The sequence below is a fragment of the Citrus sinensis genome, chromosome 7 (assembly GCF_022201045.2).
Source record: "Citrus sinensis cultivar Valencia sweet orange chromosome 7, DVS_A1.0, whole genome shotgun sequence".
NCBI lineage: Eukaryota > Viridiplantae > Streptophyta > Magnoliopsida > Sapindales > Rutaceae > Citrus > Citrus sinensis.
Window position 1 is genome coordinate 8381960 of NC_068562.1, and position 114059 is coordinate 8496018.

Below are 114059 nucleotides of genomic sequence, written 5' to 3' on the forward strand. Positions count from 1 at the left end.
ATTAGGCTGGTCAACCCTATACAAATGTCCGAACGTTGCATCTAGCGTAGAAGGAATATCATTTGCTAATAGTATTCTATTAAGAAGAGGTAAACCATTGATGCGAGACAAAATTTAAGAAATTACAAGGAATATTTTTGGTTTTTAAAAAATAAAAAAACTTGGAGTTTTGATTCGAAACTCTCTCGAGCAAAATACAAATAAGTATGTAGTGGTTATTAGTTAAATTAAACTATAAAACTAAATTGTTGTTCTAATCCGGGACTGGAACAGCATCTAGGAAGAAACTTGTGGCCGTTGGATTCAAGTCCAACGGCCCCAAATTCCTTCTCTTAATTTTTTTTTTCAGTTGGCTGCACATGGTGGAGCCCACCATGTGCAGCGACATGTGGCCTTTGGATTTGAGGACTACTTTCCTTGGGACAATGTCTTTCACTTTTAGTAGAGGTGGCAGGCGGTTGTCCCCTCCTTTTAGTACGACGTTTTTTTATTCTTAATTCTGACAAAATCGAATATTATCTTTTAAGAGGTGGAGACACTTCTCATGGCAAACTTTTTTAGAGGATTCTCCTGAGTCGGATCTATCGAGTATCTCAAGTTATACGGGGTACCCCAATCTATGCGGGGTACCTCAAGTTACTCTGGAGTTATGTGGGGTACCTCTAATCGTGCCGGGTACCTCTGATCGTGCCAGGTACCTCTAATCATGCCGGGTACCTTGAGTTATTTCGGGTACCTTGAATTATGTTGGAGTTATTCCGGGTACCTTGAATTATGCTGGAGTTATTTCGAGTACTTCGAATTATACGGGGTACCCCAATCTATGCGGGGTACCTCGAGTTACTCTGGAGTTATGCGGGGTACCTCGAGTTACTCTAGAGTTATGCGGGGTACCTCTGATCGTGCCGGGTACCTCGGATTACACTGAAGTTATTGCATTCGTCGGCACGTGGCGTTATGCTATCTTTCATATTTTTCCCCCAAACAGTAGTTAAATCTTAATGCCATTCTGCATCATCAATATATTTAAAAGTTAGGAAATTCATATTCCTTTCAAGTAATTTGTCAAGAAACAAATTGATAGAAAAATGGGAGTTCACCAATCATACAATACAAGATTTACAAGGAAAATTCTAAATTTAGAGAAAAACCACGGTCATTGTCAAAAACCAACCAGAGAAAAATATTCACTATGTGAAAATTGTTACAACTGCATTTTCAAAAATATTTTTTCTCACCCAAACCCAAAGTACATGATCCCAATAAATATTCCTTAAAAAAGCAAACCCGTAATACCCATATTGAAGAGCCAAATGCTCCTACAATATATTTACATACTTAAGAACATTTATCTCCCATGTTGGAAGCTCTTAACTTTGGGATTCATTCAAATGAAAATTGCTTCTCTATTTTTAACGGAAGCTTACCACTCATGCAGCAAAATTCTTGGCCATCTTTGGTGCCAAATTCAACAATTGCATGCTAGCCACATGCAATTGCTCAAAATCTTCAAATTTAATGGCTTCGGGGCCAATTTAGGTGCCAAGGTCAACAATTGAATGATAGCCACATGCAATTGCTTGCTACTTGCTCAACACCTTCTTGACCTTTGTTTTTTTAATCATTTCTTTTCAACATTAAAAGCAAATTAAGAGCAGTTGAATGCAAGACCAGAAACTTGGAAATCTCGAGGAATTTTAATTGATTGAGACAGAGGCAAATGCGGGCTTCGAACTCAGAACCTTTGTTTATGCTTTCCTTCTTCTTCCATGCAAAAGTAGAACCACATTAGTTAGCTAAATACAACTGTTGCCTAATAATATCCTTTTAAAATTGAATTGGCTTAAATTTGTTCTTAAATCAAGGAGAAGTAATGTTTATACTTATAAGTATATATATATATATATATATATAGTTTGTATTTCAACTAACATGACATCTTACTATCACTCATTGGATTAATAAAATCGTAATAGATATTAACATATTTATGATAGATAATAAAATCTATTAATCTTTCCACATGAGAATTGGTGACAGTGACAGTGTGACACATCATTAGGAAATTAATTAAAATATATATTTCAATACTGTAAGTGTAGCATATTATTGATTAATTAAAGATTGGTTATTTACCAACGGAGAATCGGTGACTAACACCAGGATATATATCTAAGGGGAATTCACCCTTTTTATTTACTGCATTGCTGGCGCATAAATGTGATCAGTAACCAAATTTACAGGTAGCATTGTAATAGAATCTTATCATTCAGTGTCATATGGCTGATGAGTCTGCTTCGTTCGAGCAACCTCCATTGCTAAGTATTCGTTCAATTTCATAGACACCTTATTCATAGTTGGTCTTTCAGCAGCAGTTAGAGATACACAAGCCATCGCTGTTTCAACAGCTTTCAGGAAAGAGTCAAAATCAAAATCAGTCTTTAACCTTGGATCAGCAATATTCTTAACATCCCCTTTTGCAAGCATGGAGGTAACCCATTGACTTATGTGAGTCTTCTCGTTCTCACTTATTTCTTTAATCACAGGTTGGCCTGTTATTATCTCTAAGAGGACAATTCCAAAGCTATGGACATCACTTTTTTCAGTCAGCCTGTCTGATATTATGTACCTGTAAAAGTAAACGCATGTACATACAACTCATTATAATCATAAATTTAGGGGCTTGTTTGATATATTATTATGTAAAATTCCGCACTTAATCAAATCAATTTACTCACTCAGGGTCAAGATATCCAGGGTTCCCCGCAAGAGCTGTAGAGACACGAGTGCCACCTTGAACGGGAAAAGTTCTGGACAGCCCAAAATCTGATAGCTTTGCTTGAAATTCATCATCTAGTAAGATGTTTGTAGACTTCACATCTCTGTCGCTAATGGGTGGTTTACAGCCATGATGCAAATACACCAATCCCACATTTTAAACTCTTATCATTTAGAAATTTTACGTAGAGCCATATGAATATTTTGCAATAATCTGAAGCTCAATCCTAACCTTGTGCTGCTTCAACTGCTATTTGTAGTCTTTCTTTCCAACTCAAGATATTCTCGCAATCGTCTACATTTTACCCAAAAAAAAGATAAGAAAAAGAAAAAAGTTTGTGGCAATTGCATGTCCTTGCTTTGGAAAGAGGAAATGAGATTCAAGAAGATCCGAACCCGCTAGCTGCTCTGCTAAGTTTCCATTAGCCATGTACTCATAGATGAGCCCCTTGTTGGCGCCTTCGTCACAATACCCATCTTAATGTGCAGGCTTTCTAATTAAATGTTAATTTTTTGATACCTCTGCCTCAAACTGTTTAGTCCCCTGCACTGATGATGGATACAGCATCTTGATAGCCACTGGTGTTGTATCTAAGTAGCCTTGATATACTGTTCCAGATCCTCCCTTTCCAAGAACCTTCTCAAAGTTGTTGGTAAGCCTCAGGATCTGGGAGTGCGAGAACCGGCGATTCTCCAACTCCAATGAATCATATGTGTCCACCTTCCCAACTGAACGCATCATCATGATTAAATTCAAGCAACAAGAGAACTTGTTCACAATTAGATACGATACGCATCTTAAACATTTCACTGCTTTATGCAAAAAGGGTCAAACCCTGTTGTTTCCTCCTTTTGAGGATCCATAAGATTGTCAATGCAGTTATAAGGATGAACAATGTAACGGCTGATGCTGCTACAGGAATCACAAACTTCTTCTTCGCCTTGCATGTATCTGATGAACAAAGTTCTGGATTTCCGCCAATACTAGAATCGAACACAAATAGTTAATTTTCTATTGGATTCTTAATGATGATCTATATTTGACTTCAATATTTTTTTAGGAGAGCAAAAAGGATCTCTATTATCCTTATGAGCTATAATATGATTCAGTACTCTTAGGCCTAGTTTGAATTTGCAAAGCATGATTTATGTACATTTGTGTATTAATAGTCAACATAGCAATTAGGGTTCACAAAAAGTAGACCTTAATGATAGCGATCCCTTCTTTGATCTTTCAATGAGTTCAATTGGAACTAAGCCTGTAAGCATGTTTCCTTCTAAGTTTCTGCAGAAGGATAAAAAGAAAATGTAATCCCTTATTTTATTTTTCTCATCAAAAGCCTTGTATAAAATATACTGATAACTAAAGTGAAGTAACGTAGAGGATCCTCAAGGCAGGCAATTTAGCAAGAAAATTGGGCACTGGACCAGTCAAACTATTGTTTGATAAGTCCCTGAAATTGCCCACAGAAATGTCAAATCAATTTACTTACCATAATCTATATATATGTTGAGAACATTAAACTTAATTGGAGGTTGAGATGCTTACAGATATTGTAACAGTGGGAGATTGGAAAAGTAAGGTGCTATTTCCCCTGTCAATCCACTTGCTGATAAATTTCTGATAGCAAGATTATAAATTTTTTATTAAAATTAAGTATTGATGTAATATACTGTGGATACATATTGTTGCTAACGATAAACAAACTTACAGCGACATGATTCTAGAAGGATCAAAACCATCATAGCTGCAATTAAGACCATTCCAAATGTAAGCTCGAGGAACACATGGATCTCCTTGCCAATTTTTCTTCACTCCAGAAATTGACTTTATACTTTTGATAGCATCAACTAATATGTATGCATATTTGCATAATAGATATGCAAGAAACTAATAATTAGATTCGAAATTAGAACACCAAATGAAAAGCTTCAATCTACTTGAAAGAACATACCATCTTGTTCATCAGTATGGTGTTGCAACAACTGCTTAACAGTGTAAATCTCAATCGCGTTGAGAATGGGAGGAAGGGTTGAATCTTTTATTTTATAAATAGAAAAACGATTGTCTCCTGTTGATGCCGAAATCTGAACCAATTGGTTAATGACTCAGTTTCAGATCCCTGCATCAACATTAAATTTGTTGGTGGGAAGCTGCTGGTCAATCTCCGAGAATATTCTCTGACTATGAGCAGAACATTCATGAGCATATAATCTTCAAGCTGACGATCAATAAGCACCTGAAATTACAGAGAATGGTAAGAGGTGCCGGAAGTTTTTCCGGCGTAAACCCTCCGACGCTCAAGTCAGTTATGGGGTTTATAGGAAAAACCAAATATGCCATTTCTCATATGGCTTAATAAATATTGCCTTAAAACCAAAAGCTTTTTGAATAATTTTCAGAAAAGTAAAGTAGAGTCTCCAGAAAGAATTTCTCAGTCAGATCAAGAGAAAAAGAGCCCTCTCCTCCGCGTGGTTTTCTTGGGGTCTTTATAAAATACCTCACACCCACGACCTTAGATCGTGACAAAAACCATTAATTGATCAAATTTATGCCCTGCTTTTTCGGAAGAGCTTTGTGGTGGTTTATTTTAACTGAGTCTTTATTCCTGGTCATCACCTGGTCGAGGTGATCTGCTCAAGTTTAGACCACCTGGTCGAGGTGATCTGGTCAAGCTCATAGCACATGGTCGAGGTGATCTGCTCGAGCTCATAACACCTGGTCGAGGTGATCTGCTCGAGCTCATAGCACCTGGGCGAGGTGATCTGCTCGAGCTTATAGCACCTGGTCGAGGTGGTCTGCTCCACCTCATAGCACCTGGTCGAGGTGATCTGCTCTATCTCATAGCACCTGGTCGATGTGATCTGCTCAAGCTCATACCACCTGGTCGAGGTCATTTGCTCAAGCTCATACCACATGGTCATCTGCTCAAGCTCACACCACCTGGTCAAGGCGATCTGCTCAACCTCATTGTACTTGGTCGAGGTGATCTGCTCAAGCTCATACCACCTGGTCAAGGTGACCTGCTCAACCATTTGCTCACTTTCACTTGGAGGAGATCATGGTCGCTCTATTTAATTCCTCAAACATCTCCTCCACTCATCGTTGGCAACACACTGAAAATAGCCAATGAGTATAAGTATTCAAGTGACAATGGCCCGTAGATATGCTTCCCATTGAAAGAAATGTTGAACTCTCTGGACTCATTGGGTTGGAGCTTTGTAAGTTCGGCAAAGTAAAAGTAGAAATTAAATTCGAGAGTGTCGTCAGTTATCAAATAAAATTCTAAGGGCTCACTGGCATTTGCCGGCGTGGCAGCTGTCCTCATGACAACTTCAGGTGGTCGAAGGTCAATGTAAAAACCATCATCAATTGTTAATGAAGTGCTTATCTTGCCCCAATTCTCCAAGTTAAAAGGCATCCAGATACGATCGTAATAAGCATCATCTTGGTACCTGATTCATATCATAAATGACTTAAGCAAGTTGAATTAAATTTAAGACTTTGCAAATGATTAATTCTTACAAATGAATTATTAATGCGAGAAGTCTCACCTGACCATTTGTTTAGTTGTTGAAGCAATATCAAGCCGCGAAAAGAGATGAAGTGAACAGGACTTAGTCTTGTCAATGGTATTATTCAAAGACCTTATTTCTAATGCTGATATGAAAGGAGTCCCCAAGCCAGTATTCACAAGACAGGCTTGTAAATAATTGGATGATGGAACATGTATGATTTCTTCTGATATGATGTTGTCCGCATTTTCCAGCTTCACTGAGACCCAAAAATTAGCTTGTAAATGCAAGTCAAATTGCGGTGTTACATTTCGAGCATCACAATTTCCATACATAAGTCTTGCTCTGATCAAGTGCTTGTTATTTTTGGCTCTTGGAAGTTTCACATTGTAACAGTTTCTTTTTCCTTCAGGAAAGCTTCTGACATTCCATAGCTGTTGGTTGAGGTCCTCTGTTTTGAATTCAGGTGAAATGCTCTTGCTTATGCCTGTGCCTATGAATGCAGAATCCGAAGTGTAATTTAAGCCCGTTAGTGAATCAGTGTAGTTAGAATCTTTCGGTGATCCACAATCTAAGCTAATGAATCCCGTGACAGAAATATAGAAACAGATCAAAATCTTATGCATTGTTAGTGAAATGCAAGTGACCATATAAGTGACAATGCATATTTAAATCTATTAATTCAAACCTGATTGACCATCTTGGGCATGAACAAAAATTATTAAAGCAGAATTGACAAGCAATGCAAAGAGAAAAGGCTTCAACATCATCACAATCTTTAGTTTCTTTCAGCCAAACAAAGATGCGCGGCTCAATATTTGTACTGCAAAAACGCAGGATTCATAAGGAAACTTAACAGTTTTTCCCTATGTTTTCACAAATGTGTATTTTTTTCCCCAAATGTTATCAAGTTATTACAAATACCCCTTCAATTTTAGAAGAGTGACAAATACTGTAACACTCCAGGTGAATCCCACATTGGCAAAGCACAGGAGAGATGCTCGATTTATAAGGGGTGACCTACACCTTAATTGGCAAGACGCGTTTTAAGTGTATGGGCGCCCCAGAAACAAAACTGTGCGGGCTTTGTTAAATTTCAAAGCGGACAATATCTTACTAGGTCTGGGTTGGGCCCGCATGGTTTTATTTTTGGTGTTCTCATACACCCCAAAACCCGTCTTGCCAATTAAGGTGTGGATCACCCTTTATAAACCCAGCATCTCTCTCGTGTTTTGTGACGTCACCAAAACACGTTTTGTCAATTAAGGTGTGGACACCACTTATAAACCTAGCATCTCTCTCATGCTTTGTCGATATAAGATTCGCCTAGAGTGTTACAAATAACCCTAGAGACCTACCTCTATTGTGTTGGAGTACTATTGACTATGATATATGAAGTCTGGTTTATCCCTCAATTTTGGGAGGAAAAAGTAATTTTCTGTCAGTATTTCAACTTTATTTCTAGTTAGTCAATGGGTGAATAAAGCATTGAGCTATCAAAATTTGACTTAAAATTGTAATAAAAGAAGACTTCACAACATTTTGAAATACATTGCACCCATTTTTCAAATCTTGCGACTGATTACCACAAGTTAACCATATGATGGATTATACGTTTACAAACGTATCTTATTAATTACTGAGTTAATGAATAAGCCAATGCTTTCAGCACCGATCCTCTGTCATTTTTGCCCGTGGGCTGCAACAAAGTCATCTATTGGAAGATGAAGAATGTTGTTCTGAATTTTCTGTGCCTTTATTTTGATTGCATGGTGTATTTAACCATGTGCATTGTTGATGCTTAAATCTGCTCGCCTTTTGACCGACCAGATTCTTTCACCAACGTTTGTGTTGTCAACCGTTGCTCGAACCACTGGGGTTGGAATCGCTCTTCTTTCCCTTACTAGACCTGCGTTCACCAAAACCGGATCAGAGACGCCAGTGGTTTTGCCGGCGTAAACCCTCTGATGCCTAAGTTAGCACAAAATGTTTACGGGAAAATGGTTAAATTTAGATTCAAGAATGGTTTCTGATTTGCTCGAAGTTTGTAGGAAAATAGCCTGGTTTCAATTTGGCAGCGTTTTCCCTCCTTCAGTTTTTCTGTCCCCATCTTCATCGATTTCTTCTTCTTTTATAGTCGTTGTCCCCACGTTTCCGTTTGCCCTTCATCCCACCTTTTTCGGGTAGTGGCAGCCCCTCATGGGACTCTAACTGTTACATTGTGGGCAAACGTGGATCTCGCGTGTCCTTCAACGGTTCTGGGAAAAGCGCAACTACCACGATTATGTGGGATCGTGTTCCCGCTTTTTTGGGGATAAGTGCCAGCTCGGTATATACCTCTGGTCAGTATGTTTCCCTAGTTGTATTCATCTCTGGTCGGCTCATGTTAGCCCCCGTGTTCTGCTCATATCACTTTGGCTGAAGCGATCCGTGCCGGGGCAGAAATAGTAGCATGGCCGACCTGGTGCTTTTATGTACTCAACACCACCAGTCCCCCAGTTTCTGGTCTGGCGAGTGAAATGAGTGAAGAGTAGAAACTGATGGTCAAATCTCACCAACCCGGGGAGCTTCTCATCTGGTCTTTTGTTTGCTGGGGCGGACCTGAGGTACCATTTTTTTTCTGGGGAGATTCCGACCTGAGTATGGGCCTAAATGAGCATGTCCATTGCATATCTAGGCTTACGTCTATCCTGGCCCCTTGTAACAGTTAGTGATGTGGCATCTCCAGACTCTTCGTATTTGAAATTTAAAATGACGGGCTATCTGTCCTCGATATCCGGTGAGTGAGCTGGCATCCCCATCACTTAAATGCTTTCATTTTTCCCTTTTTCATTTTAAATCCCTAGACTTACATCTTCATCGTTTTGTTATTCATCTCTCCGTCGTTAACCTACCCTTTTTCTGAACTTTACTCACACTTCCTGCGTCCGGAGTTTCTACTTGTTGGTTTTTTCTCTGTCACGGCAGCGCTATCAGGGCCAGTTCATTTCAGGTACTGGTTTTAATCTCTTCTTTGGTTGTTGTTGATTGGGTTCCGTGTTGCCCCCTTTTGTATCCGTATATTCAAGTTTTCTTTGCTTTCTTTTGGGATTCTGATATGTCAAACCGGAAAAGAAAGTTAATTGTTGATGAGGGTGATGAAGAATCAAGGGATTCAGGCCTCAACGTCTCAATACCCACCGATTTCTTAGGTCCCTCCAGTAGTGTAGGTCATTCCCATGGCAGGGATACCCTTGAGTACCCACGCCCCTTGGTTGTCTCTCCCTCCCCCGAACTAGAGCTTGTAGAGAATAGAGGTGGACATGCGTCGGGCTCTGGTGAGAACCACAGCTTTAGTGGGGTTGGGATCCCTGAAAGAGCTGGTGATGGTGAGGGGAGCAGTTCCGGACCGAGCGGACCTGCTCAGAAAAGGAATCTTGGCCATATGGTGGAGGCTGATTCCTACCCTATTGATTTCATAGCTTGTGCCACCACCCCCACTGATCTATTTAAGCTTAGGAACCTCTACAACATCCCCAATGAGGTTCTTCTTGTAGTTCCTGGAAAAGGTGATGTCCCTAGTCGGCCTCCGAAAGGGTATGTGACGATGCATTTGGAGAGTTTCAGACTAGGAGCTCGGCTGCCCCTTCAACGTTATTTTGCCAAGATACTGGGCGGTATGCACCTGGCCCCAGGTCAGCTACACCCAAATGGGTGGAGGGTTCTCTCGGCAATGTTTGTGTTGTGGGAGAGGTGCGGGTCGGAGGAGTCTTCCCTTGTTGAAGTGAAACATCTGTACCAACTGCGGAGTAGCCCGAGGGAAGCGGGCTAATACTACTTTATGTCCAGTTCTGCAAAGAGGAAACCGATCACTGGGTTCCCCTCTTCATGTAAAAATTAGAAGAACAAATTCCTCTTTGCTGGAGGGAACTGGTGTCCAACAGTTCGGTCGCTTGGTGGGGACATTTATCTTCCCACACATTTTGTCACCCCAGGTCGTTCATTTTTTGCCCATGTTCTTAGTCAAACTGTCATTTATCGGGTTCTTTAACCTCTTTTGCTATTGCAGAGTCATAGGGTTTGATCGGGGGGCTTGAAGATCGACCTTTGCTTCAGGTGGAAACTGCTCTGTTGAACGCGCCTACCTGCCAAGACCTCCTGTCACCAACAAGCCTGGTCGATTCAGGCCTAGTGGACCTAGCCGCTGGAATGGATAACACGATCCTCAGCGCGATGAGCAGGGAGCGTGGTCGGGCTCCAAGTAGCTCCAGCAACCCCCCTCCTCCTCCAAAGAAGACCAGCGTCGGCCCTTCCAAGGCTCTTGTCCCTGCTCTGCCCCCTCCCCCACCCCGTAAGAGTGGTGGGGAGAAAACTTCTGACAAGAGTCCTGAGGTCAGCTTCTAGTCTGAGGATCGCTCTTCTCCTCTACCATCTTGGGATCAAGGCAACTATCTGAGCCCGTATCAGAAGGATTACAAAAAATCGATGGGACCAAAGATGGTGAAGGACATCGAGAGTATGAGCCTCTCCGAGTTAGCTGCTTCGGTTCAGAGAGTGTCCTTCAAGCTGGCCACCATGGTTTCATGCTACAAGACTGGGTCCGCGCGCCATGATAGGAAGCTTCAAGCTGACAATCAGGAATTGAAGAAGAAGGCTGAATCTGCTGATCGCTCCAAGGAGAAGCTGGCTAAGCTGAACAAGTAGATTACGGAGCTAGAGGAGAAAGTTGCGATTGCTGAATCTACTTCCTCCAAACTCGAGGGTGAGCTGGGTGACCTGAGGTCTGATCTTCAGGCTACTTAAAGTGAAAGGGATACTCTGAGGGCCGCCCTTGAGGGGGAAATCAAATCCTTGGGTGAGCAGCTGGCTGAGGAGAAAGGCAAATCCGCTGATGTGGATGATCGGCTGGATGCCGAGTATGATTCTGGGGTTGCCTTCTCCTATAAATGCATCATGTCTGTGCTTAAGGAAGAATATCCCGAGTTGGACATGAACAAGTTGGAGGCCGGAGTGCAGCGGTATATGGCGGAGATCGGCCAAGCAGATAAAGAGCAGGATCAGATGGAGGCTCCTTTAGATGAGGTGCAGGAGGGGGAAGCTGGGGGACGTGCCTTGGAAGTGGGACAAGGATCCATGCCGCCTCCTCCCGGTATTGCTGATCTTCTACCTCCAGAGATAGCTGATCCTTCACCGGCTGAAGCCGTTGACCCTCCTAATCCTTAAGTCTATTTTTGTATAGACTTTAGATTTTCATTAGTTTTGTAAACATTTAAATGCTTATAAATTTTTGGATGTTCTTTACTGGCTTCCTTTTCTCATTTTCGTTTCTGGATTGTTTCTGCAAACTAATTTGATAATTTATCTGGTTTTGCCTGTTGGTTCTTTAGTGGACCGAGCAGGAATAGGCGTTTACTTACCTTAGTAAAACTTTCGTCGAAATAGCTGTTGGTCTTTCATTGACTGAGCAGATGCAGGCACTTACTTGCCTTAGTAGAATTTTCGTAGGATTAGCTGCTGGTCTTTCGTTGATCGAGCAGAAGCAGGCACTTTCTTGCCTTAGTAGAATTTTCGTAGATTAGCTGCTGGTCTTTCGTTGACCGAGCAGATGCAGGCACTTTCTCGCCTTAGTAGAATTTTTCGTAGGATTAGCTGCTGGTCTTTCGTTGACCGAGCAGAAGCAGGCACTTTCTCACCTTAGTAGAATTTTTCATAGGATTAGCTGCTGGTCTTTCGTTGACCGAGCAGAAGCAGGCACTTTCTTGCCTTAGTAGAATTTTCATAGATTAGCTGCTAGTCTTTCGTTGACCGAGCAGAAGCAGGCACTTTCTTGCCTTAGTAGAATTTTCGTAGATTAGCTACTGGTCTTTCGTTGACCGAGCAGAAGCAGGCACTTTCTTGCCTTAGTAAATATTTAATGGGCTTGCTAGCAGAAGAGCTCCATACTGAATTCATCTTTATTGAATTTCGAATGCGTTACAGAAATGTGGAATATATGTGTATGTCATAAATTACCGTGCTCACAACAGAAATAACTTATCAAAATGAAAACTAGTAGAGCACTTTGCTTACTGGAAGTACTTTTTCAAGTGCTCGGCGTTCCACGACCTCTTCACCTCTCGTCCGTCTGGATACGCCAGCTTGTAGGCTCCCGGTCCAGTTGCTCGTATCACCCTGTACGGGCCTTCCCATTTCGGACCAAGAGCTCCATGGTTGGGATCCCTGGTGTTTTGGTTCACCTTCCTGAGCACCCAATCTTCTGTTCGGAACTACCGCACACGTACGTTCTTGTTGTAATAACGCGTGACCCTTTGCTGACACTGGGCCACTTTTTGCGAAGCCCTTTCGCTTTTCTCCTCCAGAAGGTCCAGGCTCAAGCAAATCTGCTCGCCATTTTGCTCCTCATTGAAGTATTCCGTCCGATGTGTTCCTACACCAATTTCTGCTGGGACTACCGCCTCATGACCAAAAGCTAATGCAAACGGGGTTTCCCCTGTAGCGGTTTTGTGAGTTGTCCGGTAAGCCCACAGTACCCCTGGTAGTACGTCAACCCAAGCTCCTTTATTCTCTCCCAGTCTAGTCTTCAAGAGTTTCTTTACCACTTTGTTGGCTGCTTCCACTTGTCCGTTTGCCTGGGGGTGTGCAGGGGTGCAGAACTTCAGGTCTACCCTTAAGTTTCGGCAAAACTCTCTGAAGTTGTTGTTGTCAAATTGCTTCCCATTATCGGTGATGATGGTATAAGGGATTCCATATCTGCAGATGATATTCTTCCAAATAAAATTCGTTGTCTTTCTCTCTGTGATTTGACTAAGGACCCCCACCTCTATCCACTTGGTGAAGTAGTCTACTGCTACAATTGCATGGGTTGTCGCTCCTCGGCCTTTCGGTAACGGACCAATCAGGTCGATTTCCCATTGAGCAAAAGGCCATGGGGATGTCATAGTGGTCAGCTTTTCTGGGGGTTGTGTGGGAACCTCAGAGAAGCTTTGGCATGTTTTACAGTTTTTTGCAATCTTTTTCGCATCCTGGTGCATGGTTGGCCAGAAGTACCCTTGCCGGAGTGCCTTGAAGGCTAAAGTTCTTGCTCCCGAGTAATTGCCACAAATTCCTAATGAATCTCCCTTAGTACATAATCTGCCTCCTCATCATCCACACATCGCAAAAGGGGCAAAGTGAATCATCGGCGGTAGAGTACCTCGTCGAGTAGTGTGTACCTCGCTGCTCGGCATTTTAGCTTTCTTGCCTGCCTTTTGTCCTCTGGTAAAACGCCATCGCGAATGTATGCAAGAATCGGGTCCATCCAGGATTCTTCAGTGCTTACTCTCATCACCTCTACCTCCTCTCCTATACTCGGCAAGGTCATCACCTCTAGTGGAACCGATTTCGGTAATTTGGGATCTACAGTTGCGGCCATCCTAGCCAACATGTCAGCTCGGTAATTTTCATTCCGGAATATCTGCTTCACCTCTACTTCATTGAAGAGTTTAACCATCTGCTTTACCTTCTTCAAATAAAGTCCTAATTTCTCTTCCCTTACTTGGAATTGATCGCTGAGCTGGTTACATACTAGTTGGGAATCTGCTCGGATTTCTACCCTTTCTGCTCGTAGTGCATGTGCAAGACCGAGCCCAGTAATGAAGGCCTCATATTCAGCTTGGTTGTTCGTAAGCTGGAATTCGAACTTTACAGCATAGGATACCTCGACACCTTCTGGACTTCGTATTATAACTCCTGCCCCGGATCTTTGTTCACTACGTGATCCATCAACTATTACCAGTCATATCCCCTTTGAATCCTCCTGTTTTGCTGGTTGTTCCTCTTGGACCTCTTCCTCTGGTTCAACACGGTCAACCATAAAATCTACCAGGGCTTGGGCCTTGATTGCTCCTCGGAGCCTGTAGGATAGGTCAAATTCGCTCAGCTCCACGGACCATTTTACTAAACGACCAGACGCATCTGGTTTTTGAAGCACTTGCCGAAGGGGCTGGTCAGTCATCACAACGATCTGGTGGGCTTGGAAATATGGTCGGAGTTTTCGTGCTGCCGTTATCAGAGCTAGCGCCCATTTCTCCATTAGTGGATATCTGGTTTCTGCGTCTACCAGGGCCTTGCTTGTGTAGTATACCGGGTGTTGCTTCCCTTCTTCTTCCCTGACTAAGACCGAGCTGGTAGCCCACTTAGAGATTGCCAAGTACAAAAGCAGCTGGTCACCCTCTCTCGGAGTTGATAGTAACGGGGCATGGGCTAGGTATTCCTTCAACTGTCCAAATGCGTCCTCACATTCCGATGTCCATTCCATCTTCCTCCCTTTCTTTATGATTTGGAAGAAAGGGTGACACTTATCAGTGGCTCGCGAAATAAATCGGTTCAATGCTGCCAATTTCTCCGTAAGGCTCTGCACCTCCTTAACTGTTCGTGGGGACCTCATTTTTATCACCGCCCGTATCTTCTCCGGGTTGGCCTCAATCCCTTGATGGCTCACCAGGTATCCCAAAATTTTGCCCGAGCTGACCCCAAATGCGCATTTCTCCGGGTTCAGCTTCATTTCGTACCTCCTCAGCAATTCGAAGGTCTCTTCCAAGTGCTTCACATGATCTCTCGGTTCTCTTGACTTGGTGATCATATCGTCCACATATAATTCCATAGTGTGACCGATCAATGGTTTGAAGACCTTGTTCACTAACCTTTGATAGGTAGCTCCTGTATTTTTCAGGCCAAAGGGCATCACCCTGTAACAAAATAAACCCATGTTAGTTATAAAGGTAGTGCTTTACTCGTCCTGCTCGTTCATGGGTATCTGGTTGTATCCGGAAAAGGCATCCATGAAACTGAGCAGACTATGACCCGCAGTTGAGTCCACCAACTAATCTATTTTTGGTAGGGGAAAACTGTCCTTCGGGCATGCCTTATTGAGGTCCGTGAAGTCTATACACATTCTTCACTTCCCATTGGCCTTCTTTACCAGTACTACATTGGAAATTCACTCCGGGTATTTGGCTTCCCTTATAAATCCTGCTTTCAGCAGCTTTTCTACCTCGGCATTTATGGCTTCGTACCTTTCGTGGTTGAAGCACCTCCTTTTCTGCCTCACCGGCCTTGCCCCTTTCTTGACTGCCAGCTTGTGACAAGCTACCCCGCGATCAATACCTGGCATATCCTCATGAGACCAGGCAAATATGTCTGCATAGGACTGTAGACACTTCACCAGCTCGCCCTTTATTGCTTCGCCCAATTCTGATCCGACCTTAACCACTCTGCTAGGGTCACTCCTGCTTACAACAACTTCCTCTAGCTTCTCAACAGGTTCTTGGCAACTATTTTTTGAATCCCCTCGGTTATCTAGAGAAGTAACCTGCAGCGTTTCCTTGGCCGCTGTAGCATAGCAGCTCCTGGCCATTCTCTGGTCGCCCTTTACTACGCCCACGACTCCATTTATTCTGTACTTCAGCACCAGATAATGCGTGGACATTACACATTGGCTTATCCTCATGAATGGTCTCCCCAATATCATCTGGTAAGGACTTCTTTCCTCTACCACGACAAAGTCCAGCATCATCGTTCTTTCAAATGGCTTTGTCCCCACAGTAATCGGGAGTTCAATGACCCCCATGGGAGTTAATCGTCCCCCTTCAAATCCCTTCAAGGATGTATTCGTCCGCTCCAGCTTTAAGTCTGAAATTCCCATATCATCTAGGGCCGACTTAAACAGAATATCAACTTAGCTGCCCGTGTCCACCAGTATTCGCCTCAATTCTGTACTAGCTACTAATGCTTTAATCACCAGTGCATCCTCATGAGGATACAAAATGCCCTCTTCGTCATTCTTCGTCCACATAATGGGAACTTGCCGCACTCTTGCCTTCTTGGCTGCTGGCAAATTTAGAAGCATCTCTTTGTCAGTCATGGCGTATCTCCCATAGTTCTTCCGTGCTCTGTTCGAATCCCCGGCCAATGTTGGCCCTCCTGCTATCACACGGATGATCGGCTGTTCACGTTCCAGATCCCTCTCAACTCCTTCATCACGTGTGTACTGTGATTCCACGACAGGAGACATTCCATCTACATACTCGTCCAAGTATCGGTTCCTCACTAAATCCTCCACCTGAATCTTCAGGTCACGACATTGGCTTATAGTGTGACCGTAAGTGTCGTGGAACTTGCAGAATCTGCTCTTATCCCGTCGGTGAGTCGGTTTTGTTATTGGGGCTGGAGGATACAGCAGGTCTCGTCCCTCGATCCTCTCATACAATTCCTCCAGGGAGATCTTTAATGGCGTGTACTGTCTATATGCCAAGCTCTGGTCTACCAGCTGAACTGCTCGGCTATCATGAATGTCACCTCGGGCTAGCACAGTCTCTAACTGATCTGGTCGTCTAGCCTTGGAATTGGTTGCATGTAATGCTCTGGGAGTGTTGTGATAGGGGTGGGCAGCCATCTGCCGGAATTCTCGCTGCCGCTCTGGGATCGGGGGGCGCAGAGGTTGAGCCCGGCTGTGTTGGAATTGTTGTGCTCTCGGGGCTATGGGGTAAGGGCGGGACCGAGCTGATATTCCACCCATCCCTAAAGATTCTCCAGTTCGCTTTCCCGACCCGCTCCTTTTCGGAGCTCTCCGTTCCTTTTGCCTCAGCTCTTCCAGTTGTTCACTTTTAATTCTTGCCGATTTCTCCTCTTCGATTTCTATATCTCGTCTCGCCTGCTCATACCCCGACGAGTAATTCTGTATGAGGGGGCTTCTTAAGTTATACCATAATCGGCCGATTCTTACACCTTCTTTTAATCCCCTCAACGCCTGCGGGTGATTAAAAGCTCTCAAATCCAGCACCGCTCGGTGATATCGTTTTACAAAATCTCGAAGGGATTCATGCTCCTCCTGCTTCATCCCCATCAGTTCCATCATGTCGTCTTCTGGGGCCACTGCCCCTCGGAACTGCTCGGCCAACTCCTGGCACATCTGCTCATACCCCTTTATACTTCCTCGGGGCAGCTTGCAGTACCATTCTCGGGCTCGTCCCTCTAGTGTCAACGGGAACACCCTGCACCTCTGAGCTGGTGTCAGCCCCTGCACACCCGTCATGTCGTTGAAACGTTCAATGTGCACCAACGGGTCGCTTCGCCCGGAGTATTTGAGGTTGGGGAAGCGGAAATCTCTTAGGATTATGGTACTCATGATCTCAGTTGATAACGGAGATTCTTCATCTAGCATTATCCTCCAGCTTGGGGCCTTTCTCTTGCCCTGCATCTCTTCTATCACCTGCGCCAATCTGCGCACCTCCCCCTCCAATTCTATAGCACGATCAGGATCACGTGCAGCTATCTGGTCTCGCTCCTGCTCGACGTTCTGCAACCGCTGTCTGAGCTCTCCTTCATGAACACTGGCCCCTCGGCCATTAATTTCCAGTATCCGTCCGGGGCGAGGTTGGTCTCTCTTTTCTTCCACGTGTTCCCCTGGGACCCGACTAGTACTTCTGTGGGGATGCACCCCGTTAGGTTGGTCTGCGGACGGAGGGATTTTCTCGACTCTACGCCCCCGGAGGCTGGGTTCTGCTCCAACTTCATCTCTTCCCACGGGGGTTTCACAATCCTTTCTCCGCTCGTCCCTCAGCTCAAACAATATGGCCGCGAGAGTCTCTATTTGTTTCTCCATCCGCTCCAATCTATCTTGCATCATCCTCTCTTGGGCTTCATTTGCAATCTCCCGGAGAGTGATTGTCTCCACCGTTTCATTGTCCTCCCTCAAAGTATCCTTTCTTGACGCATCCATATCCAATCGTTCGCTGCTTCTCCGGTAACTACTAATTTGGTGGTAGCTTTTTATTCAGCTCCCTACAGACGGCGCCAAAATGTTGATGCTTAAATCTGCTCGCCTTTTGACCGACCAGATTCTTTCACCAATATTTGTGTTGTCAACCGTTGCTCGAACCACTGGGGTTGGAATCGCTCTCCTTTCCTTTACTAGACCTGCGTTCACCAAAAATGGATCAGAGACGCCGGTGGTTTTGCCGGTGTAAACCCTCCGATGCCTAAGTTAGTACAAGGTATTTACGGGAAAACGGTTAAATTTAGATTCAAGAATGGTTTCTGATTTGCTCGAAGTTTGTAGGAAAATAACCTGGTTTCAATTTGGCAGCGTTTTCCCTCCCTCAGTTTTTCTGTCCCCATCTTCATCGATTTCTTCTTCTTTTATAGCCGTTGTCCCCACGTTTCCGTTTGCCCTTCATCCCACCTTTTTCGGGTAGTGGCAGCCCTTCATGGGACTCTAATTGTTACATTGTGGGCAAACGTGGATCTCGCGTGTCCTTCAACGGTTCTGGGAAAAGCGCAACTACCGCGATTCTGTGGGATCGTGTTCCCACTTTTCTAGGGATGAGTGCAGGCTCGGTATATACCTCTGGTCGGTATGTTTCCCTGATTGTATTCATCTCTGGTCGACTCGTGTTAGCCCCCGTGTTCTGCTCATATCACTTTGGCTGAAGCGATCCGTGCCGGGGCGGAAATAGTAGCATGGCCGACCTGGTGCTTTTATGTACTCAACACCATGCATATTATTCATTGACTTGTACGCGCATCATCATAATATTAATTCATTTATTCTTTTTCTGACATTCCTTTTTTTGGATATTAATACAATCTGCTATCTCTCTCTGTCTCTCTCTCTCTCTGTATATTTATATACATACACACACATTTATGTGCAAGTTGTGTATATAGCTATTAGTTGTAAATAAGTATTCATTGACTTCTCTATTTTATATTTTGTAGATGAGATTAACACCTAGGCTTTAGAACAAGTAAAAGTCCATCATTGTAGCATATGTAATTTTATATGATCAAGGTTCAAGGGGACAATTTGCTTCTTGGCTACCCTGTTTTAGTAATAATTTATAGTATTATAGTTGGAACCCTCACAACTAAAATGCTAATGTAACCGGCTCCGCATTTTGAGAACTAACGTGCAAAAAGCAGAACAAAAACATTTGTAACTTCATTGAAATCCCAATTTTGTTAACTTCCAGGGCAATTCACACTGTGCAACTATAAAGCTTATAAAAGACTTATTGGTCTAGTACATATCATCTTCAATTTCAAGATCAAATTTTATGGATATCTTAATATGTGGCTTACTTATTGAATGTTCACGTAATTGTAGATCGCTCAACATTCTACTATTAACATTAACTTAGTCTCATTGATTATGCTAGCTAGTTAGCTCTTCTCAATTATCATGGTCATCAATTTTTGTAGGTACCGAAATAGCCACCAATCTATTTACATCAATTGTTATTGTAAAACATTTAGGCAACAAAGATTATTGAATATTTATATATGTATATGTGTTGAAGATGATCTCAAAAATAAAACGACCGACAACGTTGTTTGCTAGTTTTTTGATAAGATGACGTGACGGATGGTCGAAGACGACTTTTCATCTAGCATGAAGACTTCGGAAAACGAGCCAAACCCAAATAGCACAAGACAGACGCTGTTTTGCGGCCAATCACTTAATCTGCACGTGAGGCGCATGTGCGAGACTCAACTCCCTAAGGCCATGTTTGGATGCTAATTAAGTAAAGGATTGGATTAATTTTGTGATTAAATATTTATCCCATGTTTAGCAAGCTTTGTTGGATTGGACTAAGGGGGACTAAATTTGAATTTAATCCCAAAATTACGGGATCAATAATACTAACTTACACACGGATTTAGATGGGATAAGATTTTTAAAAAAAATCCAACCATGAGACTTCTTTTTATTTACACCTAATATAAATTAATTAATTTTTATTTATGATTTACTTAAAATTTATTTTTATTTATTATCTATGATCTAATTGAATTTGTACTTTTACTTCTACTAACTCTTGAGGTTATATTTTCATTACTTGTATATTTAATAATTTATCAATAAAATTATTCTTTTAATAATTTATTGCATTATTGGATTGTACTAAATTTAATAATCACTAATATAATATTAAAAATCATCACAAAAATTAATAATACCATTAATTAATTGATTTTATATAATATTTTTAAATAATTGATAAAAATTAATTAAATATTTAGATTGTTTTATGTGTTTTTATTTGATTGTTATATTATGGGTACCAAATAACTTGTTTACAATATATTTAATTTTCTTATTAATTATTTTTTAAATTTATTTTAATTATGATTATAAAATTTTATGAATAATTGATATTTAAATATCAAGTTAAATGCTATTTAATATTATCTATATATAATTTAACATAGCCTAATCTGATACTGTACCAAACATAAGACTATATAATATAATCCAGCTTAATCTAATCCAACTTAGGGGCTATTTGTTTTTTTGACTTAATGACTTAATTGACTTAATTGTAATCAGTTAAGTCATTAAGTCGGTTTGTTTTTTCAACTTAATCAAAATTTTCAGTCATTAAGCTAATTTTTTTAGTTTTTTACTTAATCTAAAAAGTCTGAATGACATCATTAAAAGATATTCTCCAAAATATCATCATCTAATTAATTGATTTTCATCCATACCTAAATAAGTTTAATAATTAGCATTATTATCCATCTTCATAACTTGTGATAATATAGTGGTAAACGAATAGTTTTTTATTTTTTTTTTAATTTTCTTCAAATTAGCATTATTTATCTTTATATTTTTTAATTAATATTTTTTCAAATAAAACATCTTAAACAACAATAAAATTGATTATAATATACTAATTTAGAATATTAAAGGGTTGTATTCAATTGAGCATGATTATGTTATGAAAATATATTGTCTTATTTATATTATTTGAGATGTTATTAATTGTTTAACATTTATAATTTGTAAGGGCATAGATGTAAAAATAATAGTTTTTAGATTTTTTAAATTAAAAAAAAAACAGCTTAACACTTATATTTAACGATCCAGACAAAAAAAAAAAAAAAAACCAAACATGTTATTCAGATTCAGACATATAGCTCTATTCCGAATTAAGACTAATTTAAGTCTATTCATATTTCAGATAAAAAAAAACAAATACTGCCTTAATCTAATCCAATTATAATAATTAATCTTATCTAATCCTGCATGTCAAACGTAGCCTGAGCATTAAGACGAAGGAGTAAAAGCTTAAAGCTACAACGTTGTTGACCTCCAAAAGCTATATCTTAGCCAAAAACACAATATGTTCTTTGATGGAAAGGAAATAACACAAATCATGCCATTACATGTTTCCCACAATGGCTCTCTTTAGATCTCTTTTATAGATTGCACAACTATTTGTTTATATGAATGGACAATAGTAAGCCATGATCTTTTGCCATTCGTTATTCTTTTGTCGCAGGGGCCATCTCTTCGGTCAAAAGTACTACCTAGCCAGAGGAGCTAGTTCAGAAGTTAGATTTAGAGTCATCATCCTTCCACTCTGATCTCCTGAACCGAAGCGATGGCCCTCCTTTCTAGCTGTCTCCATTGCTAGACACTCCTTTAATTCCATCACTACCCGATTCATGTTTGGCCTTGGAGTGGAAGAATGAGAGACACAACCCATTGCTATTTCAACAGCTTTCCAGGCAGAATTGACGTCAATATCCCCATGTAACTTTGGATCAACAATGTTTTTAATGTCACCTTGTGCAAGCATGAAATCTACCCATTGACTTATGTGTTTATGCTCTTCAGTATTTGCAATTGCTGGCCGGCTTGTGGTTATCTCCAAAAGAACAACTCCAAAGCTGTACACATCGCTTTTCTCAGTTAACCTAAATGTTTGACAATACCTACAAGTCAAAACAGGTGATTATCGCTCTGTCCAATGAAACAATTGCTAGCAGCTAGCTCTATTCAGATTATATGAAAAATGTGGGCGTAGGTATATACTTACTCAGGGTCAAGGTACCCAAATGTCCCAGCAACGCCTGTTGATAGATGAGAGACACCTTCAATTGGAAAAGTTTTTGACAGCCCGAAATCGGCTAATCTGGCTTGGAATTGATCATTTAATAAAATGTTTGCTGGCTTGATATCTCTGTGTACTCGGGGCGGCTTACAGCCCAGGTGTAGATACTCCAATCCTACATCTCAGATCCACTCAAAATCAGTTCACTTAATTGCAGCCACCCCAAAAAAAAAAAAAAATGAAAGCTCAATTCTAACCAATTTTGACACATATATTCATGTTAACCTTGTGCTGCCTCCGTTGCTATACGAAGTCTTCCTTCCCAACTCAACACGTCCGCATTGCTATCTGCATCCACATACTAAATGTTAAAACATTCTTGTATTGTGTTAATTGATAAACTTTCTTATTTAGACATTTAAAAAGCCAAAAAAAAAAAAGAAGCAAAATCAAACCTGATAAATACTCCTCTAAGCTCCCATTGGCCATGTACTCGTAGATGAGACCAATTTGGTTTCCTTCGTTACAATAGCCGTAGAGCGTTGTCAAATTTTTGTGATGAACTGTCCGTAGAAGTATTACCTGTAAAATTAAAATCTTTTTAGTTGGATATAAATTTGGGCTCCAATTTTTCGCTTGTGTTAGGTTTAAGATTACCTCTGCTTCAAACTGCTCGTATCCTTGACGAGAAGATGGAGAGAGCATTTTCACAGCAACTTCAGTGTTATCATCCAAGTAGCCATGGTAAACTTTTCCAAAACTTCCCTCGCCGAGGATTGTTTCAAAGTCATTGGTAATTTTTGTAATCTCAGCATATGTAAATCGCCGCTTCTTTGTCTCCAATGATCCATCTATTAAGCTGGAATCATCGTTCTTTTCCCCTACTCATAAATTAAGAGGCCGTGTAAGCAAATTTATAGTCTTGAGAAATATTCTCCTAAAAATAACATGGAGATAAAATCGAAGTACCAAGAATATATATAATGTTGGTCATACCTTTTCTTAGTCTTTTATGTCTCCAATAGATAGCTGATACAGCTAAAGTGACGACCAATAATGAAGCAAATGACGCTATTACTGGGACAACAAAATTGTTCTTCTTCTTATTATTCTCCTTGCAAGGATATGATGAGCAAAGGTCCACACTTCAATTAAAGCAGCCAATTTAAACAACATCAAAAGTTAAAATTTTAACTGATAGCTTTTGAACTCACGCATGGCGTTACCGCTACAACTCCTTACTGTAATTTAACAACCATGAAGATTATTATGTTTCCAAGAAATTAATTTAATGAACCTATTTGATAAATAGAAAAAAGTTTAGAGTCAAAACCCTGCTTCTATAGGCAAGAAATTTCAGAATATACCAAAGGTAATACAATCAATTAATGTATGTATGACGTGTAATTTAATTTAATATAACCACCATTTGAATAGCAGTTTGTCAAAACAAATGCACTGATGTCATTATATTATTTATTTGTTATATAGCTGACATAGTATTTATAATGTATTCTGAAAAAAAAATCTCAAATGATAAACTTCACAAGTTTCTTAGGAAAGTTAGGTATTAAATTATATCGGGTGTAATAGCCCAAACCCATCCTAGTAATGGAGAGTCGGCTCTGATGCCTCTTTGACACCAATTGTAACAGCCCAAGCCTAGCAACCAAGGAAATATTGTCCGTTTTAAGCACACAGCCTCTTATAGGATATTGTCTGCTTTAAGCACAAGGGCTCTCACTATTTTGTTATTGAACTTTGCAACACAAATGCATTTACTTAGATAGGAGAGCCCATGACTTATAAACCAGTCTAAAAACTCACTCACTAGCAATGTAAGATATCACATGGAGGTTCATATTTTTTTGACAAAAAGTATACCTTAAGGACAATGAACCATTTTTTGATCTCTCAACAAGTTCTGTTGGCAACGGGCCTGTCAGCATATTTCCTGTTAAGTTCCTGCAATAGCAAAACAGATGTAAATTTTAGTTTCTGTACAAATAATATATAAGAAACATGTCATTTCAGTTTAAATCCAAAAATAACTTACAAGACCCTCAAGTATTGGAGTTTAGATAGAAACTCTGGCACTGGTCCAGTCAAACTATTGTTTGATAAGTCCCTGACAAATTGGATTGAAACATTTAAGCCCAATATTGAGTCCTCATCGTCAATTTGAGATGACAATGCATTCATTCATGTCAGATTCAGATACTTACAAATGTTCTATCACTGTGAGATTTGATAAATAAGGAGGGATCCCCCCAGTCAATCCCCTTGAGGATAAATTCCTGATTTCAGGTTCATTGATTTACTTATCAGAGAGTTGAATGAAAAAATAGAAAAAATAATAATCTAACGTTCTTGAAGGCATGAACTTACAGGGAAGTGATTCTAGGAGGATCATTATCATTATAGCTGCAACCAAGGCCATTCCACAAAAATGCCTGAGGGGCACAAGGATCTCCTTGCCAGTCTTTTCTTTTGTACAACGACTTGATATTCATGATAGCATCAACTATAATGCATATGTGGCATATTCAAACATTATGACAACTCAAATAAAGAGGAAGAAGATTGACAATGGAATGAATATTGAAAACAACTTACCATCTGCTTGCTCTGTCTCTGATTGTGAGAAATCTTGTACCAAATAAAATTCAATTGCATTGAGTATTGGCGGCAGGGTTGAGTTTTCGGTTTTATGGATGGAAAATTGCAACTTTTCTCCAGTCAACGCGGAAGTAGTGTACGCAGTGGTTGTGTGCCGATAACTTGGAACAACAGGTCCATACAAGTGGTTTCCATTGAAAGAAATGTTGAATTGCCTGGACTGGTTGGCTTGAAGCTCTTCAAGTTCAGCAAAGTGCATGTACATATAAAATTTTGAGGTGGAATCCTCATGGACCAAGTCGATTAGTAAAGGCTCGCTCTTATTTTTAGGCGTAGCAGCACTCCTCATGACAATTGATGGCAGCTGATAGTCATTGTACCCATCCTCATCAATGGTACGTGGGGTAGTTATTTGTTGCCACTGAGGGTAAGCATATGGCGCCCAGCTTCGATCATACACATCATCCGGATACCTGAAACATTTTTCTTTTTCACTAAGATTCTCTTCTAGTTTGAACTTACACAAAAAAGTTGAAGGAGCGTAGGTATGAAATCGACCCACCTGACTACTTGATTGGTAATTGAAAGAACATCCATCCTTATAAAGGTGTTGAGTGATCCGGATTGGGTAATGTAAGTGTTATTAGGCAGGGGCCTAAATTCTAATGTTGATATGAAAGGCGTCCCCGAACCAGTATTCACAAGACAAACTTGTGTACTATTGGAGGAGATGACATGAATAATTTCCTTAACAATGATAGTTGAGACATTTCCCAAGATCACAGACTCCCATTTATTTGGTCCAAGATGCAAATCAAACTCTGGTACCGTACCTTTGCCATCATAATCTCCATGCGTGAAGCTTGCTCTGATCAAATATCTAACGTCTTTCGCAAGTTTTACATTGTAACAGTTTCTTTTTCCTTCAGGAAAGCTTCTGAGATTCCATAGAGGTTGATGAAGACTCTCTAGTTGGTATGCGAGTGCTACACTCTTGCTTATGCCGGTATCCACGAAAGTTGTATCCGAAATGTACTTTATGCCTGTTTTTGTATCTGTGTACGTTGTGTTTTCAGCCCCACAATCTATGCTAATGAACCCTGGACGCAAAAGCCAACTTTTCTTAACACGGCCAAGATATGAGAGTTAGTTAATTAAATCCTGAAGAATTAAAATATTAATTAAAAACTCAGACCTGATTGATTCTGAGCGTGAACCAGAGCTACAAGAGCAAAACCTCCAAGTAATGCGAAGAGAAAATTCTCAAAGATCTCCATCACCTTTTTCAGTTTCTTCCAGGGAAGGTAATTAAAGAATCTCCATCATGATCTTCTAACTTTTCCTACTGAATCAAAAAATGGAAAACAATACAACAACTTGACCAATTATGTATTCATTTAGATTGTAGTAAGTATAAGCACCAGAACAAAACAGGAAATATTAAAGTCAAATATTCCTTTCAGCTGTAAGTTCCTTGGTATTGCACTACAATAATTTAATTTGATTAATATTTTTCTAAGTCTGAACTAAATAAATCGTGCATTGGTGACAAGAAGCTAAAAGTTTGACCAAATTAATTAAACTGGGCAACACTTCCTGTAAATAGTAAAGTGTTTATAGGCTATCAAATTCGTTCATATACACTTCGAATTTAGACTTTTTTAATTACGTGAGCATTTTCAACAAGATCTTTCAAATAAGACAAAAGTATCAATTAGTCACCATAGTTTTTAATTTATTTCTTTCACATCGAACGTGGATTTTTTGGCTAGATACTAGAATCATTCAAGAATAACTAAAAATTAGCAAAGATTTACTTGGGTACCGAACCTATATATGTCTCTTTCGTTACTTGGCCACTTCTTGGCAGGTGAACATTTGAACAATTCATCTCCAAGTAATTGAAACTGTATAGCCACTTGGCCACTTCTTGGTAAATGAACATTTGAACAATTCAACTCCAAATAATTGAAATTGTATATATAAGTGTTCATGTCAAGCCGTTGCTCGTTGCAATTTAAGTTGAATCAATTGAAATTTGATTTAATTTTAAAAGGAAGCTCATCCCCAGGAAGAATTCTAGAATACATCAAAAGTAATTTAACCAACTAATGCATGTATGACACATGCAATTAAATTTAATATTACCATCACTTGCTTGGTAATTTTTTAAAATAAATGCACCATATTATAGTATCATTTGTTTGTTATATAACTGACATAGCATCTGTTACGTATTCTAAAATCTCTCCATCCGGAAAGCCACATGCAATTTTATAACAGGTTCTAACTTCGCGATTTTGCGGGTTGGAATCATTTGACATTAGGCACCAACTTGTTCTTTAACAATAGAAAAACTGATAATCATATCTTTTTAGTAAGAGTCGACTCAAAGACTTGTTCAATTCATAAGAATGATGACAAATATAAACATTAGTAAATATATAAAATTTTGCAATTGAAGCTGATATTTCTTTTTTTTCATTTAATTTTATAAAAGTACGTTTACTAATTAATTAAAAAAAAGGGAATTTTAACTCATATGCTAACCAAAAGTTATTTCTTGAGTAGCTTCGTTAAACGCAATCATTATTGGCTCGATAGACATATAATGGACCAATTGATCTGGAAGAACCCTGCTTTTGTTGGATTGAAGTTAAAATATGATGGTGTTTGATGGTTTTGCCGAACTGTTCGACAGAGTGCCTCAATGAATTATTTTTGGCTTGAATCATTTCATTTGGATTTCAGAAGGTTTCAGGAGCATCAAGATTGATTATCAAGCGAAGAAAAATCTAGACTCAACTGAAGATAAGATTAGTGACCCATAGAACAAGAAGACACACTGTACTATAACGGTTTGTTACAGAAGTTTTATATTGTTATGTGATTCAATATCAGCCTTTGATTCTTGGTTTAGTAAGTATCTAATAAAACATTATACCTTTTGCTTTCATTAGTAATGAAAAATTAAGAATGATTCGTGGATGAAAATATACACCATTTGATTGTGTTTGTTGGTGTCGCTTTTTTTCAAAGTTTTTATCTTTAGCAAGTTCGCAATGTCTCTAGGCTCTGTTAAGTAGAGAAATTATATGGAAAAATTTGTAGCCTGCTTAATTATATGGCGAAAAATATGTAGGCATATAATAGGCTGCCGTGTAAGTACCAAAAATATGCATGGAGTTAAAGATGAGGGATGGCAAAATCCTTCACGGGTTTGGAGTCTTATAGGATCCATCCCAAATGAGGTGAATTTTAAATAATTTTTGGGGAATGAAGTGAGAAATAAGAGAAAAATAATTTCAAAATTCTTAATGGGGTTGGGATTTGTTTTGCACTCCCCACCCCACCCCCACCCCAATCCCCATTATATATGAATTTTTTTTTATTTTTGTTCAATAATTTCATTTTATCAATTAAAATGTTGGTTAATAAATTTTTATTATTATTTTTACTTAATATAATTAGGTTATAACTAAAAGAAAACCTACATTATAATTCTTATATATTCAACTCTAATATATCGTTATGTTTTCTTTTCTCTTTGAATGTGCTACTCTCTTCAAATATTTTTAGGTTTGATATTATTTCAAGATATTATTTTAACCTTTGGAGATTTTTTTAAAATAATTTAAATACTTTATAATATGATAATAATTTTATTTAAGTTTCTAATTTTTAATTTACTAAAATCATTTATCTATATCTACTATAAAATAAGTAAATGGAGAATAAGGTGGGGATGAGGAAATCATTCCCGACATTGGGATTTTTCATCCCCACTCCACTAAATTTATTGGCAAATGGGGTGGGAAATGAAGGTGAAATTTTTAATGGGATGGGAAATGAGGTAGGCCTCTCCTCCTCATTATCATCCCTATTAAAGATGCAGTGATATTCTCTACTAATTAAAATTATATTGAGTGAAAGTCTAAAATACCACAAAGGAAATACTAACTCAAATCAGATGATTGATTGACAACAAATATACAGGCAGTTAGGGCCAAAATGTAGTTTATTGAAAACAAGGGGAAAAAAAGAAAGAAAAAATTCTTCTCTTTAGCAGCGTCAAGGGAGTTGGTGGACTTAATTCGATGAATTTTATCAAATGAAGCAGAAAATGTTCAAAGTTAACCGGTGAATTTTATCTAGCTCGGGGATTTAATTCGGTGCCAAGATTCATGGACATCATCAAATGATCAATGGAGCCTTTTGAATGAAAACCACGGCCTGAATTTGCCCTAGCCATCTCCGCTGCCAAACACTCACTTAATTCCATTACAACTTGACTCATGGTTGGCCTTTGATTACCAGTTGGAGATAAACAAGCCATTGCTAATTCCACAGCTTTCCAGACAGAATTGGCGTCAAAATCTTCTTGTAATCTTGGATCAACAATGCTTTTGATATCACCTTTGGCTATCAAGGAATTGACCCATTGACGAATGTGAATCTTCTCTTCTTCGTTGATTCTTGAAATCGCTGGCTTACAAGTTATTATCTCAAGAATAACAACCCCAAAGCTATATACATCACTCTTTTCCGTCAACCTATTTGATGTATAATACCTGCACAGTGCCAAATTATGAAACTATTTCACACACATTGCTGAATAATTATGAAACTTTCTGGTAATTAATATTGGCTTTTGGTTTGTTAAAAGAAAAAGGATTAATTTATCAATATTCTTACTCGGGGTCAAGGTAGCCTGGAGTGCCAGCAACAACGGTGGAGACATGAGTGTTGGCGTCGGTTGCAAAAGACTTTGACAGCCCAAAATCAGCTAACTTAGCCTGTAACTTCTCATTTAATAATATGTTTGTTGACTTCACATCTCTGTGGACTATTGGTGGCTTGCAACCATTGTGCAAATATTCCAAACCTGTACAATTTTAAATTCCAAGTGGATGATTAATTAATCAGTTCCCTTCACATCTATATTAAATCAACTAATTAGCAAATCAAAGGAGAATGATTCAAATAATCTAATTTAGCTATCTAACCTTGTGCTGACTCCACTGCTATTCGAAGTCTCTCTTGCCAACTCAAGACTTTTTTGCTAATATCTACATTCATATCACACAAAAATTTTCTATGTTATACCATATTGCACAAATTACATAAATTAGAATTGTGAACGTCTTCATTATTAATTTTCTGATCATGCAAAAATCTTTAGTGCATACTGCATAATAACCTGATAAATATTCTTGTAGATTTCCATTGGCCATGAATTCATAAATGAGCGCCGTTTGGTTATCCTCATCGCAGTGCCCAACCAGGGATGTCAAATTTCTATGATGAACTCTCATGAGGAGTTTGACCTACAAAGAATGTCAAGGCTCATGCATATCACAGGAAAATTGAAAGATAAAATAATGAGCTCAATTGTTCAAACGAGTATGAATTAGTTATTTATGTACCTCAGCTTGAAATTGCTGAAACCCTTGAGCAGATGATGAAGAGAGCATCTTAACAGCCACATCAATTTCATTTAAGCGGCCATAATAGACTGTTCCGAATCCTCCTTTCCCAAGAGTCCTCTCGAAATTATTTGTAATTTTCACGACGTCGGAGTACGAGAGGTGTCGACTTTTTGCCTCAAATGAGTCTATTTTATTTTTGGATTCTCTCTTCACTTTCCCAACTGAAAAGTCATTACAAATTAAATTGATCTTGATCATGTGAGCTCTAAGAGTTCCTGTTTTTGTGACTGAATCTAATAAAATATGTACACACCTTGTCTCTTTCTTTTGAGGACAAAAAAGATTGCTAATGCCGCTGCTAAGAGGAAAACTGAACCAGCAACTGACGCTACCACGGGAACCACAACATTGTTCTTCCTCTTTTTGCATGAAATCTTTGAACAAAGGCCTGGATTTCCGCCAACGCTGGATTGATCACAGGAAATGAAATTCAGTCTTAAAGGTGTAGATGTGTGTGTGTGTTTCTAAATCAAATCCTTTCATCTACTGTGAATTTTGAAAACGAAAAAAAAAAAATTTATTGTATAAGCTCAATAAATTAAAGAGCACACCTTAATGAAAGTGATCCATTCTTTGATCTTTCGAGTAGCTCAACTGGAACTGAACCGTTCAGCTTGTTTCCTTGCAAATTTCTGAAAAGGGGCAAGAAAAAGATTATCGCCTGTTTACATTTAAATGAAAAGGAAAATTTGTCAACTTGTAACTTACAGAGTCCTCAGTGGTAGCTTAGATAGAAAATCAGGTACTGATCCTGTCAAATTATTGTTCGACAAGTCCCTGATATTTCACACAAACAATGGTGATCAGGTGATTATTATTAGATGATTAATATTAAATAATTAATAAGCACAAAAACTACTGGTTCTTGTGAGATTGAAATACTTACAAAAACTGGAGTGATGTGAGATTAGATACGTAAGAAGTTATGCCCCCCTTCAATCCACTTGAGGATAAGTTCCTGATATGATCATATTCAATGCTCAATAAAATTTAAACAGTGTTATAAGAAGCTAAACAGTCAGTTTGTTCGCTTGATTAGATATACTTACAAGTATGTGATTCTTGGTGAACTAGAGTCACCATAGCTGCAATTAAGACCATCCCACAAGTAAGCTAGTGGGGCACATGGATCACCTTGCCAATTTTTCTTCAATCCATACGTTGCTTTGATATTTGTAATAGCATCAACTAAAATTTAATTGCGTAAGCTGATAATTAGAACAAGAAATTGATGTTATTTCATCTCATACTATAGGACAGGAAAAAAAAAATACCATCTATTTGCTCTGTTTGTAGCTGCAAGAATTCTTTGACTGAGTAAACTTCAATGGCGTTGATGATGGGAGGAAGAGTAGAATTTCCCGTTTTATAGAGCGAAAACGAATAATTTCCTCCAATCAAGGCTGTTGGACTAAACACTGTTGTTGTTAACAAGTAATTAGGACTAAAAGGTCCATACCAATGCTCTCCGTTCAAAGAAATGTTGAATTGTCTTGACTGGTTAGCTTGGAGAATCTGAACTTCAGCAAAGTGCATGTAGACATAAAATTGAATCGATGGATCCTCAGTTTCCAGGTAAAAATCCATGGACTGGCTAGCATTTTTCGGCGTTCCAGCAGTATTCATGACAACAGCCGGTGGTTGATAACTATTGTGGCTTTCAGCATCCACAGTGAGCGAAGTGTTTATCCTTGCCCAATTAGCTGAATTATATGGAAACCAACTGCGATCATGAACATCATCATTGTACCTGAAGCAAAGGACCAGGATTTTATCACGATCCAAGCTTTTACACGAGCAAATAAATGTCAGGATTGGTAATAAAACTGGCTCACCTGATTGTCAAATTTGTTGTTGAAGCAACATCCAATCTTGTGAAGAGATTCAAAGATCCAGATTGTGCTTTATAAGTGGAATTTTCAAACAATGGCCTTAATTCTAATGCGGAAATGAAAGGAGTCCCTAAACCGGTATTCACGAGACAGATGTGTAAATAATCTGATGGTAGGATATGAATGATCTCCCCTATTGCAACAAATGATGCATTATTCTCAAATGTTACTGATAACCATTTATTAGGCCCGATAAACATGTCAAATCCTGGTACAGAATTTTTCTCATCATAGTTACCGTACATAAAATTTGTCCTGATTAAATATCTACTGCCTTTTGTGAGATTGAATCTGTAGCAGTTTCTGATACCATCAGGGAAGCTTCGGACTCGCCGCATTTGCTTTTGCTGGCCGGTTTGGAATTCCTGTAATATACTCTTACCAATTCCAGTTTCGACAAAGGCATCATCAGAAATGTAATTTATGCCAGTTGTTGTTTCCGTGTAGTTAGAATCTTTAGGTAAACCACAATCTAGACTAATGAATCCTGTGAAAATGAAGCAGAAAGAGGCCTTGTTAATGAAAATACAACTAAAATTGTTGTTATTCGAAAAATCAGATACTGAAACCTGTTTGATCCTGGGCATGAATTACATTTGCAAGAGGCAAACTACCAAGCAGCGCAAGGAGGAAAATTTTCAACATTTTCATCAACATCTGTAATTTTGTGTTGGTTAGCAAAGTTTAGTTGCTAGAAAATGAAGTGGGCTATATGTGATCATCTTCTAGTTTATATTGCCAGAGTAATATTATGAAATTATATCATATTTTGGCAAAATTGGTCAATGCTCAGCAATACATTAGATATCCCATTATTGGATTCAATTGGTAGAATAAAGTATAATATTCCCTCAAATAAAATATTCCGTTGTCGTGATGCTCTTACAAGGCTTTTAAGTTCAATTTGTAAGATTCGAGGAAAATAACTAATCGACCAAATTTTATGGTAGACCTTCTTTTAGCTCCTATGAATGTCAACGCTTCACGAACCTGGTTTTCTAATACTGATCAAGATATGATTGTTTTTGAATTAGCATCAGGGGTCCGGATAAAATATATGTATATGACACACTTGCAGAGCTGTAAATGAATTTCAAACTTCAACCAAAGAGCCGGGCCCTTAATCATCAAGATGGAAAAATATGGTAAGGCTGCAAGTTGATAGTCGAAGTACTCCCATATTTTGAAAACCTGAACTCTTATCAGGCGAAAGTCTGATAATATCCAAATTACGTAGTAGAATTGATTACCCCTAAAGCCGTGTTGATTATTTGCAATCTCTAACCACTAGGTAGCTCATATGAAAATGCCTGATGCATGTAACAGTTATATAAACTATTCTGCTCGGCTGTTTCGTGGAACTAATTAATTCTCTTCGATAAGTTTATTTTTTATGTTACGTTAAAATAATTACTATAAAAAATAAAAATAAAATTAATGAGTTTGATTATGAGACATAATCCAATAGAATACATTTTTGTCTTTTGCCAATTGATTATGAGTCAACGATTTGCAGTTTGAGATCTTTGTGATAGTTGAGAGCACGTTGGATATTCAATAAATTTCATTACATATATAACTTTCGGGCAACTCTTAAGAGTTGACCAAATGTGAAGAGACAATGAGTCACGGTCGATAGACGGCCTATTAGCCTTACTCACAGGTACGGCATGATTTACTCTTTTTTTTTTTAATTATGTTATATACAGATTATCACTACTTATTTGAATTTTGTTATATACAGATTATTACTATTGATATTATGTCAGATATTACAATTACACCATCATACATTAACCCACTGAAACACTTGTCTAGACACAAATTATTAATACTGATATTACATCAGACATTACAATTACAATATTTACAATCATACTCTCTAATATTCGAGGGGTGCCTACTCTTCACCCTCTTTAATATTCGAGAAGTGCCTACTCTACTCACATTTCGTAAGGGAGATTATTACTATTAATATTACATCAGACATTACAAGTACAATATTTACAATCGTACCAAACAACTGAGACCATCACTATACATTAACTCATTAAAGTACTTGTCCAGACACAAATTATTACTACTGATATTACATCAGACATTATAATTATAATATTTACAATCATCCTCTCTAATATTCGAGTGGTGCCTACTGTACTCACGTTTCGTAAGGGAGATTATTACTACTTATATTATATCAGACATTACAAGTACAATATTTACAATCGTACCAAACAACTGAGACCACCACCATATATTAACCCACTGAAGCACTTGCCCAGACACAGATTATTACTACTGATATTACATCAGACATTACAATTACAATATTTACAATCACCCTCTCTAATATTCGAAGGATGTCTACTCTACTCACATTTCATAAGGGAGATTATTACTACTGATATTATATTAGACATTACAATTACAATATTTACAATCGTACCAAACAACTGAGACCACCACCACCATTCATTGTACCAAACAACTGAGACCACCACCATACATTAACCTACTAAAGTACTTGCCCAGATACTTTAAACTCAAATATATTTTAAATCCTCTCTAATATTCGAGGAGTATCTACTCTACTCACATTTCATAAGAGAGAGACTATCTCCAGTTAATTAGTTGATAATTGAGGGAGTACTAAAATTAACCTCTATAATGCTCTTATGGAGGCTCGAACCCTTACACTCAATATTGTAAGTGCAAGATTTCTCCCATTGGACCAAATGCCTATTGGTACGGTATGAGTTACTTAGATCTTGTAAATAGGAAAAAAATTAAAAAAAAAATTGATGTGGTAGAACATAATTGATTCAATGAAAATATAATATTGTAATAAAAGCGAATCATATGAATCATGTAAGATTTTCATTCAATCAATGATATTTTCATCTGATTTAATGTTTTTACTAAACTAATAAATTATGAACTGAAAATTAAATTTTCAATGAACTCCACAACATTTGGAAATTATTGGCCTATAGGATGAAGTATGAGATGCAAAAGATAATGAATGTGGACTTTTATTATAGTATCATAAAAAGACTCTTTAAATAAAATTTTACTTCATATTTTTTGATGTTTTTATTTACCACATAAATAAATAAACAAATATTTAAAGAGAAAAATTTAAAGAGTTTTTCAAAGATGCTTTTAAGCTCTAACAACCAAGTTCAACAAGTCATCTGATTGATACTTAATGGGCTTGATATATGAACCCAGGTCCAAACAAACCTCACACCAATAATATCACTGCTAAATGGGCTTCACATATGACCCCAAGTGCATGCAAAGATAAAAGAGTAGAGCTATTCAAACACCCTTCTTCCCTCTTTAAACCTTATAATAATTCTTATTGTAAATTATTGAAAAGGACAACACAAAAAGCTCTTTAAATTTTCATATGCCTTTTTTTGTCATTGTTGATAACTGCTCTTATATCTCCAGTCTCCAGATAGATCAATCGTATGCTTCACAAGTTTTTTTGGGCATTCTTACTTTATACCGTAGTCTCTAACCTCTTGCACGACTTTTGATCATACTTCAATATTTCCTTCACCAAATTCTTGAGTGTTCTTTTGTGTGTGTGTGTGTGTATCAAAAATTATTATTAAAAAAAAATGAAACTCCAAGGATGATTCTTTAAAAAAGATGGTCGTTTGCTAAAATTAGTTAGATAAATCAAAATAATAATATTCCTAATAGAATCATCTCTTATTTACAGTATGTAAATCTTATTCCCTTGTGAAAATTGTAAAGAACTTCATGTCCTTTTCAATGATAACTGGATAGAGTGATCCACAGGTTTCTTATTATCATCGACTTTTCCGGTTATTGAACTGACAATGCTTATAATACAGCTTGAAAATTTTGAATTTACGAGAAGAACTCATTGCAAATTAATACAGAAAAATATACTATCTTGCTGAAGGAGAAGACTCAGTATCCAGATTAAGTGTGACCATTCTTCTTGGATCTCTATGTCCTTTTTCATGCCCTTCATTCCGAACAATTTCTAATGACAAACACTCTTTTAATTCCATCAAAACGTCTGTCATTGTTGGCCTTTCAGAGGAAGTATGAGATGCACAAGCTAGTGCTAGTTCAACAGCTTTCCAGGCGGAATTGTTGTCAAAATTGCCCTGTAAACTTGGATCAACAATGTTTCTGATATCTCCCTCGGCAAGCATGGAATTAACCCATTGACTTATGTGCGTAGTGTCATCCTCTGCCCTTGATATCACTGGCCGACGGCCTGTGATTATTTCTAGAAGAACAACCCCAAAGCTGTACACGTCACTTTTCTCATTTAGCCAATTGAGCACATAGTACCTGCATACACGGACAAAAGTATGAAACAGAGTTGATGTTGTTGCCAAAGTTTGCTTGGAGAATTAATATTCAAATTCACAATGGCCAAGTGCGTACTCAGGGTCAAGGTAACCAGGGGTTCCAGCAACAGCTGTAGATATCTGGTCACCGCTTTCAATTGAAAAAATCCGGGAAAGGCCAAAATCAGCTATCTTGGCCTGTAATTTTTCATTCAATAAGATATTGGATGATTTCACATCTCTGTGCACTATGGGCGGCTTACAACCATAGTGAAGATACTCCAATCCTGTTACACAATTCAATATATAAAATTTAAACACAGAGCTCATTTGGAAACGATAAAACGATGTATTGACGAGCAATTATTTACTCTCTAGACGATTACCTTGAGCAGAATCAACTGCTATTTGCAATCTCTCCACCCAATTCAACATATGCTCTTTCTTGCCTGTACATCATTGCAGAATGTAACTAACAAGAAATCATTTCTAGAAGATTATATTAAATCATGAATTTTGAAAAAAGGACCTTTCAGATATTGATCCAGGGTTCCACTGGCCATGTACTCGTAAATGAGCCCCATGTTGTTGCCTTCAATGCAATAACCAATAAGGGCTGTCAAGTTTCTATGATGAACTCTCATCAGAAGTTTAACCTGCAGCAATTGAAAACAGCATCTCATTTTAAGAAATGTAATTGACCTCAACTATTTTTTGTATTAACAATAGCGCGTTTCGGGTGGCTGCCTCAAATGGGGCCTAAGAATTGAGGTTAGACAACTATAGTTTCAAAATTACAGTACTAAAATATTTAATAAACACTAACTGTTGTAGTTTAAAAGTTAAGTTAATTTAGTTTTACACTTGTATAACAAAAAATGGGTTATATCTTTACTAATTTTGTCAAAATTTTTAAATTACTACATACTATTAACTTTTATTTCATAGTTTTTTTTTTCCACAACAGTTGTAATTTAAAAAATACAGCACATTAAGATCAAACAAAATGTTTCGTATATACCTCTGCATGAAACTCCTTGTAACCTTGCGCTGACGAAGAAGAAAGCATTTTAACAGCTACTTGTTGATTGTCATCCAAAGAGCCATGGTAAACTTCTCCAAATCCTCCTTTGCCAAGGACCCTCTCAAAATTGTTTGTAATCTTCTGGATTTCAGAATATGCAAATTGCCGACTTTTCGGTGCAAAAGAATCATTTCTGTTTTCAAATTCCATTTCCACCTTTTGGCCAACTAATAATTGAAGGTATCACAAATTTAATAATTGATACAATTTAACTATTGAAAAAAAAAAATCAATTGTGACTGATAATCAATTCATTTTTAAGCATCATATTTCTTTTCATCTGTGGAAGGTCTAGCTATGTATGTGTGTGTGTATACATATCTATATACCTCGTTTGTTTCTCCTTCTAAGACCGCAAAAGATTGCCAATGCAAATAAGACAGTAGAAAACGCAGCAACTGATACTACTACAGGAACAACAAACTTGTGCTTCTTCTTTTTGCATGATTCGGATGAACAAGTTGTGCTTGTATTGCCGTCCACACTTACAAGTTCATAAGAATATTAGTAAGACATGAAAAATAATTTATAATGACGTGTAACATAATTGTAACTGGTTTAAAAGTAAAAGGAATTAAACCTCAATGTCAGCGACCCGTTGTTTGACCTTTCCACGAGGTCAGCTGGAAGAGAACCTGTAAGCTTGTTTCTTTTTAAGTTTCTGCAATTTGCAGAGTTAGATCAAATTGTCAAGTTAATTAGTTGTCCAATTTCATTCAATCCAAATAGTAGTATAAACAGTAAATGGGTAACAACAAACGCATTCATCACAACACCTTAAAAAACTCGGGAGACTTTAGATTAGAAGGACTCAATTGTGTTCTATATAACTGATATATTGTATGAACTGGTCTTCCTCTCCAATCATATAATTCCACATCAATTTATATAAAGTTTTGATGCCCTTAGCAATTATAATCTTAGCTAGGAAGTAAACTTACAGCGCTCTCAAAGACGGCAGTTTAGATAAAAATTCAGGGAAGGTTCCGCTTAAACTATTGTTCGATAAATCCCTGTATCCAAAAATTTTCATAAGTGGTCAACGCTTATTATAATGGTCAATGGTTGCTTATGGTCAACGGAAGGCAGAATACTTACAGAAACTCTATTGCTGTGAGATTGGCAAAGTATGGAGATATCTCTCCGGTCAGTCCACTTGAAGATAAGTTCCTAATTGCAACTTAAATTTCAATAAGACGTAGCTAATAAAATTAAATTGAAAATCCTGGGTGCAAGCTCAAGTCAAGGCGGCGCTCCAGTAGTAAAGGAGCCGCCTTCCTAGAGGTCAAATCCAGGATTCGATTTGAAAGAAATAAATAAAATTAAACTGAAAGTCTAGCATGCTTAATTGAAGGCATACACTCACAGGGATATGATTCGAGAAGGATTGTTATCCTCATAACTGCAATTAAGACCATCCCACCAGTAATTTTTCGGAACGCACGGATCTCCTTGCCAATTTCTTTTAACTCCGTATGTTGATTTTATATTCCTTAAAGCATCAACTGCAATTCCCAAAATCATGACACGAAAAATTAATAAGAATAAAATTATGTGCACTCAGAAAAAAAAAAATGTTTTAAATTGTTCAATATTTTTGAATTAAGCATACCATCATCTTCATCCGTTAGCAATTGCGAGGAATTTTTGACCATATAGATCTCCATGGCATTCAGAATGGGTTGAAGAGTTGATCTCTCAGTTGCATTGATTATATACTCGATTCTTGCGCCGCTCACAGGCACTGAGCTTAAGGCAGTTGTTGTGTACAAGTAAGTAGGAACAATAGGCCCAATGTAAAACTTGCCATTCTGAGTGATGTTGAATTCTCGCGTCTGGTTTGCTAATAAGACCTCTACTTCACAGAAGTGCATGTATACATAATATTGCGAAGCGGGATCCGTAGGCTCCCAGAAAACGATCAAAAAATTTTCGCTAACATTCTCCGATGTGACAGCTGTACTCATCACAGCTGGTGCCGGTCTAAAGGCATTGGGATTTTCAGCATCAATGGGTAGCGATGTGCTTAATTTTTTCCAGCCAGGGTAGTTCTTAGGCATCCATAAGCGATCATATATATCATCCTTGTACCTATTGAGATATTAAATTGACAACAAAAATTAAGATCGAAATAAATAAACTGATATCTAATTTCATATATCAAACTCAATACGCATCATTACCTGACTGATTTATTAGTTATGGAACCGAAATCGTATCTTCTGAGCAACCAAAGTGATTCAGCCAGAGATTGAGTCTCATAGGTAGAATTTTTCAAAAGCCTGAGCTCAAGTGATGAAATGAAAGGTGTTCCAAGGCCAGTATTAACAAGATAAACATAAATGTTTTTTCTTGGAGGGACGTGTATGATCTCTGTGGTCATAATACTTGAAGCATTATCCAATTTTATCGTATCCCAGATTATGTCTCCGACAAACAAATCAAATTGTGGCACATTATTTCGGCCATCATAATTTGCATACATGAAACGGGCTCTGAGCAAATACTTGTAGTTTTGTCCTTGGGCAGGATTTAGAGTGTAACAGTTTTTTGTACCTTCAGGAAAACTTCGGATGTGATTAAATTGTCGTTCAAGTGCGTTGGACTGAAATTCAGGTGCTATGCTCTTTGATGTTCCTGTATCGATGAAGGTTTCATCTGAAATGTACTTGATGCCTGTAATCTCATCGTTGTAACCAGAAGAAGCCGGTATCCCACAATCTATGCTAATGAATCCTGAAAACGTGAAATTTTAGAAGAAATTAAATAGAATGCTTAGTGGCGTAATAAGTAAAATTTCAAAATGAAAAGAGAATTGGAAGTTCAAACCAGATTGATCCTGAGCTTGAATCAGTACTCCAAGAGTTAAACAAGAAAGCAATGCATACCGAAAGCTCCTTAATTTCTCCATCACTTGCCAATATCTGTCTTTGTTTATTTCGTTTTCAGGAAACGAAGGAGACGTGAACATGTAATTATATGCGAGACAAGTATTCAATCCAGCTAAACTGTATATTTTGGTTGCGTCAAATATTCTTTCAGTTGACCTATTACATTTTTCACGAAGTCAGATAATCAGTATAGAATTGATGTATTTTGGTTTATGCAGAATTCGAGGTCATTCGCTCCTTTCAAGGTCATAATGGCGAAAACGAGTTAATTACCAAATTTGCGGCATTCACATTCTGGGATTTTACTCATAATTTAACAACATCAAAATATTTATTGGGAGTTGACACTTTACAGTTTTTATTTACTTATAGAAACTCATGGGACTAACTCAACTCAAAATTTTATTTATGAGTTGAGGTTTGTTTAAATTGTATATACTTAATCCAAGTTCAATAATCAATCAATGGGAGATATTTTCTCTAACACCCCAACATGTGTAGATATGTCTTTTCAACTGGTCATTGTCACGTAGTGACGGTTCCAACTTGTCACCAGCGGCGGCGGCTCAAGCCTCCATTGGCCAAAAAAAAATTTTAAAAATAAAAGAGAAAAATATTTTGGATTTCTAATTAGCCCCCATTAAATCTATTAAAATAACTCATATAATTTTAAAAAAATCATAAAATTTAACTTTTAAGAACTATAAAAACCTATACTATAATTAAAAATAATGATAGCCTACCACTCAGAACATTTTTCTATACCCAAGAATAGGATTAATTTTTTTCAATTTTCATAATAATAGTAGAGTGAACATTTTTAGTAACGAAATTCGTGAAAAATCATCTTTAGAATCAGATAGGACAAACGATATTTTAGTTGTTTATGTAGTTTGGTTGTTTATGTAAGAAATAATACATTTAATAGTATTAATAATAAGTCTACTGCATAACATTTTCATACCCATTCATATTAGCAAATATTTTATATATTCAAAGTTTTAGTTTTTATATTTTGTTATTATCTAATTTAGCCCCTGGTAAATTATTTTTCTGGATCCGTCACTGTTGTCACGCGGTAAGATGGTATAAATCCTACTAAGTTACCATAAAAATTTTAAAATTTAGAAATTATAGAGGGGAAATGTCTATTTCTCTTACTAAAGGAATTTTGTAAAATTGAAGACAAAAGAGAATTGAGGGTAAAACATGCATGAAATATTTAATTTGGCCAGCGCCAACAGGTACATACGCATACACACCATGATCGTGAGCATATGTTATTTATTTACAAGTAACCAATTTTCCTATCGCATTAAAAAATATAGGAGAATTCTAGAAGCCATCAATATAATATATTGAATGTCTTTAATTTCTGCGATACAGCTTACAATTACGGCCGCATTATAAACCTACTTTATTTCGTCTTGCTTGCATTTTTTTTAATAGAAGTAAAAAATGATTAATAATAAAAAAAAAAAAACCTTGATGAGAAAGCAATCCTATGCGAAAAAATTCGGTAAACTATGATAATGAATGTATCATAGGCAACAACTTCATGTAAAATAATGACTTCTATCAAACTGTCTGCGATATTTCCAAGAGAACTCATACCAGAAGGAAGCCATTTACACTCCAAGAGTTAGTAATAATAAAAAAGGAGATTGAAGCTACGAATGTTATTTGTATAATCAACGACTCTCTTGCCATTTTCATATTATCTAATTATCCCCTTCTCTCTTTTTATTTTGAGGTGAAGAAAATTACGGAGTATATACAGTATAGGTAAGTGATAAAAATCAAAAACATTAAAAGATAAAACTCTAAAAATATATATATTGAGAGAGAAGGAGAGAGAGAGTCAACTTTAAATCCGGAACTCCTTCACAATGTTATAAATTACTTTTTTCCTGTTTATAATGGTGTAATTAATGTCCCATGCTTTGTAAAATTCAGATTTTCAGATTAGAAAATTTATATACACACACACGTATACATACATACATACATACATACATATATGTGTGTGTGTTTTTATGTATATATTTATGAACACTGGCGTGATTCTAGATGTAATGAAAAATACGGGTATACCGAATTAAATATACAAAGTAAACGCGGTCAACCATGGCATCTCAGGAAAAATAGGAGCATAGCATGTGCTACTTTTTGGTGATAACTGGACCGAGCCCTCTGAGGATTTCCCCGTTGACTGAATGGAAACGAACAATTTTTAAAGCCAAGTTTTAAATAGAGATATAAAATAAAATTGGAGGTAAACCAATAAAATATTTTGTTAACGGTCAACACCTGATCTCATTTTTTCTAAAGCCACTGGGTTTTTTATACATTGATCTCTTTAACCCACTAGAGGCTGTTGCGGCTGGATGCCTGGACCTCTTTTTTTTTTTTCTGGTGGGGGGGGGGGGGGAGGGGGCGGGGGTGTTGTGGAATTATAATTTAGCCCTACAGCCCAAGTGCAATGCTGAACCAGGCCCATCAAGTCTAATCGCAAAGTGGCTGTTAGCAGTTATCCAATATGGTTCAATTCAACTCACAGCTAACCTGAGCCGAAGCCGACTAGTTTTATTTTCACTGTGATATATCATGTAGAGTGGGGCTATTGGCACCCCTACGTTAATCATATAAAACCTCACTTTAAATAAAATTATAATTAAGGATAATTAAAAATTAAATATATATAATTATTTTTTTCCTAACAAATTACTTAATTCATAATCAATTTTTTTTATAAAAAAAATCTATATATGTTACTTCCTATTTAAGTAAAATAAATTGTACAAATTTAGAATAATTTATTGTTCTCTTTTGATTTCTTATTGATTAAATATTTTTATAATTAAAATTATTTTGAAATTATAATTTGAAATATATGTTATTTCAACCAATGATTAATACTAAAAAATTTATCACCCATACAACTTTTTAATTAGTGTGTAGGGTAATAATAAAATTTAAAAAAATTAAAAAAATAGCACAATAATACTTTGATTTTTAAAAATAAAACAAATCAAATGAAAATTGAGAATTTAAAAAAGTATATATAAAAAAAGGGGTATTTTCGAAAATAAAATAAATATAACTAAAAAGGGGGTTCAATGAGGAAATCAGAGGGGTGCCAATAGTCCATCTGTATCCTGTAATATGAAATCTGAAGCCCATAGTTGTTGAAGCCTATCCGTGTTCCATAGAACCCTGTTATACCCAAACGAATATTAAAATCTAACATGGTTATGACCGATGATGAGCCTACGACAAAGTTAAGCATTTACAACATTAAGTACATGCTTATAAGCTCCGCACTGATCTCCAAATTTCAAATTACCCACCTGTGATGAAAATTTTTAAAATGTTCTCAAAACTATTGTAATTTTTAACTTACCTTCATTTTTATTTTTAAAAAAATAAGAAAAAGGTGGCTAATATTGTTCTTGTGTTAATCCATGTTTGACTGCATTTTCTAATTGCATTGTATTGCTTTAAAAAGGTGGCTAATACAATGAAAAGTGTATTAAATAAATTTAATTTAAATAATAATATAAGATAGTAATAAATCTAAATATTTGATAAATAAATGATAACACGTTATTTTACTTTCGTTACACAAAATCATTTTAATTATTTTACTTTAAATATGTAAAGAGTATTTTAATTTTATTTGTAAATTTAGAAATAAATCTAAATTAAGCAATTGTATTTGACATTAATAAATAAATATCAATTTATAATTTACTATTATATTTTTAATATATACTATTAAATTATACTACATTATAATATGATTGTACTATATTATAATAAATAATATATAGAAATACACTATGTAATAATATAATATTATTAATATTATATCATATTATTGTAAAATATTTTATTTTTAATAGTAGTATTAAATAATTTTTATATTATAAAAATTAATATACAAAATAATTGTTTAATATTAATTTCAAATAGTAATAATAAAATCCTAAAATATTAATAAATTAAAATAATTTTAATTTTGATATAAATAACATTATTTTATATAATACAGTCCATACTACCAAACATAGTATTGCATTATAAATTCAGGCAATGCACTTTAATATAGTACATCATAATATAATACAATGCAATGCAATATAGTGTGCTAAATAGATCCTTAAATAGTAACAAAATAAAATGACAAAAATAGAATATGCACCTAATTAATATTTCTCCCAAGTGAGTAATTTAATATTCTCTCACTTTTTATAGTTTTTTTGACCAACCAAAAACTTTTTAATTTCTTTTTTTTTTAAAGGAGAAAGTCAATATTCTTTCAATGAAGATTTGTGAGCAGTGTCATTTTTCAAAACATATTCATATATGTTAGGGATAAATATCCTATATAAGCTCAGAATGAATTCCGAGTTAAATAATAATCTCTATATAAGAGTTGGGCATCCTGAAGTCCTGAATTAACTTTAAGTGAGTTAGCCGCACGTATAAATACAAAAGAGTTATTAAACCATATAGTTTAATAGTATAATAACATTACTATTAAACTATATGAGTTAATTTTTTTTCATACTTTAATAAAATTCTAAATTCTAAATTGAATATACACACACACTGCGAAGATTCTATATTTTAGAATTAAACCACCAGTCCACTCTCCAACTTCGTCAAAGACCCAAAAGGAGAAAGTCCAACATCTATTAAGGTCCACTAAAACTCCAAATTTTCAAAGACAAGTGCCTTCGCTTCTTTTGATAAGAGCAGTATAAAGAGTACGCGGGCATGTGATAGGAGCAACTTTTTCACCGGATGAGGAGTCCTTCTTAAACAGCCTCCTCTTATTCTTTCAATCTCAGTTATCCTTTATTACTTTTACAGGATTTTTGTTAAGGAGCGGCGGCTGTATATGCACACTTAAAATTCACTTTCTACAAGTACAAACTATTTTACTCTATATACACCACCCATTGACTTATTACTTCTTATGTTTCGTCTCATTATTCAAGTCGAGATTTTAAATAGTCCCATATGTGATATAACAATAAATTTCCGCACGAGTTATCTTGTAATGTGCCTATCACTTACACATTAATGTTACTATTTACCAATTCCTAATCTTCATCCGAGGGCTGTCATTTGTTAAAGGTTCTATAAACTGAAATTTTTAATTTCGGTATCTGCTGCATATATTTTTTTTTAACTACTCATATGTATATTAAAATAAGAACCCTATTGATATTTCAGTAAGAATTTGTTGTGGTACAATCCAAATATCTACTCTCATAAATTTAGTAAAAATATCTACTCCACTCATCAAAATACGAAAAATAATATGTGGTAGCGTTTGTTTTTATAACCTAAAATCTGAATAGACCTGAATTAGTCTGAATTTTGAATAGAGCTAAATGTTTGAATTATAATGATACATACATACATGCATACATTCATATATATATTTGTTTGAATCACTTTAAAAAAATATTAACTTTGTTTTTTTAACTTAAAAATCTGAAAACTAATATTTTTACATTTGTGCATTTACAGATTATAAATGTTTAAACAAATAATAGACATTTCAAAGAACATAAATAAGATAACATTTTGTCATAACATCATCATGTACAGTTGAATGCAACATTTTATGTTCTAAATGAGTATATGTTAATCAATTTTATTGTTGTTTACTTTTTTTTTATTTGAAAAATATTTATAAAAAATTAAAAAAAATAAATAACGCCAATTTGAAGAAAATAAAAAGATAAAATAATCATAGTCTTATAACTATATTATCATAAGTTGTAGAGATGATTGATAATGTTAATTATTAAATTTGATCTAGGTATAGATAGAAATAATTAATTAGATATTGATATTTTGAAGAATATATTTAAATGATGTTATCCAGATTTTTTCGATTAAACAAAAAACTAAAAAAAATAACTTAATAATTTAAGGAATTAATTGATTGAAAACTTTTATTAACTTTTTTTATTACATGAGATTATTGCTCAAGAGTACAACTCATATTATATGAGATTACAAATGATATTTACAAGTCAGACTGTTATTGTGACTAATTTACATCAATTCTTATGAAATACCGTTTAAATTTTACATTCCTCTAATATTTGAGGGACGTCTGCTCCACTCATATTTTGAACGAGAGAAAATTATCTTCACTTAGATTGAAGAAGGAAATTAAATCTCATTAGGCTAAAAGCCTAGTGACTTAAAAATTTTATTAACTTAAAAAAATACAATTAAGTCATTAACTCACGAAAACAAACAAACACCCCCCCGTCTCCACTCAATTACAATTGAGAGAAGAGTGTTGGAATAAGTACTCGAACTGATACCTTGCCTCTTTGTGAGGGCGTGCTGCCGACATCTTACATAATATAATCTGAAGCGCTCAAGCACATATGCATCTCAAGAAACTCATGAAGCATATGCCGTTTGGTAGGGTTAATCTAGACCACTCGCTCGATCTCGTACCCCATGTACGTCCAACAAGGCAACAACCAGTCATCACAACAAATTTTGTGGACCCCCTATATATTCCGCGACATTCACACGTCCATGTCTCATATCTGTACACAGCAAACCACTAGATATTTTTTGTCCACCGAACTGTCCTGCCACATAAAAAAATTATATAAACGGAGTTTGGTTTCTTTCAATAAATAAATAATATATAAATGGTGGAGAAGGCTTAGTACGTACCACCTACCCCCAAATCGAAAGCCATACCATATATGTACGTCTACTTCCCGCCACTTTTATATTTTTTTGCTTTTGTTGTCGACTAGCAACTTGAGATTTTTTGTCATAAAAATTATTCATGATGGCGACGTGTCACGTTTTGGGTCGTTGAGTTGGGGCTTTCTGCTTTTATGAATTTGATAATTTGTCACTGTAGGAAGAAATTAGTTGGGTAGGCGGAGGTTTTAATTCGCCAACAAATTTTACACATTCAATTCTTATCACATAGGATCATGGGCGGTCGTTCGTTATCGTTTCAATGGTCTGCACGAACTTATCATTTCTTCGTTTCTATCCTTTTATCAAAAGTCAAGTTGACTTATCATGTATTGGAAACTTATCGTCTTAATTCATATAGATTAAAGAAGTTCCTAAAAGGACTTTTAGCCCTTCTGCGAAGCTTCCTCCCCGCGAATCAGTTTTTTTTTTTTTTTTTCGGTATAGATAATTATATCTATGTAAATGTAGATGTTAAGTAAAATCTAAAATTCTAAACCAATGATAGACTTGTTCAACTCTATCTAATCTAGATTATATGGGGAAACATGTGGAGTAACTGTGGTACCATGCCACAGTAGCATCCAGCCGTTGGATGTCAGTGAACCCCACCAATCTAAGTGCATCCAACGGCTGAATGCAATTGTGGCACGGTACCACAGTTACACCATAGTCTAATTCATATTATGTATATATATGTATATATTTTAATCTAAGTCTTTAAGGCTTCCAATTTAGAAAATTACATGCTCTTTTCAGGCTCTATGTCTTGACTATAAATTGGTATTATAATTAAAAATAAATTATAAATAAAGATTTGCTTAAACAGAAAGCATAATCTCCCATGATCTAAGAAATTTTTATCTAATGAAAACTGGAAAAGAAAAGATTTCGTATGAATTACCGTCCTTTAATTGTAATCAATATATATATATATTTATATATTTCAAGTACATGTTGTGAATGGTGGTTTTTCACTCTATTGGCTGTTGAAACATATAGAAGCCTATGGGCTAACTTAATGTAAAAGCTAATTCAAGAGTTTAGGTTGTCCAAGTTTTATCTACTTATAGTCAATTTGATAATATTGTAATTTTTAAAATTATTACTATTAGTTATACTGTAGAAATACATAGGTATCAAGAGAATCAATCAAACTTGGAGAGAATCAGTTAAACGTTTAATAAATTTTATTTTTAAAAGTATTGTGAATTTTAAAAATAATAATATATATTTAGTAAAACTCAGTTTTAAAATTCTATAAAAATACAAATGACTTAAATAGACCTAAATCTATCAAATTTATTTACACACGCATTTATAAATATGCGTATATAATAATATTTTATGCGTAAATATAATAATTGATAACTAAAATAAATATTTTTTTTATTATCTCAATTTAATTGGTAGTAGTAGTAGTAGTAATAATAATAATAATAATAATAATAATAATAATAATAATAATAATAATAATAATAATAATAATTTTTTCTTTAACGTAATGATTTGATTTTGAATAAGGATAATTTTAATTTTTTATAATATGTATTAGGATAAATATGAGATTGTATTAAGTATGAAACTGATTTTCAAAATAGATTTTCAAAAGCAGAGGTCTTCAAAATGCTATAAGATGAAGTGATTTAAAAAAAAAATTATGAAACGTTAAAATTAATTTTTAACTTTTCACAATCACTTTTAAGTTTCTCAAAAGCAATCTCAAACAAAGCCCTTAATATAAAATTCATCTTTATTTAATGTGGAATATTATACCTAAGTCACGTGTAGGCAATCTTTTTTATTATTTCTTAGCACGTGGTAATGAAATGTAAAACTACTCATGTATAAAAGGTAATGTGCATTTGTTCGTACATGAATCTCAATTTGGTATTTTGAAGTAACTCATAATCCTAACTCAAACTCAGAAAGTTAACATAAAAGCTGAAGGTTGCATAAATTTTATATATTTAATTTAAAATTCATACCCAATTAATCTGAGAAATTATCTCAAACAGAATAGATGCTCTTGATATTGTTTCGAATTATTGAGTTGTTGTAAAGAGATTTACTGAATTGTTAGCTTTGTCTTCAAGGTCTCAATTATTATTTTTTAATATATTAATATATTACAATTAAAATTTTATTGACGGTCTCAATCATTTTGGCAAAAGGGTTTTTCCAATAAAAATCTCTGATATTTTTAGCCTTTATTTCGTTCACCTATTGAAATAGAAAAAAGTAGTGTAGAGTTCATTTCCTTGTTCATGAAAAGTCGCTACGTGTAGAGCGCTCCTCCTCATGATAGAAAACAAATATTCATTATTTTTCTACATGGCCATAAACTCATAATAATTTTATGTACTATGAGGTACATGAAAGTGTTCCCCCCTGCACGGCCAAAAAATTATGAGCTGTAAACCCCTTCAACTTCAAGGCCGCAAGGCCCACAACAGTCACGCCTTCCCCTTAAGACGACGACAACGAAACCCCCCTTATCAGAGTTCTGTGACACGAATGTCACTGTTACCATACGTGTCAAAATAATAACGTGTCCATCAGTCCACGGAAGAAACCAACTCCATAACTAGCGTGGGCCGTCCGATGAACGGATCCACCGCTTGTCAACGTGGCAGCGGTGATACCGAGACAGGAAATTAGCGACTGCCGTATGAGAACAAAATTGCCAGATAACAATGTACAGAAAAACGATGCGCATTGACTCGATGCCACGTCAGTAGGTCCCGCAATTGGGGTCGCGGGGACTGTTTGAATTGCGGTTTCCAACTGGCATCTGACTCGAATCCATGACATCAGTCAAGAACTCTATCACAACGTGGACCCCACAATATAATAAATGTGAAACATTTTCTTCGTTTTATTTTTGTTTTCTTTCAAATGATCACCTACCACATTTCTTTTAGTGGTAGATTAATGACGACTTAATTTCCTCTTTAAATTGGGACCTTTTATTTCCACTTTAAAGATTTTACGAATTAAATATCAAATGGTATATAGGCGCAACCTCAAGTCGAAGTATAATTTGCACGTTTTGTAAATACAAAGTCAGCGTAGAGAGCGAATTTAGTTTTGTTTCTTAAAAATAAATATAACAGTATAAATTTATAGATATTTACAAAAAGAAAAAATCAATTGATTCTTTTGGATCAATTTTGTGATGCCGAATCACAATTGTAAAAAAATAAAATGAATGAAAAGCCCCGTCAATCCAAGAGTCAAAGCTATAAGTTTTTTCACCCTGTCTATGGGAAAAAAAAAAAAATCAGTTGAATCTTTTGGATCAATTTTGTGATAGCACTATTCAAATATTCAAGCTTAAATTAAGTCAACTTTACTTTCAAATACTAGATAATAAAAGAAACTCGAACCACCTTCTAGCATTTGGGTTCAAGTTCCATTATATAAAAAAAAATTATAAAAACCACATGAATATGACTCAGAAGAAAATAATATAATAATAATATTACAGATACAAATAATTGTAAGCTAGGAGATGAAATGATTAGTTTTTTTTTTATGTCATGAGACTATTGCTCAAATTACAACTCATATTACATGAGAGTATAACTGATATGTACAATCATATATATATACTGAGTCCTGTTAACATTAATGCTGATATGGCACCGCTCAGATTTTTAAGCCTCTCAAATATTCGAGGGACGTCAAACTCCCACCGTGGGAGAAATACTGTCTTCACTCAAGCTCTGGGCTCTAAGGAAGAACTTTTTAAATTAAACCCCTACAATGCGTCCGCGAAATTTCGAACCCCCTCCCGCGAAGTTTCGAACCCCCTCCCTCACATTTGTGAAGGAGTGTCTCTAGCTACCTGGGCTTAGCCCAAGTGATTGATGAAATGATTAGTTGAAAAGAAAAAGAAGTTAACAAAATTATCATGTGGACCTATGATTTTTTTTTATTATGCTAATATCTTCGTGATATTTAAATCGAAGAATCTGATTCGATGGCCGCATAACATATGGCATTATAGTATTAAGTAAAAAATTATTACTTTTTTTAATTAACATTATAAATCCATGTAGTTTTATAGTTACTTTTATTATTATTATGTCAATATTTAGACTGTTATTTTGCCCTTTTCATATATTTTACGCTTTATTGTCAACTCAATCCGTACAATTTTTGTGACACTATCATAATTGAAAATAAAATTTCTAAAAGTAGCTTTTTTTTTTCAGAGTCGTGTAGTTGCGACTGGCATGGCATTCGTCTTCCTTAAATATCCTTGGTTTTTATTATATTTTGTGTGATAAAATAATACAAGTAAAGATAAATATGGAAGTATCAATCAAAGAGTGAATGAATATAAATCATAAATATTAGTTAAAAGATTTTATAATTGTGGATATGGTAAAATACAACAAAGAAAGTTTGTAGATTTTCATGGAAGGACTTGGGACCAAAGAATTCTCAGAGAAGGACTCTCCGGCCACTTATAAATACCCTGCGTTTTCCAAACCAAAAATGCAACCCCACACAAATTCTATTTCACTAAATTTCTTGCATTTTGGTTTTTGCTTCTCTTTCTTTGAGACTGTGAGCTTTTGGTACTTTGATTCAGGATGACTATCCTCATTGATCAGCCTCACTTTGGTAATAATTTATTAATTTTATTCAATTACTTAGCTTATTTTTTCTTCAATAATTGCTCATAATTACTCACCAAGTTTTTTTTGTTCCCTTTTTCATTAATGTTTGATCAATTGTACTCAGATTTTGAAGTTTCATCGTGGTTTCCCAGTTTGCTTTTCTCACAAATCTTGAATGAATTTCAAAAAAAAAAAAAAAAGTTGCATTGATTTAGTTCTAACTTTTATGCACTATTATTTTTTTTATTTTTTTTTTTGACTCTGTTGTCTAATTAATCTTTCCTTATAAACCAAACTAGGGTTTCTGGGTTATATTTTTTTTTTTCTATAACTTGTTGTTTTAATTTAATTCCATTTATACACTTTATGGGCTGTTTTTTTGTTTAATATTTTCAATTTTCTCACCAACTCATTCGCTTACAAAAACTGTATCAAGAAAAGATATTTTTTTTCCCCCGATAGTTAACATTAAGTGATTTATTTATTTATTATTACTGTATTTTTTTTTTTTTGGGTTTAAATCAGGAGTTGAGGTACAGGAAAAGAAGGTCCCTATTGATGAGAAAGAACTGTCGTTAGACGGTGGATTTCTGGTGCCACAGACCAACTCATTTGGCCACACCTTTAGGTAGCTCTTTGCTATATGATTAATCCTGCTGTTTAATATCCAAAATTTGCTCAATTACATAATATAATTTAGACTTGTTCCTGTATTATTTCCACCTGGCTAGACTAAATGTAAATACAATTAATGTAAAGAGCAAAATGAAGCGATATTGAATCTGGAAAAAAGTTTATCATGGTTAAAGCTCCATATCCCTTGACCTGGACAAGCTTTCTATGTACCCCTTAATTAACTTTCAATTTGATGCCAAACACATGTTGGAATTTCAATTGGATCGTTTCGGACTTGATGTTCATGGCCCACGGGTTTTGTCCTACTCCATGATATATACGGCATATATATTATGCTGTCAAGTCATAGTTCAGCAAGAAGTTTTCTAATTAAATTTTTTGTTGGGTGGATAAATTATTGTCTTCCAAATACGGACTTTTATTTATTTATTTTCCTCAGCAATTGCTAACATTTTGTCACACTTTTACCAGTAGTCATGTTATAATCGATAATTTTACATTAGTCATCCATCATTTCAAAGAGAAAAATATCTATCAATCTAAACATCAGATGTCTTGACAGAGAACTGTTAATCGATTCGTGACTTTTTAATTAAGTGAAATTAAGTTGATGCCTCCAAATATTTAAAAATAATAATTGTGCAGAAATGTTAATCATGACATAATTCTAGGATGAATTATAACAAAAAATTGGCGTAGCTTGTAAATTTTAGTACTAAAAAAATTTTAATTGGACTAATTTTTATTTTTTATGTAAATTTTATGTTTTACCCCTCATATTCATAATTATTATAACACAGCCTCCGTAATTTAATATTTTTTAATTATAGGTCCCATCGAACCAAAATCTTGTCTCTGCCGTTCCCTTTTCATGATCGACCTCTAATTTTTCTAAATTTTAATCTATGCTGAATTTTGTAGTTATGATTGATCTAACATTCATGTGTGTTCCATGAACAGGGATTATGATGCTGAAGGTGAAAGGCAAGAAGGAGTGGAGAATTTCTACAGAATCAATCACATTAATCAGACATATGACTTTGTAAGCAGTCCATTTCTCAGTCGCATAGTACATTAAACCAAAAAATTAATCCGAACATTGTCTAATTTTAGCAAGTAATTTTCATTTGAACTGCAGGTGAAGAAGATGAGGGAGGAGTATGGCAAATTAAACAGAGTGGAAATGAGCATTTGGGAATGCTGTGAACTTCTGAATGATGTGGTGGATGAGAGCGATCCAGACCTGGATGAACCTCAAATTGAGCACCTGCTGCAGACTGCCGAAGCTATCAGAAAGGACTATCCTGATGAAGATTGGCTTCACTTGACTGGCCTTATCCATGGTACTTTTTTTCCCTAACATTTTTCTCTTAAATTATGGCACGATCATGCTTCATGCTTGCATTGTTAGATTGTGCAACTGTTACCAAGAAAGTGCAAGTAGGGTATGATTTAGATTGAGGTGCTTTTTTTCTTTCAATCTGTGTAAATAGATGGATGATTGATAAACATTAGCGGTCGAGTAAAAGTGGGCATTTAAGCTTGTTGTGCTTTAAAATCAAGCCCGAGCAACACTTAAACAAATATGTCTACAGTAGCATAGGCTAAAATGTATAAAGATAACTCTTCAGTTTCTGATCGTTGGTTAACTTGGTTGTTTCATGGGTTGTAGATCTTGGCAAGGTGCTAAATCTTCCTAGCTTTGGAGGGCTTCCTCAATGGGCGGTAGTTGGTGAGTTGCATCCCCCCCCAAAAAAAATGATATTTAGAGAAAAATACTCTTGTTATTACCATTCAAACGACTGATCACATTTGTCTTCACAGGTGACACTTTCCCGGTTGGCTGTGCTTTCGATGAATCCATCGTTCACCACAAGGTCCTTTTTGTTCAAATTTTAAAAACATAAGAGATATATTAATAAGTTTTTGCCATGAGCAAATTTTGACTCTTATTGCTCTGTTGGTGCAGTATTTTAAAGAAAATCCAGACTACTCCAACCCTGCTTTCAACACTGAATATGGAGTTTACTCAGAAGGATGCGGATTGGACAATGTAATGATGTCGTGGGGGCACGATGACTACATGTACTTGGTAAAAAATTTACAAGCCTTTATCAAATCATACTTTTCGATTTTGTTGAATCTAGATTGATCGCAATTAACTCTAGAACGTCAAATTAGGTGGCCAATGAGAACAAAACAACTCTGCCTTCAGCAGCTCTTTTCATCATTAGATACCACTCATTCCATGGTAAGTAGAAAACACTTTTTTTTATTTTGACAAGTAGTACTTGTGAATTTGTTTGTTGTTTAGATAAAAGTTTCGCTAATGGAAGTAATTTTCATGTTGCAGCGCTGCACAAATCAGAAGCATACAAAAACTTAATGAACGAGGAGGATGTAGAAAATCTGAAGTGGCTTCAAATATTCAGGTAAGCCCTTTAAGTTCTTTTAGCAAGTCCAAGTACACGGTGTGGATATGCTTAACGTTCTTGCTATTTTTAAATTAATTCCAATTAGTTAACTCCTCGTTCTTGTTTGGCCAGCAAATATGACCTTTACAGCAAGAGCAAAGTCCGGATAGACGTGGAAAAGGTCAAGCCTTACTATCTCTCCCTCATTGAAAAGGTGAGTGCCAATAAATTTTTATTTGATTAGCTCACTTGCATCTACAAATATTTATGTGTTCTTAACTCAAGACAACTCTCTTGTTGCAGTATTTCCCGGCGAAGCTAAAATGGTGAGACTCAAGAGTTTTCTGAAACTGGCGATGGCTCAATATGGGTACTGGTGTGGTCAGCAGACAGAGAAGTTAGCTAATGAATATGATGATGAATTAGTTTTTGAGAGGTCATCATAGTTGCTTTGTTAAATAGCTAATCTATCTAGTTTGAAGTTCTTGTACGAAAAAATAATAATGTTGCATTTTATGGTTTGTGTGAGATGCATTTGGTATCTGTTTGTTTCTAATAAAAGAGTTCTATTTGGCAGTCTCTTGCAAGTTCTTTATCGCTAATGCCAAGTCTAGACTTTTCAGAAATATCTGTTAAAATTAATTTTTATTTCGTTCTACAATTCAATAGACAAACGACATACCTTATTTAGAATTGTAAATGTCAGTCTACATGACATTGGTCCACTTTTTGGTTAGACCTTTGCCGCACATGTTGGCTTGCGCCTTCAGCTATTCAAACCTCAAATAAAAAGAATAACCGTTATTAATTTTAATCAATCTAAATGAAAGTCTTATATGTGTGTGTATACATACATATTGACCACATATATATATATAGGGAACTGTTCCAATCCCAGACTCCTGGATTGGAACAGTTTCCGGGACAAAACCTAGTGGCCTTTGAATTTCAATGTGCAGCCAAAAAAAAAAAAAAAAGAAGACACCAACGGCCGTTGGATTGAAATCCAACGGCCCCTGGTGGATTCCCAGACAATGATCCAATATGGGACTCCCAGATTGGATCGCTATCCTACACACACACACACACACACACATATATATATATGGGTTGGCCTACCTTACGTTTAACGTAAGGTACAACCCCCTCACACAGCTGAGAAACGAATGCCAATGAGATCCAGATGTGTGAGGGGACTGTACCTTACGTTTAACGTAAGGTAGCAGCTCCCTATATATATAGACACACACACACACATGGTCAATAAACCATCCTTTAACTAAATTAAAAAAATTTGTGCTGGCTCATTATCTTACTTGATCAAAGTTTACTTGCTCACCTACTTCCTGATAATATATACAGGATATATTAGTTTATTTGGAGGCATTATTCCGCTCCAAATGCTGTTCGGGGACCAAGGGCGAATCCGGCAAATTAATTCATAGGGGACAACATTATAATAAAAATAAAAATTCATAAAATTGGTTTTAATATCAAATTTTATTTATAAAATTACCTCCACTCAAAAATAATTTTTCCAAAAATTGGTGGAAAATTAAAAGGAAATTTATATTTGAGTGGGATCAACTGCCCCCACGCTCTTGAATTTAAATCCGCCTCTGCGTGGAGCTCCTTACTACTATATATGAGCAGTGATCTATTCTCCGAAAGTAAATTCCGATTAACCCCGATAAAAGGCAAAAAAAAAAAAGAAATAAATAAAATAAATTACATTTGGGTCGTGTTCAGTCGGAGTTAATTTCGGGGCAATAAGCATTTTCCATTCTATATGAAATAGAAAAAGAATTTTGGGCTCACTCTTTGGAGCCTGTGTAAAAGTTCCAGCTTATTTAGGTTTGATTAGGCCCAACCCATTTCACATCACATTGAACAGACATTTAATTTTGCAGAAAAAGCAACCAAGATCCTCAATCTTTGCTTAAATGTACGTAGACATCCTTAATTTAGGCTTTGTTTGATATTAAAATTGTGCAGCTATAATTTTTAAAGTACGTTATCAAAATTTTGATAAATATTATCTGTTATAATTTAAAAATTAAATTAATTTGATCAACTACTTTTATAATGAAAAATTTACAATATTTTTTTAAATTGTTATTTAAAAATTATGTATACAATACATTATTAGATTTTATTTCATAATTATAATTTTTTTTATAGCAACTGCAACTTAAAAATTGTAGTACCTCAATATTAAATAAGACTTTAAAATAGTTAAACAATCTCTTTTCCATACAAATCTTAGGATTACTGTGATTATTTTTGAAAAAAAAAATGTGACCATTTGGGACTAAAAAAGATCTATATGTAAAATAAAGGCGGATCCGAGGATGGTTACAAAATACAATAGCACAAATAGTACAAAACAAAACTTGAATTAAAATAATAACAAATTGACACTATTGGGATAAAACATTGATGACGGCATCGTTTTCATCTGAAACAGTGTGCAAGTACACTAGAATTTGTCAACTATAAAACCTCATCAATCATCAAACTGTCCTTTTTGCTGTCATATCAAGCAAAATTGTTTATGCCAAAGCATTTCCCGAAATATATATATATATATAAATTTGTACATTATACAAGTAATCAAACAAGTCGGTAGAGAGTGGCATGGCAATAAATTCAAAGATTCAAGTAACATTAAAATTGCATGGTAAAAGTCCAATTATGCTGAGGTGGCTACTTGAAAGTTCCAACTAATTAAGATATAATTTGATTCACACCCTGTGATTAGTTCTCACAAGCATAAATACGTCTCCTTTGCATTGACAATCTGAGCAAAAGCAGTTATAGTTCTTCTCACAGCCTAAAAGAAATGGCAAGCAAAATTTCAAGCTCTGTGCTGCTGACCCTCTTCATCTTTGCCATGGTATTTTCATCAATATTACCTCTCGAAGCTGGTCCATCTACTGGTATATTTCTGACTCTTTTATCTTTTCTTGGGATGTTCTTTAGAAGCTGTTTTCAAATAAAATGATTGTCATTTATTGATCATCAGTTTAAGGTGCCTCCTCGAGCACCAATACGGCCTTCAACACCAATAAGGTTCTGTCCACAATGCGTGTGTTGCGCGCCAGCACCACCAGGCAAATGCTGCCCCTGCCGCTGCTAATGAAAACGCAGTTCGCAGTTGGGTCTCTATATGTTGATGTAATATGCATACCGTTCCAAGTGTTTCTGAGACCTATATCTACATATATATAGCTGGCTGATATGAATAAATGAGAGAAACAGTGAGCTTCTACCTTATTGTAATGCAATATGGATTCATCGTCATGTGAATTCAATCCATGTCTCTTGTCTTCGAATAAATAAATATCAAGTCTGTTTGGTACAGACAAGTATATATCACAACTATCCGAGACTCCGAGTAGCTTTGTGTGTAAACTAGATGACTTAATTACGAGTTTTTATGTGGCACCCTTGAACTGACAATTAACAGTAAAAACAAATTAATGATGTGAATTAATAGGAGCTAGAATCATCATACATTCCAAATGCTAAAACAATCTTGGGTTTCTGGCGATCAATGCCTCGCCACTTTCGTTACAACTAGACGCAATTGGGCTTGTATCCAGACAGGCCGAAAGTTAACACGAACTTGGGTTTTTTCTTTTTCACATCGGGCGCAATTGATCGAACATTAATGATGTAATAAAGATCTCTTTAGTTTTTTTTTTTTTTTTTAACTTTTACGACTTAAAAAAATTATTTATTACATCATTAATGTTATAAAATTGTAAAAAAAAAAAACACCGCTTTTGGGTTCTTTTACTATTATAAACTTGTTGCAGTCCTATGCGAGAGTTTTTAAAAAATAAGAACAAACTTTGCGTATATAAATGTTTGGACTTTAAAATTATGATAGTAAACTTAGAGATGTAATAGATAATTAAAAAAAAAATCAATAAACAAAAACTGAAAAAATGGAATAGTTTACGATCAAGTTTTTTTTAGTTAACTTTAAACAACACAAAAAAAAATTATTAAAACGAATAAATCATTTCACTTAATTAGTGATCACATAATGAGTAGCAATCTCTGAAATATGAACGGTCGTGGCGTCTAATTATGATGCGAAGAAAATAAATCATTTCATCATTAGATACCACTCATTCTGCGGTAAGTAGAAAGCACTTTTTTGACAAGTAGTACTTATGAATGTGTTTGCTGTTTAGATAAACGTCGCGCTAATGGAAGTAATTTTCATGTTGCAGCGCTGCACTAATCAGAACATACAAACACTTAATGAACGAGGAGGATGTAGAAAATCTGAAGTGGCTTCAAATATTCTGGTAAGCCCTTTAAGTTCTTTTGGCAAGTCCAAGTACACGATGTGGATATGCTTAACGTTCTTGCTATACATAAATTTAATTCCAATTAGTTGACTCCTCGTTCTTGTTTGGCCAGCAAATATGACCTTTACAGCAAGAGCAAAGTCCGGATAGATGTGGAAAAGGTCAACCGTTACTGTCTCTCCCTCAGTGAAAAGGTGAGTGCCAATAAAGCTCTTGTCGCAGTATTTCCCGGTGAAGCTAAAATGGTGAGACTAGAGAGTTTTCTGAAACTGACGATGGCTCAATATGGGTACTGGTGTGGCCAGTAGACAGAGAAGTTAGCTAATGAGTATGATAATGAATTTGTTTTTGAGAGGTCATCATAGTTGCTTTGTTAAATAGCTAATCTGCTTGCACTTCCCATTTTTTCCTCCACAAATGAGCCAAACAGTCAAAAACTTTGTAGTTAATGGCAAGAGTAACATCTCTTGAAATTAATTTTTATTTCATTCTACAATTCAATAGACAAACGACGTCCCTTATCTAGAATCGTAAATGTCAGACCACGCAACATTACTCCACTTTTTTATCTAGACCTTTGCCTCGCTTGTTGGCTTGCGCCTTCAGCTATTCAAACCTCGAATTAAAAAAATAACCATATTTAATTTAATCAATCTAAATGAAAGTCTTATATATGTGTGTGTGCATGTATTTTGGTCAATAAACCATCCTTTATCGAAATTAATTTTTTTTTGGTGACTCGTTATCTTACTTTGAGCAAAGTTTACTTGCTCACCTGTTTCCTGATAATATATACAGGATATATTAGTTTGAGTACTGATGTTTGATGTTTGCCCTGGGTCAAACCCCAAAAAGAATCGAAATGACGTTGTTTCTACTCTAATTATTTTTGTTTTTATTCGCTATGAAACAACGACGTTTAGGGTTATCTGTGACTCTGTCACCAAAATATCACTCTCCTTCTGCTGCAGACTTTTTTCCCCCCCTTAGAAAGGAAAGAAAATCAACCATCTAATTCTCTTTTTCTCAGGGAAGCCAAAGGTTTGACATTCCCTCTTCTTGAAAGCCTAAACACACAATGTTTTATTTGTGAGGTTTCAGCAATGGAGGAATTAGAAGAAGACAATGGGTTTGAAGTGAGAGAGGAGCTCATGATTTCACCCAATGGTGGTCCAAAACCTACAAAGAGACTTGGCCATTTTCTCAAACCTTGCATCAACTCCATTAAAGCATCCACATAGTTGATGACATAACTTTTTCTTTGTTCTTTTTTCATGGCAAAACTCATTGCCACAGAAAGTATCCACAGATGACAGAACTCATTGCCCTTTCCTTCATCGACATTGACATTTGCATTCTCCTCGTTTCACCGGACAACCCCTTTTGACTAAACAACCGCAACCCAACCACAACCCAACTGCAATCTTCCATGTAAATCAGAAACGGTTCACAGCAAATCAGAACAAAGAACAAAGAAAAAAATTAAATCAGAAACACAAGCCAACTGCAATCTTCCTAATGTATCCTAACCAAAACGATTTCGACCAGACAACCGCAACCCAACCACAACCCAACTGCAATCTTCCATGTAAATTAGAAATCAGAACAAAGAACGAAGAAAAAGTTTAAATCAGAAACACAACCCAGCTGCAATCTTCATGACGTATCCTAACCAAAACCACTTCATTCACAGCTAATCAGAACAAACAAAAAAAAAATTCAAGCTGAAACAGTGCCGTTAAGAGAATGAAGAAAAGGAAGAAGCAAGGGTTCAGATGGATTAAAGAAAGAGGAAGAAGAAGGTTGCAAACCAAAACCAAAACGACTTCGTTGAAATCAGAATAAAGAACAAAAAAATTCAAGCCGAAACGTCGTCGTCCAATACCACTTGCAAACAAAAAAAAATTAGAACGACGACGTTTTGAATCTTTTCGGGGTTTGACTCGAGACAAACATCATTTTCCTATTAGTTTTTTTGGAGGCATTATTCCGCTACAAATCTTGTTCAGGGACCAAGGGTGGATCTAGCAAATTAATTCATAGGGGGGACAACATTATAATAAAAATAATAAATTATAAAATTGGTCCTAATATCAAATTTTATTTATAAAATTGGTGGAAAATTAAAGGAAATTTATATTTGAGTGGGATCAATTGCCCCCACACTCTCGAATTTAGATCCGCCTCTGCGTGGAACTTCTTACAACCGTATATGAAAAGTGATATATTCTCCGAAAGTAAATTCCCATTAACCCCAATAAAGGCAAAAAAAAAAAAAATAAATAATAAAATAAAATAAATTATATTTGGGTGGTGTTCAGTCGGGGGTTAGTTTCGGGGCAATAAGCATTTTCCATTCTATATGAGTTACAAAATGTAGTTTGTGCTCATTCTCTGCGGCCTGGGTAAAAGTTCCAGCTTATTTAGGTTTGATTAGGTCCAACCCATTTCTCAGCACATTGACCAGACATTTGACTTTGAAAACAAAAAAAAAAAAGCACCAAGATCCTCAATCTTTGCTTAAATGTCCGTAGACTGCCTTAATTTTGGTTTTATTTGGTATTGAGATTGGACAACTATAATTTTTAATATACAACATTAAAGTGTTTAATAAACACTAACTATTAAAACTTAAAAGTTAAATTGATTTGGTCAATTATTTTTATGATGAAAAACTTATAATATTTTTACTATTTTTGTCACAATTATTATTTAAAAGTTATGTATAATAATATATTATTAACTTTTATTTAATAACTATAATTTTTTTCACAGCAACTGAAATTTAAAAATTATAACATCTCAATACCAAACATAACTTTAAGGTAGTCTAACAGTCTCTTTTGCATATAAACCTTAGGATTATTGTAATTATTTTTGAAAAAAGTTTATGTGACCATTTTTGAGACTAAAAAGATCTTTGTGTAAGGTAAAGGCCGATCCGAAGATAGTTACAAAATCCAATAGCACAAATAGTATAAAACAAAACTTGCCCTAAAATAATTACAAACTGACACCAGTGGGGATAAAATATTGACGATGGCATCGTTTTTCTGAAACAGTGTGCAAGGACACAGGAATTTGTCAACTATGAAACCTAATCAAACTTTCATTTTCGCTGTCGTATCAAGTAAAATTGTTTATGCCAAAGCATTTCCCGGAAGACACACACACACACACACACACACATTATACAAGTAATCAAACAAGTGGAAAGCGAGTGGCATGGCAATAAATTCAAATAACATTAAAATTGCATGGTAAAAGTCCAATTATGCTGAGGTGGCTACTTGAAAATTTCAACAAATTAAGACAATTTGGGCTTCAATTATTTTTATTGGTGGGAATTGAACCTTTTTTATTCACACTGTGATCAGTTCTTACAAGCATAAATATGTCTCCTTTGCATTGACAATCTAAGCAAAAGCAGTTGACAGTTTTTCTCACGGCCTAAAAGAAATGGCAGGCAAAATTTCAAGCTCTGTGCTGCTGAAACTCTTCATTTTTGCCATGGTATTTTCCTCAATACTACCTTTCGAAGCTGCTCAACCTCCTGGTAATTGTATACTCATATATTTCTGACTTTTATCTTTTTTCTTGGGATGTTCTTTAGAAGCTGTTTTCAAATAAAATTATTTGTCATTTATTGATCAGGCCCTCCTCTGTATAAGATGCCTCCTCGAGCACCAATACGGCCTTCACCACCAATAAGGTTCTGTCCACAATGTGTGTGTTGCGCGCCAGCACCACCAGGCAAATGCTGCCCCTGCCGCTGCTAATGAAAACACAGTTCACAGTTGGGTCTCCATATGTTGATGTAATACGCATACCGTTCCAAGTGTTTCTGAGACCTATATCTATATATATAGCTGGCTGATATGAATAAATAAGAGAAACAGTGAGTTTCTACCTTATTGTATTGCAATATGGATTCATCGTCATGTGAATTCAATCCATGTCTCTTGTCTTCGAGTAAATACATATCAAGTCTGTTTGGTGCAGACAAGTATATATCACAACTATCCGAGACTCCGAGTAGCTTTGTGTGTAAGCTAGCTGACTTAATTACGAGTTTTTATGTGGCACCCATGAACTGATAATTAACAGTAAAAACAAATTAATGATGTGAATTAATAGGAGCTAGAATCATCTTACATTTCAAATGCTATAACAATCCTGGGTTTCTGGCAATCAATGCCTCGCCACTTTCGTTACAACTAAACGCAATTGGGCCTGGATCTACACAGGCCCAATTGTTAACGCAAATTTGCGTTTTACATTTGTCACGTTGGGCCCAACCACAACACTGGGCTGGATTTCGCTTTGTTGCAGTGAAACGCACCTTTCAGTGGAGAAGCAGCAACACGGTGCCGGTTCGGAGAATTCCGGTCATTGACAGTCTTCTCGACAGACTACGAACTCGGTGGGGGAAACAATTGATCGAACATTAATGATGTAATAAAGATCTCTTTAGTTTTTTTTTTTTTTTTTTTTTTTTACTTTTACAACTTAAAAAATTATTTATTTCATCATTAATGTTATAAAATTGTAACAAAAAGGGTAAAAAAAAAAAAAAACACCGCTTTTGAGTTCTTTTACTATTATAAACTCGTTGCAGTCCTATGCGAGTTTTTTTTTTTAAATAAGAACAAGTTTTGCGTCAATAAATGTTTGGACTTCAAAATTATGGTGGTAGAGTTAGAGATGTAATAGATTTTTTTTTTTAAAAAAAAACAATGACCAAAAATTGAAAAAATCGGAATAGTTTACGATCAAGCTTTTTTTAGTTAACTTTAAACAACACAAAAAAAATTATTAAAATGAATAAATCATTTCACTTAAGAGTGAGGCTATTGGCACTCCTTTACTTATCTCTTAAAATTCCACTTGGATAATTACAATTATTTTCTAAATTAAAATTACGAGAATAGACAAATAATAGAAGAGTTTAATTGAATGCAGAAATGATTTCATAACTCTTTAAATTAACTAATTTTTTTTTTTAACAACGAAAGAAAGCTGGCAAAAAAGATAAAGAATCTTCTAAGAATTTAAGAGAAAAAAATATTTGCAACACTTGGTGCAATTTTTTAGTCCCAAGAGCTTTAGGCATACAAAAGAGTCGATTATGTGGTTTCCAGCATTTATGAGGATGACAAATCAATATTGTATATGATTTATCATAAGTCTTGTGAATCTCATTACCAAAGAATCCTTAGCACTCCCCTTTCCTGTTTACATATTCAAACCAACACCAAATCAATCACAGTTCTCAAATGACAATTGAGAGAGCAAGTTTAAATATTGAAATAAATTCTCCTTCTTAATTATGTTCAATGTGAATATTGAGAAAAAAAATTTTATGGGACATTGAATTATACGTAAATTACAGTAAGAAAAAAAAAGTACTAATTTTTTGTTAAACCCAGTCAGTTGATTCACATAAAAACAAAATATTCTAAGAAATATTGTTCGAGAGGTGTAAACCGTGAGAGAGGGATACAAATTATCAAGAGTTTTATATATAATTTCACATATGAGTTGTTCGCAACTTCACATATAATTTGACTGAATACACAAAAAATAAAAAAATAAAAAAGAAGAGACGTTGAGAAAGAGATGACGAGACTCGTGAATGGGGTTTACGATCTAGGGCTAGTTTTAGAAATTATGTGAGTGTTAATAGCAATAGTACAATGTTTTCAAATTTTTAATGGTGTTTATTTAGTAGAGAGGTTTTAAGAGAACATTAGGGGTGTGCCAATAGCCAGTGGCGGATCCAGCTTGGGACCAGTGGGGACTTAAGTCCCCACTGAAAAAAAAAATCCTTTATTAACTAATTTAATTTATCAAAAATTTCTAATAAATTTTTTCCTAAGCCCCCACTAATTTATATTCAAACCCCTAACACATAAACATAATTACATACTTTAAGTTTTTAAAACAAATAAAAAGATATGAGCTTTACAAACTAAAATTAAGCCCACAAATATTAATATTAATCAAATTTTTAAATAACCCACAAACCCATTAATAATATTTTATTATTCTTTACCTTTCTCCAATTCCTCTGCCTGCACCAATACGCAAATCTGAAACCCCTAAATCATCTTCTTGTTTCGGCATCTCCAAAAGCAAAGTGGAAAGTGATTTCTCCTCCAAATTTCAAACAACCCCTCGTTTCTTCATTCAATAAAATTAAGGTACAAATTAATATTTTATTTGCTTTTTATTTTATTATTTATAAATCATATATAATTATTTGTTGAATTGATGTAGTTGTTTTTCTTCCCCATTAGTTAGTGTATCATCGGGCTATTGGTGTATTTGAAAAATATAATGTGAATTATGTGATTGAGTGTAGATTTCATAAAAAAGAACACATATTATTAATTAAGAAAATAACAATTGCAATTAAGCATTTGCTTGTTTAGCTTTATTGTCTTGTAATGTTTGTTAATTAATTTATAGCATTAATATAATTATATAATAGGAGAATATGCTAAAAGTGCTACTAGCCTAAGTAAACTACTCAATATTCATAATCTTTATTTATATTTTGAAATAGGTATGGAAAGGTTTTACAAAAGAAAGGAGCCACAATTTTTAGAAAAAAATGATGATGCTTCAACAAGCAGAAGCATCCAAATGAGTTCTCTACAATTGATATCATGGCACTTGAGATTCAACTTGATACATATATTTTGGATATGGGCACTAGTGGTGAGTTTTCACAATTAAAGGATATTGGTGATCTTGCAAAGCGGATGGTCGAGACTAAGAGACATAATGTATACCCATTAGTTTACTTGTTAATAACATTGGCATTGACTTTACCTGTTGCCACTGCGAGTGTAGAGAGAGCATTTTCAGCCATGAACATTTTGAAGAATCGGTTATGAAACCGAATGGGAGAGCAATGGATGAATGATAGTTTAATTGTTTACATAGAAAAAGACTTATTTAATAATATTGATAATGAAGTTGTAATGCAACGTTATCAATGTATGAAAACTCGTAAAGGACAATTATAAACATATATTGAAGTATGATAAATCTTTCAAATTTATATATTTATTACTCTTTAAATTTTTTTATCGTCGTTGGGTAAGCCCCCAGTCAATCAACATGCTGTCTCCGCCCCTGCCAATAGCACCACTCTTCACTTAATTAGTGATCACATAATGAGTGGTGATCCCTGAAATATGAATGGTCATGGTGTTTAATTATGATGCGAAGAAAATATGGAGTTCGATATTTCTTTCGACTTTCTATTCCTCAAAAGCAATTTGGAGTCCATGGAACGGAAAATGTTGGCTCCTATAAAATGTGTAGGAAATGGTCGACTCACGACTCTGCCACAAAAGTCACAACTGTTTGTTTCTAGTCATCATCAACGTCAATTTTTTATTAATTTCCAAACTCGAAATCCTATGCCACCATCAAGTAATTTAATGTTTTTAGGAAGATATTTATGAAAGTTCGATAGTAGGTGTGTGGAATCAACTCGCAAGGATTTGACGTGGTAGACTTGGCGTCAATTCAAAACTTCAACAGTATGAAAAGATATATATGAAATTGTGGGGAAAAAATCTAAGAGACCTCAAAAGTATTGAGGTTCCAAGTTGGAAGTTTAATTCGTCTAATAGTTAGACCATGTGATCACATCTTATGACTATAAATATGTCTCAGTAGCGATATTAATTGAAGCATATAACAGTCAATTTTTTTTGGGCTAAAAACTGAGCTTATAATAACTAAGATATGGCAGGCAACAATCCAAGATGCATGCTGCTAACTCTTTTCATCTTCGTCATAGTATTGTCTCCAACGTTGCCATGCAAAGAAGCAGCTCGTTTAACAGCTGCTAATGGTAATTAATCTCATACAGAAATATATGACATCTTTTTACATATATTTCATAAGAGTACTTTTAAAGAAAACGCTTTCTGTAAAAATCTATAAAATTTCTCTAATTACTTTGAGTAGAAATTAATTAAAACGCCGATATATTATCCTTCATTTTGACAGGCATTAATGTTTATCAATTATTGCAGGTCTTAGCGGAGTGCAGAGAGCACCTTTCGCACCTACAATCGTGTGTCCACTTTGTGTTAGGTGTTGCGAGCCTGCACCACCAGGTCGATGTTGCAAGTGCGGCTGCTGAACGTCAATCAGGATGCTTTAATACATAATTTATACGAGGGTCAAGCTATGCTAAATATAGAATGTACCATATAACAAACCTTGAGTTGTCATTGGCGACAACACATAGATTTGTTGTTATTACAATTATATGTAATCTGATATAGTCCTATATACGGATAAGAGAATAAAGTGAGTCTATTTATTGTAATAATATGTGGATCGGTGTACGATTCCCATGGCATATTTATGAATCCATTATGATGATTATGGCTTCCCATTTATACGTATTTTGCTTTTTCTATTTTTAGAATTTAATTAATTAGGCAACTTAATATTATGAAAGATTTATTAATTGAGAAGATGAAAGATTTGCAAGATTTAAGGGTTTCTCAATCATTTTGCAGAACAAGGTTTACAGACAAATTAAATGTTATGAGTAACCTATTTTCATTCCAAATAATAAATGTGGGTGAGGCTATTTGCACTCTAAAAATATACTTTGAACACTTATATTTTTTAAAAAAATTTAATTACAAAAATATGCTTAATATACTCTACAGTTATTGATAATTTAGTATAATTAAACACAAGATTATTATTTTGGACACCTATTTATTTATAATTAATCTTTATTTTAAAATCTAAAACTTGCTTCTTCATGTCCAATAAAACAATCATTTGTCTAAATTAGAGATTGTTTGCAGTCCATGTATGATTTAAAAAAAAAAATTAGGTTCAATTTTTTTCCTTTTTAATGAGAATTAGGATCAATTTTTGTGGTACAAAAAGAATAGCAAGAGAGAGAGAGAGAGAGAGAGAAGCAATATAGGAAAAAACAACAACATTGAGGTGTAATAAGTTAAGAAAAATATTATTAAAATAATAATTTGTCAATGTAGACTTAAGATTGTACTACTTATTCTTACGGGTGTGTAGAGTAATAAAGATGAGTTAGAGATTTAAGTGATTTTTTTTTTATATTTTAAAGAATGTAAATAATAAGATTCAATAATATAAATTTTAAAGATGAGTCGATAAAGTAATAAAATATTCAAAATAATAAAATATTCAAAGTAATATATAAAAGTGTAAATATCTCCCACCTGTTTAGGGAATGAAATAGGGTGACCAAGATAAAGATGTTTGCTCATACATTATCGTGCTCTCCTCCAGAGTAAAAGCGAGTGTTAAGTACATAAAAGCATCAGGTCGGCCATGCTACTATTTCCGCCCCAGCACGAATCGCTCAGCCAAAGTGATATGAGCAGAACACGTGGGCTAACATGAGCCGACCAGAGATGAATACAACCAGGGAAACATACCGACCAGAGGTATATACCGAGCCGGCATCATCCCCAGAGAAGCGGGAACACGATCCCACAGAATCGCGGTAGTTGCGCTTTTCCCAGAACCGTTGAAGGACACGCGAGATCCACGTTTGCCCACAATGTAACAAGTAGAGTCCCATGAGGGGCTGCCACTACCCGAAAAAGGTGGGATGAATGGCAAACGGAAACGTGGGGACAGCGGCTATAAAAGAAAAAGAAATCGATGAAGAAGGGGATAAAAAAAAAGAGAGAGGGAAAACGCTGCCAAATTGCAACCAGGTCATTTCCTTACAAATTTTTAATAAACTCCTGGAATCCAAATTACACTGTTTTCCCGTAAACACCTTGTGCTAACTTAGGCATCGGAGGGTTTACGCTGGCAAAACCACCGGCGTCTCTGATCCATTTTTAGTGAGTGCAGGTCTATTGAGAGAAAGGAGGACGATTCCAATCCCAGTGAACGAGCAACAGTAGATAACACAAACGTTGGTGAAAGAATCTGGTCGGTCAAGAGGCGAGCAGATTTCAGCATCGACAGTGAGTAAATGGTCGAGCAGATCACCTCGACCAGGATATTATTGGTCACCTCGACCAGAATAATATGTGGTGACCTCGAGCAGATCACCTCGACCAGGATGTTATTGGTCACCTCGACCAGAATAATATGTGGTGGCCTCGAGCAAATCACCTCGACCAGGATGTTATTGGTCACCTCGACCAGAATAATATGTGGTGATCTCGAGCAGATCACCTCGACCAGGATGTTATTGGTCACCTCGACCAGAATAATATGTGGTGATCTCGAGCAGATCACCTCGACCATGATATTATTGGTCACCACGACCAGGATGTTATTGGTCATCTCGACCAGAATAATATGTGGTGACCTCGAGCACATCACCTCGACCAGGATGTTATTGGTCACCTCGACCAGGAAGTTACCAGAAAGCACGATTCAGTCAAAACATTTTCTCCGAAATATTAGGGACCATATTCTTAGTGGGCTGAAAATTAGTAGTTTTCTTGAGAATTCTAGGGGAGTGGATAAAAACCGCTATAGTTTCCTATAAAAACCCTAGGAATAGGGGGGCTTGGGGCTATCTCTTTCTCTCTTTCTCTCTATAAGCAACTGAACCCATTAGACCTTTTTCTCTGTTTATCACAGAGAAATTTCTCTTTCGCCTATGATTTCTTTAAGATTGATTATTTTGAATTCTTCTCCTTTAAATTTACTTAAAAACTTTTTGTTTAAAGCAATCATAATTAAGCCACATGAATTGTGGTATGGATTTTTCCAAGTAAGACCCGAATTGTTGACTTGAGCGTCGGAGGGCTCTCGCCGGAAAAACTTCCGTCACCTCCTGACTGTTGGTTGTGCTCACAAGCTCACAGGTTATCTGCTCATGGATCGTCTGCTCATGGATTATCTGCTCATGGGTTGTCTGCTCACAGAACATCTGCTCATAGAAAATCTGCTCATGGTGCTAACTAATCAGTGGCTTCGTACCAAACAAATTTAATGCTGATGCAGGATCTGAGATTTGATCAACTTATCCGGATTTCGGCATCAACATTTGGCGCCGTCTGTGGGGACCGGTACGAGAAGCCAATTTTTTGTCTCTATTAATTTTCATCTAGTCGAAGCAAATCAAAATGCTACAGTGCATAAATGGATGAGCTTGCTTAAATAAGGAAGCAAAAACCTTAAATGAGAGCACATTGAAGGCACACGTTTGTAGAAATCAGAACAGGTCAGAAGTTAAATTTTTATCTACAAGTAATTTTTTCATGAAAATTTAATTATTTCTCTAAATCCTGCTATGTGAGATGAGGATACCTTATATTCATTAAATTGATTGTGCTCATATTAGGGCTGACGGTATAACTTTGTTAACTTGATTTCTTGAAAGTTACTCAATATGAGAATAATTTAAGAAGGGAGAGCTAGGCTAGCGTTGAGAAGCCAATCAAAGTTTACTAATAAGGCATGCAAATGCTCTAAAGTCTCAAAGCCTGTTTTATGGCGAGACCAGAAACCAAGCGTGCCAGGATCTGCTCGACCAAGCGAAGGCGAGCAGACCCTTAAGTGTTATAAAAATTCCTAAGGCATGCAAAAGCTCACCAAGTCTCAAAGCCTGTTTTATGACGAGATCAGAAGCCAAGCGTGCCAGGATCTGCTCAACCAAGCTAAGGCGAGTAGACCCTCAAGTGTTATAAAAATTCCTAAGGCATGCAAAGGCTCACCAAGTCTCAAAGCCTGTTTTATGGCGAGACCAGAAGCCAAGCGTGCCAGGATCTGCTCAACCAAGCGAAGGCGACCAAACCCTCAAGTGTTATAAAAATTCCTAGGGCATGCAAAGGCTCACCAAGCCTCAAAGCCTGTTTTATGGCGAGACCAGAAGCCAAGCGTGCCAAGATCTGCTCGACCAAGCGAAGGCGAGCAGACCCTCAAGTGTTATAAAAATTTCTAAGGCATGCAAAGGCTCACCAAGTCTCAAAGCCTGTTTTATGGCGAGACCAGAAGCCAAGCGTGCCAGGATCTGCTCGACCAAGCGAAGGCGAGCAGACCCTCAAGTGTTATAAAAATTCCTAAGGCATGCAAAGGCTCACCAAGTCTCAAAGCTTGTTTTATGGCGAGACCAGAAGCCAAGCGTGCCAGGATCTGCTCGACAAAGCGAATGCGAGCAAACCACCAAAATTTCCAGTCTTGATTCGTTTCACTCTCAACACTAGAAACTAGGGGACTGGTATTTAGGGAATGAAATAGGGTGACCAAGATAAAGGTGTTTGCTCATACATTATCGTGCTCTCCTCCAGAGTAAAAGTGAGTAAATGGTTGAGCAGATCACCTCGACCAGGATGTTATTGGTCATCTCGAGCAAATCACCTCGACCAGGATATTATTGGTCACCACGACCAGAATAATATGTGGTCACCTCGAGCAGATCACTTCGACCATGATGTTATTGGTCACCTCGACCAGGATATTATTTGTCATGACCCAACCCAGACCTGGCAAGATATTGTCCGCTTTGGGCCTTAACAAGGCCTGCACGGATTTGTTCTTGGGGCGCCCATACACCCCAAAACGCGTCTTGCCAATTAAGGTGTGGATCACCCCTTATAAACCCAGCATCTCTCCCGTGCTTTGCCGATGTGGGATTCGCCTAGGGTGTTACATACACCCCCCTTTGGGGACTCAGCGTCCTCGCTGAGGTTTGCCCCACCATCGCTCAAGAGGACACGCGGAGCCGCTCTGATACCATAATGTCATGACCCAACCCAGACCTGGCAAGATATTGTCCGCTTTGGGTCTTAACAAGGCCCGCACGGATTTGTTCTTGGGGCGCCCATACACCCCAAAACGTGTCTTGCCAATTAAGGTGTGGATCACCCCTTATAAACCCAGCATCTCTCCCGTGCTTTACCGATGTGGGATTTGCCTAGGGTGTTACATACACCCCCCCTTGGGGACTCAGCGTTCTCGCTGAGGTTTGCCCCACCATCGCTCAAGAGGACACGCGGAGCCGCTCTGATACCATAATGTCATGACCCAACCCAGACCTGGCAAGATATTGTCCGCTTTGGGTCTTAACAAGGCCCGCACGGATTTGTTCTTGGGGCGCCCATACACCCCAAAATGCGTCTTGCCAATTAAGGTGTGGATCACCCTTTATAAACCCAGCATCTCTCCCGTGCTTTGCCGATGTGGGATTCGCCTAGGGTGTTACATACACCCCCCCTTGGGGACTCAGCGTCCTCGCTGAGGTTTGCCCCACCATCGCTCAAGAGGACACGCGGAGCCGCTCTGATACCATAATGTCATGACCCAACCCAGACCTGGCAAGATATTGTCCGCTTTGGCCCTTAACAAGGCCCGCACTGATTTGTTCTTGGGGCGCCCATACACCCCAAAACGCGTCTTGCCAATTAAGGTGTGGATCACCCCTTATAAACCCAGCATCTCTCCCGTGCTTTGCCGATGTGGGATTCGCCTAGGGTGTTACATACACCCCCCCTTGGGGAATCAGCGTCCTCGCTGAGGTTTGCCCCACCATCGCTCAAGAGGACACACGGAGCCGCTCTGATATCATAATGTCATGACCCAACCCAGACCTGGCAAGATATTGTTCGCTTTGGACCTTAACAAGGCCCGCACGGATTTGTTTTTGGGGCGCCCATACACCTCAAAACGCGTCTTGCCAATTAAGGTGTGGATCACCCCTTATAAACCCAGCATCTCTCCCGTGCTTTGCCGATGTGGGATTCGCCTAGGGTGTTACATACACCCCCCCTTGGGGACTCAGCGTCCTCGCTGAGGTTTGCCCCACCATCGCTCAAGAGGACACGCGGAGCCGCTCTGATACCATAATGTCATGACCCAACCCAGACCTGGCAAGATATTGTCCGCTTTGGGCCTTAACAAGGCCCGCACGGATTTGTTCTTGGGGCGCCCATACACCCCAAAACGCGTCTTGCCAATTAAGGTGTGGATCACCCCTTATAAACCCAGCATTTCTCCCGTGCTTTGCTGATGTGGGATTCGCCTAGGGTGTTACATTATTGGTCACCACGACCAGAATAATATGTGGTCACCTCGAGCAGATCACTTCGACCAGGATATTATTGGTCACCACGACCAGAATAATATGTGGTCACCTCGACCAGAATAATATGTGGTGGCCTCGAGCACATCACCTCGACCAGGATGTTATTGGTCACCTCGACCAAGAAGTTACCAGAAAGCACGATTCAATCAAAATTATTTCTCCGAAATATTAGGGACCATATCCTTAGTGGGCTGAAAATTAGTAGTTTTCTTGAGAATTCTAGGGGAGTGGATAAAAACCGCTATAGTTTCCTATAAAAACCCTAGGAAGAGAGGGGCTTGGGGCTCTCTCTTTCTCTCTTTCTCTCTATAAGCAACTGAACCCATTGGACCTTTTTCTCTGTCTATCATAGAGAAATTTCTCTTTCGCCTATGATTTCTTTAAGATTGATTATTTTGAATTCTTCTCCTTTAAATTTACTTAAAAACTTTTTGTTTAAAGCAATCATAATTAAGCCACATGAATTGTGGTATGGGTTTTTCCAAGTAAGACCCGAATCGCTGACTTGAGCGTCGAAGGGCTCTTGCCGGAAAAACTTCCGACACCTCCTGACTGTTGGTTGTGTTCACAAGCTCACAGGTTATCTGCTCATGGATCGTCTGCTCATGGATTATCTGCTCATGGGTTGTCTGCTCACAGAACATCTGCTCATAGAAAATCTGCTCATGGTGCTAACTAATCAGTGGCTTCGTACCAAACAAATTTAATGCTGATGCAGGATCTGAGATTTGATCAACTTATCCGGATTTCGGCATCAACACCACCCATAACAATACATAATACAATCTGATAGATGTTGTGGACTACAAAGGTTTCCACACTTTGTTTTTCAAGGCGACTCGGAGTCCGTGGAAAGAAGATGCCATGGGGCACCGAGAAAATGTCCAAGAACTAACTTGTCAAGGTTAACTATCCATATGAACTAAAATTTATTCTAAATCAAAGTTTTTCCTTTTTTTCTTTTTTCTTTTCCTGAACTTAGTGAAATCCCATCAAAACTCTCTGTACTGTTAAGAAAATGTTAAGAACAATGATAAATACATAAAACAATGAAATAAACAATGATGAAGTATTTTATCTCTGAGTGAATATTGAGAATTCTTTTTAAAAAGAGAAAAATATAAAATCAGTGATTAAAATTTTATACAATCATTACAAGATAATAATAATAATATTTTTTTTTTTGGAGTTATGGTTGTGCTCTCCTTTATTGTTTTACAAAATTTTATTATCATAAATCAGATTTTCATGATTATTTTCCCTCCTAATTATGACGATTAATTAATCGCAATACAAGCCTACTGGATACACAATACTTCGTCACCTCCTGTTTCTCAGAGGTGTCCTGGGAGTCCATGGAAAATGTTTAGGGACTGGTCAAATATAAGTGGCGTCAGGCTTTCGTTTGCAGTCACTTCGGCCCTGCCCCAATACTATTAACATGAAAAAGACCAACGTGCCATTCCAAAATAATAATTAACGAAGTAATCCAGAACATTAAATTGCATGTTCCCGGTAGATATGGAGGTTTAAGATTGTAATTACAAATTAACGATTTGCCAACTTGCCTATGACAGATTATTATTGCTTTTCTTATTTATTTCGGAATAAATTAATTCAGTCAAGCAAAGCGAGCCTTAAATTCGACGTACAAAGTTTTTATAAAGGTGGTGGAATCAACTCCTAGAAATCAATATTCAAATTAAATGGTAAAAGTCTTCGACTTGAGGAGTACGTAATTAGGGCTGCCTAGGCTGGTGCTGGGGAAGTTTCAAGGTAACCAAAATGCACTCAATCTGAAAAGGAGCACAAGCAAAATCAACCCTTTCGAATTAAGACTTTATGAATTGTGATCACTTGGTGTGACTATAAATATGTCACACATGTTGCCATGATAATTAATCACAGCATATAACACTACTAATTAATTAATAGTACATCTCTTTTTGCTTTCAATTTGAAAGACATGGCACGATTGATCAGTTCAAAATCCGTGCTGCTTACCCTCTTCATCTTTGCCATTGTATCGTCTCCAATGCTGCCTTGCGAAGCAGCTGCTAAATCCGCCGCTAATGGTAATTTTAATACGTGTTTCTATATAAGAGCCTTTTAATTTATTTTTTTTAATTAAAATCCCATCTAAACGAGTATTCTCCCAAAATCTTTTGATGCTTCAAATTTTCTTACCTTAATAAAATCGATCGCTTGTCCTCCGTTTTGATTTATTTATATATCTTAACGTTCAATTCATATGCAGATCTCGGCGCAGTGATGCGAGCAAAGAAGCTGCCGCCGTTCCCACCGAAAGTCTACTGTCTGCATTGCGTGTGTTGTGCACCTGCGCCTCCGGGTGAATGTTGCAAGTGCGACTGCTGAAAATAATTTAATTCGACCACAATAAGCAACTCGGTCGTCGTAATTAAGTAAATTCTATATATGTACTTAATTTACAGGTGTTTTGATCGCATGATGAACAAGAAAATATAAAGAGTTCTTTGTATAATTTATAATTCATTGGAGTATAATAAGATGAATCCACAGTATTATTTGTATCCACTGTGTTGATCGATCTAAATAATTTGATCTGAGCATTATTGTAATTTTCAATACTCCAGTAAAATGCAAATTTAAAGTTGGGCTCAGCAATGAATCAATGGCAATGCAGATTAACTTTTCACAGGACACGAGATAATGGTGTTTATATATGTCCGCAGAAATCTCGTGATTATATATTTACGTAAACCAATTGACTTGTTCAACAAAATAAGAAATTTAAAAAAAAAAAATTGTCCCAATCAATTCTGTGATGCAATATCCCGAAGTTGATACATTAAGTTTTTGGCATTAAATTTTGGAAAAAATTTTAGATTGTCTCTTTGTAAAATGATAATTTTTAAATTATTGTAGATTTCATCTTATTTCATTTTTGTTTAAAAGATGAAAATGAATTGACGTATACAATAATTCGAAGGATATTTTAAAATTTATTATTTTACTAGGTGTACTCTATAATAATTCCTTAAAATTTAGGCCATGGGAGATGGCAAATGGCAATGGCAACGTCGTGTGGGTCGCAAGAAGAAATAGTAGAGGAACCAGTCAACTATATATATATATATATATGTATGTATGTATCTATGTGTGTGTGTGTGTGAGTGTGAGTGTGTTGACCTTAGAAAATTTAGTCTATAAGTCTATTCCAAATAATTCAAAATCGATGCAAGTTTTCTGTAAATAAAAGTTTTTTAAGAAATGAAAATTTTATTAATAAAATTACTGTTATGAATGGGAAATAATCCAAAATTTAACAGTAGTCTTAGAGTTCAAGAGAGAGATTTAAAGGAACGAGCTAGCACATATTCGTATTCTCGTCCATAAATCAATTGTGTCACGGCTAGGACAGTTTTGGGGGGGGGGAGGAGAGAAGAATAATAATAATAATCGTCTCTTTTAGTCTTACGGCTTTGGGCTAACTAATTATCTTTCCGTTGAAAAACATTTATACTGCTACACGTCCATCGTTGTTGGGCTCAACGGACAACAACTGTGGGTCCTCGAGACGAGGCGGTTGTTGCCCCCTGCCGCTGCACTGTGTTATCAGCTGACTCTCCGTCCCAAAATGGCTCTCCATTACGAGTATACACTTGTTCGTGATAATATTTTGTGCTGTTATTAACTTGAATAATTGATGTGCTTGACTGTGTTAAAAATTACAGTCCTGTTATTTACTTGAATGCAGCTCAAGTCAGAAAAGCAATTCATGCCGTAGCCAGCCACTGAAATATCTCATTATTTGATTATGGACTGTGCAAAATTGCAAATCACGTCGTAATCATCTCTATTAGGACATGCCAACTCAAATATTACATCAATTTTGAGCCAATGTCATATTAATTGGAAACAGATATTTGATTAAAAAATTGGGTCCGCGGAGGCCAAAAGTTAGCTCAAGCATTAAAGATGAACAATTGCGTAAAAATTTGAACGTCAAGACACACCTTTATTGACTATGCATACCATCAATCTCAACATGGCCTTAAAGATGCCATTAAAGACTGAAAATAACAAAGCACAGAGTTACTGAAACAAGTTGTATACAGTCCCTTTCATGTATGCTGTACTCTTTAATCGCTTTATAAATAATGCACAAAAGACTCCACTAATGGCTACCTTAAAAGGTAAGAAATGGGTTCAAAATGTAAAAGCAGTAGGGCTTATGATTTAATGATGAGGTTTATATTCATATCACTCTTTGCCATTTGTGTTTGCATTGAAAAGCAAACAGTTTTGGCTTCTGATGCTACATCTTCTGGCAAGAGTGAGAAATTTGTCGGTCACAAGCATGCTAGAAGGAAACTAGATGACATAGGAGGTAAGTACTTGAATGTCTGCAATTTGTCAATGTAAGTGCAATCAAATTTTACAATAACAAATAATTGAATGATTAATTTTTCTTTTATATATATATATATATATATTTTGGGTTTATGTAACTTATTGTAGGCGACATAAGTATAGACTGCGGGGTACCGGCAGGTTTCATGTACCTTGACGAAAAAACACAGCTAAGTTACAAATCGGATGAAGAATTTATCAGAACTGGAGTGAATAAGAACATTTCTTCAAAGTTCATGTCTGCAAATCTTCAAAACACTTATGCAACTGTCAGAAGTTTCCCTGAAGGAAATAGAAATTGTTACTCACTTAGACCTCCAGAAGGCAAAGCAAAGACCTACTTGACAAGGGCTTCTTTCATGTATGGGGATTATGATGACGAAGACAAGCTGCCTGAATTTGATCTATACATTGGAGTTAACCGATGGGACAGTATAAAGTTCGACAATGCATCTCATGTTGTAATTAAAGAGATTATACATTCAGCCTTAATGGATGAAATTAACGTTTGTCTCCTCAATACTGGTAAAGGAACTCCTTTCATTTCAGCATTAGAGCTAAGGCATTTCCATAATGCCACTTACAGAACTCAATCTGGAGCTTTAGTGTTATACCGGCGCCTTGATGTCGGTTCAACGACCACTCAGATAATCAGGTACCAAGTGATTATATCTCAATATGTGAGTCTCATGGATAAATTTTAGGCTGATAGAAAATTTTTATATGCTGACCTGGGTTGACTAGATATCATAAGTTCTGTTCCAAGTAACATACTTTCACTCAGGTTTAAAGATGATCACTATGATCGAATTTGGGTTCCTTACCCTGGTTTCCCTGGTTCTGCATCAATCAATACCTCATTCATCATTGATTCCCTGGTTGATTCTCAGTATAGACTACCATCAGCTGTTATGAAAACTGCTGTCAAGCCAATGAATGTTAATGATTCATTGGATTTTGACTTTGAAATTGGCGATCCGACATTACAGTTCTATGTGTACATGCACTTTGCTGAACTTGAAAGCCGCCAAGGGAACCAGTACAGAGAATTCAGCATAGAACTGAATGGTAACTTGTGGGAGAAGTCAGTTGTTCCTGAGTACCTACAGTCAAAAACTATATCTAGCACACAGCCGGCGAGAGGAAGCAAGCTCAATTTCTCTTTGTGTAAAACATCAAATTCCACCCTCCCTCCCATTCTAAACGCAATAGAAATATATATTCTGACAGATACATTACAAGAACCAACGGACCAAGATGATGGTATGTTCTTGCCATGCTTTTATGTTTCCGTTGTACTTAAAGGCTAAAGTATAAGCTAAATTTTGATACTGATATTTCTTTCAAAAAATCAGTCAATGCAATCATGGACATAAAGTTGAGCTATGATGTGGGTAAAGGCTGGCAAGGAGATCCATGCTCTCCAATGTATTATTCTTGGGATGGCCTGAATTGCAGCTACAACGGTTACAAACCCCCAAAAATTATCTCTTTGTGAGTGCTTGTGCCTAGTGCTTTGAAAAATTACATATGAGACTAGCTGTAGCTTGATTAACTATAAAAACTTACAAAAATATGTTTATGAATTATCTGCAGGAATCTAACGTCAGAAGGATTGACAGGCAAGATATCTCCTTCACTGTCCAATCTAAAGTCACTAGAGAATCTGTAAGCATAAGCCAAATACAATGTGATAATTTATCTTCTAATTTCAAAATTACTTGCAAAAGGTCCTAATCTGAAGATTTCTTTTTTTAAGGGACTTATCGAACAACAGCTTGACCGGATCAATTCCTGAATTTCTGTCACAACTACCTCTCTTGAGAGTTCTGTAAGTTATTGAGCTTTAATCGCATACCCTGATATTGACTTCATGGAAAACAGGATCATCTGAATTGAGTATGTATTTACAGGAACTTGGACGGAAACAAACTCTCCGGTTCAGTTCCCACATCTCTCGTGGCAAGGTCACAGAATGGATCACTCTTATTGAGGTTTGCATTTTATTTTGCCGTAGTAAATGATAATATTTTTGATATCCTGTTAACAAAATCAGCTTCTTTCCCATTTCTCCAACTTCAATGTTTTTCTCTAAGAACAATTTACCCAATAACAGCATCGGCAGAAACCCAGATCTTTGTTTGTCAGCTCCATGCAAGAAGGAAAAGAGAAATAGTGTGATGCCGGTAGTTGCAGCCAGTGTGTCATTGCTAGTTATTTTAATTGCATTGCTTGTTTTCTGGACCTATAAACGAAAACGAGGTATATAAAATTTCAGCTTTAAATTCCAGGAATTTTGCTTAGCAGACCAAATGCTAACTATATGATGCACTTTGATTCATAGCTGCAAGGCTGAATGTCGATAATTCTCACTCAAAGAAAGAAGGGTCTTTAAAATCAGATAATCAACAGTTTACGTACTCTGAGATTGTGGATATCACTAATAACTTCCACAGGATTCTTGGAAAAGGAGGGTTTGGAACAGTTTACCATGGCTACTTGGCAGATGGTTCTGAAGTTGCCATCAAAATGCTCTCTGCCTCATCATCTCAAGGGCCTAAGCAATTCCGAACCGAGGTAGAACTGATTGATTACTATAAAAATTTATCCCCAACATATTTTTAGTTTGGTTATTTAGACTTGTGTCATTTTGATGTATACAGGCACAGCTCTTGATGAGAGTTCATCACAGAAACTTAGCTTCTCTTGTTGGATATTGCAATGATGGTGGAAACGTTGGACTCGTCTACGAGTATATGGCATATGGGAACTTGAAGCAATATCTATTTGGTATTTTCTTAGTCAATCTTCATGTTTGTATAAAGAACACATTAAAATGAGAAATGTGTAGTGTGTTTTACATTTTTTTTTTCTCCTCCTCCAGATGAAACAAAGGAAGCTTTGAGTTGGAAAGATAGACTTCAAATTGCAGTTGATGCAGCACAAGGTGAAGAAAACAGATTGACCAATTAATAAATTTGATCTCTCTAGTTTTCATCAGTCACAGCCAAGCTAACATATTCTGCAATGAAATTTACAGGGCTAGAGTACTTGCATCATGGCTGCAAGCCGCCTATAATTCACAGAGATGTGAAGACTGCCAACATTTTGTTGAATGAAAAAATGCAGGCAAAATTAGCAGATTTTGGATTCTCGAAAATTTTCCCAGCTGAAAGCGAAAGTCATATATCGACATCAATTGTTGGCACAGTCGGTTACCTTGATCCAGAGTAAGTCCATCTAATTTCGAAAAGCTGAAGATAGCCAAAGGTTGCATATGTGAAAATTTTTTAATTTGATATCCTCTGCAGGTATTATGCATCGAATCGGCTAACCGAGAAAAGTGATGTGTACAGCTTTGGAATTGTTCTGTTAGAACTAATCACTGGCCTGCCTGCAATAATAAGAGGCTATAATAACACTCATATTGTTAATAGGGTGTGTCCATTTCTTGAAAGAGGGGATGTCAGAAGCATCGTTGATCCTAGACTGGAAGCAAATTTTGACACTAATTCCGTCTGGAAAGTTGCTGAGACTGCGATGGAATGTGTGCCATCAATTTCCTTCCAAAGACCAACTATGAGCCATGTGGTGACAGAACTAAAAAAGTGCCTGGAAATGGAAACCGCCCGTGAACAAATTCAGAGAACAAAAAGCCAAATGCTGAGTTTAAGCAGTTCAGTTGACATAAGTGCTGTGGAAGTTGAAACAGAAATGGGTCCTGAAGCAAGGTAGAAGTAAAAATTTGTGAATGCATTACCCATTGGAAGCTTTTTTCTTGGTTGAATAAAGGCCACTCTGTAAATATTGTGCTTCTGCTAAATTGTGAAATCAAAACAGATAAAGTGTTTGTAAACAAATGTCAATTCGGAGTTTGTACTAAGTTTCACATTTATTTGGGATTCATTTGACATTGAAGTATACATTCCCCTAAAGTGGTCACATAACCGAGCCTATTGTGCGTGCTTCAGCAGGACTGGCCGCTGAAAATAGAAACTGAACGAGCTAATCATGGACTGAATCAGATTTCATGTCCGTTTCAATTTGGCCCATAAACCAAACAGTGTTTCTTTTTCCTACTTTTCGAGTCTTTGCAAAATTCATTTATTCTAGAAAAGTAAACCCAACTATGGTGCTCAGGTCAAATGAGCAATTCTATTTTTGACATTAACGTTAGATTAATTAGAAAAAGTGTTGACTGGAATGACTCATGAAGTTAAATTAGTTCTATTTGTTGCTATTTTTTAGGATTATGACCATTTCTTCATGCTATTTTCTTACACTTAGTTGTTATTCTCAACATGTAGCAGATTTTTCTGCAATTTAGTTTCCATTATGCTGTATAAATAGAAGATTTTTGCTCAATAAAATATAACTCAGTAGTCTCTAAATCAGCCTTCTCTCATTATCTTTAAATCCAAAATAATGGTACCAGAGCACTTGATCTTTAGGGACCTGTGAGATTGAGAAAGCTTGAACACAATTCCTAAACAATTATCACCTATCTCCCCAAAAACACAAAACCTTTCCAGAATGAATTCAGAAAATCCATTCACTGTAATTGCACCTCCAGTGTTTGATGGAACAAATTATCAAGCGTGGGCTGTTAGAATGGAAGCTTATCTTGATGCGAATGATCCGTGGGAAGCTATTGAACAAATATATGAAGTTCCACCCTTGCTAGACAATCCAACTCTTGCACAAATCAGAAATCAAAAAGATATGAAGCAAGGAAAATCAAAAGCAAAAGCAACCTTGTTTACAGCAGTCTCATCCACCAATTTTTCCAGAATAATGACGCTGAAAACAGCCAAGGAAATTTGGGATTTTTTGAAGCAAGAATACGAAGGAAATGAAAGGGTTAAAGGGATGCAAGTGCTGAATTTGATCCTAGAATTTGAGATGCAAAAGATGAAAGAATCAGAAACAATTCAAGAATATTCTGACAGACTTTTTGAGATTGCCAACAAGGTAAGGCTCCTTGGTACTGATTTTTCCGACTCTAGAGTTGTTCAAAAATCCTAGTTATAGTTCCTGAAAAGTTTGAGCCTACATTTCATCTTTGGAAAACTCAAAAGATCTATCAAGTATTACCTTGGCAGAGTTGTTGAATGCTTTACATGCATTAGAACAAATGAGGTTTATGAGACAAGAAGAATCTGTGGAGGGTGCTTTTCAAGCCAAACCACAAAACAATAAAGGTAGCAAAAATAAGAAAAAACATAACAAAGTCAACAAGCTTGGAGGTTCTGCAAGCAGTAACAAAAATAGCCAAAGCAGCAACACTCAAGTCTTTCCAACTTGCCTTTACTGCAAAAAATCAATCATCCACAAAATAAGTGTTGGTGGAGGACAGATGCAAAATGTCATAAGTGTGGTCAGTTAGGGCACATGGAAATGATATGCAAGAGTCAACAGCAGCAAAAGAGAAGCCACGGTTGTTTATGATCAACCTCAAGAGGAACAATTGTTTATGGTATCATGCTTTGCCACCAACAGCTCCATAGAGAGTTGGCTTATAGATAGTGATTGTACAAACCACATGGCTTATGATCGAGAGCTCTTCAGAGAGCTTGACAAGACCGCTATTTCCAAAGTCAAAATTGAAAATGGGGCAGACATTGCAGTAAAAGGCAAAGGAACAATAGCGATTGAAGGCTACACAGGTCTGAAATTGATTTCTCATGTTTTATATGTTCCTGAACTAATCAAAATCTTTTGAGTGTTATTCAGTTGTTAGAAAAAGGCTATAAGATGCTGTTTGAAGACAAGAACTGTGTAATCAAATATGCAAAAGATAGAGAGGTATTCAAAGTTCAGATGAAAGGCAAAAACTTTGCCTTGGATTTGATGAAAGAAGAACAAGCTGTTGTATACAGAGAAGATAGCAATACGATGCTTGGGCACAAGAGATTAGGGCATTTCCATCATATTGCTCTACTTTACATGAAGAAGAACAATCTGGTCAAAAGCTTGCCTAAATTAGAGGAGGAGCCTCCTGAATGTGCTGCCTGTCAGTATGGGAAGCACGTTAGGATTCCATTTCAACAAAACAAAGCCTAGAGAGCTACACAGAGGTTGTAATTAATACACACAGATGTTGGAGGACCAATGAACACACCATCTTTGAATAACAGTAAGTATTATATTGTTTTCATTGATGATTACTCAAGAATGTACTGGATTTATTTTATGAAGCTTAAATATGAAGTTGCTGACATCTTTGTGAAGTTTAAAGCTTGGGTTGAAACTTAAAGTAGATGCAAGATGCAAGTGGTTAGGTCTGATAATAGAACGAAATATACCTCTAAAAAATTTAACAAGTTTTGTGAAGATGCAGGCATTGAACATCAGCTGACAACACTTTACAATCCTCAGCAGAATGGTGTTGTGTAGAGGAAAAATCAGACAATAATGGAGATGACAAAATGCTTACTTCATGACAAAATGCTGCCAAAGAAATTTTGGGCTGAGGCCATAAACACAGTAGTTTTTTACTGAACAGATTGCCAAAAAAAGCTTTTGCAGAAAAAGACTCCATTTGAAGCATGGTATGGCTACAAACCAAAGCTGCTTAATCTGAAGACATTTGGTTGTCCATGTTTCTCTTACATCCCTTAAGTTAAGAGAGACAAATTGGACAAAAAGGCAGAACCGAGGATTTTTGTGGGCTATAGCTCAATTTTAAAAGCCTACAAGATCTATTTACTAAAAAGCAACAAAGTAATAGTCAGTAAAGATGTTCAATTCTTTGAGTTAGATAACTGGAGTTGGGAGAATGACAAGAAGCTTGAGGTTCAGAAGGAGAATGATGATACATATTATGAAAACGTTAGAGGAACCAAATCACTCTCTGACATCTATAAGAGGTGTACTATTAATGTAACAGAGCCTGCATGGTATGAAGAAGCTGCAACTGATCAGACATGGATAGCCGCAATGAAAAACGAGCTAAAGATGATTTAAAAAAAATCAAACATGGGAGTTGGTAGACCGACCTGAACATAAGAAAGCTATATGAGTCAAGTGAGTTTACAGGACCAAGCTCAATCTGAATGGTTCTATAAATAAGTACAAGGTAAGACTTGCTGTCAAAGGATATGCCCAGATGTTTGGGGTATATTTTTCTTGCCCCAGTTGCCAGGTTGGACACTATAAGGATGTTGTTGGCTCTTGCTGCACAACAAGGTTGGGTTATACACCAAATGGATGTCAAATCAGCCTTTTTGAATGGATACTTGGAGGAAGAAATTTTTGTGGAGCAACCTGAGGGGTTTATTTTTCCAGGACAAGAGGAAAAGGTATATCAACTAAAGAAAGCCCTGTACGGTTTAAAACATGCAACTTAGGTCCTGGTATAGTAGAATTGACACACATTTAACAAACATAGGCTTCGAAAAAGTCTGAGTGAATCTACTTTATATATCAAGAAGGCTGATAATAAAATACTTGTGGTATCTCTGTATGTTGATGATCTACTTATTATAGGAAGTAGCAAGGAGTTGAGTGACAAGTTTAAAGTATAAATGAAAGATGTCTTTGAAATGACAGACCTTGGGAGGATGAAATTCTTCTTTGGTATGCAGGTATATCAAAAGCAAAATAAAATATTTCTATGCCAGCAAAAGTATGCAAAGGAAGTTATCAAGAAATTCAACATGGAAGAGTGCAAGCCAACTGCAACTCCAATGAATCAAAAGGAGAAGTTTTGCAAAGAAGATAAAGTTGAAAATGTGGATGAAAGGCTGTACAGAAGCCTAATAGGCTGCCTAATGTATTTACCTACAACCAGACCAGATGTCATGCATGCAATAAGTTTGCTATCAATGTATATGCACTGTTGATAACTCTATGAAATGAGAGTTATTACATCAATTCTAGACTTAAATCAAGTTAGAGAACAAATAAGGTGTTTTTATTACATTTTGGTTATATTTTGCATAAACATTCATTTTAGTTGAGTCTTAATAAGTTTTGCTTAAATCAAAGTAATTTGTGCTCAAAACAGGTGCATAATTGTAGGTTTTCATAAAGTCTTAATTCATGAAGGGATGCTGAGGCATTAGATTAGCAAGAGGAGGAAAGAAGATGGCCGCAAGAGAAGTAAAGCACAATCGGAAACAGTGCAATGTTGCAGCTGTTGTTAGAGCAACCAGTGCTATAGCATTCTGGAAGCAATGAGGGAGAAAACTTAGGTGCGGGCCAGCTGCAGAATCGCGATCTGCATGTTTCCTAATTTAACTCAGGCAAGGCCACATACTTTTATTTTGCCATAGTTTGCAGTATAAAAGGGAGGCGCGTACCACATAGAAAGGCGGCAAGGGAATTATCATTAAAATCATTAGAGAGGAAAGGAGAAGAAGATCATAATTGAAGAGTGTTGTTTGAGCAACATTGAGGAATCTTGCAGAATTATTTGGATTTGTCTTTCACCATTCTCAACTTATATTTATCTTCTTTCTTTGATTGTTCTGATGTATCCCGTGAACAATATATTTATGTTTGTTTTTCTTATTCAGAATATGAACTAGATTTGCTTGTAGTTGAGTGACAAACAATCCAATGGGTTCTTGACTATTTTTATGTGTTGTTATGTCATTGCTGCAGCATTTTACTCTAGTAGTGTAACACCCCAGTCCAAAATCCAAGGGCAAATATGTCCACAACTCACATATGATTTAAATAACTTTTTACAAACAATAAAAATTCGAGCCTCAAATACAAAGGCCAGCGGAATAACTTAAAAATTTAGCCAAACCATCTACCATCTTCAACTTGTCACTCATCACGAATCAATCCTGACTTCTGGAAACTGAATCACAATAAACTATAATGAGTACAAAACTCAGTAAGCAAACTAGTTTTTCTTATAGAAAATAAATACATACTTATACATAATGCAATGGATGATATGCCATGATCTTTTGGAAATACTGTAAAATAAATTCATAAAAATCTCTTTCTATCGCTCTCAAACTTTCTCATTTTCTTTCGATGAAATACGTATCCTGCAATGTGGCACTTTGTGCTGTGCGTGGCACTTTGCAGCGCTCTGGCCCTCAAGAGGTGGCCCCCGCATAGTCTCAAGAGGTGGCCCCCAATGCAAAATCTCATAAAACAGAAATTCCGTTTGCTAAAATCCACTTTCTCATTCGTAGAAAACTCAATGCATTTTCGTGCTCATGCCAATAAACCATCACACATACATATGCCCATGTACATAATCACGCTCAACACATGCCAACACATCACATAAACACATGGGCAAAGACATCTAAATCCATATCCGTATATATATCAAAGTAGGCTTTTCACACAAGTCAAACATATATATTGTTTAGTGTGATTCGTTTTAAAGTCTAGTTTACTTACCTCTTGGCATCCTCATGTAACAAATGCGTACTGATACCATCAACCTAAAATCATCAATAAATTCTCATAAGATATAATCAAATCTCAATCATAAAATCTAATGTCCTCAAATATCTCAATTTAAACAACTCTTAAGCTCAACTTCAAATGTCCTCAATAATCGGCCCTCAAAACATAACAGTCCATACTTCTCCGATTTTTAATAAATTATTCTCTTATTGGAAGAATCTCAAATGTTACAGACCATGTTGAGTGCATAAGAGCACCAGGTCGGCACCAGGTCGACCATGATACTATTCTCGCCCCGGCACGGATCGCTTCAGCCAAAATGATATGAGCAGAACACGGGGGCGAGCATGAGCCGACCAGAGATGGATACAACCAAGGAAACATACCGACCAGAGGTATATACCGAGCCGACATTCATCCCCGGAAAAGCGGGAACACGATCCCACAGAATCGCAGTAGTTACGCTTTTCCAGAGCCGTCGAAGGACACGCGAGATCCACGTTTGCCCATAATGTAACAGTTAGAGCCCCATGAGGGGTTGCCACTACCCGAAAAAGGTGGGATGAAGGGAAAACGAAAAGGTGGGGGCAGCGGCTATAAAATGGGAAGAAATCGATGAAGAAGGGGACAGAAAAAACTGAGAGGGGGAAAACGCTGCCCAATTGCAACCAGGCCATTTTCCTATAAACTTTGAGCAAATCTCGAACCATTCGTAAATCCAAATTTAATCGTTTTCCCGTAAACACCTTGTGCTAACTTAGGCATCGGAGGGTTTACGCCGGTAAAATCACCGGCGTCTCTGATCCGTTTTTGGTGTACGCAGGTCTAGTGAGAGAGAGAGAAGGGCAATTGCAGCCTTAGCGGTTCAAGCAACAGTCGAGAACTTAAACGTTGGTGAGCGAATCTGGTCGGTCCAAGGACGAGCAGATTTTGGCATCAACATTTTGGCGCCGTCTGTGGGGAGCTGAATAAAAAGCTACCACCAACTTAGTAATTATCGGAGAAGCAGCAAACGATTGGATATGGATGTGTCAAGAAAGGATACTTTAAGGGAGGACAATGAAACGGTAGAGACAATCACTCTCCGGGAGATTGCAAATGAAGCCCGAGAGAGGATGATGCAAGATAGACTGGAGCGAATGGAGAAACAAATGGAGACTCTTGCGGCCGTATTGTTTGAGCTGAGGGACGAGCGGAGAAGGGATTGTGAAACCCCCGTGAGAAGAGATGAAGTTGGAGCCAAACCCAACCTCCGGGGGCGTAGAGTCGGGGAGATCCCTCCGCCCGCAGACCAACCTAACGGGGTGCATCCCCACCGAAGTACTGGTCGGGTCCCAGGGGAACACGTGGATGAAGGGAGAGATCAACCTCGCCCCGGACGGATACTGGAAATAAATGGCCGAGGGGCCAGTGTCGATGAAGGAGAAATCAGACAGCGGTTGCAGAACGTTGAGCAGGAGCGAGACCAGGTAGCTGCACGTGACCCTAATCGTGCCATAGAACTGGAGGGGGAGGTGCGCAGGTTGGCGCAGGTGATAGAGGAGATGCAGGGAAAGAAAAAGCCCCCGAGCTGGAGGATAATGCTAGATGAAGAATCTCCGTTATCAACTGAGATCATGAGTACCATCATTCCAAGAGATTTCCGCTTCCCCGACCTCAAATACTCCGGGCGAAGTGACCCGTTGGTGCACATTGAGCGTTTCAACGACATGACGGGTGTGCAGGGGCTGACACCAGCTCAGAGGTGCAGGGTGTTCCCGTTGACATTAGAGGGACGAGCCCGAGAATGGTACCGCAAGCTGCCCCGAGGAGAAATAAAGGGGTATGAGCAGATGTGCCAAGAGTTGGCCGAGCAGTTCCGAGGGGCAGTGGCCCTGGAGGACAACATGATGGAACTGATGGGGATGAAACAGGAGGATCATGAATCCCTGCGAGACTTTGTGAAACGATATCACCGAGCCGTGCTGGATTTGGGAGCTTTTAATCACCCGCAGGCGTTGAGGGGATTAAAAGAAGGTGTAAGAATCGGCCGATTGTGGTATAACCTAAGGAGCCCCCTCGTACAGAACTACTCGTCGGGGTATGAGCAGGCGAGACGAGATATTGAAATCGAAGAGGAGAAATCAGCTAGACTTAAAAGTGAACAGCTGGAAGAGCTGAGGCAAAAGGAACGGAGAGCCCCGAAAGGGAGCGGGTCGGTAAAGCGAGCTGGAGAATCTTCAGGGATGGGTGGAATTTCAGCTCGGACCCGCCCTTACCCCATAGCTCCGAGAGCACAACAGTTCCAACACAGCCGGGCCCAACCTCCGCGCCCTCCGATCCCAGAGCGGTAGCGAGAATTCAGGCAGATGGCTGCCCACCCTTATCACAGCACTCCCAGAAGTTTAAGTGCACCTAATTACAGGTCGGGACGACCAGAGCAGCCATCCGCTATGCCAACCCGAGGTGACATTCATGATAGTCGAGCAGTTCAGCTAGTAGACCAGAGCTCGGCATATAGACAGTACACGCCATTAAAGATTTCCATGGAGGAATTATATGAGAGGATCGAGGGACGAGGCCTATTGTACCCTCCGGCCCCTATAACAAAACCCGCTCACCGGCGTGATAAGAGCAGGTTCTGCAAATTCCACAACACTCACGGTCATACTATCAACCAATGCCGTGACCTAAGGATTCAGGTGGAGGATTTGGTGAGGAACCAGTACTTGGGTGAGTACGTAGATGGGGTGTCCCCCGTCAGTGAGCCGCAATATGCACAGGATGTAGGAGTTGAAAGGGGTTTAGAATGAGAACAGCCGACTATCCGAGTGATAGCAGGAGGGCCAACATTGGCCGGGGATTCAAACAGAGCACGCAAAAACTATGGGAGATATGCCATGACTGGCAAGGAAGTGCTTCTCAATTTGCCAGCAGCCAAGAGGGCAAAAGTGCGGCAAGTTCCTATTATGTGGACAGAGGACGACGAAGAGGGCATTTTGTACCCTCACGAGGATGCATTGGTGATTAGAGCATTGGTGGCCAGCACAGAATTGCGGCGAATACTGGTAGACACGGGCAGCTCAGTAGACATTCTGTTTAAGTCCGCCCTAGATGATATGGGGATTTCAGACTTAAAGCTGGAACGAACGAATACATCCTTGAAGGGATTTGGAGGGGGACGGTTAACTCCCATGGGGGTCATTGAACTCCCGATTACTGTGGGGACAAAGCCATTTGAAAGAACGATGATGCTGGACTTTGTAGTGGTAGAGGAGAGGAGTCCTTACCAGATGATATTGGGTAGACCGTTCATGAGGATAAGCCAATGTGTAATGTCCACGCATTACCTGGCACTGAAGTACAGAATAAATGGAGTTGTGGGTGTCGTGAAGGGCGACCAGAGAATGGCCAGGAGCTGCTATGCTACAGCGGCCAAGGAAACACTGCAGGTTACGTCTCTAGATAACCGAGGGGATTCAAAAAACGGTCGCCAGGAACCTGTTGAGAAGCTGGAAGAAGTTGTTGTAAGCAGGAGTGACCCTAGCAGAGTGGTTAAGGTCGGAACAGAATTGAGCGAACCAATAAAAGGCGAGCTGGTGAAATGTCTACAGTCCCATGCAGACATATTTGCCTGGTCTCATGAGGATATGCCAGGTATTGATCGCGGGGTAGCATGCCACAAGCTGGCAATCAAGAAAGGGGCAAGGCCGGTGAGACAGAAAAGGAGGTGCTTCAACCATGAGAGGTACGAAGCCATAAATGCCGAGGTAGAAAAACTGCTAAAAGCAGGGTTTATGAGGGAAGCCAAGTACCCGGAGTGGATTTCCAATGTAGTGCTGGTAAAGAAGGCCAATGGGAAGTGGAGAATGTGTGTAGACTTCACGGACCTCAATAAGGCATGCCCGAAGGACAGCTTTCCGCTACCAAAAATAGACCAGTTGGTGGACTCAACCGCGGGTCACAGTCTGCTCAGTTTCATGGATGCCTTCTCCGGATACAACCAAATACCCATGAACGAGCAGGATGAGGAAAGCACGACCTTTATAACTAACATGGGTTTGTTTTGTTACAGGGTGATGCCCTTTGGTCTGAAAAATGCTGGAGCTACCTATCAAAGGTTAGTGAACAAGGTCTTCAAACCATTAATCGGCCACACTATGGAAGTATATGTGGACGATATGATCACCAAGTCAAGAGAACCGAGAGATCATGTGAAGCACTTGGAAGAGACCTTTGATTTGCTGAGGAAGTACGAAATGAAGCTGAACCCGGAGAAATGTGCATTTGGGGTCAGCTCGGGCAAATTTTTGGGGTACCTGGTGAGCCATCGAGGGATTGAGGCCAACCCAGAAAAGATACGGGCGGTGATAGAAATGCGGTCCCCAAGAACAGTTAAGGAGGTGCAGAGCCTTACGGGGAAATTGGCAGCATTAAACCGATTCATTTCGCGAGCCACTGATAAGTGCCACCCTTTCTTCCAAGTCATAAAGAAGGGGAAGAAGATGGAATGGACACCAGAATGCGAGGAGGCATTTGGACAGTTGAAGGAATACCTGGCCCGCGCCCCGTTACTATCAACTCCCAGAGAGGGTGACCAGCTGCTTTTGTACTTGGCAATCTCTAAGTGGGCTACCAGCTCGGTCTTAGTCAGGGAAGAAGAAGGAAAGCAACACCCAGTATACTACACAAGCAAGGCCCTGGTAGACGCAGAAACCAGATATCCACTAATGGAGAGGTGGGCGCTCGCCCTGATAACGGCAGCGCGCAAACTCCGACCATATTTCCAGCCCACCAGATCGTTGTGATGACTGACCAGCCCCTTCGGCAGGTGCTTCAAAAACCAGATGCGTCTGGTCGACTAGTAAAATGGTCCGTGGAGCTGAGTGAGTTTGACTTGTCCTACAGGCCCCGAGGAGCAATCAAGGCCCAAGCCCTGGTAGATTTTATGATTGATCGTGCTGAACCAGGGGAAGAGGTTCACGAGGAACAATCAGCTGAACAGGAGGATTCAAAGGGGGTATGGCTGGTAATGGTTGATGGATCGCGTAGTGAACAGGGATCCGGGGCAGGAGTTATAATACGAAGCCCAGAAGGTGTTGAGGCATCCTATGCAGTGAAGTTCGAGTTCCAGCTTACGAACAACCAAGCTGAATATGAGGCCTTCATTACTGGGCTCGGTCTTGCACATGCGCTGCGAGCAGAAAGGGTAGAATGTAACCAGCTCACTGATCAGTTCCAAGTAAGGGAAGAGAAATTGGGACTTTATTTGAAGAAGGCAAAGCAGATGGTTGGGTTTTTCCAGGAGGTGGAAGTAAAGCAGATATCCCGGAATGAGAATTACCGAGCGGATATGTTGGCTAGGATGGCTGCTATTGCAGATCCAAAATTACCGAAGTCAGTTCCACTAGAGATAAGGACCTCACCAAGTATTGAGGAAGATGCAGAGGTGATGAGAGTAAGTATTGGCGAATCCTGGATGGACCCGATTTGCGCATATGTCCGCGATGGAGTTTTACCAGAGGATAAGAGACAAGCAAGAAAATTGAAATGCCGAGCAGCAAGGTATACGCTACTGGATGGGGTGTTGTACCGCCGAGGGTTCACCTTGCCCCTTTTGAGATGTTTGGATGATGAGGAGGCGGATTATGTTCTAAGAGAGATTCATGAGGGAATATGCGGCAATCACTCAGGAGCAAGAACTTTAGCCTTCAAGGCACTCCGGCAAGGATATTTCTGGCCAACCATGCACCAGGATGCCAAGAGGATGGCAAAAAATTGTAAAACATGCCAAAGCTTCTCCGAGGTTCCTGCACAACCCCCAGAAAAGCTGACGGCTATGACATCCCCATGGCCTTTCGCTCAATGGGGAATCGACTTGATTGGTCTGTTACCTAAGGGACGAGGAGCGGCGACACATGCAATTGTGGCAATAGACTACTTCACCAAGTGGGTGGAAGTGGGAGTCCTCAGCCAGATCACAGAGAGGAAGACAACAGATTTTATTTGGAAAAATATCATCTGCAGATATGGGATCCCCTACGCCATCATCACAGACAATGGGAGGCAGTTTGACAACGGCAACTTCAGAGAGTTTTGCCGAAACCTGGGGGTGGACCTGAAGTTCTGCACCCCCGCACACCCCCAGGCAAATGGACAAGTGGAAGCAGCCAACAAGGTGATAAAGAAGCTCCTGAAGACTAGATTGGGAGAGAAGCAGGGAGCTTGGGTTGATGAGCTTCCAGGGGTACTGTGGGCCTACAGGACAACTCACAAAACCGCCACAGGAGAAACACCGTTCGCTTTAGCCTTTGGTCATGAGGCGGTAATCCCAGCAGAGATTGGAGTGGGGACACATCGAACGGAACATTTCGCTGAGGAGCAAAACGACGAGCAGATCTGCCTAAGCCTAGACCTGCTGGAGGAGAAAAGGGAAGGGGCCTCGAAGAAAGTGGCCCAATGTCAGCAAAGGGTCATGCGTTATTACAACAAGAATGTACGCGTGAGGCAGTTCCGAGCAGGAGATTGGGTACTTAGGAAAGTGAACCAGAACACCAGGAATCCTAACCATGGAGCTCTTGGTCCGAAGTGGGAAGGCCCGTACAGGGTGATACGAGCAACTGGTCCGGGAGCTTATAAGTTAGCATACCGAGATGGACGAGACGTGAAGAGGTCATGGAACGCCGAGCATTTGAAGAAGTATTTCCAGTAAGCAAATACTCTACCAAATCTTCAATTTGATAAGTTATATTGATCAAATGCATGATGGCTTGGTGCACATGCATATGTTTTGTACTTTTGTAACACATTCAAATTTCAATAAAGAGGAATTCAGCATGAAAAGTCCCGGCTAATAAGCCCATCAAAAATCCATTAAGGCAAGAAAGTGCCTACCTCTGCTCGGTCAAACGAAAGACCAGCAGCTAATCTACTAAGGCAAGAAAGTGCCTGCCTCTGCTCGGTCAAACGAACGACCAGCAGCTAATCTGTTAAGGCAAGAAAGTGCCTACCTCTGCTCGGTCAAATAAACGACCAGCAGCTAATCTATTAAGGCAAGAAAGTGCCTACCTCTGCTCGGTCAAACGAAAGACCAGCAGCTAATCTACTAAGGCAAGAAAGTGCCTGCCTCTGCTCGGTCAAACGAACGACCAGCAGCTAATCTACTAAGGCAAGAAAGTGCCTGCCTCTGCTCGGTCAAACGAACGACCAGCAGCTAATCTGTTAAGGCAAGAAAGTGCCTACCTCTGCTCGGTCAAATAAACGACCAGCAGCTAATCTATTAAGGCAAGAAAGTGCCTACCTCTGCTCGGTCAAACGAAAGACCAGCAGCTAATCTACTAAGGCAAGAAAGTGCATGCCTCTGCTCGGTCAAACAAACGACCAGCAGCTAATCTACTAAGGCAAGAAAGTGCCTGCCTCTGCTCGGTCAAATAAACGACCAGCAGCTAATCTATTAAGGCAAGAAAGTGCCTACCTCTGCTCGGTCAAACGAAAGACCAGCAGCTAATCTACTAAGGCAAGAAAGTGCCTGCCTCTGCTCGGTCAAACAAACGACCAGCAGCTAATCTACTAAGGCAAGAAAGTGCCTGCCTCTGCTCGGTCAAACGAAGGACAGCAGCTAATTTATCAAATGTTACTAAGGCAACAGAGTGCCTATTTCTGCTCGGTCAACGAATGACCAGCAGCTAAAGCTACGAACACTCTCCTAAGGCGAGCGCCTGTTTCTGCTCGGTCAATGAAAGACCAGCAGCTAATTCTACGAGAAGTTTACTAAGGCAAGTAAATACATACACCTACTCGGTCCACTAAGGAACCAGCAGGCAAGATCAGATAAGTTGTGCAATCATTTTGCAGAAACAGCCTATAAGTAGACATTAGACAAGGGAGCCAATAAAGAGCATCTAAAAATTTATTAATGTTCAGTTGGTTACAAAACTAATGAAAATCTAAAGTCTATACAAAAATAGACCTAAGGATTAGGAGGGTCAACGGCTTCAGCAGGTGAAGGATCAGTTGTCCCAGGAGGTGGAGGATCAGCAATACTGGGAGGGGGCGGCATGGATCCTTGTCCCATTTCAAAAGCACGTCCCCCAGCTCCCCCCTCCTGCACCTCATCTAAAGGAGCCTCCACCTGGTTCTGCTCACCCTGCTCCTTACCTCCCTGGCCGACCCCAGCCATGTACCTCTCCACTCCAGCCTCCAGCTTGCTCATGTCCAGCTCGGGATATTCTTCCTTATGCACAGACATGATGCACTTATAGGAGAAGGCAACCCCAGAGTCATACTCGGCATCCAGCCGATCGTCCACATCAGCGGATTTGCCTTTCTCCTCAGCCAGCTGCTCACCCAAGGATTTGATTTCCCCCTCAAGGGCGGTCCTCAGAGTATCCCTTTCAATTTGAGTAGCCTGAAGATCAGATCTCAGGTCACCCAACTCGCCCTCAAGCTTGGAGGAAGTGGACTCAGCAACAGCAGTTTTCTCCTCAAGCTCCATAAGCTGTTTGTTCAGCTCGGCCAGTTTCTCCTTGGTGCGGTCAGCAGACTCAACTTTCTTTTTCAACTCTTGGTTATCAGCCTGGAGCTTCTTCTCATGACGCGCAGACCCGGTCTTGTAGCACGAGACCATTGTGGCCAGCCTGAAGGAAACTCTCTGAACAGAGGCAGCCAACTCAGAAAGGCTCATGCTCTCGATGTCCTTCACCATCTTGGGCCCAACGGATTTCTTATAATCCTTCTGGTAGGGGCTCAGGTAGTCACCTTGATCTCGAGATGGAAGAGGAGAAGATCGGTCCCCAGACTGCAAGCTGACCTCAGGACTCTTGTCGGAGGTTTTCTCCCCAACACTCTTACGAGGTGGAGGAGGAGGCAGAGCAGGAACAGGTGCCTTGGAAGGACCGACGCTAGGTTTCTTCGGAGGAGGAGGAGGGTTGCTGGAGCTGCTTGCAGCCCGACCACGCTTCCTGCTCATCACGCTGAGGATCTTGTTATCCATCCCGGCAGCTATGTCCACTAAACCCGAGCCGACCAGGCTTGTTGGTGACAGGAGGTCTTGGCAGGTAGACGCGTTCAGCAGAGCCGTTTCCACCTAAAGCAAAGGCCGATCTTCAAGCCCCCCGATCAGACCCCACGACTCTGAAATAACACAGAAGGTTAAAGAACCCAATAAGTAGCAATCTAATTCAGAATATAGGCAAAAATGAACGACCTGGGGTGACAAAATGGGTAGGAAGATAAATGTCCCCACCAAGCGACCGAACCGCTGGACACCAGTTCCCTCCAGCAAAGAAGAATTTGTTCTTCCAATTTTTACATGAAGATGGAAACCCAGTGATCGGTTTCCTCTTTGCGGAACTGGACATGAAATAGTACCAGCCTGCCTCCCTCGGGCTACTCCGCAGCTGGTACAGATGTTTCACTTCAACAAGAGAAGGCTCCTCCGACCCGCACCTCTCCCACAACACAAACATTGCCGAGAGAACCCTCCACCCATTTGGGTGTAACTGACCTGGGGCCAGGTGCATACCGCCCAGTATCTTGGCAAAGTAAGGTTGAAGGGGTAGCCGAGCTCCTAGTCTGAAACTCTCCAAGTGCATCGTCACATACCCTTTCGGAGGCCGACTAGGGACGTCACCTTTCCCAGGAACTACAAGACGAACCTCGTCGGGGATGTTGTAGAGGTTCCTAAGTTTAAATAGATCAGTAGGGGTGGTGGCACAAGCCATGAAATCAATAGGGTAGGAATCAGCCTCCACCCTATGGCCTAGGTTCCTTTTCTGAGCAGCTCGGCTCGGTCCAGAACTGCTCCCCTCACCATCACCTACTCCTTCAGGGATCCCAACCCCACCAGAACTGTGGTTCTCACCAGAGCCCGACGCAGGTCCACCTCTATTCCCAACAAGCTCTAGTTCAGGGGAAGGAGAGATAACTAAAGGGCGTGGGTATTCAAGGGCATCCCTGCCATGGGAAGGACCTACACTACTGGAGGGGCCTAAGTAATCAGTGGGTATTGGCACATTGAAGCCTGAATCCCCAGACTCTTCATCACCCTCATCAACAATTAATTTCCTCTTCCGATTTGACATACCGGAATCCCAAAAAGAAAACAAAGAAAACCCAAGTACACGAATACAAAAAGGGGCAACACAGAACCCAATCAACAACAGCCAAAGAAGGGGTTAAAGGCTATACCTGGAATAGACTGACACTGATAGCGCTGCCGTGACAGAGAAGACACCCAGCAAATGGATACTCCGGGCGCTGGAAGTGTGAGCAAAGTTCAGAGAAAAATTTGGTTAGCGGCGGAGAAACGAGTAACAAGATGATGATGACTCCAGTCTAGGGATTTGAAACGAAAAGGCGGAAATAGAAGCATTTAAGTGATGGGATATGCCAGCTCACCCCCCATATATCGAGGACGAATAGCCCGTCGTTTCAAATTTCAAATTCGGAGAGTCGGGAAGCGCCACGTCACCAACCGTTACGAGAGGCCAGGATAGATGCAAGCCCAGATATGCAATGGGCATGCTTATTTAGGCCCATGCTCAGGTCGGAATCCCCCCAGAACAAGGATGGTACCTCAGGTCCGCCCCAGCAAACAAAAGACCAGATGAGAAGTTCCCCGGGTTGGCGAGATTTGACCATCAGTTTCTGCTCTTCATTCATTTCATTCACCAGACCAGAAACTGGGGGACTGGTGTTGAGTGCATAAGAGCACCAGGTCGGCACCAGGTCGACCATGATACTATTCTCGCCCCGGCACGGATCGCTTCAGCCAAAATGATATGAGCAGAACACGGGGGCGAGCATGAGCCGACCAGAGATGGATACAACCAAGGAAACATACCGACCAGAGGTATATACCGAGCCGACATTCATCCCCGGAAAAGCGGGAACACGATCCCACAGAATCGCAGTAGTTACGCTTTTCCAGAGCCGTCGAAGGACACGCGAGATCCACGTTTGCCCACAATGTAACAGTTAGAGCCCCATGAGGGGTTGCCACTACCCGAAAAAGGTGGGATGAAGGGCAAACGAAAAGGTGGGGGCAGCGGCTATAAAATGGGAAGAAATCGATGAAGAAGGGGACAGAAAAAACTGAGAGGGGGAAAACGCTGCCCAATTGCAACCAGGCCATTTTCCTATAAACTTTGAGCAAATCTCGAACCATTCGTAAATCCAAATTTAATCGTTTTCCCGTAAACACCTTGTGCTAACTTAGGCATCGGAGGGTTTACGCCCGCAAAATCACCGGCGTCTCTGATCCGTTTTTGGTGTACGCAGGTCTAGTGAGAGAGAGAGAAGGGCAATTGCAGCCTTAGCGGTTCAAGCAACAGTCGAGAACTTAAACGTTGGTGAGCGAATCTGGTCGGTCCAAGGACGAGCAGATTTTGGCATCAACAGACCATATGCTGACACATTGAAAGTTCATTGATAAAAATTTCATAACATAATTCCTTCCAAAACGATTGAAAATAATTCACGTTTCAGACATCATCAATACCGTCAAACAGTTTTCTGTTTTGAACACACTTGCTTTAAAAATACAAAACAATTTATTTCTTTATCATAAAATCATGAAAATTTCCAGAATCATACTAGACACATATAAAAATCATTGGTCCAAATTTCATAATTTTTGAAGAAGTCTAGATATGGTAGAAATAATTTCGTAATTCACTGAAATCATAAATTTCCAGGTTTTCAGACTTGATTTTGAAAAATCATAATTAATTTAAATCTTATCCGATTAACTTGAAACAAGTTTCAAAACATATTAGACGATGTCTAGTTTAACATACCCAAAAATCAGAATCAAAATCAATTTGTACAAATTATTATGATTTTCGTAATAATTCACTATCAGCATATTTATGTAAAATCTTTGATTTCTACTTCTATTGCAATCATGCTTCTCCACAACAATTTAATAGAAACCAATAATTAAAACATACCTCCAAAACTTCTCCCAACAATAACAACTTGATCCAATGTGTTGTCTATGGCAAAATTAAGAAGAAGAAGAAGACTTTCTTCTTCTTTTTTTCTTTTCTTTTCTCTCTTGTCTCTCCATCTCTCTTTTTCAACCGATCCTTCTTTTTCTCTCTCTTATAATGAAAAAGACATATTGTTCTATTTATACAAGGGTAAAAAGAATCACTAAAAATTAAAAAGACTTAAATACCCTTAGGAGATTTGGGGTATTATAAGTAGTTATTATTAATATAACTGTTATTTCGGTTGACCACCCATTTAATAGTTCAAGTTAAGATAGAGCCGCAAAAGGACATGTCTTAGCGAATATTATTAGAGTATTACTTGATCTTAATTTAAGTTTTTTGGATTAAGTTATCTTGAATCCCATAAAGGCTATACTTGAAGTTAAGATTTGTGACACACTAGACATAGGTGCTCACCTTGTAGGGTGGAGAGACTAAATGATCATAATGTCATACCATAAGTAGATTAGCAACTAGTCATTGTTAATAGATTTAAGGGTATGAGAGTTCCAATATGCGATAGCTGAGGATGTAGATTAATTTTGTCCAGTGCTGCAGCACTTGCCGTAACAACTAGTGTTAACGTGATGAAAAGCAGTCAGCCCATAAGGAGAGTTTGATCATTCAACTACCATAGTCTCAATTGAATCTTAAACACATTTAATTTGGTTTAATTCATTACGGTACTGTTTTATTTTATTCTCTCACAATCATCAATTACAATAGAACCCACTCTACATTTGTTAACTTCAGATTGAATTTAGTTGCACTATTGTGATTGCTATAACATTTCAAGTGACATCAATCCCTGTGGAGACGATCTTGAATATTCATCACTTTATTACTTGTTGTGTACACTTGCACATTGACACCAATAGCATTTGATTATAAAATTAACCAACAACTGTGCTATTGAAATTCATTTTCAGGCAAAATTCTTAGATATGTTAAGGGCACAATTGATTGTGGAATAAGGTTCAGTCAAGTTAAAAACTTCAGTCTTTATGGATATTCTGATAGTGATTAGGCTGGATGTGTTGATGATATGAGGAGCACCTCAGGTTACTATTTTAGCTTTGGTTCTGGAAATTTTTCATGGTGTTCTAGGAAGCAAGAAGTCATAGCTCAATCCACAACAGAATCAGAATATGTAGTTGCTGCTGCTGCTGTGAATCAAGCCCAGCAGAAGCAGAAAGTCATGACAAATTTGCATATGGAACAACAAGAAGGCACACAAATATTTGTGAACAACCAAGCTGCACTTTCAATTGCTAATAATCCAGTGTTCCATGGCTAAACAAAACACTTCAAGATAAAAGCTTTATTTTCTAAGAGAGGTACAAAGAGAAGGAGAATTGCAGCTGATCTACTGCAAAATAAAAAAATCAAAGTGCTGACATCTCAACAAAAGCACTTTCAAAAATGAGATATGAATTCTTGAGGCAAAAACTTGGTGTATGGAGGAGAATGTTGACCGGAATGACTCATGAAGTTAAATAAGTTTTATTTGTTGTTATTTTTTAGGATTATGACCACTTATTCATGCTATTTTCTTGCACTTAGTTGGTATGCTCAACATGTAGTAGATTTTTCTGCAATTTAGTTTTCATTATGCTGTATAAATAGAAGACTTTGTTGCTTAATAAAATATAACTTAGTAGTCTCTAAATCAGCCTTCTCTCATTATCTTTAAATCCAACAAAAAGCCTAGGACCACATTGCTAGTAGATTAGGGTAGAAATGTAGATCTATACATAAAAAATTGAACTCCTTTTTGGTCATATGTTTTCAGTTTCTCGATTTTACCTCTGACCTGCAAGATTCGCAGAAATTGGTGTGGGAATAGAAATTTATAGTTGTAATATATTGACTATCGCATATAAACATGGATGATGGCGCACATTTTAAAAACATTATTCAGTAAAGATATGCACCTAACATATCTGAGCAACTAGTTAGATGTTAGAAGCAATATGGCAACAATATATTAACTGAAGCACATGCAACTTTCTCATGGCTCCAACTCATAATGCCGCCATCTATTTATTCATCTCAACTACCAAGCCCCCCTCATCACCTACATCCAAGAGAAATCATTAATATGGTTTCTATACATTGTCTGAGCATGAAAAAATATCTGAAAAGGAAAACAACGAAACAAGATACGGAGCACATGCTTGGATGTTGGTTAAATTTACACAAAAAGTGCATACGGAAGCCTTCAATGTTCAGGCAGTGACTTGAACTACTCTCATTTATTAACTCCACTCTCAACTTCTATCCTCCTCCTTTAAGGCATAATGGGTCATTGACCTTTCTATTATAAGATCCAATTCACAGCTAAAAGACTCGACAGCAAAACCAGCTTAATGAAAGTGGATATGTGTTGCGGGAAAACAGTTCTGTTTGTGGTGCTTGCATTTGCACTTGCACTTGCAAGCAAAGGGTATGCACAAGATGCAGCACCACTTGTTCCTGCAATCATAACATTTGGTGATTCTGCTGTAGATGTTGGAAACAACAACTATCTTGCCACCCTTTTCAAGGCTAATTACCCTCCTTATGGAAGGGACTTTATCAATCATCAACCTACTGGAAGATTTTGCAATGGGAAATTAGCCACTGACTTCACTGGTTAGTAAAAACGCCTACTCTAAAGATACTGGATTCTCAAATAATGTTATATGTAAGTTCTGTTTCTTTGTTTGAATTTCTTTCTGCAGCTGATACCCTAGGCTTTAAGACTTATGCGCCAGCATATCTCAGCCCACAGGCTACAGGGAAAAACCTCCTTATTGGAGCCAACTTTGCTTCAGCGGGATCTGGTTATGATGACAGGACATCCTACTTAAATGTAAGAAACATTTCTTGATCTTATTTAATTTACAAAGTTTCTTGCCTCTAAACAACTGTTCTTTGTGTTGCAGCATGCAATTTCATTGACTCAGCAGTTGCAGTACTATAGAGAGTACCAGAGTAAGCTAGCAAAGGTAGCCGGTAGCAAACAATCAGCTTCCATAATCAAGGATGCGATATACATAGTGGGTTCTGGGAGTGGTGACTTTCTTCAGAATTACTATGTCAATCCTTTACTTAACAAAGTCTACACTCCTGAGCAGTATAGCTCAATGCTTGTCAATATTTTCTCAAGTTTTATTAAGGTGTCTTGCCATCTTTACTGCTGTTTCTGTTAATTTTTCAAAGTTAAACTGCTGATTTCTTAGAAAAAGTTGAAACTGATAATGGATTTTGGCTGCTTTGTTGTAAAGAACATGTATGGATTGGGGGCAAGAAAATTTGGAGTGACTTCACTGCCACCATTGGGTTGCCTTCCAGCAGCAAGAACTTTATTTGGATATCACGAGAGCGGCTGTGTCTCTAGAATCAATACTGATGCTCAACAATTTAACAAGAAGGTCAGCTCCGCAGCAACAAATCTTCAAAAGCAACTTCCTGATCTGAAAATTGTGATTTTCGACATTTTCAAGCCAATCTATGACCTTGTCCAGTCCCCTTCAAAATCTGGTATTGCACAAACTTGGGATCCCATTTAGCTGGTCATTTGAAACATGATACAAGCATTGGCTTAGCCCTTATGCCCTTATAATTAACGTTAGTCGATACCTTCCATGTTTTTTTAGGCTTCGTGGAGGCAACAAGAGGTTGCTGTGGAACAGGAACTGTAGAAACAACTGTCTTTCTGTGCAATCCAAAGTCGCCTGGAACATGCTCCAATGCCTCTCAGTATGTGTTCTGGGACAGTGTTCATCCTTCTCAGGCTGCTAATCAGGTTATTGCCGATGAATTGATTGTTCAAGGATTTGCCCTTCTCTGAAGGGGATGTCAAATCCATGGAAATGATCAATATTTCTGTTGAGGCTTCTTAATCTTCTTGGTGTCTGTGCTTCAGTTTATCAGCTTGTCTATACATCATTTTAAGATTTCCTTTGTTTCTTCTAACATTTGCTATATATACATAGTGTTTTGCTACTATTTTACCATCTCTATTATAGTCCTTAGCGAAGCAAAAAGCTTCTCTTAACAGTGATATAAATGGGGTGCTTGTTGTCCAGCAAGAGAAATTTCAATTCATGCTGCTTGTTCTGATCATAAAAAGTTTCACAATGGCATAAGCGCAGCTTCTATATAGTCGTTTAAGATCGATCTTAATAACATATACGCAGGGTAAAGAACAAACAAAAAACAAAAGGACATATCAACCTTTGGAATGAAACTAAAACTTTTACATGCGACATTTCACGGTGCCTCCACAGAAATTAAGTCATAAAAACATTTTTCATTTCACAGTCAAAGCAAATCATAGAAGAGCTACTTGTACGATGACATACTATACGATGATTGTGAACATGCACATCAATCAGCCATTGTAAATCAATAAATATATGAATAGTATAGGAACCACGTTTCTTATTTGAGAAATGAGTGGAGGCACATGAAACGCACATTATATGGGAAGCATGCGGAGCTTCCACTTTGCGAAATTTAGCGAAGTGCACAAATAAATGACTAAATAATAACAAGCCAGAAAATATGATAATTTTGACTATTGAACTTCATTTCAGTGGGCACTTTGCTCCTTTTCCAAAAACTCTCAGAGAATCAACTAAAAGAACATAAATGGCTAAAACTTTGATAGAAAAAAATACCTCACAATTTCTTCCCAAAGAAGTAAGCATCATGATGAGCAGGGCGAGCTGTCATGGCTGATTCCTCTGAGTCGAACTGAACAAATCTGAAACCCTTGCTTTTTGCTATCTTCTTCAGCTACCTTGCAAGAAAGAACAGCTGCAAATTGGCAGAACAAACCGAGCAAGCAAGTGCCTTCAACTGAAGAGGCCAAGTGCTTGACACGAAAGACTACCAACACCACATTTCCCAAGTGAAGGATGAAGGATCCCTCTGGCACCACATTATCCTCATTTGTTTTCTCTTTTTAGACATGCCATAGCCCTTACAAGCTAAAGAAAACATGCAAGAACTTTTCTTCTTTCTTAATTCTTTTGCCCTCTAGTGGATTTTCTGTTTTTGTTTAAATTGATAAAAGGGTTCCTGTAAATTTTCAAGCAAAATTAAAAGCCACGCAATGCAACCAGAGAAGATTGATGCTTGTAGCTTTGGAATTGTTTTTTGAATAAATGCCATTTGTAATTACTTGCTTCGCCTTGATCTTGAGAGCACAAAAGTTAGTGGTGCTATTGGCACACCTCTACTAAATAAACACCTCTAAAAATTTGAAAATATTGTACTATTGTTATCAACACTTACATAATTTTTAAAACTAGCCTTAGATCGTAAACCCCATTCATGAGTCTCGTCATCTCTTTCTCAATGTCTCTTCTTTTTTATTTTATTATTTTTTTGTGTGTTAAGTCAAATCATATGTGAAGTTGTGAACAACTCATATGTGAAATTATAAACAAAACTCTTGGTAATTTGTATCATTCTCTCATTGTTTACACCTCTCGAACAATATTTCTTAGAATATTTTGTATTTATGTGAATCAACTGATTGCTTCTAATAAAAAATTAATGCTCTTTTTTTTCTTACTGTAATTTACATATAATTCAATGTCCCATATAATTTTTTCTCAATCTTCACATTGAAAATAATTAAGGAGAATTTATTTTAACATTTAGACTTACTCTCTCAATTGTCATTTGAGAACGGTGATTGATATGATGTTAGGTTTAAATATGTAACAGGAAAGGGGAGTGCTAAGGATTCTTTGGTAATAAGATTCACAAGACTTATGAAAAATCATCTACAATATTGATTTGTCATCCTCATAAATGCTGGAAACCACATAATCGACTCTTTTGTATGCCTAAAGTTCTTGGGACTAAAAAATTGCACCAAGTGTTGCAAAGATTTTTTTCTCTTAAATTCTTATAAGATTCTTTATCTTTTTCACTTACTTTCTTTTGGTGTGAAAAAAATATGAATTAATTTAAAGAGTTATGAAATCATTTCTGCATTCAATTAGACTCTTTTATTATTTGTCCATTCTCGTAATTTTAATTTAACATATAATTGTAATTATCCCAACATAATTTTAAGAGATAAATAAAGGGGTGCCGAGAGTTCAATTCGGACTTTGTTTTAAATCAGTATGATATTTAATTGGGATTGGTATGACATTGAAGTTTATCTTCTCCTGGAGAGATGGACCCATAACTGAGCCTATTCTGCAACCTTCAGCAAGGCCCACCAGTGAAGAGATTTGATTTTTGAACCAGCTGGGAGTGGACTCGGTCAGATTTCATGTACTAAATTTGGTCCACTATCTAAACGACGTTTCTTTTTCCTAATCATTTATTGTAGACAAGTGAACCCAACTATAATGCACAGGCTAATTGAGTTACTTCATTTATTGCAAAACTGTGGACCGAATAGAAAAGGAGTGTAGCTATTGTCACCCCTATATTATTCTTATAAAATCTCACTTAAAATAAAATTATAATTAAAAATAATTAAAAATTAAACACATATAGATTTTTTTCAGTAAATTATTTAATTCATAATCAATTCTTTTAAAAAAAAATCTATATGTTACTTCCTATCTAACTAAAATAATTTGTACAAAATTAGAATAATTTATTGTTCTCTTTTGATTTTTTATTGATTAAATATTTTTATACTTAAAATTGCTTTGAAATTATAATTTGAAATATGTGTTATTTTAGCCAATGATTAACACTAAAAAACTTATTACTCATATAACTTTTTAATTTGTGTGTAGAGTAATAACAAAATTGAAAATAATTAAAAAAATATAATAATAATACTTTGAGGTTTAACAATAAAACAAATCAAATGAAAATTGTGAACTTAGAAAAGTGTATTAAAAAAAAGAGTATTTTCGGAGTTAAAATGAATATAATTAAAAAGGGGGTTTTATGAGGAGATAAGAGGGGTGCCAATAGTCCAACTTGAAAAGCCTTGGACTACATTACAAATAGATTAGGGTAGAAATATACAAATTGGACCTGTTTTTAGGAGAATTTTTCACTTTGTGGACCCAATTTTTGACCAGCAAGATTTGTAGAAACTGAGATGGGATTGCAAATTTCGGGTTATAAAATATTGAAAATCAAATGCGAAAATTGACGGGAAATTTACAAAAATAACCATAAAACTTTTGTTATTTTCACAATTAACCCTCTCAACTTTTTTCTATCAACATTAGCCAAACACACGCTTTTCTCCCCAAATTACCCTTCTTTACAAACCAAAAGCAATTTTCTTTCTCCTCTTTCGTCAAACCAAAGGCAGCTTCCCACTCTTGAATCATCAACCAACGACAACGGCAAAAGGTAACGATAAAAAGTGAAATCCAATCATAGTTTATCCGGATCCAACACTAATCGGCATCACATAGTGGTATGAGTTATTTTCTAAACTTGCTCGTGAGTTTGACTGAACTACGGATGGTTTCGTGGGTGAATCTGGCGACAGGTTGCCTGTCGCACGAAAAGCCAGATTCATTGCAATTAACTATTAATTTGATAGGGCTGAAATAATTTTTTTTTTTATAATTTCAGGCTTAATGGATTCAGTTGTACTTGAATTGTGTTACGATGGTTGGTGGGAGACATTAGAGGATGGGCGTTTGGAGTATGTCAATGGTAAAAATAGAGCTTTTTTGGTTGGAAAAAATTATCTTTTTGATTAGTTATTGGCAAGAGTATACGACGTGTTACAAATTAATCATAATGAATATAGTATCACAATGAAGACAACTTTGACGGCATCGCATTGATTGAGGGTTGGTGTTGTATCAAATATCATTTAAAATTAATAAATGAAAAGTCAAAAATTTCGATTAAATATAATTTATAGTACTTAGATTTATAACTGACCTTATGAACCCAGTCTGGAATGCTTGGCATGTAATCCTTCACAGTGAGCCAATATTTTCTACTACTCTCCTTTGAATTTGGTTCAAGGGTTTGTAAAACGTCCCCCTGCCATAAATTCAATTGAAAATTTTAAGTATACATAACTTAAATTTAGTAAAGTTAAACAAATAACTAATACATATTACTTACAATACGAGATTCGTCGTTGAAGAACGAATAAACCTCAGTAAAGTTGATTCTCGAAGAAGCCATGGGCTTCCATTGCACGATGCGGGGAATCTTGTTCTTCGTTTTCACGACCCATGTTGACGGCAAACCTCCGATCGCTTTGTAAATCCAAGCCTGCAACAACTAAAGTGAAAAACCTATTAACACATCTATCAAATATTTAATACTATAAAACTTATTAATAAACAAAAAAACAACGCACCTGAACCCCGGACGTAAAGCCGTAAAGATTGTACTTTTCAATGTTATGATCTGGGTTTTTCAACCGAATCATCTTAAATTTCTCGTCTTTCTCGAACAGTGCATCATCAAGACTATCGTATACCATTTCCCACGATATAAGACCCCATGGACGGTTTCGAAAGTACTATATATCATCAACTTCGTTAAGCCAATTGAAATTGATTTGACAGTGATTTTTTCTTGCATTTAGTACTCTGTCCGCAAAATAAAAGAGCGAAATCTTTAATGCGTCCATGTCGTCCATTTCCTCGAATTCCAACTCCTTAAATAATGCATCGAATTCCTTAACATTGATCTTGCGATGCACACCACTAAAATACGTTTTCCGTAGCCTATCCACTTTTTTGTCATTGCTTAGTTCGGTATCAACACCATATGAAAGTTCAGTAACCAGGCACCATTCTACAATTGACAAGCGAATCAAATGCTCACCAATTTGAAACCATAACTGATCCTCACGGCTATCTTCTTCATGGGCTACTTGCCTCAATAAAAGATTGTGCAAAATTACCCCACTAAATAGAAAACTTCGACACTCCAAGAAATGCCCAAATATATCCTTCTTGAACATATTCAACTGCCGCTTTGTTAATTTTTCCTCGATGTCTTTTACGACCGAAAATAACTTACACATGCTCGAAATTCGATCAGGAAAGTGATCGCCATAACCAAAATACATCTTGCCTACTTCGATATCCGGTGATTCTGATTTCGCCATGTATCTGTAATATTTATAAAATTATTACATTGCATTTACAGAAAAAAAAATTGACTTGTCAAAAAAAAAAAGACCACTGTAATTTTTGGTGCGAGAGGCTTGCTGTCGCACCTATTTGGTGCGACAGCGGGCCTTGCATGCACGCGCGCTGCCCATCCCCCCTTCCCCACCCCTAAAATTAATCCAAAAACAATACTTGCAAATCAACATACTCCCAAAACACCACCAACCACCATTATTCTCAAACTAAAACCATTATTATTCTAAAATTTTATTTTAAATTAATGAAAATAAGTAAATTGGCTAACCTAGGTTTTGTTGAAGGTTGTAGATCGTAGATCGGACGCCGATGAGAGATGGAGCCGCCGCCGATGAGGGATGATGTTGCCGCCGATGATGGGAGTTGGTTCGGTTTGGGAGAGATGAGTGAAAGGGAGTGTTGGGGGAGAGATGAGGGAGAGGGGTATTTTGGTCTCAAAGGTTGTTTTATGGCTAATGTTGATAGAAATTTGTTTGGGGGGTTAAGATGAAAAAAACCAAAATTTTAATAGTTATTAGTGTAAATTTCCCAAAATTGACGATGATGCATATTCTAACAACATTATTCAGTGAAAAAACATACTATATATTACCTCAAGCACATGCACGCAACTTTATTGTGACTCCAATTCACAGTGTCATCACCCATTTATTCATCTCTAAGTCTCAACTACCGGCCTCCTCTCATCACCTACATCTAGAGAAATCAAATTAAGGTTTCTATATGTTGTCTGAGCACAAAGGTAGTAGGACTCGATCCAAGCTGGCTAAACTCGGCTGGACAAAAAACAAAGCCCAAGCCGGCAGGAGCCGAAATATTGCAATGACTTTAACTACGCTCAACCTCTATCCTCCTCCTTTAATGCACATCTGAAGACTGACATAATTGGGTCATTAACTCATTGGCCTTTTTATCATAAGGTTCAGTTCACAGCTCAAAGACTCAAAAAACAAAACCAGCTCTAAAGAAAATGGATCTATGTAGCAGGAAAACAGTTGTGTTTTTGGTGCTGGCATTTGCGTTTGCAAGCAAAGGGTATGCACAAGATGCAGCGCCTCTTGTTCCTGCAATCATAAGTTTTGGTGATTCTTCAGTAGATGTTGGCAACAACAATCATCTTCTCACCTATTTCAAGGCCAATTACCCTCCTTATGGAAGAGATTTTATCAATCATCAACCTACTGGAAGATTTTGCGATGGGAAATTAGTCACTGACTTCACTGGTAAGTAAAGAACACCAACTCTAGATGATTATACTTATCATCAACATGGAAACTCTCTCTTCCAAAGAGTCTAGCACAATAGCATAATAAATCCTCTAATAAATTTATCTCATATATGAACTCAATCTGTAAAATGTTAGAGACAAGAGGTGAGTTGTTGAGTAAACGCATGCGTATGAATTGGTTATATAATAAGTATACAAAAAATCATTAGCCATAGCCATTTAGCATTTATTGAAATATTTAAACTTTTAATTGTCGAATATTTAAATATTGAACATTTAAATTACTTGGACATTAAAATATTTTAGCCGTTAAATTGTATATCATATATAAATCGATACAATATCATAATAAATTTTTAAAAGTTTTGTTAAAACAAACAATTTTATGACAAAATTTTCTTTAAATAATATATGATTTTTAACTCAAATGTATTCAATCTCATAAAATATTATAAATATAGGGAGCCTCTAAGTTACAATCATTATAACTTACACCTCTCATGTGAACCACACAAAATTATGAGACCCACAATTTATGTGTTTTACATGAGAGGTGTAAGTTACAATAATTGTAACTTATGCTGCGTTTACTTTTTGGATTGGAGTGGGAATCCTGAGGAGTGGGAATCCTTGGATTAGGAGTGTGGAGTGGGAGTGGGAGTAGGTTGTTTACTTACACTGGAATGGAAGCATGGAATAGAGATCATAATCCAATTTATGTGTTTACTTTGTCTTGGATTGGGAGTAAATAGTTTCAAATTACAATTTTATCCTTATTTAAAGAATTATAGTTTTTAATTACAAAACTAATAAAAAATATATTTAATGAATAATATATTTTTATTATATTTGTAAATTTATTATAATTATTAATATTCTTAATTATGAACAATAAATTATTAATTTTAATATAAAATGAAACCTTATTTTATTTTATTTAATATAATTATATTAAATTTATTATTATATAAAATAATAATATAATATTATTTAGTACAAAATTAATATTTTCTTAGAATAAACTATTTATTATTATTAATATTAAATAAATATAGTACTATTATTGTTAAAATAAATATAATAATATTATATTTATTAATTCTCTATTAATATAATAATATTATTTTAAAATAATTTTAACTTTGAATCAATGTAAATTATTATTTAATTAAATATAATATTATTATTCAAATAAATATTATTTATTTTATTTTATTAATTATAAAATATTAAATTAAATTAAAAATGAAAGGGTAAAAAGGGGAGAGGTGAGAGTGGGTGGGAGTCCCACTCCCACTCCCCACTCCAGCAAGTAAACACAACCTTAGTATTTGCCATAAATATAATACATGAATTCACTTACCTTGAATACCAGCAATCAATCAATCAAGAACACAACAATTATTTGAGCTCAGTCATGCCTTATATTCATCAAAATAATTAACATTCATCAGTAGCTCCAAGAAACTCAAATACGATACTCCCATTGATTGTCCCTTTTTCCTTTTTCCATATCTTTACTTTTCTAAGCCTTTCTTCTCCTCATTCTCTGCATCTCCTTTTTCATTTCCAAACCCTTTTCTCTTGTTTCTTTGTTTGAATTTCCTTTTGCAGCTGATACCCTAGGCTTTAAGACTTATGCGCCTGCATATCTTAGCCCACAAGCTACAAGGAAAAACCTCCTTATTGGAGCCAACTTTGCTTCAGCTGGATCTGGTTATGATGGCAATACATCCATCATAAACGTAAGAAAAATGTATTGATCTTATTAAATGCAAAGTTCCGTTTCTCTAAACAACCGCTCTTTGTGTTGCAGCATGCAATTTCATTGACTCACCAATTGCAGTACTATAGAGAGTACCAGAGTAAGCTAGCAAAGTTAGCGGGTCGCAAACAATCGGCTTCCATAATCAAGGATGCAATATACATAGTGGGTGCTGGGAGTGGTGACTTTCTTCAGAATTACTATGCCAAACCATCGCTTAACAAAGTCTATACTCCTGAACAGTATAGCTCAATGCTTGTCAAATCTTTCTCAAGTTTTATCAAGGTAACTTGCCACCTTCACTGTCGTTTCTCTTGTTTGTTTATGAATTAAAATGCAATGATTTCTTAGAAAAAGTGAAAGTGATAATGCTGCCCTGTTATGAAGAATTTGTATGGATTGGGAGCAAGGAAATTTGGAGTCACTTCATTGCCACCGCTGGGTTGCTTTCCCGCAGCAAGAATTTTATTCGGTAATCATGGAAGGGGCTGTGTCTCTAGAATCAATATTGCTGCTCAACAATTTAATAAGAAGGTCAACTCTTCAGCATCAAATCTCCAAAAGCAACTTCCTGGTCTGAAAATTGTGATTTTCGACATTTTCAAGCCACTCTTTGAACTTGTCCAGTCCCCTTCAAAATTTGGTATTGCGCAAACTGAGGAGTCCATTTAGCTGGTCAACTGAAAACATGCTACCAGCATTGCTTATAATTAATGTTAATTCGATTCCTTCTTTGCTTTGCTAGGCTTCGTGGAAGCAACAAGAAGTTGCTGTGGAACAGGAACTACAAAGAGAACTGTATTTCTGTGCAATCAAAAGTCAGCTAGAACATGCCCCAATGCCTCCCAGTATGTGTTCTGGGACAGTGTTCATCCTTCTGAGGCTGCTAATAAGGTTATTGCCGACGAAATGATTGTTCAAGGATTTGCCCTTATCTGAAGAGGATATCTAGTCCACAAATATGACCAACATTTCTGTTCAGGTTTCTTCACCCTCTAGGTATCTGGGCCTCAGATTATCTATTTGTTCGTTTTTCATTTCAACATTTCCTTTGTCACTTTTAATATGCTTTAGTGTGCTGCTACAATTTTATCCATCTCTATTATAATCCTTAGCAGAACAAAATGGTTGCAATCATAAAAGACTTTTAAAATGGCTTAATTGCGGCTTCTACACAGTATTTTATGTAACATCCTAATACCATAAAAGCAGGGAAAAGAACAACAAAAACAAAAGGACATATGAACCCTTTGAATGAAACTTAAACTTTGTACATGCAACATTTTGCTGATCTATGCAAAAATCAAGTGAAAATAATATCTTCTTTCCTCGTTATATCTGCACCGCCAAGCAAATGAGAGAAGGGCTACTTAGTTCCATGACGTTTATGGTGATACCAAACAAGTACACATCAATCAGCAATGATCTATTGTTCTTTTTCAAACATGATAATGAAAAAGGATTTTGCTATGTTACAATTAATGTAACATACACAAGCCACAAGAACCACACAAACATGTGGGTCCCATAATTTGTGTGGTTCTTGTGGCTTGTGTATGTTACATTAATTGTAACATAGGGACTCCCAATGAAAAAAGCTGCTCTCCAACTAAAAGATTTGACAGTTCAATCAACATGTTAGTGAAAAAAAAAAAAAGGCAATTATTGGCTGATGACATTTTTTTTAAAATACATATCTTTTCTTTTTTTCTTTCAGAATTCCACTGAAGTTTACATTATCTTGCACCTGTCCATTTCTATCTTAACTCTGTTAGAACCTTATTAACATCATAGGGGTAAAATTTTTATTGTATTTAAATAAAAAATGTAACACCTCGGCCTGAACTGCGAGGGCAAATCTAACCACAACTTATTGATTTACTTAAATGTCTTTACAATCAATAAAAATTCAAGCCTCAAATACTATTATTTAAATAACAAAAGACTTTAAAAATTTACCAAACCATCTATCGCCCTCAATTCAAGTCCTTCTCCTTACTCATCATGAATTAATCATAACTTCTAGAAACGGAATCATAATAAAATATAATGAGTACAAAACTCAATATGTAAACTAGTTGTCCTTATATCAAAATACATACATACTTATATATAATGCAAATGGATGATATGTAAACTAGTTTCAACCTTAGGCTTTCCTTCAACTTCTTCCGAGTCTGGATTTCAGTCTTCATCTTGCTGTCATACCTCATAATCTGCCCTTGTAATTGGTTGCTATGCAGCCTAACTTTTAAGAGACAAACTGGAAAGCATTCATCAATGCAGTAGCAATGCAGCCTTCCATGTCCTCAATGACTTTCTTTTTAACTATCATAACAGCATTATAAAAGAAAGAGAACAAATGTTTTGCTAGCTCAAATGGATGAGACTGCGAGGAACTAGCTAGAGCAAGAGAAAGGGGGGGCTAGAGACTTTGGGAGTAATGGAACTTGAGTTCGGCAAGGAGAAACTTAAAAGGAACCATAGAAGAAGTATCAGAGCCTTTGAACAAAGGGAAAACATCAACTAAGCCTCGAGCTTTATAACAAGTTCGCTTCCTCTTCAGCATTCTCAAAACATCTTTATTAGTGTCCATTTATGTACTTAAAAAGAGCAATTGAATCAAAGCAAACCAAAAAAGGCAAACAAATGAGAAAGGGCTATGGTTTATACCTGTAGCAGAGATGACCAGACAAGAATTAACTAAGCTACAGGGGAACAAAAGGTTTCTAAACGTGGCCTTCTTAGTCAGAGCAATTTGAACACTCTTGAGCAGATTATCATAAAAAAGGTGATCAACGCCTCAAAAGTCCACATAACAGAAAAGACAACAAGGATGATGAAGATTTAGTGGCCAGAAAAGCAGAAGCAACATGAATAGCAAACGA

General features: G+C 37.3%; 10 protein-coding genes, 5 long non-coding RNA genes and 1 pseudogene across 18 annotated transcripts; 10 read left to right on the forward strand and 6 right to left on the reverse strand.

Moving 5' to 3' along the window:
* Positions 1-2140: 2140 nt before the first annotated feature.
* On the reverse strand, positions 2141-5122 carry LOC102627591 (LRR receptor-like serine/threonine-protein kinase IOS1; annotated as a pseudogene).
* A 739-nt stretch (positions 5123-5861) lies between these two features.
* Positions 5862-6920, reverse strand: LOC127903757 (putative leucine-rich repeat receptor-like protein kinase At2g19210). Its single transcript, XM_052444459.1, has 2 exons — positions 6334-6920; positions 5862-6234 (listed from the first exon to the last, which is right to left on the reverse strand). Exons 1-2 carry the CDS (start codon positions 6918-6920, stop codon positions 5862-5864), a joined length of 960 nt encoding a protein of 319 aa, XP_052300419.1.
* A 2471-nt stretch (positions 6921-9391) lies between these two features.
* Positions 9392-10677, forward strand: LOC107176598 (uncharacterized). Its single transcript, XM_052444460.1, has 2 exons — positions 9392-10057; positions 10351-10677. The coding sequence occupies exons 1-2, from the start codon at positions 9392-9394 to the stop codon at positions 10675-10677; spliced, it is 993 nt and encodes a 330-aa protein (XP_052300420.1).
* A 10675-nt stretch (positions 10678-21352) lies between these two features.
* LOC112497254 (LRR receptor-like serine/threonine-protein kinase IOS1) lies at positions 21353-26107 on the reverse strand. The gene is made up of 13 exons (XM_052444018.1): positions 25966-26107; positions 25333-25870; positions 24768-25243; positions 24540-24675; positions 24377-24448; positions 24208-24279; positions 24036-24116; positions 23148-23296; positions 22809-23032; positions 22607-22733; positions 22437-22499; positions 22137-22326; positions 21353-22032 (listed from the first exon to the last, which is right to left on the reverse strand). The coding sequence occupies exons 1-13, from the start codon at positions 26045-26047 to the stop codon at positions 21621-21623; spliced, it is 2622 nt and encodes an 873-aa protein (XP_052299978.1). The 5' UTR covers positions 26048-26107; the 3' UTR covers positions 21353-21620.
* A 2585-nt stretch (positions 26108-28692) lies between these two features.
* Positions 28693-32859, reverse strand: LOC102627014 (LRR receptor-like serine/threonine-protein kinase IOS1). Its single transcript, XM_025101655.2, has 13 exons — positions 32721-32859; positions 32095-32638; positions 31534-32009; positions 31309-31447; positions 31146-31217; positions 30968-31036; positions 30811-30891; positions 30513-30664; positions 30197-30420; positions 29971-30097; positions 29777-29839; positions 29466-29655; positions 28693-29341 (listed from the first exon to the last, which is right to left on the reverse strand). The coding sequence occupies exons 1-13, from the start codon at positions 32806-32808 to the stop codon at positions 28918-28920; spliced, it is 2649 nt and encodes an 882-aa protein (XP_024957423.2). The 5' UTR covers positions 32809-32859; the 3' UTR covers positions 28693-28917.
* Positions 32860-35921: 3062 nt separating this feature from the next.
* LOC102626730 (putative leucine-rich repeat receptor-like protein kinase At2g19210) lies at positions 35922-40527 on the reverse strand. Its single transcript, XM_015531278.3, has 13 exons — positions 40405-40527; positions 39759-40311; positions 39188-39666; positions 38942-39080; positions 38674-38745; positions 38517-38588; positions 38156-38236; positions 37905-38059; positions 37513-37742; positions 37021-37147; positions 36878-36940; positions 36589-36778; positions 35922-36492 (listed from the first exon to the last, which is right to left on the reverse strand). Exons 1-13 carry the CDS (start codon positions 40484-40486, stop codon positions 36078-36080), a joined length of 2658 nt encoding a protein of 885 aa, XP_015386764.2. The 5' UTR covers positions 40487-40527; the 3' UTR covers positions 35922-36077.
* An 11175-nt stretch (positions 40528-51702) lies between these two features.
* On the forward strand, positions 51703-59524 carry LOC102618274 (inositol oxygenase 1). 2 transcript variants are annotated; one of them, XM_052431649.1, is made up of 11 exons: positions 51703-51860; positions 52382-52484; positions 53453-53534; positions 53631-53835; positions 54165-54224; positions 54317-54369; positions 54462-54584; positions 54674-54743; positions 54846-54924; positions 55039-55120; positions 59454-59524. In XM_052431649.1, the coding sequence occupies exons 1-11, from the start codon at positions 51830-51832 to the stop codon at positions 59478-59480; spliced, it is 915 nt and encodes a 304-aa protein (XP_052287609.1). In that variant the 5' UTR covers positions 51703-51829; the 3' UTR covers positions 59481-59524. The 2 variants fall into 2 exon arrangements, with proteins under 2 accessions (XP_052287609.1, XP_006465721.2); XM_006465658.4 differs by lacking the exon at positions 59454-59524 and adding an exon at positions 55210-55485.
* Positions 57698-58182, forward strand: LOC127898960 (uncharacterized). The gene is made up of 2 exons (XR_008050728.1): positions 57698-57845; positions 57932-58182. It is a non-coding gene; the product is annotated as an uncharacterized LOC127898960 (long non-coding RNA).
* A 3059-nt stretch (positions 59525-62583) lies between the features above and the next one.
* LOC127898729 (uncharacterized) lies at positions 62584-63145 on the forward strand. Its single transcript, XR_008050578.1, has 2 exons — positions 62584-62787; positions 62886-63145. It is a non-coding gene; the product is annotated as an uncharacterized LOC127898729 (long non-coding RNA).
* Positions 63146-66805: 3660 nt separating this feature from the next.
* Positions 66806-67646, forward strand: LOC112499261 (uncharacterized). The gene is made up of 2 exons (XR_003066824.2): positions 66806-67104; positions 67289-67646. It is a non-coding gene; the product is annotated as an uncharacterized LOC112499261 (long non-coding RNA).
* Positions 67647-75119: 7473 nt separating this feature from the next.
* Positions 75120-75999, forward strand: LOC112499223 (uncharacterized). The gene is made up of 2 exons (XR_003066715.2): positions 75120-75392; positions 75575-75999. It is a non-coding gene; the product is annotated as an uncharacterized LOC112499223 (long non-coding RNA).
* A 1472-nt stretch (positions 76000-77471) lies between these two features.
* On the forward strand, positions 77472-81630 carry LOC102617801 (putative leucine-rich repeat receptor-like protein kinase At2g19210). Of its 3 annotated transcripts, none has more exons than XM_006465656.4 (13): positions 77473-77689; positions 77821-78367; positions 78497-78975; positions 79068-79206; positions 79309-79380; positions 79472-79543; positions 79626-79706; positions 79829-79974; positions 80057-80289; positions 80376-80502; positions 80597-80659; positions 80753-80942; positions 81024-81630. In XM_006465656.4, exons 1-13 carry the CDS (start codon positions 77503-77505, stop codon positions 81445-81447), a joined length of 2760 nt encoding a protein of 919 aa, XP_006465719.2. In that variant the 5' UTR covers positions 77473-77502; the 3' UTR covers positions 81448-81630. The 3 variants fall into 3 exon arrangements, with proteins under 3 accessions (XP_024948660.2, XP_006465719.2, XP_006465720.2); XM_006465657.4 differs by having other exon boundaries at positions 77547-77720; XM_025092892.2 differs by lacking the exon at positions 79829-79974 and having other exon boundaries at positions 77472-77689; positions 80169-80289.
* Positions 81631-82245: 615 nt separating this feature from the next.
* Positions 82246-82737, forward strand: LOC127903758 (uncharacterized). Its single transcript, XM_052444461.1, has one exon. The coding sequence runs from the start codon at positions 82246-82248 to the stop codon at positions 82735-82737; it is 492 nt and encodes a 163-aa protein (XP_052300421.1).
* A 3604-nt stretch (positions 82738-86341) lies between these two features.
* On the reverse strand, positions 86342-99145 carry LOC127898725 (uncharacterized). The gene is made up of 3 exons (XR_008050568.1): positions 99024-99145; positions 87085-87128; positions 86342-86524 (listed from the first exon to the last, which is right to left on the reverse strand). It is a non-coding gene; the product is annotated as an uncharacterized LOC127898725 (long non-coding RNA).
* Positions 99146-101308: 2163 nt separating this feature from the next.
* LOC102617518 (GDSL esterase/lipase APG-like) lies at positions 101309-103061 on the forward strand. The gene is made up of 5 exons (XM_006465655.4): positions 101309-101702; positions 101792-101922; positions 101996-102229; positions 102338-102593; positions 102710-103061. The coding sequence occupies exons 1-5, from the start codon at positions 101438-101440 to the stop codon at positions 102901-102903; spliced, it is 1080 nt and encodes a 359-aa protein (XP_006465718.2). The 5' UTR covers positions 101309-101437; the 3' UTR covers positions 102904-103061.
* Positions 103062-108884: 5823 nt separating this feature from the next.
* Positions 108885-112281, forward strand: LOC102617126 (GDSL esterase/lipase APG-like). Its single transcript, XM_006465654.4, has 5 exons — positions 108885-109401; positions 111021-111151; positions 111223-111456; positions 111559-111814; positions 111917-112281. The coding sequence occupies exons 1-5, from the start codon at positions 109149-109151 to the stop codon at positions 112108-112110; spliced, it is 1068 nt and encodes a 355-aa protein (XP_006465717.2). The 5' UTR covers positions 108885-109148; the 3' UTR covers positions 112111-112281.
* Positions 112282-114059: the final 1778 nt, after the last annotated feature.

What these genes read in the sequence shown, in the direction of transcription:
- LOC127903757 (XM_052444459.1), bottom strand. Translation starts at nt 6,920, where the DNA reads ATGCATAAGATTTTGATCTGTTTCTATATTTCTGTCACGGGATTCATT. An exon ending in ACAACTAAACAAATGGTCAG is followed by an intron (nt 6,235 to 6,333) that starts GTGAGACTTCTC and finishes GATATGAATCAG; the next exon opens with GTACCAAGATGATGCTTATT.
- LOC107176598 (XM_052444460.1), top strand. Translation starts at nt 9,392, where the DNA reads ATGTCAAACCGGAAAAGAAAGTTAATTGTTGATGAGGGTGATGAAGAA. An exon ending in AGGAGTCTTCCCTTGTTGAA is followed by an intron (nt 10,058 to 10,350) that starts GTGAAACATCTG and finishes GCAGAGTCATAG; the next exon opens with GGTTTGATCGGGGGGCTTGA.
- LOC112497254 (XM_052444018.1), bottom strand. Translation starts at nt 26,047, where the DNA reads ATGGAGATCTTTGAGAATTTTCTCTTCGCATTACTTGGAGGTTTTGCT. An exon ending in TCACGCTCAGAATCAATCAG is followed by an intron (nt 25,871 to 25,965) that starts GTCTGAGTTTTT and finishes TTTTGCGTCCAG; the next exon opens with GGTTCATTAGCATAGATTGT. An exon ending in AATGGTTCATTGTCCTTAAG is followed by an intron (nt 23,297 to 24,035) that starts GTATACTTTTTG and finishes CTTTAATTGAAG; the next exon opens with TGTGGACCTTTGCTCATCAT.
- LOC102627014 (XM_025101655.2), bottom strand. Translation starts at nt 32,808, where the DNA reads ATGTTGATGAAAATGTTGAAAATTTTCCTCCTTGCGCTGCTTGGTAGT. An exon ending in TCATGCCCAGGATCAAACAG is followed by an intron (nt 32,639 to 32,720) that starts GTTTCAGTATCT and finishes TCATTTTCACAG; the next exon opens with GATTCATTAGTCTAGATTGT. An exon ending in TCTACAAGAATATTTATCAG is followed by an intron (nt 29,840 to 29,970) that starts GTTATTATGCAG and finishes ATATGAATGTAG; the next exon opens with ATATTAGCAAAAAAGTCTTG.
- LOC102626730 (XM_015531278.3), bottom strand. Translation starts at nt 40,486, where the DNA reads ATGGAGAAATTAAGGAGCTTTCGGTATGCATTGCTTTCTTGTTTAACT. An exon ending in CTCACAGCAATAGAGTTTCT is followed by an intron (nt 38,589 to 38,673) that starts GTAAGTATTCTG and finishes TTTTGGATACAG; the next exon opens with GGATTTATCGAACAATAGTT. An exon ending in ACAAGGAGTTTCATGCAGAG is followed by an intron (nt 37,148 to 37,512) that starts GTATATACGAAA and finishes CAATTGCTGCAG; the next exon opens with GTTAAACTTCTGATGAGAGT.
- LOC102618274 (XM_052431649.1), top strand. Translation starts at nt 51,830, where the DNA reads ATGACTATCCTCATTGATCAGCCTCACTTTG. An exon ending in TCATTTGGCCACACCTTTAG is followed by an intron (nt 52,485 to 53,452) that starts GTAGCTCTTTGC and finishes TTCCATGAACAG; the next exon opens with GGATTATGATGCTGAAGGTG. An exon ending in AAGTGGCTTCAAATATTCAG is followed by an intron (nt 54,925 to 55,038) that starts GTAAGCCCTTTA and finishes TTGTTTGGCCAG; the next exon opens with CAAATATGACCTTTACAGCA.
- LOC102617801 (XM_006465656.4), top strand. Translation starts at nt 77,503, where the DNA reads ATGGGTTCAAAATGTAAAAGCAGTAGGGCTTATGATTTAATGATGAGG. An exon ending in CTAAAGTCACTAGAGAATCT is followed by an intron (nt 79,381 to 79,471) that starts GTAAGCATAAGC and finishes TCTTTTTTTAAG; the next exon opens with GGACTTATCGAACAACAGCT. An exon ending in GTCGGTTACCTTGATCCAGA is followed by an intron (nt 80,943 to 81,023) that starts GTAAGTCCATCT and finishes TATCCTCTGCAG; the next exon opens with GTATTATGCATCGAATCGGC.
- LOC127903758 (XM_052444461.1), top strand. Translation starts at nt 82,246, where the DNA reads ATGAATTCAGAAAATCCATTCACTGTAATTGCACCTCCAGTGTTTGAT.
- LOC102617518 (XM_006465655.4), top strand. Translation starts at nt 101,438, where the DNA reads ATGAAAGTGGATATGTGTTGCGGGAAAACAGTTCTGTTTGTGGTGCTT. An exon ending in ATTAGCCACTGACTTCACTG is followed by an intron (nt 101,703 to 101,791) that starts GTTAGTAAAAAC and finishes TTCTTTCTGCAG; the next exon opens with CTGATACCCTAGGCTTTAAG. An exon ending in ACAGGACATCCTACTTAAAT is followed by an intron (nt 101,923 to 101,995) that starts GTAAGAAACATT and finishes TTTGTGTTGCAG; the next exon opens with CATGCAATTTCATTGACTCA.
- LOC102617126 (XM_006465654.4), top strand. Translation starts at nt 109,149, where the DNA reads ATGGATCTATGTAGCAGGAAAACAGTTGTGTTTTTGGTGCTGGCATTT. An exon ending in GCAATACATCCATCATAAAC is followed by an intron (nt 111,152 to 111,222) that starts GTAAGAAAAATG and finishes TTTGTGTTGCAG; the next exon opens with CATGCAATTTCATTGACTCA. An exon ending in CTTTCTCAAGTTTTATCAAG is followed by an intron (nt 111,457 to 111,558) that starts GTAACTTGCCAC and finishes CCTGTTATGAAG; the next exon opens with AATTTGTATGGATTGGGAGC.